At 55.1% G+C, this 121,896-nt stretch overlaps 7 protein-coding genes across 16 annotated transcripts in view; 6 read left to right on the top strand and 1 right to left on the bottom strand.

Moving 5' to 3' along the window:
- The window catches only part of FBRS (fibrosin), a 24,998-nt gene extending 19,668 nt beyond the window's left edge, over window positions 1–5,330 (top strand). For all 4 annotated transcript variants that reach the window (XM_050956701.1, XM_050956704.1, XM_050956703.1 and 1 more), the window contains 5 exons: window positions 1,826–1,958; window positions 2,254–2,337; window positions 2,483–2,566; window positions 3,160–3,379; window positions 3,727–5,330. In XM_050956701.1, coding sequence (XP_050812658.1) covers window positions 1,826–1,958; window positions 2,254–2,337; window positions 2,483–2,566; window positions 3,160–3,379; window positions 3,727–4,372 — 1,167 coding nt within the window. In that variant the 3' untranslated portion in view covers window positions 4,373–5,330. The remainder of the gene's footprint in view (window positions 1–1,825; window positions 1,959–2,253; window positions 2,338–2,482; window positions 2,567–3,159; window positions 3,380–3,726) is intronic.
- Window positions 5,331–17,549: 12,219 nt separating this feature from the next.
- Window positions 17,550–45,487, top strand: SRCAP (Snf2 related CREBBP activator protein). The gene is given in 35 exon segments (XM_050956655.1): window positions 17,550–17,652; window positions 17,654–17,805; window positions 18,135–18,208; window positions 20,562–20,794; window positions 22,342–22,581; window positions 22,891–23,076; window positions 24,986–25,126; window positions 25,572–25,806; window positions 26,142–26,395; window positions 26,720–26,810; window positions 26,953–27,042; window positions 27,428–27,583; window positions 27,666–27,919; window positions 27,997–28,174; window positions 28,485–28,621; window positions 30,339–30,508; window positions 30,607–30,799; window positions 31,210–31,346; window positions 31,813–31,999; window positions 32,299–32,468; window positions 32,774–33,105; window positions 33,397–33,687; window positions 33,768–33,932; window positions 34,794–35,018; window positions 35,234–35,536; window positions 35,618–35,865; window positions 36,168–36,511; window positions 36,813–37,015; window positions 37,213–37,382; window positions 37,612–37,808; window positions 37,930–38,044; window positions 39,320–39,448; window positions 39,536–39,718; window positions 40,130–40,213; window positions 40,994–45,487. Coding segments are annotated over 35 exon segments (9,696 nt in total). The 5' UTR covers window positions 17,550–17,559; the 3' UTR covers window positions 44,330–45,487.
- A 9,564-nt stretch (window positions 45,488–55,051) lies between these two features.
- Window positions 55,052–62,141, top strand: LOC127052769 (basic salivary proline-rich protein 2-like). Of its 2 annotated transcripts, XR_007774887.1 has the most exons (3): window positions 55,052–55,166; window positions 57,346–62,055; window positions 62,089–62,141. XR_007774887.1 is itself a non-coding variant. In XM_050956765.1 (2 exons), exon 2 carries the CDS (start codon window positions 57,392–57,394, stop codon window positions 59,345–59,347), a length of 1,956 nt encoding a protein of 651 aa, XP_050812722.1. In that variant the 5' UTR covers window positions 55,052–55,166; window positions 57,346–57,391; the 3' UTR covers window positions 59,348–62,141. The 2 variants fall into 2 exon arrangements, 1 of the variants encoding a protein (XP_050812722.1); XM_050956765.1 differs by having other exon boundaries at window positions 57,346–62,141.
- A 2-nt stretch (window positions 62,142–62,143) lies between these two features.
- On the top strand, window positions 62,144–75,483 carry TMEM265 (transmembrane protein 265). Of its 2 annotated transcripts, XM_050957035.1 has the most exons (4): window positions 62,144–64,718; window positions 71,497–71,541; window positions 73,474–73,730; window positions 74,248–75,483. In XM_050957035.1, exons 3-4 carry the CDS (start codon window positions 73,515–73,517, stop codon window positions 74,404–74,406), a joined length of 375 nt encoding a protein of 124 aa, XP_050812992.1. In that variant the 5' UTR covers window positions 62,144–64,718; window positions 71,497–71,541; window positions 73,474–73,514; the 3' UTR covers window positions 74,407–75,483. The 2 variants fall into 2 exon arrangements, with proteins under 2 accessions (XP_050812992.1, XP_050812991.1); XM_050957034.1 differs by lacking the exons at window positions 62,144–64,718; window positions 71,497–71,541 and adding an exon at window positions 71,553–72,560.
- A 2,455-nt stretch (window positions 75,484–77,938) lies between these two features.
- Window positions 77,939–99,410, top strand: PHKG2 (phosphorylase kinase catalytic subunit gamma 2). The gene is made up of 10 exons (XM_050956907.1): window positions 77,939–78,007; window positions 80,724–80,863; window positions 82,227–82,402; window positions 94,919–94,973; window positions 95,410–95,475; window positions 95,639–95,802; window positions 96,162–96,252; window positions 96,943–97,096; window positions 97,289–97,414; window positions 98,599–99,410. The coding sequence occupies exons 2-10, from the start codon at window positions 80,769–80,771 to the stop codon at window positions 98,911–98,913; spliced, it is 1,242 nt and encodes a 413-aa protein (XP_050812864.1). The 5' UTR covers window positions 77,939–78,007; window positions 80,724–80,768; the 3' UTR covers window positions 98,914–99,410.
- Window positions 99,411–99,570: 160 nt separating this feature from the next.
- On the bottom strand, window positions 99,571–107,786 carry CFAP119 (cilia and flagella associated protein 119). 3 transcript variants are annotated; one of them, XM_050956980.1, is made up of 9 exons: window positions 107,541–107,786; window positions 103,607–103,638; window positions 101,831–101,896; window positions 101,425–101,594; window positions 101,027–101,097; window positions 100,760–100,876; window positions 100,463–100,526; window positions 99,988–100,071; window positions 99,571–99,785 (listed from the first exon to the last, which is right to left on the bottom strand). In XM_050956980.1, exons 1-9 carry the CDS (start codon window positions 107,565–107,567, stop codon window positions 99,607–99,609), a joined length of 810 nt encoding a protein of 269 aa, XP_050812937.1. In that variant the 5' UTR covers window positions 107,568–107,786; the 3' UTR covers window positions 99,571–99,606. The 3 variants fall into 3 exon arrangements, with proteins under 3 accessions (XP_050812937.1, XP_050812936.1, XP_050812938.1); XM_050956979.1 differs by having other exon boundaries at window positions 99,988–100,074; window positions 107,541–107,784; XM_050956981.1 differs by having other exon boundaries at window positions 99,988–100,074; window positions 101,831–101,969; window positions 107,541–107,782.
- Window positions 107,787–108,011: 225 nt separating this feature from the next.
- Window positions 108,012–119,991, top strand: RNF40 (ring finger protein 40). 3 transcript variants are annotated; one of them, XM_050956693.1, is made up of 20 exons: window positions 108,012–108,115; window positions 108,611–108,810; window positions 109,054–109,221; window positions 109,742–109,907; window positions 110,062–110,295; window positions 110,413–110,534; window positions 110,704–110,850; window positions 111,103–111,177; window positions 111,524–111,643; window positions 112,123–112,302; window positions 112,568–112,703; window positions 113,087–113,208; window positions 113,877–114,310; window positions 114,406–114,523; window positions 114,832–114,981; window positions 115,170–115,382; window positions 116,659–116,784; window positions 118,866–119,006; window positions 119,115–119,216; window positions 119,359–119,991. In XM_050956693.1, exons 2-20 carry the CDS (start codon window positions 108,679–108,681, stop codon window positions 119,533–119,535), a joined length of 3,063 nt encoding a protein of 1,020 aa, XP_050812650.1. In that variant the 5' UTR covers window positions 108,012–108,115; window positions 108,611–108,678; the 3' UTR covers window positions 119,536–119,991. The 3 variants fall into 3 exon arrangements, with proteins under 3 accessions (XP_050812650.1, XP_050812649.1, XP_050812651.1); XM_050956692.1 differs by having other exon boundaries at window positions 110,062–110,534; XM_050956694.1 differs by lacking the exons at window positions 108,012–108,115; window positions 108,611–108,810 and having other exon boundaries at window positions 109,128–109,221; window positions 109,830–109,907; window positions 110,062–110,534.
- The last annotated feature ends 1,905 nt before the right edge of the window (window positions 119,992–121,896 follow it).

A 121,896-nucleotide genomic window follows, 5' to 3' on the forward strand; every position in this document is an offset into this window, starting at 1 on the left:
GTGGAATCCCCGGCACAGGAGGTTTTACAAAATGGATTGGACAAACCACTGTCTGGGATGGTCCAAGGTTACTCTGTCCAGGGCACCAGAGCCTTGGTAGAAGTGGGCGGTGGGGGGGCAGGCGATGTATAACTGTGGCTAGCAGGGGGTGCAGTTGAAAGGTTGGGGGGAGCATGTGACTACCCCACATGTTGCTTCTTCCTCCACCCCTTGACTCACTTCAGCAGGCAGTCTCCAAAGCAGGCAGCAGCCCAGGCACTTCAGCAGCAGGGAAAGAGAAGCAGCCCCATGGAGGGGTCGGAGCCGGGGGCTCAGCAAGCTACCCTGCTGCTTCCTAGGAGGACACAGAGAGAGCAGCTGCCAAGGGGAGCGCTGCCTCCTCACTGCTGGGCATCCCAAGAAATCCAGGGGTTCACGTAACCCTGCGTGTCCCCTCCCACCCCACAACATGTCGCCTCTGGAAGGCCAAAGTGGATTCCTGTGCCCCTTCTCCCCTAACCCTTGCACTCCCCTCCCACACCCCCTGCACTCCAGGCACTTGGTGCAGCTGGTCTTCTACCTTCAGCAGCTGCACGCTCACCGGGAACCAGCCATGTAGCCCATCCCCCAGCCTTTCCTACCAGCTGCCGTCCAGCACCTGCAGTACCATGGTCCGCGCGCCCGCCACAAAGCACAGCCCCTGCTGGTGCTGCTCCACGCTTGCAGTTTGTGGATGGAGCCCAGTTACTTGGGGCTGGATGTCTTCACTACCACCCCATTACACCTCTTTTGGCATCATAATCCAAGCTGATAATGGTGATGATCTACACCGGGGCAAGCAACCTATGGCACGCGTGCCGAACTGATTTTCAGTGGCACTCACAGTGCCCGGGTCCTGGCTACCAGTCCAGAGGGGGCTCTGCATTTTAATTTAATTTTAAATGAAGCTTCTTAAACATTTTAAAAACCTTATTTACTTTACATACAACAAGAGTTTAGTTATATATTATAGACTTATAGAAAGAGACCTAAAAACATTATAATGTATTACTGGTACGCAAAACCTTAAATTAGAGTGAATAAATGAAGACTCGGCGCAGCACTTCTGAAAGTTTGCTGACCCCTGATCTACACCAACGAATCACTTCTCTTTTGCTGATGACGCCAAATAAGTTGGAAGCTCTGTCCTTCCCTTTCTTGTAACCTTAGAAAACCGAATCCAGTCTCATGTTCTGAGCATTAACTGCTATCATGGTATTGTCAGGCGAGGATCCAAGTTTCACTTCGGGAGGGCTGCATGTTTCACATCCCCGGATTAAAGCAGAATCAAAAGACCCTTTTGGGGTTTCAATATTTGTCTCTAATTCCAAACTACATAATTGTTCGAGGTTTGGCCCGTTGTGTGCAGGGAGAAAGGGCTTTGGAATGATACCCAACTCGCGCCATTGCTGATGATGTATAATCCAAAATTCCACCAACCAGAGGACCTAGAGCTGGGGGATGGGGCGGGCAGGGACTGAGAGTCCCTTGCAGAGGGTGATACCAGTGACATAAGGATTCTGTAGATTTATTTTTTTTTACAAATCAGTTGACCCCTCCCTCACCTGTTAACTTTCCCCAGAATTACATGTGCTCCCAGACTGTGAGCTCTGGCCCAGGGTTCCCAGAGCTCCACGAGGGCCCGTTCCCTAGCACCGAGGCATGTGAGACTGGGGGCTGATGCCATATGGAGCCCTGGGGAGTAACCATTGGGGATGACCCTGCCTGGGTGGGAGTGGGCTAGAAGGGCCCTGTGAGACGCAGTTAGGTTCCCCCTTGGCTGACCTCCTTTCTCCCCTCTCCCCAGCTGATGCAGGGTGATCCCCACAAGCTGGATTTCCGGAACGACCTGATCACCTGCCTTCCTGGCACAGGGACCTTTGGAAGCCTTGCTCATAGCCAAGAGCTCACGCGCCCTGCCACGCTCTTTACCCCCGCAGGTCAGTGCCTTCCTGGCCCCAAGAGCCTGCAGCCACTGCCCCCCTCCCAGCCCCGGGTACCCAGGTTATTGGGAAAATGACATAAGCGTGCCATGGGAATTGGAGGCATATCTGGGGGAGGGGGTACTGGGCTGGCGGAGGACATGGGGGGATTGGAGTCGATTAGGGGAGGGAAGAGACAGGCCACCCAGAGGCTGTGGGGGTTGGGGCTCAGTCTGGGGGAGGGAGGGAGCTGGGCTAGCCAGTAGGGATGACCTCTTCTCAACCAATCTAATGCTTTATCTGTCCTCCAAAGGTGCCGTCCAGGCAAGCTCTGGTGCCTCCTTCGGGCCTCCCAGTGCACCACACAGCTCTTTCCTGGGCCCCAGCGCACACATTGGTAAGAGCTGGGGGCTGGGTACAGGGCACCAGGACTAGGCGTGGAGTCAGGGGCCGCACATGGGCTGTGCGGGGCGCACCAGGGGTGGGGCCCAGGGGGGCATCACTGCGCCCATTCATCCCTCCCTTTCCTTCTTGCCTTCCAGATCCCTTCAGCCGCCCCACTGGCTTAGCTGCGCTGGGGGCGCTCTCCAACGGGGCCTTTGGGGGCCTGGGGAACCCCGCCTTCAGTGAGTAGAGGGGGCGGGGCCACAGGGGTGAGGGCAGACTCTGGTGCTGGGAAGGAGGGAGGGCTTTTCTAGGCCCCATGTGGAACAACCCTGGGGGCTGAAGCCCACCTGGGTGGGAATAGGACCTGCATGGTGAGAGGCTGGGGGTGGAGCCGTGAGGGAAAAGTTGCGGACACAGGCGAGCTCTGGGGAGTGAGACCCCCCATGTGAGAGGAGGTGGGACCACAATGAGACCTGGGGAGGAGGAGTGGGGGCTGTGTCCAAGAGGGACAGTAATTGAACAGTAACAACCCTGGAGCAGGGCCTGTGCTGGAGCAGGCAGGCAAGCCCCAGGGATTTCTGGGGGAAAGGGGCGGGGCCCGCACCTGAGGGGCGGGACCTGTTCTCAGAACCTCTGTAGGCTAATCCCCCATGGGATAAGGCAGGGCCTGGATAGAGAAGGGACGTGGGGGCAGGGCCTCCCTTGTCAGGGGCGGGGCCTTCCTTGGCAGAGGTGGAGCTTTTGTAGGGAGAGCTTTGCTCCGCCGCTTCCATGAGTATGGCGTTCTAGGTCCTTCCCAGTCTCATGCTCTGGTCTCTGTTTCCCATCCCAGACTCCAGCTCCATGTTTGGGCAGAAGGACAGCCCCGGGGCCCAGGCCTACGGCAGCCCCCACGACCCATGGAACCGGCTGCACCGCACGCCCCCCTCCTTCCCCACTGCCCCCGCCTGGCCCAAAGGGGGTGCCGGTGATGCAGCTGAGCGCGGGCCGGCCCAGCATGACAAAGAGCCGGACAAGCGAGAGGTGCCTGCCATAAAGGACGAGAAGGACAGGTACGAGGTGGGGGCAGGCTGGCTGAGGGGGCAGGGGTCAATGCAAGAGGGCAGGAGATGAGGGTTGCAGGGCTGGCTGAGGGTTGTGGGCGGTCAGGGTGAGATCTGGGCAGTGAGGTCCAGGTGTGGGGGCGGGACTGATTCAGGGGAAGGGGGGATGGAGATTGTGGGGGGAATCAGGGGCTGATGCAAGGGTGGGAGAGGAAGGGGATGGAACAGTTGGGGATTAGGGAGGGGGTGGGACGGCTGAGGAATGGGGGGATTTGGGACTGATGAGGAGAGGGACGAGTTGGGGATTGTGCAAGCCTCAGCCCAGTTCATGGCACTAACCCCCACATCTGTTCCAGGGACACCCTATTCTCCAGGCTCCCCCCTCGTGCCTCACCGGCACCCCTGCCCTCTAAGCACCCCGCTTCCCTGGGGCTGGAAGACGGCCCCATGCGGGCACACAGCGAGCCAGGCCGGGAGCAACGTTACGGCAGCCCGGTGGGGGGCCGGGCCTCACGCTCACCCTACCCTGACCCTGCCCTCAAGAAGGAAGTGAAGGTGAAGGAGGAGCCGGAGCTGGGTGTCCTGGAGGGGGCACTACGGGCGGGCGGGCCCTTTCCCGGGGCTCTCCATGTCCCCCACTCGCTGGGGCCGCTGGCTGTCTTCGAGCGGCCACCGTACCTGGTGGCTGGGCCGGCCCCCGGATCCCCCTATGCCACCTTGGAGGCCTGGCGGGAGCCCTACGCCCTGCCCCGCTACCTGGAGCGTGAGCTGCCCGAGGACTACGAGCGTGCCCGGCTCTATGGGTTGGGTCCGCACCCCCCGGGGCTGTTGGCCTACCCCCGCCATGCCGCGCTGCTGGCCAAGGCCCCACCCCCAGAGGGGTTGCTTGGTGCCCCTCCGCCCCTCATCCCTGCCGTGCCCGGCGCCCGGCCCAGCTCCCCCCGCCGTGCCCCAGACCTCAGAGAGCTCACCACCACTTACAAGGACCGGGACTCCAGATAATGATGCCTGTGGGTCCCACCCCCTGGCATCAGTGATGGCATCCCCTCCCTACACTGGGCTGGCTAGGATCCCCCCCACCCTGCCATTAGGGGCAGCATTCTCCCCCGCCCACTTCAGCATCAGGGGCAGTATGTCCTCCCCACACCAGACCAGTCAGCATCCCTCCCACCTGGCATCAGCACTGGTATCCCCTCCCACCACCTGGCATCAGGTGTAGCATCCCCTCCCCCATCCCTTGGACTGGCCAGGGTCAAGGGTGAGAGCGCTGAGGAACCCCCCACCCCAGCCGCTACACACAGATACAAGCTCAGAAGGGATGTGGGGCAGGACAGTGGGGTTCAGGGTGTGGCTGTGCCTCCCCATCTCCCTCTGGCCTGGCTGGGTCCAGGTGAAGGAGGGTTGGCACTGGGTGCCCTGCGCTGTCCCATGGAGAGGGCTTGGGGGAGAAAGACCAGCTGTCGGGGTGTTCTCTACTGGACTGGGGGGGTTAGGTCTGGGTTGTTGGGATCACCCCGGGGCGGGTGGGGGTTAAAGGGCGATCTCCCCAAGCTCGTGGGCTTTCAGGGCAGGAGTCTGGGCTTCAGGTTCCCCAAATCTCTCCGTAAGTGGGGATTTCGGGGGGTGTCTTTGCTCCCCTGTGGACTGGGGGGGCAGGAGTGGAGCTGGGGCCCCCAGCCTAGTGTAAATAGGTCCCTGCTCCCTCAGGGGAGCTGGATTTTGTACATTTATACCAGGTTTGAGGTGGTGATTTTAAAGGACCCCCCGCCCCTCTTCTCTCCCCTCATTTTTAATGTACTGCGCTTTTTTCTATTCCTGTATCGACGTTGTGACGCTCCCCTCCCTCTCCCCACTGGACCTGATCAGAAAGGGGTAACACGGCTGCATTGGACACTGCCGGTTCCTCCCTTTCCTCTTCCCACCCCCTGGTTTAATTAAACCCCTGATTGGTGCTTCTGGAGAGATTCCTCTTTGTGATTTCTTCTACGTGGGGGTGGGTGAGGGATCCGGGTTATAATCCATGACTGCAGGACCTGAACATGCTGGTGATGATGAAATATTCAGGCCCAGGGCTGGGAGGCTCCTGGTGCCTTGACGCAGTGAGGTGAGGGAGGCCAGATGCGGGCTGATCCTGGGGTTCAGGCACCAATCCAGGACCCCGGGGTTCCATTCCTGGCTCCACTGCAGGCTGGGGGTGACCTTGAATCTCCCTGGGCCTTATCTGTAAAATGGGGAGAATCGTCCTCCCCTTTGTTGATTTTTGATTGTGAGCTTTCTGGGACAGGGACTTGTATTCTCTCTCTCTGTGGCACCTAGCACAGTGGGGGGCCCCAGTCTCAGTTGCAATCTGGGCAGCACCCACCACAGTGGGAGCCCTGATCCATTCGGGGAGGGATCTGGGCAGAGCCTGGGGCGATGGCAACTCTGATCCCATGTGGGGTGAGGTTGTGCGGCCCCCAGCATGACACGGCCATGATCCTGTGCGGCAACAGATCTGTGCGGCCCCGATCCTTTTCGGGGAGGGGTCCATGTGGCCCCTGGTGTGACATGGCCTTGATCCTGTGCAGGGATAGATCTGGGGAGCCCCCGGCGTGATGCGGCCCCAATTCCATGCAGGGAGGGGTCCATGCAGCCACCAGTGTGACACGTCCCTGATCCTATGTGGGGAAAGGGCCAAAGGCCCCCGGCGAATTGTAGTCTCAGTTCTGAAGGGGTCCACACTGCTCCTGATGCAACAGCAGCCCTGATCCGGGTCAGAGAGGGGTCTGCGTGATTGCTGGTGTGACAGCATTCCTAATCCCTGCTGTACGACTGGAGAGAGACTCTCCTCCAGCTCTGGGAGGCATCCAGAACATTCTCCACCCAAAACCAAACTCCCCATCCCTCCTGTTCCACTGGTATAAAACTAGAAGGGGTCAGAAGCCCCCGATTCCCTGCCCTGTTCTTTGCAGGTAAGGTTCACTGGCCCCTGCCCCTAGTTTTTCTCTGTGCTTCACTCCTGTGGCAGTTGCATTTTGGCAGGGTCGTGACAGTGCGTTGCAGGGTGCATTTGGCACATGGGTGCTCTTTCGCCCCACAAGCCTGCTACAGCGAGCAGAGTACAGGAGCAGTTGTGGAAGCCTGCAGCATCACCCAGGCCAGCAGGAGGTGCTTTATTGCTGGGGAAATGGTGGCAGCAGAGGAGTCTGGGTATTTCTAAAATGAGAGGCTCCTCTCCACAACCACCAGCTGCTGACACATCCCTGACCCTGGGCTTCCTCCAGGTCAGACGTGATGCTCCAACCCAGAGCCAATAGTGTTTAAGTGAGGTTCTGTGTACAGAAGGAATGAAATAGGATTGGTGGGAGCTGGGACTCCTGGGTTCTATCCCCAGCTCTGGGAGGGGAATAGCATCTATTGATTAGATCAGGAGGCACTGAGAGCCTCAAGCGTTCAGCAAACGGAAAAAATGCCCCATGTTAGAGGATTTCTAACAATTATCTACTGCAGTCATGATGAGGCGTCCTGGCCCCGAGCGTTTAGAATGGGCCTGCACTGTCACGGTGCTACAGCACTCCAAGAATGAGTAATTATCATTCTTTGAGTGCTTGCTCATATAGATTCCAATTAGGTGTGCACGCGCTGCGCGCACGTTCGTCGGAAGATTTTTACTCTAGCAACACTCGGTGGGTTGGCTGGGTCGCCCCCTACAGTGGCACCGCCATGGCGCCGGATATATACCCCTGCCGACCCAACGGCCCCTCAGTTCCTTCTTACCGCCTGTGTCGGTCATTGGAACAGTGGAGCGCGGCTTAGCTGATCTCCACTTCCCTAGCTACTCGTAGTTCTCTTACTAATTCTTGTGTATATAGTTATAATTTCTATAGTTGTAGTTAATTTTATTCGTTCTATAATATAGTTAGTGTATATAGTTGACGGGTTCGGGGATTAGCCCCTGCTCCGCACCCAGTACCGGGGCCCATGCCCGGTTCACCGGGCTTCAAACTGTGCTCGCCCTGCCACAAGCCGATGCCAACGGGAGATCCCCACGACTCCTGTCTTAAGTGCCTCAGGGAATCCCATCTCTCGGATAAGTGCCGGATCTGTAAGGCCTTTAAGCCGAGGACGAAGAAGGAGCAGGACTTTCGTCTCAAACAGCTCCTGATGGAGGCAGCTCTTACTCCCTGTCCTCGGCACCGAGTGCCAGACAGCCTGCACCAGGAGAAGCGCTTCTTCGGCACCGGATCGCAGTGGTACAGCTAAGGCCTCTCGGCACCGACCATCGCCGGCACAGATGTCTGCTCGGCACCGTTCCCTCTCCCCGCGGGTTAAGAAACATAAGACTCCTTCTGCTTCCGTGCCGCCCTCACCACAGTTGGAGCACCCGCCTAAGTCGGACCACCCGTCACCAACATCTGCCGTGGCACCGCCAGCTTCAGCACCATCGATTCCGGTCCCGCAAGGGCCATCGAATCCGGTGCCTGAAAGCTCCCCGGCGCACGCCGTGGTTGAGCTCACTATTCCCTCCATGCCGGAGACCTTCTCCACGGCGAGGGAGCTGATCGCGCTGACGGAGTCTGCGCTGCCTCAACTGCCAGTGCGGGTTATACAATCGATTGGCAAGCCTGCCCTGCTGAGACCATCCTCGGTCAGCAGCGCCGAGAGGCATCAATCACGATCACGGTCCCACCGGCGCTCTCGGTCCCGTCACCGATCCCGGTCCCGACGCCACTTGCAGTCCCGGCACCGCTGTCCATCTCGGTACCGGTTGCACTCGTGGCACCGTTCAGCGTCCCGTTCGTCGACCCGGTACTCTCGGCACCGATCCAGCTCCCGGCACCGCGACTCTCACAGGCGCTCCAGACGTCAAGCGGCGAGATCTCGGTCGACCTCTCGGCACCGCTCCGGTCGCAGGTCCCGGTCTCATTCCTGGTACAGGTATGCCACCCCGTACCGCTCTCTGGTGCCGCAGAGAGAGAGATCCTTTAGAGATGGGGACCTTCCCAGGGCTTTTCAGCTCCTTCGTAGCCATCTTGACACACATTGGTGTCATCTCGTGCGGACAGTGCTTCCTATGCACAGGACCGTGACTCAGATGTGCCCAGCCGAGTCTTCCAGGAGACCCAGGCCCAAGAACAAGGACCTCAGCAGTGGTCATTTTGGACACCTTGGGGATATCACCAAGCCCAAGGTGCACCTCCAGTGCCATCACGCTCCGTACCATTGGAACACTGTGTGCCGGAGGCGATGGTCAGCCGCCCCCCTCCTGCGGGTACGGAGGAAGCTCCCATGCAGTCAACAGACTCTCAGGTTTCACCTGAGCCTGACGTCGCGCATGAACAGGAGCCCGTGCAGGACCCTCTTGTCCCTGGCCTTTCCTCTTTCTCCTCTCCTGATGAAGTGGTGGCGGGGACATCCTCCTCGGGCCCTCCTCCAATTGACCTGAGGGCACATCAGGACCTCCTGAGACGCGTGGCCCTGAATATGAATCTTCAGGTGGAGGAGGTCCCAGAGATAGAGGACCCGGTGGTGGATATTTTGTCAGCTGACACCCCCACAAGAGAGGCCTTGCCATTCATTCGTACAATCCAGGCAAATGCCGATATCATCTGGCAGTCTCCAGCCTCTATTCCACCCACGGCCAGGGGAGTTGAACGGAAGTACATGGTACCCTCTAAGGGGTAAGAGTACCTGTATGTGCACCCTCCTCCCTGCTCCCTTGTTGTGCAATCAGTCAACGAAAGGGAGCGCCATGGCCAGCAAGCTCCGGCTCCAAAATCAAAGGAGTCTAGGCACATGGACTTATTGGGCCACAAGGTATACTCTGCGGGGGCCCTCCAACTCAGAGTGGCAAACCAGCATGCCCTACTTAGCCGGTACAACTATAACACCTGGGCAGCGGTTGGAAAATTCACGGAGTTAGTCCCCCAAGATTCCCGCCAAGAGTTTGCTGCCCTTTTGGAGGAAGGGAAGAAGGTGGCAAGAACTTCTTTCCAGGCCTCACTGGATGCAGCAGACTCTGCAGCCAGAACTCTGGCCTCAGGTATTGCCATGAGGTGAATATCATGGCTTCAGGTGTCAGGCCTTCCACCTGAACTGCAATACACAATACAGGCCTTGCCTTTCGATGGCCAAGGCCTATTTTCTGAAAAGACTGACCCTAGGCTGCAAAGCCTAAAGGACAACAGGGTGATCATGCGCTCACTCGGGATGCACACACTGGTGACTCAGCGCAGATCCTTCCATCCCCAGCCTCACCGTCCTTACCCCCCGCCTAGGCCACGACAGGACTTCGGCAGAAGGCGCGGCCGAGGCAATCGCAGACGGCAGTCAGGACCCCAAGGGGGTCAGAATCAGGGTCCCTCCAAACCATCCATGGTACCCAAACCAAACTTTTGAAGGCACGCCCGAGGACGGCATACCAGTTGTTTCCCAGGATCCTTCCCCTCATTTTTACAACCGCCTCTCCCTTTTCCTCCCTGTGTGGACCCAACTAACTTCAGATCGTTGGGTCCTACACATGGTAGAATTCGGATACCACCTCCAGTTTATTTCGCCCCCCACCCCCACCCCCACCCCCCATCTCCTCATCCCTCTTCAGGGACCCCTCTCACGAGCAATTTCTCTTGCAAGAGGTATGGACGCTCCTTGCCATGGAAACTATAGAGGAGGTACCGAAAGACTCGAGGGGCAAGGGGTTCTATTCCCACTATTTCCTAATCCCCAAGGCGAAGGGAGGTCTCAGGCCTATCCTAGACCTGCGAGGACTCAACAAGTTCTTGATAAAGTTGAAGTTCTGCATAGTATCCCTAGGGACCATCATCCCATCCTTGGATCCCGGAGACTGGTATGCCGCCTTCGATATGAAGGACGCGTATTTTCACATTGCCATTTACCCTCCGCACAGACGGTACCTCCGGTTTGTGGTCAACCATCAACATTTCCAATTTATGGTCCTTCCGTTTGGCCTCTCTACAGCCCCACGGCTGTATTCACAAAATGCATAGCTGTAGTCACTGCTTCTCTCCGTCGTCATCGGATACACGTCTTCCCGTATCTCGATGATTGGCTCATTCGAGGGGCCTCCAAGACCCAAGTCACCCGTCATGTGGGCATTGTCAAGGACCTATTCGAGTGATAAGGCCTGAGATCAACATAGAGAAATCCACTATGGTTCCCACACAAAGAATAGAATTCATTGGGGCCGTTCTGGACTCCAGTCTCGCCAGGGCCTGCTTACCACAGCCTCGGTTTCAGGCGATGGTATCAATTATACAAGGCCTACAAAGCTTCCCGACAACTTCGGCTCGCACTTGTCTCGGCCTCCTGGATCACATGGCTGCCTGCACGTTCGTGACCAAACACTCCAGGCTACGTCTCCGTCCCCTTCAAACTTGGCTCTCCTTGGTATACCACCCAGGCAGAGACAGTATAGACACGATCCTCACGATCCCCTCGGACATCCTAGGCTCCCTGGACTGGTGGTTGATGCCCTCCCTGGTCTGTGCAGAGATGCCATTCCATCCGCTTCAGCCTTCAATGTCCCTGACAACGGACGCGTCATCTCTCGGCAGGGGTGCCCACCTCGAACATCTTCGCACTCAAGGCCTTTGGTCAGCTCAGGAACTGGCCTTGCACATCAATGTCCAGGAGCTGAGAGCAGTCCGCATGGCGTGCCAGGCATTTCAAGGGCAGTTACAAGGCCGTTGTGTCTTAGTGTTCACAGACAACACAACGGCCATGTTTTACAAAAACAAGCAGGGAGGAGCACATTCCTACCCCTTTGTCAGGAAGCTATTCAACTCTGGGACTTCTGCATAGCCCACTCGATAGACTTGGTAGCGTCTTTTCTCCCAGGGGTTCGGAACACTCTGGCGGATCAACTCAGCAGATCCTTCCTGTCTCACGAGTGGTCGATTCGTCCGGAAGTTATCCATTCTGTTTTCCGGAAGTGGGGCTTTCCCCACATAGACCTCTTCGCTTCCCGCGAGAACAGGAAATGCCAGACGTTCTGCTCCTTCCAAGGTCTCTCCCAGGGCTCAATCTCAGATGGATTTCTGATACCATGGACAAGTCATCTGCTTTACGCCTTCCCACCATTCCCGCTGGTTCACAGGGTCCTGCTCAAGCTCCGCAGAGACAGAGCCCACCTCATCATGATCGCTCCAGCCTGGCCGAGGCAACACTGGTACAATCCCTCTACCTCTTTGCCGGGACCTGATAACTCAGGACCACGGCAGACTTCACCACCCATACCTGCAGTCTCTTCACCTCACAGCACGGTTACTGCGTGGTTAAGCCAGTCCGAGTTATGTTGCTCTGCCTCGGTGCAACAAGTGCTCCTGGGTAGTAGGAAACCTTCCACTAGATTAACATATCTGGCCAAGTGGAAGCGTTTCTCCTGCTGGTGCAACCAAGATAATGTTATTCCCACCGAGGTTCCGGTCCCTACCATCTTGGACTACCTCTGGTCTCTAAAACAGCATGGTCTAGCGCCATCTTCATTGAAGATGCACTTGGCAGCCATCTCTACCTTCCACCCAGGGGAGAGCAGCAACTTGGTGTTCTCTCACCCCATGGTTTTGAGGTTCCTCAAGGGCTTGGAGCGATTATACCCACAAGTACATTGCCCCGCCCCAACTTGGGACCTCAGCCAAGTTATAGCCAAACTTATGACTGCTCCCTTCGAGCCGCTAGCAACCTGCTCGTTGCTGTACCTGTCACGGAAGACAGTCTTCCTCATAGCCATAACATCGGCAAGACGAGTTTCCAATCTTCGGGCTCACACGGTGGACCCCTCCCGTATACAGTGTTTCATAAGGACAAGGTACAGTTGCGACCACATCCGGCCTTCCTCCCTAAAGTGGTATCGGCCTTTCATATCAACCAGGATATCTTGCTTCCGGTCTTCTTCCCGAAGCTGCACTCATCACGCTGGGAGCAGCAACTGCACTCCCTAGATGTCTGTAGGGCGCTCGCATTTTATATCGAGCGAACAAAGCCCTTCCGTAAAACACCACAACTCTTCTTCGCGGTGGCAGACCGGATGAAGGGCCTACCTGTCTCCTCCCAGAGGATTTCATCTTGGGTGACATCTTGCATCCGCACGTGCTATGACTTGGCTCATGTTCCGATGAGCCACCTTACCGCCCATTTTACCAGGGCCCAGGCTTCATCTGCCACTTTCCTGGCTCATGTGCCCATCCAAGAAACACGTTGTGCAGCTACCTGGTCCTCAGTCCACACCTTTGCATCAGATTACGCATTGTTTCAACAGTCCAGAGATGACGCGGCATTTGGATCAGCAGTTCTACATTCTGCGACATCTCACTCCGACCCCACCACCTAGGTAAGGCTTGGGAGTCACCTAATTGAAATCGATATGAGCAGGCACTCGAAGAAAAGACGGTTACTCACCTTTTGTAACTGTTGTTCTTCGAGATGTGTTGCTCATATCCATTCCAAACCCACCCTCCTTCCCCTCTGTCGGAGTAGCCGGCAAGAAGAAACTGAGGGGCCGTTGGGTCGGCAGGGATATATATCCGGTGCCATGGCGGCGCCATTCTAGGAGGCGACCCAGTCGACCCACCGAGTGTTCTAGGGTAAATATGTTCTGATGAACGTGCATGCAGTGCGCACACACCTAATTGTAATGGATATGAGCAACACATCTTGAAGAACAACAGTTACAAAGATAAGTAACTGTCTTTTCGCGGTGCAGGGGACAATCTGACCTACCAAAACCCGCGGCTAGGGGTAGGGATGCCTCCTTTTCTGTAGTGATAGGCTGACCCATTTCCCCCAGTGGATGGAACCATGAGCAATAAGGGAGTGAAGGGGGTCTCATTCATACTTAACAAAGCCTGTTCAAAGGGGAACAGAAAAAAAAGCCAGATTTCAGGACTGGGGGAAGATGAGCCCTAAAGGATCCTGCTGTGTTAATTCAGAAGGAAACAGGGTGTTTGGGGAAGAGTTGTTGGATGGTTCAAATGCAGCTGACTGCTGTCCCCAGGGGGCGGTAGTGAGACAGCAGAAGGAACGGACTTGTTTGCAATGTATGATGTGGTAGCATCCCATTACCTTGAAATGGGATTTGACTGCAGCTCCAGAGCTAGTTTTCTGTCCACATATATCCTCCTCTCTCCACCTTTGCCCATGCACACCCCTTCCTCCCTCCACATATCCCTCCCCTTCCACCTCCATCTATCCTCATTCACACTCTGCTACATCCATCCCTTCTTCCCCATACACACACCTTCCTCCCTCCATATATCCCTCCCCTTCCACATCCCCCATCTATCCTCCTCCACACCCAGCTACATCCATCTCTCCTTCCCCATGCACACCCATCTACATCTGTCATCCCTCCACCTACACCCAATCCATCTATCCTCATACACACCCCTCTGTTCCTGCCTCTGTCCACGTCCACATCCACACCCACCTAACCTGTCCTTACTTCCGAATACACTAATCCATCCATCCCCATACAATGGCCCTCTATATCCATTTCTTCCCATACACATACATCTACATCCATCCCTCCATATGCGCATCTTTCCATCCATTCATCCCCCTATGGACATTTCTATCCATTCTCCACCCCCCCAATGTATCTATCTCCATACACTCAGACCTACGCCCCCATTACTCTAATCACTGCTTCATCTATTAGCTACTGGGACTGTTTATGCAGAAACAGCGTGGATTTTTCCTTAGGAGAAGTGTTTAAATAATAACAAGACATCTTTTTCTCAACTCTGCTCTAGATCAGTAAGGGAGGTGCGGGCGGGATGCAGGAAGCATTGGGGGAGGTTCCCAACCCTGTGGGATTCCAGCTAGATCGTCCAATGGGAGCTAATTCCTGGCCCCACGGGTTTAGCAAGTGATAGCACAGGCCCATCCGCTCACGCTCTCTCTCTTAAAGCCCATCCATGGCTCCATCTAGGCGAAGGTGCCGATCACATCTGCCCACGAGCACCAGCAAAAGGGGCATGGTAGAAAATTTTGCAGAGAAAAATGATCACGAGGTTTTAAGTTCCCCAGACAGTAGATAGTGACACTCCACCATGGTTCGGGTCCAATGTTCTCACAGAAGAGCTCAAGGGAAAGACCTCCTCAAAAATTGGTGGGGAAAATCCTTGACACCCTTCCATGGAACTACATTTCCCAGCAGCCTCCTTGGCACTCTGCTGGAGAACTACATTTCCCAGCAACCTCGTGTCTCTCCCCGCCCGTTTCCATGGAGCTACCTTCCTCAGCATCCCCTTCTGTCCTGGCTCTATGGAATAACATTTCCAAACGCCCACCTCTGCAGCCCCCTCCATGGAACTACTTTTCCCGTCATCCCCTGCGCCATGTCTCCGGGCTGGACTCCACTTCCCACAATTCCCTGAGCTCAGCGCTCTTTCTTTCCTCGCTGGGAGTCGGGACTTCACTCCCGCGCTCGCCAGCTTCCTCCTCTCGCGAGACTTCGGGGCGGCGTTGGCCCTGCTCTGCCCCCTAGCCCTGCCTGAACTCCACTTCCCGTCGTCCCTCGCAGCTCGGACTGTGTCTCCCTGTCACCTCTCGCGAGAGTTGGCGCACGGCGAAGCGGGCGGGGGGGCCGGCCCTGGTGGTGGAGGTGGTGGCGTCCGCCATTTTGCCGCGGCGGCTCGGCTCGGCTCGGCGGGGCCTGGTTCGGGGTCGGCGTTCGGGGGGGAGGGGCCAGCGCGGGGCTGATCGAGGCCGGCGGGACCCGAACGCGGGGAGGGGCGGCGGGGCTGCGGCCGGGGGGCTGCGGATGGCGGCGGATCTTGCCCGGCGGCGGCGCTGGGGCTGAGGCGGCGGCAGGAGGAGGCGGAGCAGGAGGCGCCTCCCTCCCTCCTCCCCCCTCCCACCCAGGTAAGATGGCGGCCCGGCCGGGGCTCCGCGCTCCCCCCCCGCCCCTACCCATGGGGGCGCGAGACGCGCTTGGGATGGGAGGGGGCGCGTGCGCCGCCAACGGCCGCTCCCCTTACCCGCGTGGCACTAACCGCCGCCTTCCCTAGAGAGGGTAGCCTCGCTCTGGGGAGTGCTGGGCAATGGGGGTGGGGTCAAAGGGCAACAGGGTGGTGGGTTAGGGTGTGCAGGGGTCAAGGGGCAAAAGGATGTTGGCATGGACTATAGGGGTCAGAGGGCAAGGAGTGTTGGGTTAGGGGTGGGGGTCAAAAGGTGTTGGGTTAGGCACAGGGGATCAGGGGGCAAGAGGGGGCTGGGCTGGGGCTGACAGGATCAAGGGGGAATAGGGTTAGGGGCTGAAGGAGGGCAGGGGTTAGAGGTCAAAGGGCAAGAAAAGTTGGGTTGCAGTAGGTCAGGGGCTATGGAGTCAGGGGTAGCACAGCTAGGGGGTTTGTCTCAGAGGGTAGTAGATCTGAGGGGGTCTGAGCAGGGTCAGGGGGTGTCAGAGCTTGTGCAACAGGCGGTTGCGGGATCCGTGGGGCAGGGAGCATCAGGGTTGATGGGGCAGGATCAGGAGTTGGCCCAGCAGGCAGCTATGGGTTTAGTGGGGCAGGGGACACTGGTGTTGGCACAACAGGTAGTCATGGAGTTTGTGGGGCAGGATCCAGGGGCACCAGGGCTGGTGGGGCAGGATCAGGGGGAATGGGAGTTTGTCAGTTTGAGTCAGGGGTCGCCAGGACACAGTATGCCAAGATTAGTAGTGACAGCGGAGGCAGGACAGTCTCCAGGCAGGACAGAAGTGGTTGACAAAAAGGATTCGGCAGCATGGGGTCTTGGGAAGAGGAAAATGGTGGGTGTTGGGGTGACAGGCTTGGCAAGATGGGGTTGTAAGGTAATGTTGTCGGGAGATTGTAGGATGATGGGTTTGACAGGTTTAATGATACAGAGATCCAGAGTATCTGGGTTGGCTGGATGGGGTCAGAAGGTACTGGGGTTGGAGGTAGAGGGATATGCAGTGACAGGACGAGGTCAACGGGTGAGTGAGTTAATGGACTTGGTGACGGTACCCAGGGTATCAGGCTTGAAGGACACAGATTACAGGACTGCGGAATTGGCAGGGTTGGCAGGACAGGACCAGGGTGTAGTAGTGGCGGGAACAGGGATGATGGGACAAAACCCTGATATGACAGGCTTGGCAGGATGGGTTCAGGTATCAAGGGGACTGGAGGCAAAAGTGAGACTGGGTAAGGAGGTCGTAGAAGCATCTGGGATGGTGGGAAAAGGGGTGACAGGGCTCGCAGGCCAGGATCGGAGGCTTAGTGGGTTGAAGGTGGTGGGAAATAGAGTGGCTAAGTTGTCGGGACAAAGTCCAGAGGTGCTGGAGTTGGAAAGGGCAGTGAGATGGGAACGTAGGGTGACAGGGATGGCAGGATATGAGGGGCTGGGGCGAGAGGTACAGGATCATGTATTGGGAGCGACGGAGGCAATGGGGCTCAGGATGGCAGGTGTGGCACTGGAAGGGCACAGGGTGAGGGAGTTAGTGGGACAGGGTCAGGCCTTGGCAGAGTTGGTGGTGGCAGGGCATGGTATGCAGGGACTGACAGGACCGGATCATCAGTTGGCAGGCGAGCGACCTGGGGTGACAGAATCAGTGGGATGGGGGTTGGCGATGGAGGGATACAGGGCAAGGAGGTTGGCAGTATGAGGTCAGGGGGTTACAGGGTTGGAGGTGGTTGGGCACAGGCTCACTGGGTTGTTGGGACATGATCAGAGAGTTCCAGGGCACAGCATCACAAAGTGGGGTCAGGGGGCACCTGAGTTAGCAAAGACAGGACACTGGAGGCGGGGGTGGGCACAGCAGGATCAGGGAATGACTGAACTGGTGGAGGTGGGACACAGGGTGACTGGCGTGATGGGGTGGGGCTGTGTTATTGGCAGGGACGGGACAGGGCATGGGGTAACAAGGAACAGCTGGGCACATGGGACCAGGAAACAGGAAGGTGTAATAGAATTGGGACTTATGGGGGTCAAGGTAGTGAAGGGGAGGGGACGCAGGTTGCTGTTTGGGGGTGCAGTAATGTGGTGAGCAGGATGAAGTCAGTGGAGTGGGAGCCAGGAGTTAGCAGGTAATGACAGTGGGGTGGAGTGACAAGGGATGGGTCAGGAAGGGGTCACAGGGTGGGCCAAGATTGAGTGTAACAGGGATGCCAGGGCATCAATAGATCAGGGGGTGGGAGTTTAGAAAGGGGAGAAGGGCTAATATGGGATAAAGGATACGTTACAGCAACAGCATGGGCAAGGTGGCGGACAGGGAAGTGGCCAGGGTTAGAGGAGAGAATGCAAGGGTCTGGGCTCCTGATTCCACCCTATCCCTCTGGGACATCATCCCTTGCAGACGAGCCAAGCCAGCGAGCTAAGTGGAGATGGGTTATACCAGCCTTGACAACATCTAGGCATTGCTGTTGGCGGCCAGCCATCTCCCAGGCTCTGCACTGGACCGACAGAGTGTCCCTGTCTCTCCCCAGCACCCTTAACAGGTCTCTGCCTTTCCCCGTAGGCAGGGATTTGTTAGCTGGTGCTCAGAGAAAACTCTCCGTTATATCCTGCAGCTAGGTCCATACTCTGCCGGCTGCATTTCAGGCCCAGAGAGACAGGTTTAGCTAAACCCAAGGACTGGTTTGTGCGAGCCATGTTGGACCAAGGGCGCAGGAAAAAGTGGGAGGAACGGGGAGGTGGGGGGTCTGTATCCCTGTCGAATATCCTCCCAAGGAAAGGGCTCGGATGGACTATTTGTTACCTCTTAGAAAAATGTGAAGGGAGAAGGAAGTCTGGACCCAGGCCCCCATCCTGTCCCATCTTGTTGCAGGAGCAGTCTTCCCCGGGAAAGAGAAACCGTGGAAGTGGAGTCTGACGAGGAGGAGGAGTTCTCAGCTCACACAGGTATGGCTGGGACATGCTCTCTGGTGGCTTAGGGCTTTGTCCCCCTCTTGCAGGAAGCCAGCAGTGTAGCATTGCCTTTGCAGCGGGAAGCTTTGGATGTTCTCCAGAACAGTGTCACGTTTCACCCCACAGGCAGGTGCATTTCAGCAGTGGGCAAGTGAATCCTTCCCACTGTAAGAAACCCTTCTGAGATCCCAAATTCAAAAGTGTTAGCCCTTTTCATCAGTGATCTGTGTTTTTCTGAGCAGGGCCGGTGCAACCATTTAGGCAGACTAGGCGGTTGCCTAGGGCGCCGAGATTTGGGGGTGCCAAAAAGCGCCCCCCAATTTTTTTTTAAATGGTTGAGCAGCCGCTGCTGCTGGGGCAGAAAGGGAGTCTGAGCTGCCGGCAGCCCAGGGCGTCCCCCCGGGTCAGGGCGCCGCCGCGGCAGCCGGCAGCCCAGGGCGTCCCCCTGGGTCAGGGCGCCGCCGCGGCAGCCGGCAGCCCAGGGCGTCCCCCTGGGTCAGGGCGCCACCGCAGCAGCCCAGGGCCGCCCAGAGAGGGGGGCAAGAGGGGCAGTTTGCCCCAGGCCCTGCAGGGGCCCCCGTGAGAGTTTTTCGAGGCCCCTGGAGCGAGGTCCTTCACTCGCTCCGGGAGCCCCAGAAAACTCTCGTGGGGCCCGGGCCCCTGGACCTTCTTCTGCTCCAGGTCCTCGCTGGCGGGGAGTCCTTCCGCTCCGGGGTGGAAGGACCCCCCGCTGGTGAATTACCGCCGAAGTGGGACCCGCTGCCGACATGCAGCCTGGTCTTCGGCAGTAATTCGGCGGCAGGGGGCCCTTCCGCTCTGGGACCAGTCGCCGAAATGCTCTGGAGACCCGCGGCGGGGGCCCTCCGCCACAGAATTACTGCTGAAGACCCGGCTGCACTTCGGCAGCTGGTCCCGCTTCGGCGGCAATTCGGCGGTGGAGGGGGCCCGCGGTGGGTCTCCGGGGCACTTCGGCAACTGGTCCCAGAGCAGAAGGGCCCCCCGCCGCCGAATTACCGCCAAAGCTGGGGCCCCCCGCCACCAAAGACCCCAGGCCCCCGGAATCCTCTGGGCTGCCCTGGCACGCTGCTGGCAACCCAGGGAGTTCCCCTGGGTCAGCACACCGCTGCCAGCAGCCGCCAGCCCAGGGGTTCCACTGCGCAGTCCTGCTTGGAGAGGATGCGGAGCAGAGGTGAGCTGGGGTGGGGAGGTACCGCAGGGCTCCTCAGGTCAGGGGATGGGGAGCTGCCATGGGGGCGGGCGGCACACTTCGGGAAGGGCGGGGAGCTGCTGCAGGGCTTGGGGGGTGTGCGCAAGGTGGAAGTTTCGCCTAGGGCGCGAAACTTCCTTGCACCGGCCCTGTTTCTGAGGGATCAGATGGGCAGAGGTTGATTATGGATTCCCTGTGTCAAACTGGGAAGCAGCCATTCTTGGGGGAATCCTGACAAAGAAGGTGATGTATTTCCAACTATTTCAAAATGTTGTTTACTTCAAGATGTTTTTGTTTCCTGCTAGAAGGAAACTTTAACGCCGTGGGGCTGTCTTCTTGTTCTGTTGTCGTACGGCACTTAGCACAGTGCGGTCCTGGTTTGTGACTCACGCATCTAGATGCTTCTGTAATAATAATATAAATAAGATGTATATGAGCATTCTTGCTAAGTAAATTAATTTCAGCTGCAAAACTTAGTCCTGGATGCATTAAAATTGCACTTATACTAGTGATGCTGAACTTGGAAACTTCCTGATCAACTCTTTCCACTTAAGGCAGTAGACTGTGTCTGTATTATGGAGTTGCCACAGTGCATGTTGATTGGTGTAATGTAAATCAGTGCAGATTTTTTTTAACTTAGATCAGGCCAAATTCCTGCTTATCCCAACTTCAGCAGTTGTTAAAATATGAACAGCAATTGAAAATCAAGTGTCCTATGTCCTGAGCTTAGTTCCCAGTTCTTGGTAGTTGATTGACAGGTAGAACTGGCAGCAAAAGGCAGTGTAGTCAGGGAGGAAGTTTTTCCCCATTATAAACTTTTTTTTTCCCATTGAAGATCAATGTCTACACCACAGCACAGAACTAAGGAATCCTGGCTCTGTTCCCTCCTGCTCTGATCCACTAGACCCCGCTCCTCTCCCAGAGCCAGGGCTAAAACCCAGGAGTTCTGACTTCCAGCCCCTTGCTCTAACCATTAGACATACTCCCATCTAGTTCTGTTTTTGCAAGGTGAGTCTCCCCAGAGGAGATGGGTGTTGCCTTCTGATTATGGGCAGCCTTCTGTAGCAGAGGAGTTCCTTCAGCTCGCCCAGCTGACAGCATGAATACACGTTTAATGGCTACTTCCCCATCTCTTGTCAGGTGATTCAGAGACAGGCAGCCCCGAGCGCAGGCTGGGCTGCCAGGGGACCCAGGAGCTGGACAGTTCGTCCCAGCGGTTGCTTGACCAGAATGAGGCCAGTTTCCAGCATGCACTGGAGCAGGACGACAGCACTTCGGCCACGAGCAAAGCTATCGGGGCGCGAGGCGAAGAGCAAGGGAGCAGTAAAATGCAGAGCAATCCTCCCCAACAGCACCATGCACTGCACAGTGAGGTAGGGGCTCCCAGCCTGGCCTTGGAGCTGATCAGGAACGCTCTGCATTGCTGCCTGGGTGGCAGAGCTGGAGAAACTCGAATGTTGCTGGGGTTTCAGAAGGGGGGCACTCTCCTCTCGCAGTCAGTGCTGATCCCAGTGTGGTGCTTGGGGGAGCTGTGCTGCAAGGAGCAGCATGGGGCCTCGCTAGGGGGCTCCTTCCCTTCAGTCAATGCTGACCCCAGCACTTGGAGGAGCTGTGTTGCAGGGTAGGGAGCACTCACTTCAGAGTCCGTGCCAACCCGAGTGCGAGGCTAGGGGGTGCTGTGCTGTATGGAGCAGAGTGGAAGCTCAGTAGGGGGTGCTCTTCCCTCACAGGCAGTGCTGGCCCCAATGCCATGCTGACAGTAACTACTACTATGTCTACGCTACAAAATGATGTTGACCTAATGTCTGCGTACAGCCACTGCAGTTGTTATATCGCTTGTGTGGGTGCACACTTGGCTCCTTGTGTTGTCGGTGCCTGTTCTCACCAGGGGCACTAGTATCGGTTGTATTATCAGTGTGGGGCATTGTGGGACAGCTCCTGAAAGCCAGTAACTGCCAGCGTAAACAACACTGACATTACGTCGACCTAATTATATCGACTGTGGCTCTACGCCGCTTGGGGAGGTGGCGTTACTAAATCAGTGTAGAGAGGCACTTGCATTGGCAGAAGTCAAATTTAAGTGAAGAAACTTCCACAGCTAGGTCAACACAAGGCTGTAGTGTAGAGCAGGCCTTTGCTGTAGGTCTTTCATTAAGACAGTGATACTTGGACTGAGGCTCAGGAGCCGCATATAGCTCTTTAAAGTGTCTCCTGCAGCTCTTTGCAGCACATGATGTTAAAACACTGTGTGATTTAATTATTAACCAGTCTAAGTAATTAACCAATCAGGGTGTTATTACTATATTATCAATCAATTGTAATTGATAAAATAATAATATGAGGTTAATCATTTTGCTGTGAGAATTTATTATATATTTCTATAGTAAATGAAACAATGAATTCACACGACTGCGGCTCTTTTGGGTAATGTTGATAACTAATTTGGTTCCTGAATCACTGAGGTCTGAGTATCGCAGCATTAAAAGATTTAAGAAACCCCTTTCTATGAAAGCTGTCTTGTCCCTTTTTTTCCCAGGACTTGGAGTATTAATCTTACTGTCCTGTCCAAATCTTAAATGTAATTCCATTCCGCTTCCTTAATTCTGTCGGCAGTTTCAGGTGGATATGGGATTTTCTGTCACTTCCCATCCAAAACTGTTATGTGCAGCTGATAATTAGAGGCCATGCCTCAGCCGAGAGTTGGCTGCACCTGGATGCTGGGTGAGGGATCCCTGTATAAACAGCCCCCTTCTCCACTCCAGAGACAGCTGCGTCTCAGCACCAGGCAATTCTTTCTTGTGCATACACATGGGGAAAAGCACTTTACGGGCCTTAGTCTGAACGGGCTGCTGTGTTCACTGGTTCCATATGTAGCTATGGCAGTGGCTGTCCCAGTCACCTCATCCTCTTTCGCCCCCAGATTGCACCAGACAAAATGACGGGGAGCAATCCTGTGTCACCGGCCTCTTCGGGGTCACCTGCCTCCAGTGGCAGCATCTCACCATCACACCTTACTCACGATTCCTCTCTGGACAGTCACCTGGGCTTTGATGTGCCCAGGCTGCAAAGCAAAGCTCTGGCGTCCCCAGGAGTTTACGCCTCGGACCCGGCCAGCATGTGGGACAAGACGCATGCTGAGATCGCTGAGCAGGCCAAGCATGTGAGGAGCTGACTGTGTCTGAAGGGTCCCCTGAGCTGGAGCCCTCCATGCTCCCATGGCCATGACACAGATGCCCTCAAGGAGCCCATGCCAGGGTGGAGGGGTGGAAGGAAGTGGGGCTGGGGAGGAGGGGTAATGTGACTCAGAGCCCCTTTAGGTCCCTTACACCTGTGTCACTGTGGGTCGTCTTTTGTTTAGGGTCAGATGGGTCTCGGCCCAGAGGATGGTTCTCCCTGATTTACCCCTGCCTTCTAGTCTCCTGTGATGGGTGGGGTCTGGGATCCCTGCTGACTTGGTGCTGTGTTCCAGGAGGCGGAGATTGAGAACCGCATCGCAGAGATGAAGAAGGAGGGTTTCTGGTCTTTGAAGAGGCTCTCCAAGGTGCCGGAGCCAGTTCGCCCCAAGGTTCACTGGGATTACCTCTGTGAGGAGATGCAGTGGCTTTCAGCAGACTTTGCCCAGGAGCGACGCTGGAAGAGGGGAGTGGCCAGGAAGGTGAGCTCTACCGCTCCCTGAAACAGCTCTGACTGGTTTATTAAGTCCCCTAAAGCCCAAAGGTGGGTTTGGATTGTCTTGGAAATTGCTGTGCCTCGAGGAGCCATAGGGTAAACGGTCCAAACCTGGGGGCGTTTGAGATAGACCTGTGAAAGTATCCCATGATATCAAAATGTTCTGTGTCTTCTAACTGTCTCTTACACGCTTCTGGGGCTCAAACCTATTGTTGTGATCCTCCCCCACTCAGGATTGATCTCAGCCAGCATTTCATACCCACTGGTCCCCTGGGAAATCAATAGAACAAGAGTCATTGAGGGCCAAATCTGGGAATTCCAGGGTAGGTCAAGCCACAGTGCAGGGTGGATTGATTTAAATCAAAGCTATTTAAATGCCTGATTTTAATCATGATTTAAATCTGCAAGCCGGTAGCCTTGATTTAAATCATTTATTTTACTCTTGTTCTGCATTTGTACTTTTTAGTTACTTTCTTAAGGAAAGGTTGATTCTCATTGATTGGTAACACTTACCACATACTAACGTACAACTAAATATAACCTTTGTACTAAATTTGGTGCTTCTTTTAGTTAACCAGCAGGATATGCCACTTACATCTTAATTTAAGCAAGTACATAGTTTAACTTACATTTACTCTGATTCTTAATTTTTACATTTTTGTTAGTTTAGAAAACAGTGAATGATGCATTTCTTTTTTACATGTGATTTATGCCAAGCTGTATATGGATGGAGAGTCAGCTAAATGCACAAAAACAGTTTTGAATGTTTTTTAAATAGTTAAACTGTCTTAAACATGCTAGATAAACAAGAAAAGTTTATCAGACAGTTTATCAAAACATATTTTATGTTGAAAACTGATTTATTAAACAAAGGAAGTACTTCATGCATTGAACTGTGGTTTTGGTCACCATGTCCTTCAGAAATTTAGAATTAGTAGATCACGTCCTCTCATGCCTAGTTTTTATTCATAGATTGGAAGAAGAAAACAAGTTTTTCTGCTTTTTCAACACCCAGCTCATTTCATAACTCTGAATTGTCTCATAATTGAACTTAATTAGTTGGATAAACTGAAATGAAGCAAATTATTCTGCAGCTGCAGAAGAGGCTACTTGTGTCAAAAGCTAGTTTAAGACTACAACACACTCTGGTTCCAGGTGCTTTCCCTGTGACTTCCACAAGTTCAGTGCTTTGTTTTTCTTTAAAACTTGGCACTAAATATGCACTGCTAATTTTTGTATTTAATTTTGATTATTTTATAGATGCAATAGATTATGGTAAGTTGAGGTCTTAACATAGGTTGTCATTTCAAATTTAACTTTAAATAGGTTTAAAATCTGATTTAAAAAAAAAACATAGATTTTTGTTCACCATTCTATGCCAAAGAGTGTGGAGAGGCACATGTTCAGCAGGACAGTGTCTCTATTGCAAGGCAGAGGGTTTGCAGGTCTCCTGGTATCGGGGTAGCTGGATGGCCCCCATGTGCTGTGAGTTCAAGTCCTGCCCTCAGCAGGTCTCTGTGACTGCTGGGCACATTTTGCAGGGGTTTACTAAGAGTTCTGCCCAAGAGAGCACACCTTCTGGCTTAAGAGATGGCATTTCCAAGCGCTCTGGAATCCATCCAGGCACCATCTGCCTGTCCATCCATCCAAACACCCATCCGTCTATCCATGTTCCTGTGCTCCATCTAGGCTTGCTCTGTCTGTCCTAGGTGCTGAACGGAAACCTCTATGACCCTTCTTAAACTGGCTGGTAACCCAGCTGTTGGTTGGCAGCATGTCCCTGGGCTGTGGCTCCAACTAGAGAGATCTCCCCCACCCCCCAATACAGTCTGCTCTGGGTCAGTGAAGCCCCCATGTCCCCCCTGAGTGCATCTCACCCTCCTCCTCTCCCCCAGGTCGTGCGGATGGTGATCCGACACCATGAGGAGCAGAAACAGAAGGAGGAGCGAGCCAAGCGAGAGGAGCAGGCCAAGCTGAGGCGCATTGCCTCCTCCATCGCCAAAGAGGTCAAGCAGTTCTGGAGCAATGTGGAGAAGGTGGGTAGGGCATGCAGCACTAGAGGGAGTACTCAGGCTGGCTTTGGGCCTGGCCTTCTTCATATAAGAATTGTCACATAACATACAGGCCTCTCTAACCTGGTATCCATGCCTCTTCACTGGTCTAGCTCAGGCTGTTGGGCTTCTCTCTCCCAGCATCCACTATTCTCTGTCATTTCAGCTTGGGCATCAGGACTCTCTAGCCCAAGGTCCCTGCCTCTCTGGGGCTCCAGGGTGGGTTTCACTAACACAGCATCTTGTATCGAGCAGTAGAATACAGTCGTCAGAGGGGGGATTTCCTTTTGCCCCTCAGCTGGACCACAGCAGGAAGGTTGTTCAGAAGCGAGTACGACAGGCTAACAATATGCTGCCTATCGAGACCTCCCTCTTACCCTTCTCTTTCACTTGGATGTCCCTGCCCACCCCTATGGCCCTGCACTGGCAGGTGGTGCAGTTCAAGCAGCAGTCTCGCCTGGAGGAGAAAAGGAAGAAGGCCCTGGACCTGCAGCTGGACTTCATCGTGGGCCAGACAGAGAAGTACTCAGATCTGCTGACTCAGAGCCTCAACGAGACCTTCCCCATGGCCAGCAAGACTGGCTCCTCCTCCCACATCAGCTCCTCCCACGCTGGCTCCACCGCTTCCAGCCCCCCGCCACCTCCACACCTCACCGACGAAGAAGGTATGGGACCAAAACGCCCCGTTTCTCATTCCCTGCTCACCTTGAGCCAGCCAGTCCTCCCCTAGAGGTTAAAGGTCTTGTGTCCCTTTCCCCTGAGTTGGCCAGTCTCTCCTGCCCTGGGGCTGGATTGGAGATGACACTCTTTGGAGATGAAAGATTCCATGTCCCATTCCCTGAGCCCTCCTGTCCCATCCCCCCAGGGCCAGATCAGCTGGCTCCCCCTACAGGGAAAAGACACCAGGTTTCACTTCCAGGGCTCCTTAGCCCCAGGGTTCCCCACTTGCCCTATCAGTGCCCCAGGTGTATGGTTCATCCCCTGCTTCCTCCTCCCACAGATGGGGACTTCCAGCCCCATGAGGAGTCCGACGACGAGGAGACGATTGAGGTGGAGGAGCAGCAGGAAGGGAATGACTCGGAGACGCACCGGCGTGAGATAGAGCTGCTGAAACAGGAGAGTGAGCTGCCCCTGGAAGAGCTGTTGCAGTCTCTGCCCACCCAGATCCTGGATAATTCCTGCAGCACTGCCCCCTCCATCTCCAGCTCCAACAACAATGAGGAGGAGGAGGCAGTGGGGGAGAGTGAGGAGGAGGTAGAGAAACAATCCAAGATTGTAAAGATAGCGGAGGGGTGGGTCAGACCTGCCAGGGAGGCTAAGGGGATTGGTGATCAGCGAGAGTCTGTGGGGCTGTAGACAGGACACCCCTGACTAGGGCAGCACTTTGCTCAGAGCAAGCACCTCTCTTTGCAGCCCACTGACCTGGAGAGGCAGCTGCACTCAGATACTTTAAGCTGCATGCTCTGTGTGTCCTAGCTAGGCCAGAGTAGGAGGGCTTGGAGGGGCCAGGGTTCTCCCTTTGGGGTGGGAGGGCCTGGCCCCAGCCTCTCCTCCCAGTGGTCTCCTTCATGCCTCCAGCAGGAGAAAGCAAAGTCCGTCATGCAGAGGAACAAAAGGCCATGGAAGCCTGACAAGGAGGATGAGGAGTTCACGGCCAACGAGGAGGAAGGTGAGCATGGCAAGGGACCTGCTGGAGCATCTAGGCTCTGAGTGGATGGGAGGGACCTGTCTGCCATTGGTGGCTGATGGGGGTGACAGGTTAACGGGGCCTTCTCCCATCCACCTGGTAACACAGCCCCCTTTTTCCTCAGCTGAGGATGAAGAGGAGACGATCGATGCTGAAGAGAAGCTGGAAGGGGATATGGATCACAGGAAGGAACTGGATGACTTGGCCCAGGAAGGTACGGAGGGGATGGGAGGAGACTGATTCCAGCCATGTGGCTCTGATGTTTGACATGGCCTGGATCTCTCTCAGGGACATAGGGTCAGTTTCTCTGTCCCACCATCCCCAGGGCTCCTGGCAAACTGTCACCCAAGTCATATGATCAGTGTTCGGAGAGCACTTAAACAGGTCTCTGCCTGGCCCTGTAGGATGGGATTTGGTAGCTGGTGCTCAGAGGAACATCTCCGTTGCAACCCGCAGCCAGGTCTTTCCTGTGCTGGCTGCGTTACAGATTTGGAGAGACATCTCTAGTCACAGGGCGGGAATAGGACATGACATGACCCTTGCCCCATCCCACCCTCTGCGTGTTCCCATGCGTCCCTGACCCTGTCGCTGTCTGGCAGGGGAGCTGCCCATGGAGGAGCTGCTGCAGAGATACGCCGGCGCCTACGCCTCGGACTTTGAGATGGATGAGTCAGATAGCTCCTCGGATGCCTCGGAGCCCAGCACCTCGGAGTACGAGGAGGAGTCAGAGGACGAGGACAGCAGCAGCCAGTCAGGTATGGAGGGGTGAGGGGGTGTGGTCTGAGGAGTGGGTGGGTGTCTTAAGGCAGGGCTGATGCTGTCTGGATCTTGCCCTAGACTCCACCGCAGAGGAGGAGAGTGACGAGGAGGAAAGCGAGGAGGAGGAGGAGGAGGATGCCCCCGCTGAGGAAGCGACAGCGGCGAGCCGAGAGGAAGACTTCGGCGTGGAGTATCTGTTGAAAAGGGATGAGGATCGGGGAGAGGGGGGTAATGACGCAGCCCCCACCCTGGGGCCCAAGAAGGAGATCACAGACATCGCAGCCACTGCCGAGAGCCTGCAGCCCAAGGGCTACACCCTGGCCACTACCCAGGTAAGTGGGACCGCAGTGGGGAGGGGGTTGGAGGAGGGAAGGCAGCCAGACTAACCACCTCCTCCCCCTTTGCGCAGGTGAAGACGCCCATCCCTTACCTGCTGCGGGGGACCCTGCGGGAGTATCAGCACATTGGCCTGGACTGGTTGGTCACCATGTATGAAAAGAAGCTTAACGGGATCCTGGCGGACGAGATGGGGCTGGGGAAGACCATCCAGACCATCTCCCTGCTGGCTCACCTGGCCTGCGAGAAGGGTGAGGGAGTGGGACGGGGCTGCGTGGGGCGGCTCCATCTCTGCCGGTGTTTAGATAGACGGGGACAGTCCTGCCCCGGGTGGGGATGGGCTAGATGGGCCCAGGTGCCTGGATTGCAATAGCCACCTGCCTCACTGGTGACATGTGGAGAGAGACCCAGGGCTGACAGACAGTGGAGGTGGAGCTTCCTTGGTGAGGAGGGTGCATGGCAGAGATTGCCATGCCACTGCCTAGGCTTGCCCACCTTGGCACTCCAAGGTGGGCAAATCCCGCAGCTTGAGAGCAGCCCTGCTCTGTGTTGGTCCCACAGGTAGCTGGGGTCCCCACCTGATCATCGTGCCCACCAGCGTGATGCTGAACTGGGAGATGGAGATCAAGCGCTGGTGCCCCAGTTTCAAGATCCTCACCTACTATGGGGCGCAGAAGGAGCGCAAGCTCAAGCGTCAGGTGAGGAACCGGGGGCCCCTCCATCACCCCAGCTGGGATACAGGACCTGCCTTCCCACAGTGGCTGGGGGTTATCCACTCTCCCTGGCATGGGGGAGGAGCGTCATAGAGTGTAAGCCAGAAGGGACCACTAGATCTAGTCTGGCTTCCATACAGAGCACAAGCCACCAGCACCCACACACTAATCCAGCCAGCGAAATGTGGCCAGTGTATTGACTAAATCCTTGTGTGCCATGGGCAGAATAGGAGTGACCGGTGCCCCGGCACCAGCAGGGAAATGATTAGATGCAAGATCCCCAGATGGCCCCAGCATGCAACCTGCATCCACACGCTGCAGAGGAAGGGGAAGTCGTCTTCCCCCAACCCAGGGTTCCTACCAGTCTGACCAGGGGAAAAATTCCGTCCCAGCCCCACATACAGCGATCAGTGAGACCCAGCCCTTGTGAGTAAGAACCAGCCAGCCAAGCACTGGAGGTAGAGACTGCTTGGTGCCATCCGAGTGCCCTGGCCCGCCCTCCCAATGTCCTATTTCCAGCATGGCCATCCCTGATGCTTCAGAGGAAGGAGATGATAAAAGCCTCACAAAAACAGAATATGTGGAGGAAATCTCTTCCAGACCTTGGCCAAAGTCCTGAAGCATGAGCTTTAGGAACATAAGAAATAAATCTGCCCGCTGCCAGCACAAACAACCCCCTCATACAATCGCACGCATACATTTTCCCAGCTTTCTCTTAAAACCTGTGAAGTTTTTTGCTCCCAAAACTCCTACTGGGGCCTGTTCCAGAACCTCACCCTCCTGATAGTTAGACGCCACCTTCTCATTTCCAGCCTGAACTTGTTCATGGCCAGTTTACATCCATTTGTTCTTGTGCCAACTTTGTCCTTTAGCTTCAATAGCTCTTCGCCCTCCTTGGTATTTGCGCGCACACACACACCGACACCCCCACTGCCTGGTGTATTTATAGAGCTCAGTCAGATCTCCCTCAGTCTTTGTTTGACTAGACTAAATAAGCCACGCTCTTCCAGTCCCCTCTGGTAGGATCAGCCCTCCATTTGCCTGGTCATCCTCCTCGCTGTTCTCTGCACCTGTTCCAGCTGGAATTCACCTTTCTGGAACCTGGGGGCCCAGCACTGTGCACAGTATTCACAGGGAGGTCTTCTCAGTACCTTGGACAATGACATTAGTATTTCTCCCTCTCTACCGGAAATGCATCTCCTGAGGCATCCTAGGATCACATTTGCCTTTGTCACTGCTGCATCACATTGGTGGCTCATGGTCATTCTGTGATAGACCTCCACAGCCACGTCTCTCTCCTCTCTTGCTTCCAATTGATGAGCTTGTAACAGAAATTCTTATTATTAGACTTGAGATGCAGGATCTTGTATTTTTGTCCTGCTGAATGTCATCCCATTTCTGTCACTGTAGTCTTCAAGGTCCGATCTTCCTGTTTAATATTTCCAATCTTCTGTATTGACAGTGCCTCCAGGTCTGTATCATTAGTACACGCCTGCTTTAGGAGCAGGCAGACTTCTGCGGATTCGCATGGGTTACTGGCTGACTCGGGTGTCAGGGAATGTATGCGGGGCCTTTCCCCTTTGGGGGCACCAGCTCCAGTCTTGTCCTAGGCTGTGGAACCACCTGGTTTGGGGATGGGAAGGGGATCTGGGTGGCCTATCTTCTGTGGCCCCTCCCAATATAACCCAGCTCCCCTCCTTAGGGCTGGACCAAGCCCAATGCCTTCCATATCTGCATCACCTCGTACAAGTTGGTGCTGCAGGACCACCAGGCGTTCCGGCGCAAGAACTGGAAGTACCTGATCCTGGATGAGGCCCAGAACATCAAGAACTTCAAATCCCAGCGCTGGCAGTCGCTGCTCAACTTCAACAGGTGGGTGGGGTACTCCCCGTGAGGGGGGAGGGGGCCCTCGCCCAGCGCGGCCCAGCACGCTCACTGCTCTGCCCTTCCTTTCCCCATGTCTCTTCCAGTCAGAGGCGGCTGCTGCTGACAGGCACCCCCCTGCAGAACAGCCTGATGGAGCTCTGGTCCCTCATGCACTTCCTAATGCCCCACGTCTTCCAGTCGCACCGCGAGTTCAAGGAGTGGTTCTCCAATCCCCTGACAGGCATGATCGAGGGTAGCCAGGAGTACAACGAGAGCCTGGTCAAGCGGCTGCACAAGGTGAGGGTGGGAATTGCTGGGGCTGCAGTGGAAGGGAGAGGGAGCTGCTATGGGGTGGGGAGCAGGAGCTGCTAGGAATCAGGTCTGCGAGGGACTGGGATTGGGTCAGAACCGGGACATAGCTGGTTTGATCTCATGCTCAGAGCAAAGGTGACAGGCCTAGTGGTCAGAGGCCAGGTCGGGAACCTGTCAGGAAGTCAGTAGATTGCTCAGACAACTTTCTGTGCTTCCTGCTGTTTTAAATAGTACAGTCGAGCCAATCGGTGGGGGCCAGGCATTGTCCCAAAGCAGGATCCTCCTAGGGGGTGCATCTGGGAGGGGTCAGAGTGCCGCTAGCCAGTGGTGGCCAATCAGGACCGTTGGGGGTGGGGCTGGCATTCAGACTGATGGCTCTGTCCCACCCCTGCCAGGTGCTGCGGCCCTTCCTCCTGCGGAGGGTGAAGGTGGATGTGGAGAAACAAATGCCAAAGAAATACGAGCACGTCATCAAGTGCCGGCTGTCCAAGCGCCAGCGCTATCTCTACGACGACTTCATGGCCCAGGCCACGTGAGTGCAGAGGGGACAGGACGCTTGGGTTTATCCCTGGCTCTTGGGAGTGTGGGGTGTCTAGTGGGGGCTGGGAGCCAGCACTCCTGGGTTCTGTCCCCAGCTCTGGGAGGGATGGGGCCAGATCCCAACTCAGGTGATTGCATTCTGCCTCTCTAACTCCTGCCCGTTGTGTCAGTTGGGTACAGAATCCACCTTCGCTTCCTGTCCCAAATTACTCTGTGGCACTGCTGTGTTAGCTAGTCACTGCTCCCTACCCCAGAGGTAGCTGCATTTCCAAATTGACTGAGGGGTTCCTGTGCAGTGTCACAGTGTGGTTACCCGACTGCTGCACCGCATCTCAGTGCTGGGTGGTCGATCCCAGGGTGGCATTGCTGGGTGGTTCTTACCCACCCGTCAGCCCAGAAATGCAGCATGTGGTGGCAGCCTAGAGCTCTGGCTGATTCTGCTCTTGGTTTTGTCTCAGCACCAAGGAGACTCTGGCCACAGGGCATTTCATGAGCGTCATCAACATCCTGATGCAGCTGCGAAAGGTGTGCAACCATCCCAACCTCTTCGACCCCCGGCCCATCCACTCGCCCTTCATCACCGAGGGCATCTGCTTCAGCACCGCCTCGCTCATTCTGTGCGCCCTCAACCGGGATCCCTTTAAGGCAGGTGCCCCCAGCCCTTTAAAGGGGGTGGGGGTTGGGAGAGAGGGTTCTAGGGGTCTTCAGCCCCAGGACAGGGGCTTGGCTGGCTCAGGGAAGACCGGAGGAAGGGAAGAGATGCGACCTTTCTCCTCTAGGGCTCCCGGCCCTGCCGGGGACTGGCTTGCTCAAGGGGGAGGCGGGAATGGGACACAGGCCCTTTCCCCTTCCCGCCTGCCCACATGTTAGTGTTGCTGCAGGGGGAAGTACCAGGCGCCATGGGGAGGACTGGTCCTCTCCTAACTGGGCCTGGCCCCTTGCAGCATGTGGACATGGGCATTTTCGACCTCATCAACCTGGAGGGGCGTGTGTCCCGCTACGAGGCGGACACCTTCCTGCCTAAGTGGAAGGTGACAAGGAAGCTGATTGAGGAGATCGCCGAGTCCCCGGACCCCCCGCCCAGGCCCAAGCCTGTCAAGATGAAAGTGAACAGGTACCACAGCCCCCCAATGGGGAGGGAAGGGGGCTGACATGGCCATGGGCTGGGGGGATGGGGATCTCAGTGGGGGGCACGGGGCTGCCATAGCCCAGGGAGAGGGGGATCTCAGGGGCAGTGGAGGAAGCTTCCGTAGCCGATGCTAGCGGGGTTCTTGAGGATGTTTGTGGAGGGGGCTTCCATAGCGCAGAGCAGGGAGTTGGAGGGGAGTCCAGGATTTGGGGGGTGGGGAGGTGTCAGCAGGAGTGGCGAATTCCCTTGCCCACCACCACTTTAACCTTGTCTGTCCCCCCTCCCTGCAGGATGCTGCAGCCGGTGCCAAAGCCAGAGAACCGGACCGTGGTGCTGGTGAACAGCCCTCGCCCCGTAGCCCCCTTGCAGAGACCTATGACTCCTGTGTTGCCAGAGGCCCTGGCCCCCATGCACCCCATGGGCCCAGTTCTCCCGGGGCCCGTTCAGCCTCCCCTGCTCCCTCACCCCATGGCCGTACCCATCTCGCTGCCCCTGCCCCTCCCGCCATCCCCGGTGCCGGTGCCTCCCTCTACCAGGCCGCAGGGCCCAACGCTAGTGCCAACGCTGAGCCAGAACAACGCCGCGGCCGCAGTGCTCCAGGCCCCAGTGTCCGCCCCGCAGGGTAAGGGCCCTACCCAGTGGGAGGGTGGGACAGGGCTGGGTGCCCACTGGGATCCCCTGGAGCGGGGCCCTTTCCTCTGCCTGAGGGCTGAAATGCCCTACTGGGGGAGTGTGGCCAGGATTTCCCTCCCTTCTCCTTTTTGGGGGCAGGGCAGGGCCAGGTAACACCACCTTGGGCCCTGCCCCATATTTCTGAGGGTGGAGGAGGTGGGCTGGTATCCTTGTCTCCCATGGGGGTGTGGCTAGGCTGGCTGACTCCGCCCCTCTAACCAGCCCCTCTTTTCTCCCACAGTCCTGCCCACACTGATGCCTGCGGCCCAGCTGGTCCCGAATGCCCCCCAGCCCCCCGTGCTGCCAGCCCCTGCCACCGCTGCTGCTGCCTCCACCCTCAAGCCTGGCCCAGTGCCAGCCCCCGCCATGCGGCTAGCCACCAACCCCCTGAACCCGGGCTCCATGGGGAGCATGATGAAGCCAGTGACAGTCCATTCCACCACCAGCGCCCTGCCTGGCTACAACTTCCCGGCCACCAGTGCTGTGCAGCAGAGGGTGCTGCTCTCCCCGGACATGCAGGCCCGGCTGCCCTGTGAGTACAAGGGGCGCTGCAGGGCAGGGGGTGGGCAGCGGGTGGGTGTCCTGGGAACTGACCCCGTCTCCTCTCTGCAGCGGGTGAGGTGGTGAGTATCGCACAACTGGCTTCGCTGGCCAACAGGCCCCTGCAGAGCGCCCCAGGCAGCAAGCCCCTCACCTTCCAGATCCAAGGCAACAAGCTGACCCTGACGGGCACCCAGGTGCGGCAGGTCACCATGGCCCAGCCCCGACAGCTGCAAAGTAGGTAAACCCCTCCCTTCCCACGTGCCCTCAGTCACCTCTGCTCCCCGCTCCCCTCCTTCCATCCTGGTGAGGAATCTCTGTGTAAACAGCCCCCACACCCCACCCCAGAGGTGGCTGCATCTCATCAGTCCCTGTACACTGAGAGCGCCTTCTGCTAAGAGCCCTCTCCCTGACCCAAACCCTCGCTCTCCTGCTTCCACCATTGCAGTTCTCACTGTCTTCTGTGCCCTGACTGCTTGGCTGGCTCACCTGCTTTCTGTCCTCTTTCCCTCCGCTCAGCCAGAGCTCTGCTGAACACTCTTCTTAGACCTGGCGAGGCAGGGTGGAGGGAGGGGGCACGAGAGACTGCAGCACTTGGGGGAGGAGATGGAAGAACCAAGGGGCCCTGGTGGGTGGGTAAGAACGGATCTGGGGAAGTGGGGTGCTGGGGAACAGTCGAGGGGCACGATGGGGAAAAGCAGGGAACCAACAGACATTGGGTCAAGGGGAGCCATGGGGCGCTGGTGGGGTGCTGATTGGGGGGCGATGGGCAGGGGTGCACGGAGGGATGCCGGTGGGGTGGGGAGTGGGGAACCAAGGGGCATTGGTGGACAGGGAGCGGAGGGGCACCATAAGGGAGTGCTGGGGGATGGCGGGGCAGAGGGCCAGGATGGGATCCCTCTAAGCTCCAGCTGTCTCTGCCCGTGAGGCGTCTGTTGACCCGAGGGAAAGAGCAAAACTCCAAGTCTGACTCTGCTGTAAGGCCCAATGCCAGCCTGGCCTGGTCGCTGCAGGGGGGCGCACAGAGGATGGAGGGGGTGGGCGTGCTCTGGTGGGAAAGTCCGCCCCTGCCATCTGTTCATGCTTTCTCCCTTGCAGGGAATGTAGTTCACCTGGTCTCTGCCGGGGGGCAGCACCACATCATCAGCCAGCCAGCCCAGGTGGCTCTCATCCAGGCCATGACCCAGCAGGGCGGGCAGGCGCAGGGTGGGGTGCAGGCCATGCCAGGCCCCCAGCCCACCACCGTCCTGCCCGCCCCAGCCTCTGTCACCCCGGCGGCCGCCACTTCAGCAGCCATCAGCGTCCCCATAGCTACCACGCAAGGTGAGTGTCAGTGGCCTGGGGGCAGATCAGGGCGAGCGGCAGGCCGGACCCCTGGATTCTAGCCCCAGTTCTGGGAACAGGGTGAAGCTAGTGGATTAGGGCAGAAGGGGCTGGGAATTAGGTTTTGTGCCTCTCTCTGGGAAGGGAGTGGGGTCCAGTGGTTTGTGTGGGGGAAGATGTCTGCCAGGCTCTGACCCTGCTTTCCTCACCCCCAGTGCCCTCCTCCATGGTGAACAGCTCTGGTGTGGTGAAGATCGTGGTGCGGCAGGCCCCACGGGACGGCCTGGTGCCTGCCCCAGCCCTACAGCAGCCTCCACGCCCAGCCACAGCCACCACCTTGCCTAGCCTGCCGGCCGCCCTGATGGCACAGCGAGCCCAGCTCCCCATGGCACCCATGCCACCCGTGCGGTTGCCCACTCAGCCACTGGTTCCAGTGCGAGCACCCACCCCACTGCAGGCCCTAGTGCGACCCATGATCCGGGTGGTGCAGGCGCCAGTGCCAAGCATGGAGCAGTCATGTAAGCAGGTCATCTTTGCCTTCCTAGCCGGGGCGTTGTGCCCTAGGACTCTCACTAACCCCACTTGGCTTTCCTCTGCAGCTCCAGCACCGGCTCCATCTTCTCCCGTCACCGCCGCCCCTCTCCCCATCCCCTCTGCCACCACCATCGCTGCTGCTGTCTGCCCTGCGCTGGCTTCCCGGCCCGCAGCCGCGCCCAGCCCGGGGCCCAAGGAGGAACCTGAGACACTAATGCTACGCTCCACCACGCCCACCCCGCCTCCCCCGTCGCCACGGGCCCCACGGCACAGACGGCAGCCCCCTCCCCCGCCCCGGTCCCCCTTCTATCTGGTGAGTGAATGTGCAGGGAGCCTAGGACTGGGCTTGGGGGGAAGCGGGGCGGGCAGAGAGGGTCTGGGATAGTCCATGGGGAGGGGGATCTGAGTGCGGTGGGGCAGGGATAGGACTGGACCGGGAGATGGGAAGGAGAAGGATCTGGACCAGCTGGGCTGGGGGGAGGATCTTGGAAGAGGTGGGAGCTGTGCTAGCCCAAACTGGCCCGGATGGAGGGGAGAGGATCTCAGGTGCAAGGCAGCTCGGAGGGGGCGTCCCATCACCAGCACTGACATCCATCCGTGCGGTCCCGGTGGCAGGAATCACTTGAAGAGAAGCGGAAGAAGCAGAAGGAGGAGCGCCTGGACCGACTCTTCCGCCTCAACGAGCAGCATTGCAACCTGGCCCCCATCTATGGCACCGAGGTGCTGCGCCTCTGCACCCTCTTCCCACCCGGCCCCCCTCGGGAGCAGGAGGAGGAGGGGCAGGGAGTAGCACCCGAGCTGGATGGCTGGAGAGGGACCAGCTACAGCCATTGCTACATGGCACAGATGCATCGGGACCCCCAGCACCTAGAGGCGTACTGGCAGCGGGCCACAGCCATTGCCCTGGCCATCCTGACCCCTCAGCAGAGGGTTGAGCAGTTGGCAGACATCATTGAGAGGTAACGCCTCCTGGCGGCGCGGCTGGGCCCCTCTGTGAGGAACAGGGATCTGTGCAGGTGCCTTGGGGAGCTGGGGTTTGAACTCAAGAATCCTGGCTCCCAGGCCCATCCTGCCCCATTCCAGGCCTGGGGCTAGAACCCAGCGACCCTGACTCCCAGGCCTTTTCTCCAACCCACTGTAACCCACCAGATCCCGCTCCCCTCCCGGAACTGACAACAGCGGAGGCGTGTCCTCCATCCCCCTGGCCTGCTGCTGTGCCATGGCTGTTCGCACCCTCAGCCATGCCCGTTGTATCTGCAGGTTCATCTTTGCTATGCCTCCCGTGGAGGCGCCTGCCATCACCATTCACACCTCTCACCCGCCCCCGTCACTCCTGCTCCACCAGGCCATCTTCAAGGAGACGCTGCGGCGGGAGATTTCGCCCCGCGCCAGCGGCCTGCATCGCATCGTCTGCAACATGCGCACCCAGTTCCCCGACCTGCGCCTCATCCAGTACGACTGCGGTATGTGGGTGGGCCGGGCAGTGGGGGCCATGGCTAGCTGGGCCCCTGGCTGATCCAGGGGAGGGGTGGGAAGCAGGGAGGCTGGGCAGAGACACTCTGCTCAGGCAGGGGCTGAGGGAGAAGCAGAAAGGCCAGGCTGTTCTTGGTCCCCACCCCTGCCTGGCTGGCCTGGTCACCATCCCCGTTCCTTCCTGCAGGAAAGCTCCAGACCCTGGACCTGTTGCTGCGACAGCTGAAGGCCGGGGCGCACCGGGTCCTCATCTTCACGCAGATGACCCGCATGCTGGACGTGCTGGAGCAGTTCCTCAACTACCATGGGCACATCTACCTGCGCCTGGATGGCAGCACCCGCGTGGAGCAGAGACAGGTATCGCCGGCTGTCGCTCTGTCCTTGCGCCCATGTGTCATGGGGGTTCCCTCAACAGCCAGGCTAGGGACTCCTCAGAGCCCCCAGGCTTCTCCTGCTATTCATCCTCTCAGAGCTGGGGACAGAACCCAGGAGTCCTGACTCCCAGCCCCGCTGCTGTAACCTCTAGGCCCCAGCTGCCCCATATCCTGTCTGCTACCCCTCACTGTGGCTTCCCACCCCCCGGCAGGCGCTGATGGAGCGTTTCAACGCTGACAAGCGCATCTTCTGCTTCATCCTGTCGACACGCAGCGGAGGCGTGGGGGTGAACCTGACGGGCGCTGACACTGTGGTGTTCTACGACAGCGACTGGAACCCCACCATGGACGCCCAGGCCCAGGACCGCTGCCACCGCATTGGTCAGACCCGCGATGTCCACATCTACAGGTCAGCACCCAGTGACACCGGCTCTGACTCCTCTTGTCCAGCAGAGGGAGCCTGTGCAGTGCATGTCCCTTCCCCTCCCACTGCCCCAAAGGGTAAGTTGCCTCTCTGCCTCCCCCTGCAGGCTGATCAGTGAGCGGACAGTGGAGGAGAACATCCTGAAGAAGGCTAATCAGAAGAGGATGCTGGGAGACATGGCCATTGAGGGTGGGAACTTCACCACAGCTTACTTCAAACAGGTACCTGGCCCTGCTGCATTGCAGCCCTCGTTGACCAGCTACGTCATGGGCTGGAAGCTGAAACTCCCTGCTGAGTCCCAGGATTAGTGATTCCCAGCACCCACAACCTACCAGACCCAGCTCCCCTCCCAGAGCTGGGCAGAGAACCCAGGAGTCCTGACTCCCAGCACCTCCTGCTCTAACCCAACAGACTCCACTTCCCACCCAGAACAGAACATAAGAGTGGCCATACTGGGTCAGACCAAAGGTCCATCTAGCCCAGTATCCTGTCTACCAACAGCGACTAATGCCAGGTGCCCCAAAGGGAATGAACAGAACAGGGAATCATCAAGTGATCCATCCCCTGTCGCCCATTCCTGCTTCTGGCAAACAGAGGCTAGGGACGCCATCCCTGCCCCTCCTGGCTAATAGCCATTGATGGACCTATCCTCCCATGAATTTATCTAGTTCTTTTTTGAACCCTATTACAGTCTTGGTCTGTACAACATCCTCTGGCAAGGAGTTCCACAGGTTGACTGTGCGTTGTGTGAAAAAATACTTCCTTTTGTTTGTTTTAAACCTGCTGCCTATTAATTTCATTTGGTGACCCCTAGTTTTGTGTTATGAGAAGGAGTAAATAACACTTCCTTATTTACTTTCTCCACACCAGTCATGATTTTAGAGATCTCTGTTATATCCCTTCTTTGTCGTCTCTTTTCCAAGCTGAAAAGTCCCAGTCTTATTAATCTCTCCTCATATAGCAACCGTTCCATACCCCTAATAATTTTTGTTGCCCTTTTCTGAACCTTTTCCAATTTCAGTATATCTTTTTTGAGATGGGGCGACCACATCTGCACACAGTATTCAAGATGTGGGTGTGCCATGGATTCATATAGAGGCAATATGGTATTTTCTGTCTTATTATCTATCCCTTTCTTAATGATTCACAACGTTCTGTTTGCTTTTTTGACTGTCGCTGCACATTGAGTGAGTGTTATCAGAGGACTATCCACAATGACTCCAAGATCTTTCTTGAATGATAACAGCCAATTTAGATCCCGTCATTTTATATGTATAATTGGGATTGTTTTCCAGTGTACATTATTTTGCATTAATCAACATTGAATTTGAGCTGGGGAGAGAACCCAGGATTCCTGACCAAGCCTGAGCTCCTTCCTCTGAGAGACTCCAGTCCCAGAAATCTGGCTGAGTACATTGCTCTTGCTCTTACTCTTACAAAGTCCCTCACTCTAGCAGGTCACAGCTCAGTATAACCTGTGTGTCTCTGCCCCTCAGCAAACCATCCGGGAGCTCTTTGAAATGCCCCTGGATGAGCCAGCCAAGAAGGAAGGGGAGGTCCTCACCATAGCGCAGGAGGACGAGGAGGATCCCATGGCCAACAAGCAAACCCAGATCCTGGAGCAGGTAAGCCCCACCCAGCCACGGGGGGAAAGCCAATTTTCCCTCAGCTCCACCTCCCCACCCACTGAGACAAGTATGTCTGGCTGGCAGGCGCTGTGCAAGGCTGAGGACCCTGAGGACATCCGGGCGGCCACGCAGGCCAAGGCTGAGCAGGTGGCAGAGCTGGCTGAGTTCAACGAGAACATCCCCCTGGACGCGGACGAGCGGCCCAGCAAGGAGGAGGAAGAGGAGATGTCAAAGGCTGAGCAGGAGATCGCCTCGCTCATGGAGCAGGTGCAGGACGGGGGCAGATTGGCTAGAAAGAGATCCACCCTTGCTCCTACCCTGTGGCAGAGTGAACCCTAGTGTATCTCAGCTGGGGGAGCGTTGGACCATGGGAAGGGAGTGGGTGGCTGTGTCCTTTGTGCCACCTGCTGGAGGGAATGAGGCCTGCTCTTGGTGGGTGGGTTCAGAATCTCACAAGCTCTTCCAGCAGACCCTGCACTCTGGGTTTAGCCAGCAATATGTGCCCACTATTTCAGGGCTCTTTTATGTGCAATGGGACCCAAGAGACCTGACTGCTAGCCCCCTGCTGCTCTAGTCCAGCAGACCCCACTCCCCTCCTGGAGCTGAGGATAGAACCCAGGAGTCCTGACTTCCCCAATCCCTCTGGTAACCCCTGTTCACCATCTCCTGCCCTTGCAGCTCACCCCCATTGAACGCTATGCCATGAACTTCCTGGAGGCCTCTCTGGAAGACATCAGCCGAGAGGAGCTGAAGCAGGCAGAGGTGAATGTGACCCCCTTTAGCCCTTTCATCACTTGGGGCTGGGTGGGGGATCTCACCCTGGCTGGCCAGAGTAGCTTTGTCCACAGCCTTGGCTTCGGCAGCACCTCCAAACCTCAAGCGCGTCGCTCCCCCCATGCAACGCAGCTTCGGTGGTGTGGCCACACAGCAACCATCTCTCAGGCTGTTGTGAGCCCCACTCCCCTGGGCTTATGACCTTTCATGGAGATGACACTGGGGCACCAGCTGCGTGGGAGGCGGGAGTGGCCACAGGGTACTGAGGCATTCTGTAAACCCATCTAGCCAGGTATCCCATCCTCCCTGCCATCCCAGATCACATTCCAGGGGCCCATCTAGCCCAGTATCCTGTCCCCCCGCCACCCCAGATCACATCCAGGGGCCCTTCTAGCCAGCTATCCCATCCTTCCTGCCTTCCCAGATCACATCCAGGGATACATCTAGCCCGGTATCCCATTCCCCCCTGCCGCCCCAGATCACACCCACAGGATTATCTATCCCTCTGTATTCTGCCCCAGATCACGCCCAGGGGACCCTGGAGGCACAAACACCCCTCTCATATCCCGCCCTGGATGAGACCCACAGGACCCTCAAGCCCTGTACCCTGCCCCCTCCCTGCTGCCCTATCTCAGACCCATGGGCCAGGCTAGCCCAATATCCTGCCCTGGATCAGGCCAATGGGCCCATCTGGCCAAGTATCCCTCCCCCGGCCCAGACCAGATGCCTGGTTGCCTGGCAGATGACCACTGTCTCTCTCCTTTACAGGAGCAGGTGGAGGCTGCCCGGAAGGACATAGACCAGGCCAAGGATGAGGTGGTGTTCAAGCTGCCCGACGACGAGGACGAGGGTCGGCTCAGCGAGGAAGGCTACATCAAAAAGAGCAAGAAAGCCAAGGTGCCCAGCCGTGCGGGCCCAGAGCGCACTGGCACACGCATGAGTGAGCGACTGCGGGGCACTCGCCTCTCCCTGCGCGAGGCGGATGGAGTGGACACCGAGTCACCCCAGGCCCGGCTCCCCAGCCTGCGCCACCTGCGGGGCCACCATGCCAGGCTGGAGGCCGAGGAGGCAGAAGACCACCTGTCCCTGGTGGCCCAGCACACACGTGGTGCAGCCATCCGCAGGGACCTGGTGCGGGAGGAGACGCCAGCTCTGACCCGCAAGGCCGCGGCCAAGAGGGAGGAGTCGGGGACCAAGGTCCCAGGGGCTGGCGAGAGGGTGCTGCGGCCCATCCCTCACAGAACAGAGGCCCCCGTCATCGGGGAGAGGGTGCTCCGGACCTCTCCACAGAGACCTGAACCCCCTGCCACTGGAGACAAGGTGCTGCGAGGCACCCCCCAGAGAGCTGAGCCCCCAGCCATCATAGAGCGGGTGCTCCGAGCCATCCCTCAGAGAGCAGACACCCCAGTCCCTGGGGACAGGATGCTACGAGGTGCCCCGCAGCGAGCAGAGCCCCTGGCTACCATGGAGCGGGTGCTGCGCAGCGCCCCCTTGAGAACAGACACTCTAGCTCCTGGGGACAGGGTGCCCCGGCTGGCCCCACTCAGACCAGAGGCACCTCCTGCTGGGGAGCAGGACCTGAGACCTGAGGCACCAGTGACTGGTGCGAAGCTCCTCCAGCCAAGACATGAGGTAGCACCTGCCAGAGAGGAGACCCCCCAGCCAACGCTCCGAGCTACCGAGATGGGGATAGTCTTGGGGGTGCCAGCCCTGCTAGGGCAGGAGAGCATAGCACCCACAGGGGAGCTAGCCTCAAAGAAGCCCCCTGCTGAGCACATGCCGAGGGTGGAACCCCCACCCACTTGGGAAAAAGTGCTGGGATCCATGGAGCTCGCGACAGGGGTGAAGATAGGGAGCGTGGAGCCATCTTCTGCCTCAGAGAAAGTTCCCCTACCAGCCCCCTGCAACCTGGAGATCCCAGCCCCCAACAAGCTGGTGCCAAGCCCGGAGACACCAGCCTCAGAGGAGGAGCCACCCGAAGGAGCCAAGGGATCTTTGGGCAAAGCTGAGGTAGCCGGAGAGCTGGCCCAACGCCCAGTGGAACTGGACAGTGTGGATGTGAAGAGGGGAGAGCCAGTCAGACGTGCCCCGGAGGAGCCAGAGAGCCTGGCACCCGATGGGCCCGCAGCAGAGCTCCCCCCAGAGACGCCTGCCCACTGCGCTGCTAGGGCAGGGGTTGAACTGCCCGCTGCTGAGCCTTTCTCCACTACAGAAGGCAAAGGGCCAGGAGAGGTGGAGCCCCAGCCAGCCTGGCCTCTCTCGGGCTCCCTGAACCAGCCGGTGGAGGTTGCCAACTCCCTGCCTCGACTGAAAACACCACCCCCCAGCAAGGAGCACAACGGGCTAGAGCGGCCTTCCCCTCTCTCCAACAGCCTGGGCAAACCCCAGCCCAGGGAGCTGGCACAGAGTGCCACAGAGCCACTGGAGGTAGCCATTGGGTGCAGCAGCAGCCTGAAGGAGGTGTCCAAGAGGGGGCTGGGTGACCAGGAAGACAAGCCCAAGCACCCAGACGGAGTGAGTGCAGCCAACACCGCCTCCCTGGGGCTGGGGGAAATGCAGCCAGGGACGACCTCCTCTTCGGACAGCCCATCGCCAGCCAAAACACCGCGCCGGCGCACCAGTGCTGACGTGGAGATCCGGCAGAACCACCAGGGCCAGGACGGCCCGGCTGCCAAGGTCTTGCGCAAGCTGCCAGGCCGCCTGGTCACCGTGGTGGAGGAGAAGGAGCTGATCCGACGCCGGCGCAACCGCATCCACAAGCTGGACGCCACCAGCAGCACTGTGGTGAGCCCCAGCAGCAGTTCGGCCCACAGCATCTCCGAGCTAGAGTTGTCCCCCTCCAGCAAGGAGCTGCCACTGCTCCGTGACCTGCCCGCCCGCCGCAGGATTGAGCTGGAGAGCCGGGCTGCCAAGGAGAGGGGAGACGAGGGGTCTGGCCTGGAGCTGCCCCCCAGCCTGCCCCCACCGCCCCTCAAGCGTAAACGGGGCCGGCCCCCGAAGAACAAGTCTCCAGAGCAGCCAAGCCAGGGGGAAGCACAGCTACCACCCAGCACCCATGTACCCCGCATCAGGAAGCCAGAGATCAAGACTCCTGAGCCATCCTCACCCAAGACCCTGAAGCAGCCATGCAAGGGGGAGGCACGGCCACCGCCCGGCACCCTGAAGCCACGTGCCCAGAAGCTGGAACTCAAGGCCCCTGAGCCAGCCTCACCCCGGAGCAAGACAGAGAGCAGTGAGAATGACTCCCCCCTGGAGAAGCGCCGGCGGGGCCGACCCCCCAAGGCACACTGGGCCCCCGCCACTCCCAGCACTGAGTCACCCCCCAAGCGCAAGCGGGGCCGGCCCCCCAAGAACCCAGCTTCCCCCCGCGTGGAGACAGCAGCCCCCCGCCCTGGCTCAACCTCGGACCGCGACACCTCCGCCGAGAAGGAGCTGCCCCCACCTGGCCGCAAGAGGAGGTGGAGAAGGAAGGAAGAGCCTGGCCAGGCCCCCAGTGAGAGCTCATCAGATGGCGAGGAGGCCCGCCCCCTCACCCGGTTGGCCCGTCTCCGGCAGGAAGAGAAGCTGGAGTCGGGCAGTGAGTGTTCGGCCCTGCTCCCATCCCAGAGCGCTGCCCCTAAGCCGGAGCCAGACGGCACCTCCTCCGGGGAGAGCAGCACCTCCGAGCAGACCCCGGCCCGCTCCACCCGCCAGCGCCCTGGCAGCTTGGTGCCACCGCTGGAGCAGGAGCATCAGAGGCGCAAGCGGGGGTGCTTGTCAGAGGGCGGCAAGTCCCCCGGGGCTGCCGGCTCATCGGAGGACGACGGGGGCGGCGAGTCAGAGTCCTCAGCAGAGTTGAGCGGTGAGGAGGGTGAGCGGCGGCCCAAGCGCCGCCGCCGTCACGCAGGCCGAGCCACCGGCAGCAGGAGGCGGCAGTGCCCACGGGGCAGTTCGGCCGACCGCGTCCTGCGAAGCGCTGCCGCCACCCCAGCCAGCAACACCCGCTCGGCCACCGGCCCCACGCCGGGGGGTGTGGCTGGAGCCCCCACCCCCTCGGCCACCGCTGCTCCTGCCGCCATGGTTACCTCCTCACTAAGTATCAGAGGCCGCAAGCCCAAAACGTGACCACAGCTTGGGAGATGCCAGAGTCGCTTCCCATTGGGATAGATCGGAGCTCACCGACCCACTCACCCCCATCCCCGCCCTTCTCAGGCAGCAGTACAGCCACTCTGGGCTTCCCACATCTCTGCCATCCCCATCTGGACTGTTAAACCACTACTTGAACGCGGGAGGGGCTGGTGGCATGGCTGTCCGGTTCCCCTGGCTCTGGGCACAAGCTAACCCAGCTGTAAGCCTTGGCAACCTGAGGGGGCTGTGCTGCTCTGCCCTGGGGAAGACGCGTCCTGTGGACGAACAGGGCTTGGCTCATTGGCATCATGGAGCAGGCAAGGCGACCACCAGGGCGGGAGGTGTACGCGGCTCCACCTGGTTCTGGGCATGGGATTAGCCCAAGGCCCTGGCTGAATTGGCCCAGGCATTTCGCCCCCTTTTTTATTTCTATCCTCTTGCCCAGTCCAGGGTTGGTTCAGATCCCCCCTCCTACCTCCCCAGTGGAGGGGGCTCCCCCCCCCCCCCCCCGATTTCTAAAAACTCGCCCTTTCTTTTTAACTAGCTTGGGTTGGTTTTTAACTGATGCGACCAAATTCGCGGCCTCCCACTCCCACCTGGTGTTTTTCTTGATTTCCTTCCTGCTCTTCCATGCAGGAGCCAGGTTGTCAGGCTGGGGCAGCCTAGTCTGGCCGCTGGGGACAGACTGGAACACGGGGTGCAGCGGCCCCCCAACACAGAGAGACAGGAGAAATTGTCCTCTTTTTAATTATGTACATTTCAGACTCACAGCTCCAAGGACTCTTGGGGCTCTGATTGGTTGGACCCCCTCAACACACAAGCCCCCCCCACCTTTCTCTTTATGTACAGCCCTTGTTGTAAAATAGGTTCTTTTGAACATAATCTATGCAAAGGTTATTTTGTATAGGGGAGCACACCATTCCCCCCTCCACGGCAGGACTGGGGGCGGCAGCGGTTCTCGGGTTGGGGGGGAGCGTGTGGTTGGGGAGCAGGGGGTGTAGGGACTGGGAGGGGGGAGGTGTTCCCATGGAGCTGTCTTTCCTACTGAAGCATGTTCAGAACGTGTACAGAGGTCCGATGTAATCTTTCTTCAGAATAATGCTATGAATAAAGTGTTTAAAAAAAAAAAAAAAAAAAAACGACAGCACAGCCCCGGCCTCTGCAGTGTGGTTTGTGCCTCCTGCACCCTCCTGTCTCCCGTCCACTATCTCAGCCTTCCCTCGTGGCTATGAGTGTCTCATCTGACCTGCCACTGTGCCTTTTTACCTTCCACCGCAGCCTGGCATGCTCATGTGGTGGGATTGGGGGTATTTCCTGCCATTTCAAGGGCCTTTGGCACTGGTGGCCCTTCACCTGTCTTCCCCATCACCACCACCCTGGTTCTCTGTGGTTCAGCAAAGGGCTGAAATGCTTTGGGCCAACTAAAGCCATGGGACTCAACATGGGGAACTGGGTGGGATTTAATGGCCTGTGCTCCACAGTGAGTCACAGTAGATGCTCTGTGGGCCCCTCCTCCTGGGCTTTGAATCTGTAGAACAGCCCCATCTGGAGCAGTCCAGGCCACAGTTCCTGGGTTGAACCCTGTATCTGATGGCCAGGCTAGAGCATGTCTTTGAGAAGGGACAGGGGCAGCCAGAAGTATCCCATCTGGCAGTGCCCAGTACTAGCCGCTTAAGAGGGAGCTGCGAGAACTTCCCACAACTTCTCATCCCCTGTATTGCTGCAATGGGCTGTGAATATTGTGTGCTTCATACTGTCTGGCCTAGCTCACGAGTGGCGCTTGGAGGTTTTCAGGCTTTAAATGTAAACTACCCTCCACCCCAGAGATACCACCTGTGGTTCTACTATCACTCGCACCTTCCTGTGCCTCTTCCCATGTGGTATGGCCACCCCTTGGCCAGGGGCAATCAGGGCTAGGGTTTCAGCTGAGCCCAGAACTGACTAGAAACCCCTTGAAGGGCAGACAGACCCTGTGCTGGCAAAGGAGAAGCCATGATCCCATGGGGGGAAATGACCTGCAGCAGGAGACAGAGGAACAGGGTGTGTGCCAGGGAGCTTCCCCCTATCTGTGTCATCTGCAAATTTTATCAGTGAGGCATTTGTTTTGTGCTAGGCTACTCATAAAAATCTTTCTTAGCATAGGGCCAAGAACTGATCCCTGTGGACCCCCCCCCATTATATCCCAGTCCCCAGGAAATTCTCGCACCAAGACTCAGCCCCACTATACCCAACTCCAGGAGCCCCGGCATCAAGACACAGCCCTATCCCCCCACCATATCCCAGCTCTCAGGAACCTCTGCCACCAGGACACAGCCCTGTTCCCTTGCTATATTCCAGCCCCCAGAACCTCCAGCACCAGGGTGGCATGGGGGCTAGGCGCGTGTCTGAGGCCGTGAGGTCCCCGCCTGGTTCATCACCACAGTCTTTGCCTCATGCCCAGTGGGTTTCCCAGTGCAGCCGTTCCATGTGCCAAATGCCATTTCTGCCATGGGGCACCAAGGGTTCCCCCAGGATAGGATTGAGATCCAAGCCATGGGGGGCACCTACAGGACAAAGGCATGAACAGTCACGTAGCCCTACCCTGTCTCAGCCTGCTTTGGCTGCTGCAGTCCCGGTGTGCTTTCCACTCTTCCCTTGGGCAGGGAAATCGGTGCCAGGGTCCCCAGCAGCTCCAGGAGGGGGTGCTGAGCAGAGTGATGAAGCAGCCCCCTGGGGTTCCACTCTCCTTTTGAGAGGAGCCCCAGGCTGGGCACCCTTGTTCTTTGCGGGGCCCCCATTTCAGGCTATCTGTGGCCCCTCCTGGTTTTCCTCAGGGGAGTCCCCAGCTGCCCAGGGAAGGGAGGGTGGCACCAAATGCCAGGGCACAGCACATTCCTGAGCTTCCAGGGACAGCAACTGCCTCAGCCAGCAAATGCCCCATCACCCAGTGCCCCCAGGAGGGGGAACCCCCCCCGTGCTGAGCCAGCCAGTTCCCCCCAGTCTCTGGTTCACAATCAATTCCCCTCCCCAGGTCGAATTTCTCTCTCTCTCCATTTCAAACACCCGCCAAACTAACGGGCCATTTCATCTTGAATGGGCCCTTAGCACAGGTGTTACTGGCTTATGCTGAACTATCTGCTTCTCCTGTTTAGCTGTGACTAAGGTTGCCAGGTGTCTGGTTTTCGAAAAGGGCCCCTGGCAGCTCCGGTCAGTACATTTGACCAGACCATTAAAAGGCCAGCTGGCCGCAGTGGGGCTAAACCAGGCTCCCTGCCCAGCTCCACACAGTTCACAGGAAGCGGGCAGCATGTCTGGCTCCTAGGTGGAGGAGCGGCTGGGGGACTCCGTGCATTGCCCCTACCCTGAGAGCCAGCTCTATAGGTCCCATTAGCAGGAAAGCCATGGTGGGTGCGAATCTGGGGCACCATGACTGTGGCCAATGGGAGCTGTGGAGCAGGGACTCAGGGTGGCACCCATGGGCAGGAGCAGCATATGGTGCCTCCTGGTTACTCTGCGACCTAGGAGCTGGAGGGACATACTGCTGCTTCCTGGGAGCTGCATTTACTTCCTCCATCCCCAGGAAATGCCAGGGCAGCGCTGGTGGGTCTGCTACTAAGTGCCCACCTGAGGTCAATGCCTCCCAGAGCCCCCTCGAACTGCACCTGCCAGAGCCACCCAGAGGCCACACCCCAACTCCCCCTGCACCCTAAACCCCTCATCCCCAACCCCACCCAAGACCTTGCACCCCCCCCCCGGCCCAGAGCTCCCTCATCCCCTGTCACAGCCCAGAGCCCCCTCCTTCATTTCTGGCCCCACCCCAGATCCTGCACCCCCAAGCGTAGAGCCCATATCCCAACCTCCGTGCCCCAGCCCAGAGCCCCCCTGCCACACATCCCAGCCTGGAGCACCCTCCTGCAGCCCAAACCCCTCAGGAGGAGGAGCCCCCCAGGGGAGAATTGTCTCACCTGGTGGCAGGGTCCTGGCCTGGGATCCCAGCTGCACCCGTCACAGGGGTGAGTTCCCGGTCCAGGTTTGGCAGTGCCTCTTTAGGGCTGGGCCCAGCCTCTCAGCATGAGCTCATTGACTCTGACTCAAAGCTGGCCAGCTGCCTCGGCAAACGCCCCCACCCACCTTGCCCCTCTGGCCAAGTACCTGCCAGGTCCCCAGGATATGGTGGACATTCAGGCTGTTTCAGGCAATGGGGAATCTGCCCTCCAGGGTTCTAGTCACAGTGCTAGGCAGGGATCTGTGGGGCTTGTGGGTTAGACCAGAGGATGGCCTGTGAGTCAGGATGCCTGGGTTCCTAGCCTTTCCTCTGTCTCATAATGCATATCTCTTCCCCTCTTTGTGGCTCAGTTTTCCCCTTGTTGATGCTGCATTTCTGTTGAAATCCTGACGCCACTGGGGAACGTGACAGGAGGGCTGTTTGCCATGGGCTAGGAGCTAGTTTCTGGGGCAGGAGATCCGTCTGATCAGCTATGGCTGCTTCCTCCAATTAGCTTGGGAGTTTTGCTCTCTCCATGCCTGGCAGCCCTGTCCCCATGGGCAGCAGCAGCAGCAGGACAGGTGAGTCTCTGTGTGTGTGTCCCTTTGCCTCTTAGCATGTGTCTGTCCAGCAGCCCCAAGGCCGAGCCAATGTGTCACAAGCCACTGCTCCCTCTCCAGGAGGGGCTGAATCAGGAAGCACTTGGGGCCCAGTGCTGGGGATGATCCACCCTGGGACCACCCAAGCCAGGGAAATTGCAGAGTCATCTGGTCTTCACTCATTCCTGTGCCCACAGCATTGGCATGGTGCCACCCCCATAGCCTGGCATGAGAGCCCTCCCCCTAGGGTTGCCAACTTTCTAGTCACAAAAAAACCAAACACCTAGCCCCGCCCCTTCTCTGAGGCCCTGCCCCTGCTCACTACATTCTACCTCCCTCTGTGTCTCGCTCTCCACCACCCTCACTCACTTCTACTGGACTAGGGCAGGGGGTTGGAGTGCGGGAGGGGGTGAGGGCTCTTACTGGGGGTGCAAGCTCTGGGGTGAGGCCAGAAATGATGGGGTTCAGGGTGTGGGAGGGGGCTCCTGGGGCAGGGAGTTGGGGGGTGGGAGGGAGTGAGAGCTCTGGGCTAGGGATGATGGGTTTGGGGTGCAGGAGGGGGCTCAGGGTTGGGGCACTGGCTTACCTCAGGTGGCTCCCAGTCAGTGGCGCAGCGGGGGGGTTCAGGCAGACTGCCTGCCTGTCCTGGCACCCAGTGGCGCTGGAACATTTTTAGTAGTGGGGGTGCTGAAAGCCAGCCCCCTCACCTACCTGCCGCCCACCCCACCCCGAGGCTGGGAACAGGGCTGTGTCTCCAGGAGAGGGGGACCGGACAGGAGTAAGGGGGCCGAGGCCACAGCTGGGGGAGGGCATGGGGCCAGGAACGGAGCCCTGGGCGGGGCTGGCAGCCAGGACCCCATGTGCGGGGCCAAGAACAGAGCCCCAGCCGTGGGGCCAGGCACGGCAGGGCTGGCCTTACCATGAGGCGAACTGAGGCGGCTGCCTCAGGTGCCAGACTTGGAGGGGAAGGGCACCACTAGGACCCAGAGTGTAGAAAATTGTGTCTGCTGGTGGTGCATATGTTTTCTCTCTGCTCTAGACGCACAGAGATGGTGGAGTGCTGTGCTGGAGGAAGGAGGGCACAAGAGACATCATAGGCAGGCAGGAGAAAAGGGGAGAGGGAATAACAGAAAGCAGCAGGAGCTGCAGGGAGAGAGAGGTAGGGTGACCAGACGATAGGAAGAAAATAGAGGGACACAGGCGGGGGGCCGCCGGTGGAGGAAAAAAAAAGCGGAGTGCCGCCAGCGGAGCGAAAAAAAGAAAAGAAGGAAAGCCATGAAATATCGACGCGGGACAAACGCCTAAATATCAGGACATCTGGTCACCCTAGAGAGAGGAGGAGCAGCCCAAGGAGCCTGGACTGATTAACACCAGCTTGTTAGGGAGCTTCCTGTTTCCTGCTGCTTCCCTGAACCCGCTTGAGGAGAACAGGCAGTCAACTGAAGTAGTAGGAGCCGAGTAAGCCCTTAAGACGCTGATATCTTCCCTCACTCAGACCCTGCTGCCAGCCTGATCATTTGTCCCCTTCAATTGAGTGTTGAGAGCCACTCTAGCTGGCACAAAACAGCAGTCATGAGTGAAGGAAGAAAACGCCCCTCTGGGGCAGCATTCAGAAAAGGAAAGAAAGCAAAGGCAGCTTTTCTATCTAAGCAGGAAGGAGCTTTCCTGAGATACAGAGACACAAATGTTCATGGTGAGCCTTCCGGCCCCAGTGAGGATGTGAGTGGTGAGGAGATGCCTGATCTTCCAGTTAGTCAGAGTGCAGGTGACCTGGCAGCTACTGCAGCATCCTTATCTCTATCTCAAATGGATGTAACCATGCACATTCCTGAAGAAAAGTGTAGATCAGAGACGAGTGTAGTGGAGGTGCAAGAAACAGCTGCTGCTGAGTTTAGTTCCTTAAGTCTTAGATGATCCAGGACTGTGGACCCACTTAAGCAGTAGCCTGAGGGACTTCCTTGTACTGAATGGGCCACAGAAAGTGAAAAACTTCATGTTCCCCAAAGACAATGAAAATAGAAGTTTCCATCAAACAACATTACTGGTGTGAAATCCTCAATGGTGACAAAGTGGAGAGGCCGGGGCTTATGTACTCAAAACCCAGAATGCTGCATACTGGTTTTGTTGCAAACTCTTCCAGTCTAATATTCCAGCCACTTTGTGTTCTACAGGAACAAAGGACTGGAAACATCTGGCTAGAAGTGTGGTATGCCATGAGAAGGCAGCAAATCACCAGAGAGCATTCCATAGGTGGAAAGAGCTTGAGATGAGCCTAAGGTTAAAGTCCACCATAGATGACGAGCATCAAGAGAAGAATCCTGTGGCACCTTATAGACTAACAGACGTTTTGGAGCATGAGCTTTCGTGGGTGAATACCCGCTTCTTCAGATGCATGCATCTGAAGAAGCGGGTATTCACCCACAAAAGCTCATGCTCCAAAACGTCTGTTAGTCTATAAGGTGCCACAGTATTCTTTGCTGCTTTTACAGATCCAGACTAACACAGCTACCCCTCTGATACTTGACATCAAGAGAAGATTGCATCAGAGTTCTGAAAAGGCTCTTTGCCATTGTGAGAGTGCTTGCAACCCAAAACCTAGCACTGCATGGCACTTCAGATCAGCTGCATGTGCCAAACAATGGAAACGTCTTTAAAATTGTGGAGCTGATGGCTGAGTTTGATGCTGAGCTCCAGGAGCATCTAAGAAGAGTCCCCACCCAAGAAATGGACACACCCCACTACCTTGGAAAAACAATTCAAAATGAGATCATACAGTTACTGGCAACAAAAGTCAAACAGGAGATTGTGGCAGATTGGAAGTCAGCAAGATATTACTCTGTTATTCTGGACTGCACACCTGACATCAGCCATATGGAACAAATGACTTTAATGGTGTGTGTTGTAACAACAAGAGAACCTAGTGAAAATGTCCCTGCAATAGTGACTGTCAGAGAGCATTTTCTAGAATGTATTTACACTGATGATATTACAGGAGCTGGTGTGACAAATGTGCTTCTTAAAAAGCTGGAAGATAAGGGAATTGCGATAGCTGACATGAGAGGTCAGGGCTACGATAATGAGAGGAAAGAACATGAGAGGAAAGAACAGAGGAGCGCAGACACCCTCAAGCTTTTTTTTGTCCCATGCAGTTCTCATTCATTGAACTTGGTGGTCAGCAGAGGTGGCTCCAGGCATCAGCGCAGCAAGCATGTGCCTGGGGTGGCAAGCCGCGGGGGGCAGCCTGCCGGTCGCCATGAGGGCAGCAGTCATGCAGCTTTTGGTGGCATGCCTGCAGGAGGTCCGCCAGTCCCGCGGTTTCAGCGGCAATTGGGCGGCGGGTACGCTGAAGGCGCGGGACCAGCAGATCACCCGCAAGAACGCCGTCAAATCCGCGTGACCAGCGGACCTTCTGCAGAACTGCCGCCGAAGGCAGCCTGACTGCCGTGCTTGAGGTGGCAAAAAACAGAACTGCCCCAATGGTCAGTGATGCAGCATCAGCTTCTAGTGAGACTGCTGAATTTTTCGTGTAATTCAAAGCATCTATGTATTTTTCTCTGCATCAACTCATCAATGGCAAATTTTGAAGGAACATCTAGGAACATCCTCTCTGACACTGAAACCACTGAGTGCCACATGATGGGAAAGTCAAGTGGAGGCGATAGAGCCTATCAAACACCAAATTGGGAAGACAGATGATGCCATAGTTGCTATTATGGAGGATAATGCTATGACAGGAACTGTTCTTGGGAGACCAGTGGCAGAGGGAAATGGAATCACCAGAAACATACATAACTTCACATTTCTGTGTGGCTTAGTGTTGTCGCATGACATACTGTTTGAAATAAATGTTGTAAGCAAGAGACTCCAAGGTGTGACCTTGATATATCTGGAGCAATGGAACAACTGGACAAAGCAAAGTCAGACCTACAGTCTTACCTGTCAGATGAGGGATTTCAAAATGTTCTGAAGAGTGCACAGAAGTTGGTAGAGGAACTTCACACTGAAGCTATTTTCCCTCTCATTCAAGAGTACAAAAGTCATTGAAGAAGAAGACATTTTGATTACGAGGTACAGGATAAGCCCATAAGAGATCCCAAACAAGAATTCAAAGTTGAATTCTTTAACCAGGTGCTAGATTGAGCAATACAGTCAGTTAAAGAACGTTTCATGCAGCTTAAGGAACACAGCAGTATATTTAGGATGGTGTATGATAATCCAAAACTCCTCACTGTACCTGAGAAGACCTACACCAGTAATGCAGGGCACTAGAGACAGTGTTGACACATGATGACATGTGTGACATTGATGCGAGTGATTTAGGTGATGAACTAAAAGCCCTTTCAAGATACATTTCAGCAGAATCAATTCCAAAGGCTGTTCTGGAATATATGTGCACAAATGAGATGACCACCCTCTTTCCAAAAGCTTTTGTTGCTCTGCACATACTTCTAACACTTCCTGTAACAGTTTCCAGTGGAGAACGCAGTTTCTCCAAGCCAAGGTTAATAAAAACACATCTACGCTCCGCAATGACACAGGAGAGGCTGGTCGGCCTTGCAATCATCTCAGGCTACGTCTACACTACAGGATAAATTCGAATTATCTTAAACCGATTTTATAAAACAGATATTATAAAGTCAATTGTGCGCATCCACACTAGGCACATTAATTCGGTGGTGTGCGTCCATGGTCCGAGGCTAGCGTCGATTTCTGGAGTGGTGCACTGTGGGTAGCTACTGTAAAATAATGAGGCCAATAATGTCGATTTGCGTCCACACTAACCCTAATCCGATATAGTAATATCAATTTTAGCGTTACTCCTCTTGTTTTGTAGGAGTACAGAAATCGATTTAAAGAGCCCTTTAAATCGATATAAAGAGCAGTGTAGTGTGGACAGGTGCAGCGTTAAATCGATTTAACAGCATAGTGTAGACCAGGCCTCAGTAGAGCATGAGCTGGCCCAGACTGTGAACCTTCAGCAGGAAGCAGTTCATACCTTTGCAACTAAGAAGACGCAGAAAGCACCACTTTGATTATTCAAACGGATAAAAATGCCAGTGCCAGCATCTGATGAAGTGGGTATTCACCCACGAAAGCTCATGCTCCAAAACGTCTGTTAGTCTATAAGGTGCCACAGGATTCTTTGCTGCTTTTAGTGTTTACTGTGCAGACAAGAAAAGTTACATTTGCTGTTCAGACGTTTGAAAGTTAAGTGTTACTTTAAATTTTTGAACAAGGCATTTTAAGTTGTTATTTCTCCTTTATTGGGGTAGGTAGCAGAGCAGTACCATGAGAGGAGTAGAACAGGAAGAAGGCAGAATTGAAACCTTTCAAAGTTTTGGGCCAAGCGAGGGGCCATGGGGGCGTCAGTTGACCTCCGCGCCTCAGGTTCCAAAATATTGTGGGCCGGCCAGGATTCCTTTTCCACCGGGTGTTCCAGTCGCAAACCGGACACCTGGTCACCCTGCCCCCGAACATATGTTACGTGTGTTCATCTCACGGGTGCTCTAGGGGGCTTCAGCACAGAGGCCTAACGGGCCCCTCTAGCCTCGGGGAACCTGGGCCTGGCTGGGGCCAGGACGTGCCCAGGGCAGCCCCCCACTGCGGCGCCCCGGCCCTGACCCAGCCACCCGAGGGACCATGTCACAAGGGTCACTGGGGGCTGGGCTGTCATGTGACCTGGGGGCAACACGGGGTCAGCTGGGCTCAGCATTTGCCATGTGACAGCCCAGGGCAGTGGTCAGGTCACATGACCAGGCTGCAGTCGTGACACCCCCCTTGGCCTGAGGGCCCCTAACCTTGCCTCTGGGGTCAGAGGTCACCTGGCTGACCCCATGTTAACCCAGGAAACTATCCATTTAAGAGCTCCTTCCTTTCCCCTATTGGCTGACCGGCTCCCGTTGCTTGGCTCCTGACTGGTTGGCTACTTGCGAAAACCGCTCCCTCCTCCCGTCTGATTGGCTGAGTGGTTCGTCAATCAAAGTGAGGCCCTTACCTCCATTTATGATTGGCTATCCGAGCCGTCACTCATCTTCAAACTCCTCCTTCCCTTTCTGTTTGGCCTCGCTCCCCGCTGCTCACCCACCTAGGCCCAGCCCCGGAGCTCGATTGGTCAATCCGGCTGCCGCTCCATTCCCCGGTCCCGCCCCTCATTCGCTCCCTGCCAGTGCCCGCGGATTGTCCCGCCTCCTCGGCGCGTGGGCAGCCAGTCTCCGCGCCGGAAGCGGGCTCGGCGCGCGGCCCAATCGAAATCGCGCGGCCTGGAACCGAGGTGCTGGGCACGTGGGGGGCTCCGGCCGCGGGAGCGGGAGCGGGGTGGGGCAACTGGGGGGAGGGGCTGGAGGAGGAGGAGGAGGGAGCTGGGGGGAGGGGAGTGTGTCTAGGGGGGAGGGTTGGCTGGCTGAGCTGGGAGCTGGGGGGAGGGGCTGGAGGAGGGGGAGCTGGGGGGAGGTGAGTTGTGTCTAGGGGGAAGGGTTGGCTGGCTGAGGGGAGAGCTGGGGGGAGGGGTAGAGGAAGAGGGAGCTGAGGGGAGGTGAGTGGTGTGGGGGGGAAGGGTTGGTTGGCTGAGGGGGGGAGTGGGGGTGAGGGGAGGTGAGTGTGTCTAGGGGGGAGGGGCTGGAGGAGGAGGAGGGATCTGGGGGGAGGGGAGTGTGTCGGGGGAGGGGCTGGAGGAGGAGGAGGGATCTGGGGGGAGGGGAGTGTGTCTGGGGGAGGGGCTGGAGAAGGGAGCTGGGGGGAGGTGAGTTGTGTCTAGGGGGAAGGGTTGGCTGGCTGAGGGGAGAGCTGGGGGAGGGGTAGAGGAAGAGGGAGCTGAGGGGAGGTGAGTGGTGTGGGGGGGAAGGGTTGGTTGGCTGAGGGGGGAGTGGGGGTGAGGGGAGGTGAGTGTGTCTAGAGGGGAGGGTTGGCTGGCTGAGCTGGGAGCTGGGGGGAGGGGCTGGAGGAGGGGGAGCTGGGGGGAGGTGAGTTGTGTCTGGGGGAGAGGGTTGGTTGGCTGGGGGGAGCTGGGGGAGGGGTGGAGGAAGAGGGAGCTGAGGGGAGGTGAGTGGTGTGGGGGGGAAGGGTTGGTTGGCTGAGGGGGGAGTGGGGGTGAGGGGAGGTGAGTGTGTCTAGGGGGGAGGGTTGGCTGGCTGAGGTGGGAGCTGGAGGGTGGGGCTGGAGGAGGAGGGAGCTGGGGGGAGGGGAGTGTGTCTAGGGGGAAGGGTTGGCTGGCTGAGCTGGGAGCTGGAGGGTGGGGCTGGAGGAGGGGGAGCTGGGGGGAGGTGAGTTGTGTCTGGGGGAGAGGGTTGGTTGGCTGAGGGGGGAGTGGGGGTGAGGGGAGGTGAGTGTGTCTAGGGGGGAGGGGCTGGAGGAGGAGGAGGGATCTGGGGGGAGGGGAGTGTGTCGGGGGAGGGGCTGGAGGAGGAGGAGGGATCTGGGGGGAGGGGAGTGTGTCTGGGGGAGGGGCTGGAGAAGGGAGCTGGGGGGAGGTGAGTTGTGTCTAGGGGGAAGGGTTGGCTGGCTGAGGGGAGAGCTGGGGGGAGGGGTAGAGGAAGAGGGAGCTGAGGGGAGGTGAGTGGTGTGGGGGGGAAGGGTTGGTTGGCTGAGGGGGGAGTGGGGGTGAGGGGAGGTGAGTGTGTCTAGAGGGGAGGGTTGGCTGGCTGAGCTGGGAGCTGGGGGGAGGGGCTGGAGGAGGGGGAGCTGGGGGGAGGTGAGTTGTGTCTGGGGGAGAGGGTTGGTTGGCTGGGGGGAGCTGGGGGAGGGGTGGAGGAAGAGGGAGCTGAGGGGAGGTGAGTGGTGTGGGGGGGAAGGGTTGGTTGGCTGAGGGGGGAGTGGGGGTGAGGGGAGGTGAGTGTGTCTAGGGGGGAGGGTTGGCTGGCTGAGGTGGGAGCTGGAGGGTGGGGCTGGAGGAGGAGGGAGCTGGGGGAGGTGAGTGTGTCTAGGGGGAAGGGTTGGCTGGCTGAGGTGGGAGCTGGAGGGTGGGGCTGGAGGAGGGGGAGCTGGGGGGAGGTGAGTTGTGTCTAGGGGGAAGGGTTGGCTGGCTGAGGGGAGAGCTGGGGGGAGGGGTAGAGGAAGAGGGAGCTGAGGGGAGGTGAGTGGTGTGGGGGGGAAGGGTTGGTTGGCTGAGGGGGGAGTGGGGGTGAGGGGAGGTGAGTGTGTCTAGAGGGGAGGGTTGGCTGGCTGAGGTGGGAGCTGAAGGGTGGGGCTGGAGGAGGGGGAGCTGGGGGGAGGTGAGTTGTGTCTGGGGGAGAGGGTTGGTTGGCTATGGGGAGCTGGGAGGAGATGAGAGGTATCTGGGAATACGGTTGACTGGCGGAGTGGGGAGCTGGATGTAGATTGGCTGGGTTGATGGTGGTGGTTAGGGAAGGAGGGGGGACCTGGGGATGGGGCTCTAATGCTTGGGGAAGAGAAAGAGCAGATAGAGGTGAGTCACTCCCCCTCCCCACTTGGTGTCTGTCTCTCCCCTCCCTCAGCTGGCCTGCAGGTCTGTGAGCTTAGCTCCAGGAGAAGCTGACTAGCATGACCCAGGACATGGGAATTGAGAACAAACTGCCTGACCTCGGTGGCAGGAGTGAGTTGGACCAGAAAGATAACGACAGCGGCAGCAGCTGGGCCAGCAGCATCTCAGCGCTGGCGCTGTCCTCCAGCGGCGAGGAGTTGCTGCATCGCCGCAGCCAGCCCGCCAGCCACAAGATTCAGGTGGAGAGCGAAGACGAAGCTTCTGAGCGAGAGATGGCCCTCAGCCTGTCTCCAGTGCCCCTCAAGCGTAAACGGGGCCGGCCCCCCAAGAACAAATCTGTGGAGCAGCCAAGCCAGGGGAAGGTGCAGCCCCCAGCCAGCACATCCAAGTCCCAGGCCATGAAGCCAGAGACCAAGGCGCCTGAGCCCTTCTTACCCAGAAGCAAGAAGATCCTTGAGAATGACTCTCCCCTGGAGAAGCGCAAGCGGGGCCGCCCTCCCAAGGTGCACCGTGTCCCAATCACCCCCAGTGCTGAGTCTCCCCGCAAACCAGGCCGGCCTCCCAAGGCAGGATGTCCCTTGGTTGCCCACAGTGCTGAGTCACCCCGCAAGCGGGGCCGGCCTCCCAAGGCGCACTGTGTCCCAATCGCCTCTAGTGCTGAGTCTCCCCACAAGCCAGGCCAACCTCCCAAGGCACAGTGTTACATAGTTGCCCCTAGTTCTGAGTCACCCCGCAAGCGGGGCCGCCCTCCCAAGGCACAGCATTCCCTGGTAGTGGTCACCCCCAGCTCTGAGTCACCTCGCAAGCGGGGCCGGCCACCCAAGGCACAGCGTTCACTGGTAGTGGTCACCCCCAGTTCTGAATCACCCCGCAAGCGGGGCCGGCCTCCCAAGGCAGGGTGTGCCCTGGTCGCCCGCAGTGTTGAGTCTCCCCGCAAGCGGGGTCGACCTCCTAAGATCAAGTCTCTGGAGCAGCTGAGCCAGGGGGAGGCGCAGTTGCTATCCGGCACTCCTAAGTCCCACGTGAGGAAGCTGGAAACGAAGGCCCCTGAATTGTTCTCACCTGGGAGCGAGACAGACAGCTGTGAGAGCAACACCCGCCTGGAGAAGCGCAAGCAGGGCCGACCTCCCAAGGTGCGCGGTGTCCTGGTCATCCCCCATACTGATTTGTCCCATGAGAGGCACTGGCCCTCCAAAAACAAATCTCCAGAAATCAACAAGGGAGGTGTGCAACCACCACCCGGTGTCCCCACGTCCCATGTCATAAAGCTGGAGACTAAGATGCCTGAACTCTCCTCACCAGGGAGCAGGACCTCAGAACTGCCAGGGGAGGGGGAAGCACAGCCTTCACCCAGCGCCCCAAAGCCACATGCCCAGAAGCCAGGATCCAGTGCCCCTGAGCCAGCCTCGTCCAGGAGCAAGACAGTAAGCAGTGAGCAGCCTCTGGAGAAGCGCCGGCGGGGCCGGCCCCCCAAAGTGCCCTGGGCCCCGGCTGTCCCCACTGCTGAATCACCCTCCAAGCGCAAGCGGGGCCGGCCCTCCAAGAGCCCAGCTTTGCCCCGCATAGAGGGGCAGTCCTGTGCTCCGGGTCAGCCTCAGACCGTGACACCTCTGCTGAGAATGAGCCACCTCTGCCTGGCCGCAAGAGGAGGAGGTGGTGGAGGAAGGCGGAGCCTGTCCTGGCCGGCAGCGAGAGCTCGTTGGATAGTGAGGATGGGGACCAGAAAGAAAAGCCAGACTTGGGCAGTGAGACCTCAGCCCTGCTCCCACCCCAGAACGCCGCCCCTGAAGCAGAGCCGGATGGCAACTTGTTGGGGGAAAGCGGTGCCTCTGAACACCCCCCAGCCCACTCCACCCATAGCACAGCAGCAGTTAGCAGTAGCAAAACGGGGCCCATCAGTGGCTCACTCAGAATGTAGAAGAGAAGAAGAAAGGAACAGGTCTAAAAAGAAAAAAGAGCAGCCTCTAAATCTTCAAATTCCCACAGCACTGTCTGATGGGAACAGTTTAACTTAAAGGCTTTGGTGTTCATGGTCTGCTCCTTTCTCTCCTCGCTCAACTCAGGGTGCTGAACTTGGTGCTGTTGCCTGTGCTTTGGAACGCTCCACTGGTTTCCTCGTACCCTTGCTTTTGCATACCAGTTCTGCATGGCTCTGTAATGCCCCCACCGAATTCCAGCCTTTCTAATAAACCTGCCCCTGATCTTGCCTCTCTCCTTTCCTACATTGCGTTCCTCGCTTCATCCTCTCCCGTTGTTCTAAAGGTTTCCTAGATTCCAAGGTCAGAAGAAACCATTGTGATCCTTCTAGTCTGACCTCCTGCTCTGGCCATAGACTTTCTCCTCCCATCGCTTATAAATTGCTTTTCCTTCTGTATTCTACGCTTTCCTCAAATTTTTTCTTACTTTTTTTTTTTAGTGCTTGCATTCTTTGTCATTGTATTTTTGTGTCCCCCACCTCGCCCTTCTCATTTCATTACTTGATTTGTTTTAAAAGGTGCTGTGTTCTTACCAGAGTCACTGGTAAATTCCTAAACCTTGAAGTGCAGCCTCCTTGTTGGGAATCAGACCCCAGTCTGCTGCAGGATGGGCAGTGATAGTCACCATTATGCTAATGAAGAAAGCTGTATGGCTCCATTTCATTATGAAAATCTTATCGTTAATTCTTGCTAAACCAAGTACTCAGGGGGTGTCAAGGAAGTGATGGGCTCTTTCCACAAAATTGTGAGCATTTCTGTTTTAGCAGTCAGTCTTGCAGAGACCGTACCTGATTTGTAGGCTCTGAAGAGGTAGATTGCATTGTTGTCAGAAGCAATAAAACAGGTGCAGGCAAAGAAGGAATTATCATAGGACTCACTCTTAAAATCTTACAGACCAAAATAGAGAGCCATGGAGAGTTGCTTTCTTATGTAAAAAGGGAATGAGGCACTAATATGACTGGTGCCGGAGCAAATATTGAAAATTGGATTTATTTGGTCCATGATGTTGCCTCAGGAGGATAGCAAGGGACTGATAAAACCAGGCAAAGATTGGCGAGAGTAGGTTTGTAGCCAGAGATGATAAATGATGTGAAATAATACTGTGATGATTGCTTGATCTGTGCGGAAAATGATCTTGAAGTAATAAGAACGGTGCTCCCCTTAAAGCTCATAAAAATTCAGGGCCATGGTCTACTTTGCAGATTCATTTGGTGGGACTGTTACTTGCAAGTTAAAAAGGAAATAAATATTTTTTGCTTCAGCAACAGCTCATGTGTTGTAGTCCCGGTATTCTCCTATTGGACCCTACTGGCAAAATTGAAATCAGATCGAGGAACTAATTTTACAGGAAAAAAATCTTAGAAAATTGTCTTTTGTTGTTGGGGACAAAACAAAGTTCTACATTCCATACTGTGCTCAGGACAGGTGGAAAGGATGAACAGAATAATCAAAGTGATGTTGAGAAAGTTTCTCTCTAAAGGGAAGAGACTAGGACAGTCTCATTCCATTACTTCACATGCTAACTGGGCTGCTTTGCTAGTGGAAGAAATTACATTTTGTTTGAGGTAATGATGCATGGAGAAATGAGACTTTCAAAGCATCTATAAAAACTAATGATGCACGGGATTGAGGGAATAAAAATGGATGTTTTGTATAAAAATTTCAAAGACTACCTTAAACAAGCACATGTGTACATAGCTAATGAATTGGGAATATCAAAGTGAAAAGCATGACATGAACTGTGGGTAAATTAAACTCATCTGTGTGAGTCGGGTTACTGGAAATAAGAGAAATGTGTATAAAGTTTAGCATGCTACCCAACTTCAGCTGTTTTAGAGACCAAAGACACCGAGATATATCAGTGCACAGTGAAGAAACCCCCAGGCATCGGAAGGAAAGATAAACCTACAGATGAGCCAATTACACTTCCATCTACTATGTTAGAACTGAGTATGCAGTTGGCTATAGAGATGTTACAGTGCCCTAAGGTTGGACCTGTGGTTGCTTACTGGTCTAACTGCTATTTCAGTCCTTGGTGCTTTGCTTAATAATGTGCAGTTTATGCATGTATCTGTTGTTTTAAATCTTTCTCAACGGAATATTGCTGAATTTGTCCACTGTGTAAAAACAAGTGTATTGGTGCTGTATGCATCTTTGTTATTAGACTTAATAGCATTTTATCAGGGACAAGTGCAAAATCTGGGAGCTGCTCAGTAAACTATTACATAGTCTGGTATCTTTCAAAATAGGCAACTCTGACGTTTTGAGGGAATTGTTGGTTCCATTTTAGGATTATTTGGATCAGGGATGTCTTTTTCGAATAGGCAAGACCTGGAAAATATAAAAAGACTTATTTAACTATTTCAAGTACCAGGCAGTGGAAACAGTTTCTAAACCTCTAATATGGCATTAATGGCCTAACTACTGAGGAAAGGTATATTTTGTGTGTGTATAATAAGCATGACATTGCTAAACTGTTCAGCTGGACACCAAAATTCCTGAATTAATAAATAACAGGAAAGAAAAGGAACATGGCATAGGTAAGGAGATTATTTGCACAATTTATGGAAGTTGTGTTAACTGCCATAACCAGTTTGTCAGATGATGTTGAAATGGATAAATTTCCTGATTTTATCAATGACAAACAATTAGCTAAATGTTCTTTCCCTGAGAGTATGGCTACATTTGGAATTTCAAAGCGCTGCCCCGGCAGCGCTGCGGGAACGCTGCCGCGGCAGCGCTTTGAAGTGTGAGTGTAGTCGGAGCGGCAGCGCTGGGAGAGAGCTCTCCCAGCGCTGCACGTAAACCACATCCCTTACGGGTGTAGCGTGCCGCCCTGATTACACTGACGCTTTACAGCGCTGTATCTTGCAGCACTCGGGGGTGTTTTTTCACACCCCTGAGCGCGAAAGTTGCAGCGCTGTAAAGTGTGAGTGTAGCCATGGCCTCAGTGTATTCAAAGGCTCTTGTAAACCGTCAATGTCTCAAATCCTGCAAACAGATTCCCTTGAGCACAACTTTTTAATTTGGAGTCAGTGACACCTCATCATAACAGAGGTATGTGTTGATCTAAACAGTCTTGGCTTCCATTGTCCAAATTTTAGTGCTGCCATGTTTAATAAATTGGCATTTGTCCAGTTACTTGATTACCTAGAAGAAAACATCTACATCTACAACGAGTGTCTGGATGTACCACAGCTGCTGGTATTTCATTCGGCAGTACAAACCTGGAGCCCACCACACGTAGCCTGCTGCCTTTGACATCATAACTCCTGTCCGTGTCCATGCCAGCCTGACACGGCTCAACGAGACAGGTGAACAAGATTCTACAGCCTCTTGTCCTGGAAGGCTCATCCAGTGGTGGCAACCAGCAGTTAGGGCGACCTAGGCTCTGGAGAGATGGTACTGCATAGTAATCAGTTAAAAAAATTTTATAGAGACTTTACGTGTGATATCACCACTTCAACTTTGTTTGACCCACAGTGTTGCAAGTCAAACCATAATGTGTAGGTCGGAACAGGCATCAATGAATCCATTATCCACAGTGAACCCCATCACCACGATGAAGTTAAAAAATACCAGTTGTTTAACCTACACATTGATCCACTAACCTCTAATGTAAAAACATCATTGGACTGAAGAGATATGCATCTTACTCAAATTAGCGATATCATGCACAAAGCAGAAAAGGCTACACACAATCAGGCATGATGGTGACTTAGAAATACTTATGTTTAATGCTTGGAAAGAGATTACTCTTAAGGGTTTAATTGTATTGATTTTGTGTGTGTCAGTTTTATTTTGTCATGTATTTTGCTAAAACAGCCTAAACTTAATTTAAATGCTTTCACATCAGCTACATTTTTTTCCCCAGGGTGTCACCCTGTTGCTATAATGGGGCGGGGGGGGGGGTAGAGGGGAGCTATTAGCCAATATCATATTTCTGACAGTTTTGTATTTTCTGCACTTAACGCTAAGTTCTGTAACTATGAAGCAGACTCCTAGCATGCTTTATGTTCATGCTAAGCTTACAGTTGTTGACTTGTGATCCCTAAGCTGATTTTTGAAAGGTCCATATTTAAAAAGAAACTATTTTCTCTTTGCTAGGAATGGCTTGCTTACGGTCTCAAATAATCTGGTGGGTTGTTTGGAAAATGAGTTAAAAGCTGGTGAGACCAACTCCATACACCAGGATGACAGGATAGTGGAATCATGTCTACTTATGGTGTTTCTCCACTTACTGTTTCTTCTGTCTTCACCTGTGTTGCTTCTGATGGTCTCCATGAGGTTGTGAGCATGTGCAAGGCAAGGAACCATTTTGCTGTTTCGTTTTCAGTTGAGTATTAATTAGTTTTCAGATCTGTGTGAGACCCACCAATGTCGGTGTGATAAATTTTACGTAGCTGTGTGAGTACCGTGATCAGTGACTTGTGCACTCTAAATTAATCAAAAGACTATGGAGTGAGCTGTATATAACTTCTGGTATTTGTAAGTGTAGGAACTGTCAAACGAGATGTATATTTTAAGGTTTGCCAAATAACAGTGTACAAAATACAGGGTATAAAGTGACAGGAATGATTGGTGCAGGTATCTTGGGTGAAAATGTCAGTAAACCTTGAAAAACAGGTGGGGAAGGTAGATAAGAATAGGGAAATTAGGTCTTTGATGTGACTGTGAGATGGGGGTTTTCTGCCTTTGAAAATGTAGGATATAAATGTCAGCTAAGCTCATGATTTTGGAAAAGATTGAAAACTGCTGTGAGCCTGTATCCCCAGCTGGTACAGTGCTAACCTTTTTCTTTTCTGTATTGTGCTGATCTGTCTTTCCTTAATAAACTGACCAGGCGTGGTTAGCTGATGTGCCATTGATCAGTAATTTAAATTGACTCCTCAGTGTTTTGTATAAGGGAACACAACATTTCCCCCCTCCATAGCAGGACTGGGGGCAGCAGCCATTCTCTGGGAAGGGGCAGGGAGTATGTGGTTGGGGAGCTGGGAGATCTGGGGGTGGGAGGAGGTGTTCCCATGGAGCTGTCTTTCCCACTGAAGCATGTTCAGAACTTGTACAGAGGGCTGATGTAAACTCTCTTCAGAATAGTGCTATGAATAAAGTGTTTTTAAAAAATAGAGAAAACTACCAGCACATCCTCTGCAGTGAGTTGTGTGCCTCTGTTCTCCTATTCCTTCAAGGCAATGTCCATCTCCTCTGACCTCCTTCCTCTGCACCATGGGGTGCTCGCCTGCTGGGGTCATCTGGGCATCTCTCACCTCAGCAGTTCCCTCCCATTGCCACATCCTCAGGCTGGCAGCTCAGTCCCCCCTGTTCTCTGCCTGTGTCTCACAGCAGGGCTGAAATGATTTGATCTAACAGAAGTCCTTGGGCTCAGCGTGGCAAGAAGTTGGTGGCCCATGTAAGAAATACAGGGTATAAAATAAACCTTGGTTAAGCAACTGCTTATCTGATTACCTGGCTCACCTTTCTTAGGGTTCTTCTCATGCTGATTGCTTAACTAAAGAAAAGGTCATGGGAGTTGAATTGGATTAAATATCCTTAGCAGCAACTATGAGTTTAGGACATAAGAAGACAAGAATAATGTTGAACTGTGATGTGGCTCCATAAACTAGCACGGTCAATATAATCATGTAGGTTTTCAGAATCAAATCACACAACTGCCATCGAATATGCTTTTACTCAGTCACTCAGAACGGTCTTGCTTATGCCTGTTGGTGTCAGCAACTTTGGTGCTGCTCTCACACCAGAGGAAACACAATCCAAAACTAGAGTAGAAGACAATCTGCCAATTAACTTACATGCCAGTTCACCCGTGGAGGCATAGTAATCAACCCTTGTTACCTGTTTCCCAAGGAGTGAGATTAGCTCCAGGCTCTAACACTCCAAAGTAGCTAAGATGAATTCCTACATTCTAATGAGTCGTGTAGACTGAGTGTAGATCAAGAAGCTTGCCCGCTTGGTCTCATTTGATATCTGTATGTGCCCAGGACTTGACTGGAAGGTGTGCCATGCTGACAATATCCCATAATGTCCTGAACGAATCATATGGAACTAAGAGAAACTTTACAGAGTTAACACCTTTGGGGTACATGGCATTAAAAATGCAGCTGTCTTGTGTTATTGCAGCACTGTATGTACCTTCTCTAGTAGGGAATGGGGTGCTAACTAACTTCCTGCATTATCAGTCTTTGAAGCCCCCTTCCCGAGGAGATACGCATAGACTAGTTCCAGCTGGATTCTCCAGAACCCCACAGACAACAGCTAAGGTGGAGTTGACCCTTTCTTCCTGATCCAGCAAACAGACAGGACCCTTGCTCCATGGAGGGCCCCAATCCTCAGGGGTAGATTGGAAGGACTTGGCCTATGAGGCCTCTTAAGTCTGTGTACTTGTGACTGAAGCTCTGCTGAACTTATGATCAGAAGGAAGCCCCTGGGAGCGAGGGTTGAAAGAGGGGTCTTGCCACAGCCTGTGTAAGAGATGGGTTGAACCCTGGTAAGCTTATTAGTACGTGTGCCAGTTCTTTCATTGGTTTTAATAGTTCTCTGTCATGCTTTGTACCTTCAGAATAAAGTCAGCTTGGTATGGTAACTTGTATTGCTGGCAATTGCTGTTTGTCTCTGAAGAGGAAGCAAGCAGGTCTGTTTGGGCAGCCTGTCTGTGCTGGGAGTGAAGGCAGGGAACTGTCCATCCTGGAAATACCCTGGTCAGAAGGGAGAGAGACCCAGGACTCCACTCAGTAAAGGCAACAGCTGTGGTGCTGGAAGCCTGAAGGTTGGGTGCCCTCACAGAACCACTGATGGCAGATACAGCTACACCTGCCCTGAACTGGGACCCCAGTATGGAACATTAACTATGATAGACGTGCGTACAGTGTTATACCATCTTAGTTACCAGCAGTCATTTGTTCAATGTCAAAGCTACTGTACAACAATCTTGAGTGGAATTTGCTACAAAACAAGAACGTGTTCTGTGACACTGTTTAAAGCTCATACACAAGCATGTATATACTTCCTTACTAATTAGGAACCCAGTTTCAGGAAGTGGTCAGTTGATTGACTTGGGTCATCACCCAAGAGAAAGTCTGTGTGTTACTTACCAGATCTTTGCTCACTTGTCAGCTTTGAGCACTGTTACTATTTACCGTAAGAGCTGACATTGCAAACACAGGTGGAGCAAAGGACGCACACGACCACAGTCTTTTCCCAGTGCATTAGCAGGCAACCTGAATTGCTGGAAAATTAAGACAGTTAAAAGTGCCTATCTGAGACAGATACTTCATGTCACCAGGAGGACTCGAGGATTAGCTCAGGCTCTCTGTCTTCTCCCTTCTAGGTGGCTGTGTGCTGAAGGAGACAGCATGTATTCCTTTTCTTGGAAATGCTGGTGTGGATGTGAAGATTTGAAATGTGCCATCCAATTAGGGAATGAAACATCAGCTTTTGAGGTTTTGCAGCTGGGACTGGAACTTTCTAGTCTCTTCGTGCTGCACATCTTATCACACCAGCTTGTGTAAAACAAGTTAGGCCATGACTGTTGGTTGGTACAATCATCTTGGGACATACCTTGAGCATTGGCTTGTTTGCATTGGTCAGCAATTTACCTCCACAAGTTGCTTTGCAGGGTTTGGACAATTTGTGCAGTTCTGCTTACTCAAGTTGCAGTTCCGCTAACGGCTGAAATGTTCAATTTAAAGTTTATAATTTTATACAGAGACTCTCTATCTGCTTTGATGCTCCTTACACTTGTTTTAGTGTTCAATGCAAAGTCCCTTCAAGATCTGTTGTTCTCTAGTAGGCTGGAACACCTCTATAAATCTTTCCTTTCTGGTCTCCCTATTTTAACAACAAGGTGAGCTATTGGTCTATATGGCTGAGCCGAGTCTGTGCATTATCAGTTGAATTAGGTAGAGGTCTGGGGAAGGTAATCTGTCACAGCTAAACACTAGGTGGAACAGTTTGTTTAGTATTTTAGTCTTGTGTTAAAGATGAAGAGGTCTAGTGAAATAAAAATTACGTATCACTGTTTAAAAGATCTCTCTCTACCTTTAAAAAATCGTGTTAGCTTATTTTTGAAGTTTTGCCTAAATGAATAGCCCAGACTAGAAAACCCCCCAACCACCCTGTCATGGTATAATTCCCCCACTCTGAACCTTAGCGTCCAAAAGATGGGGTACCAGCATGAATTCCTCTAAGCTCAATTACCAGCTTAGTACTTGTAGCGCTGCCACCAACCAGGAATTCCAGTGCCTGGTACACTCTGGTCCCCCCCAAAACCTTGCCCGGGGACCCCCAAGACCCAGTCCCTTTGGATCTTAACACAAGGAAAGTAAACCCTTTCCCTCACCATTGCCTCTCCCAGGCTTCCCCTCCCTGGGTTACCCTGGAAGATCACTGTGATTCAAACTCCTTGAATCTTAAAACAGAGAGGAAAATCCACCTTCCCCCCTCCTTCTCTCTCCCCCTCCCAGACTCTCCCTGAGAGAGAAAGTAATCCTAACACAGAGAGAAAATTAACCTTTCTCTCCCCCTTCCCTCCTTTCTCCCCACCAATTCCCTGGTGAATCCAGACCCAGTCCCCTGGGGTCTCACCAGAATAAAAAAACAATCAGGCTCTTAAACAAGAAAAGCTTTTAATTAAAGAAAGAAAAAACAGTAAAAATTATCTTTGTAAATTTAAGATGGAATATGTTACAGGGTCTTTCAGCTATAGACACTGGGAATACCCTCCCAGCCTCAGTATACAAGTACAAAGTAAAATCCTTTCAGCAAAATACAAATTTGAACTCCTACCAGCAAAATACACATTTGCAAATAAAGAAAACAAACATAAGCCTAACTCGCCTTATCTACCTAGCACGTACTATTCTGGACATATAAGAGACTGTATCAGAGAGATTGGAGAGAAACCTGGTTGCACGTCTAGTCCCTCTGAGCCCCCAGAGTGAACAACCATCAAAAACTAACAACACACACAAAAACTTCCCTCCCTCAAGATTTGAAAGTATCCTGTCCCCTGATTGGTCCTCTGGTCAGGTGACAGCCAGGCTCACTGAACTTGTTAACCCTTTACAGGCAAAAGAGACATGAAGTACTCCTGTTCTATTAACCCTTAACTATCTGTTTATGACACACCCAAATACCTTCTCTAAAGATAGTTGACAAAGATGGGACATAGATCTCTTACTAAGTAAATGAGTGAGCCCTGTTCTACACTGGGTGGGAGAGGAATTGACCTAAGATACACAACTTCAGCTATGAGAATAGCGTAGCTGAAATCGACGTATCTTAGTTCGACTTACCTCGCATACTCATGGTGCAGGATCGACTGCCAATGCTCCCCCTTTGACTCCGTCTCCGCTTCCTGCCACCGTGGCGTTCTGGAGTCAACGGCAAAGCAATTGGGAATTGATTTATCCATGTCTACACTAGATGCAATAAACTGATCCCCAATAGAGCAATAGTGAAGATGTACCCTGACGGTTGCAAGTGGCAGTGGGGGAGATTTAGGTTGGATATTAGGAAAAACTTTTTCACTAGGAGGGTGGTGAAGCACTGGAATGGGTTACCTAGGGAGGTGGTGGAATCTCCTTCCCTAGAGGTTTTTAAGGTCAGGCTTGACAAAGCCCTGGCTGGGATGATTTAGTTGGGGGTTGGTCCTGCTTTGAGCAGGGGGTTGGACTACATGACCTCCTGAGGTCCTTTCCAACTCTGATATTCTACTAGGCTCATCACTTGCCAATTGTAAAGAAAGACTTAAATTCCAAGCATGCTATAAATCTGCTCAGTTCAGGGATTTTACAATATAAAAAAGTAAAATGTTAAAAAGCAAAAGCCATGGTTTTGTGCCTGCATTCGGTTCAGAGATAAGGCTGCAGCCTCTGACATTGTTGTCCCATGCCTCTCCTCCCTTTCTGAATTTTTTTTTGTCTGAAACTGCAACCTTCTCCACATTTGCCTCTTAAATGTCTGTTAAGTTTAATCAAATATAGTTGTACTGTTCCATGGACTATCAGACTAGTAAATAAATACCTTTAACAAAAGCATAGGAGAGAGCACACAATGGGCAATATTTTGTAGCAGTATCTGCAAAGCAACAATTACATTCTTTGTTTTTATCATCACAATCAAGGGCCCCAAAAGAATGATTTTTTTCCCGTTCTTACCGATATAAATATATAACACTTTACATTTTGCTTTTACGCAAGCTGTAACTCTAGATATCTGACAGCATTAAATAATACAAGTCAGTAGATGAGAGAGCTGCGAAATTACTGAAAACAGGTGTTATGATGACAAAACTCTAATGCAGAGAGACGGGGGAAGGGAGGAGTTAAAAGGCACCACTGAAGTGGAAGTGAGTATGAGAACAAATCATGCCAAATCAACCTAATTTCCTTCTTTGACAAGGCTACTGGCCTAGTGGTTAGGGTGGAAGCAATAGCTATGATATATCGATTTTAATAAGGCTTTTGAGACATGACATTCTCACAGGCAAACTAGAGTAATGTCTAGATGAAATTGCTATAAGGTGGGTGCAAAACTGGTTGGAAGAGTAGTTATCAATGATTCACTGTCAAAGTGGGAGGGTGTATCTAGTGGAGTGTCCCAGGGGCCAGTCCTGGGTCTAGTACTATTCACTATTTTTATTAGTAACTTAGATAATGGAGTGGAGAGTATGCTTATAAAATTTGTTGCTGACACCAAGCTGGGAGGGGTTGCAAGCACTTTGGAGGACAGGATTAGAATTCAGAATGACTGTGACAAATTAAGGACTTGGTCTGGATTCGACAAGATGAAATTCAATACAGACAAGTGAAAAATATTACACTTAGGGAGGAAAAATCAAAGGCACAAATACAAAATGGGGAATAACTAGCTAGATGATAGTACTGCAAAAAAAGGATCTGTGGGTATAGTGGATCACAAATTCAATATGAGTCAACAATGTGATGCAGTTGTGAAAAAGGCTAATGTCATTCTGTGGTGTTTTAACAGAGGCATTGTACGTAAGACACGGGAGGTAATTGTCCCGCTCGACTCAGCACTGGTGAGGTTTCAGCTAGAGCACTGTGTCCAGTTCTGGACATTCCATTTTAGGAAAGAGGTGGAGAAACTGGAGAGAGTCCAGAGAAGAGCAAAAAAATGATGAAAGGTTTAGCAAACCTGAGCTATGAGGAAGGGCAAAAAAAATGAGCATTTTTAGTCTTGAGACAAAAAAACTCAGCGGGGACCTGATAACGGTCTTCAAAGATGTTAACGGGCTGTTACAAAGGGGACAGTGATCGATTGTTTGCCATGTGCACCAGTGGTAGGAGTCGAGTGGCTGAGGGCTACTTTGTGACAGACTAGATGCCCTGCTGTCCATAGACCTACCACACGCTCGGGAGGACATGGGGCCACGTGTCTCTTGTTCTTGACAAACTCTAACTTACCAACATGTATGAGAAAAATAAAGCAGAACTAAGTGTGCAAATGTATTTGCCCTTTCAACAGTGATCCCTGGTCTACTATGCCCCAAACAGAAATTCCTCCTTGAGGGAGGCCAATGACTTTCTGAGAGAGAAGCAATTTGGGGACTGTGCAGGTTGTGTTGTAGATGCCCATGGCCATGACCATGGTGATGACCCCACTATAATAGGCTTTTAAAAAGAACTGGATAACCATTAGCCAAGATGGTCAGAGATGGAACCTCATGCTCAAGGTTATCCTAAACCTCTGACTACCAGAGGTCAGGAGCAGAAGACTGGGCGGATCACTCCATATTTGCCCTGTACTGTGCACACTCTTAAGCTCTGTCATGGGCCACTGTCAGAGACCAGATTCTGAGCAAGATAGACCATGGTCTGTGACCCAACATGGCAGCTCCTATGTTTTTTATGATGTGAACCGTAAAATCAGATAGTTGTGTTAAATTTGTGCATGGAGAGTGTTTTAAATATTACCACGTTGGGATGCACACTGCAGTGCCTCTGCAGAATCGCTCAGCTCAAAGACCAGAGCGGGTGGACAAAGGGACAGAGGCAGATGACCCAGCTAGAATGCTAGAGCAAAGACTCAGAACGGCAGGTGGAATGTTGAACACCTTTGTTTCGCTGTATTTCGCTAAAGTCATGCCAATTATCCATATAGCTTCCTGCAAGCTCTTAAACTTCATTTGTGGCAACTTATTTCCGCAGGCACACACGTCATCGTAACTGTATCCCTCCAAACTTTAACCATCGGTGAGTACACGTTTAAAAGTTATTCTACGCAGGCCTTTGAATTGTATTAGCACATCCTCTGCATAGAGCATTATTTGGCATCCCATAATGGCCACATTTACTGCCCTCTAACAGTACCACAAACATTCTTACACATGTAGATGTGGTACTATGTATATGGGCAAAATAGAGCACAAGCAGAACTTACTGTTCTTAGGTGGCACAGCCAGGTAGCTTGAACCTCCCCCTGCCCTTATATGGCACTGCTGGGAACATGACACTTGGAGGTGCCATATAAGGGCATGGCGAAGGGGTGACCTCCCCAGCTGTGCCATATAAGGGCAGGGGGAAGTGACACACCCCTAGCTGTGCCATATGAAGGCATGGGGTTGTAGCGCCCCAGCCCCGGGGCATGCCACAGGAATGAGTGAAGACCGGTTTCCCGGCTGGCTCGGGAAGTCCCAGGGTGGATCATCCCCAGCACTGGGCCCCAAGTGCTTCCTGATTCAGCCCCTCCTGGAGAGGGAGCGGTGGCTCGTTACACATTGGCTCGGCCTTGGGGCTGCAGGATAGACACATGCTGAGAGGCAGAGGGACAGACACACAGACACTCACATGTCCTGCTGCTGCTGCCCATGGGGAGGGGGCTGCCAGGCATGGAGAAAGCAAAACTCCCAAGCTAATTGAAGGTGGCAGCCAGACGGCTCCCCTGCCCCAGAAACTAGCTCCTAGCCCATGGCAAACAGCTCTCCCGTCACACACCCCAGTGGCAGGGGGATGTCAAGACTCAAGCCACTAGTCCAGCCTGACTATCCACCCAGGGACCTGGCAGGGACTCAGCCAGAGGGACAAGGTGGGTGGGGGCGTTTGCCAAGGCAGCTGGCCAGCTTTGAGTCAGAGTCAATGAGCTCATGCTGAGAGGCTGGACCCAGCCCTAAAGAGGCACTGCCAAACCTGGACCGGGAACTCACTGGTGTGCAGACAAACAGGCAGAGGGAGACGGGTGCAGCTGAGATCCCAGGCCAGGACCCTGCCACCAGGTGAGACAATTCTCCCCAGGGAGGAGGGGCCCCTCCTTCCACTCCACCCCTTCCTCCTCTGCACAGCCCCCTCCTCAAGAGTCTATATCCCCAGCAGAGATGGAGACGACTCCCCATCAGGGCCCAGCCAGGCTGTCCCCCCAACCCCAGTCTACTCCCTGCCTTTCCCTAGGGCAGACCAGACTCACAGCTGCCCTGGCGCTATGGGATAGTTACTCCCCTTAGCACCCTGCTCTTGGCTAGAGGCCCCCCCACTTTGCCCCTCCGGGTTGTGGCTAATGATTTTCCAGCCAGGGCTGTTGGGTGTGCCCTGAGATTCCCTGTCGGGACCCAGCAGGCTTTGGAGAGGCACCCAACGTGACTGCAAAACCCAGGGGCTGGTGTTTGCTCTGCACTCAGAGCCGCCTTTGGAAAGAGCTGACAGAAAGAGCGAAGGAACAATTCTGAACCTGAGACTGGGGGAGACTGGCTAGCTCAGCGGGGGTGGGTGGGTTTCCCCCTCTCGGGGGCACTGGGGGATGGGGCTTTGGCTGGCTGAGACTGCTGCTCTCCCTGGAAGCTCAGGAATGTGCTGTGCCCTGGCATTCGGTGCCACCCTCCCTTCCCTGGGCAGCTGGGGAATCCCCTGCAGGCAGTGACTCAGGGTGGTGGAAACCAGGTAGGACGCAGGTAATCCCAGGCACAGACACAGCCCGAAAGGGGAACCCCGTGAAGAATGAGGGGACCCGGCTCAGAGGGGACCCAGCCTTAAGGGAGCTGGTGCTGGGGGGTCTTCTCCCTAATAACTCTGGGCTCAACACCCTATCCCTGACCCTGGCACCCCGATACTCCTCCCCGAGGGTGAGCATGGTCATGCCTGGAGCAGGGCAGGGCAGGGCTGTGGCATGTGACTATCCGTGTTTCTGTCCCGTAGGTGTCCCCGCAGCCTCATGCTGGGGGAGCCCTCGGTGCCCCATGGGGGAGGAGATGGCACTCAGCGTGGGGAACGGCTGTGCTGGGAAACCCACAGAGGATGAGGCAGAGACTGTGGTGATGATCCAGGAGGGGCCCTTGCGGCCTAAGCCATCTGCCTGGACCCCACGTCCCCGTGCCCTCCGCAACCTGGCCATAGGCAGCATCATCTGTGGCTGCTCCTGCCTGGGGGTGCTGGCCCTAATCTATGCTGTCAAGGTGAGGGGGGCTGGGATACAGCAGGGAGGATGGAGACATGTCTCAGTGCTGAAGGGTTCTGGGAGTTGGGATATAATAGGGTGAGGTGGGGCTGGGGCCATGTCTTGATGCTGGATGTTCCCAAGAGCTGGGATATGGTGGTGGTGGGGGCACAGGGCCCTGTCTTAGTGCCAGGAACTGGGATGTAGTGGGGGGCACAGGACCATGTCTTGCTGCTGGGGGCTACTGGGGACTGGGATTTAGCAGGGGGCATGGGGCCAGGTCTCACTGCTAGGAGCTACTGGGAGCTGGGATGTACCGGAGGTCACAGTGCCACATCTCAGTGCCAGGGGCTACCGGGACTGGGATTTAGCAGGGGGCATGGGCCCGTGTTTCAGAGCTGGCGGCTACTGGGGACTGAGATTTAGCGGGGGGGCAGGGGGCCACATCTCGGTGTTGGGGATTACCAGGGGCTGGGATATAGCAGTGAGGGAGGATGACAGGCTGTGCTTCTGGTGACTTTCTCTTTTCTCCCCAGGCCAACGAGAAGCGGAAGACAAACTCTCCTGCCACGGATCTCTGGGCCCGGAAGTCCTTTCGGTTCTCCCTTCTCAGCATCGGGGTCTGGGTGTCTCTGCTCATCCTGGTACCGCTGCTCATGGGACTCATCTCCTACCTGATTGCCAGGGCAGAGTGATCTCCTGCTGCATTCTCATCGGCTCTGGGGGATCAGGGGGATTCCCAGATCTGATTTTTCTCTCCTGGGACTGCAGGATGGGAGTTGCCCTGGCTGCATCTCACCACAACTGGCCTGGAATCTCCCCAGCCCTGCCAGTTCTGAAGCAGCTCCAGCTTCTCCATGGCTTGGGACTGAGACTTCAGAGAGACCAGGGTGGGGAGTAGGACAGGATCGTCCGTGATTGTCTATTCCCAGCAGAGATGGTGATAAAGGAACCTAAAAACATCAAGGAAAAATCCAAGGCTGGTAGGGCTAAGGACCAGACTGATTCCATTCCTAGACGGAGATGGTAAAGCTGTTAATAAGGATATACAAAAGGTGCTTTGTATTTGGAGAGAAGCAGGATGATGAACTCCTATCATATGAGGATGATGAAGTACTTTCCAGTCCATTAATGACCGAGGAGGATGTTAAACAACATCTACTAAACACGTTCCAATCACAGACCCAGGAAACATGTCCCCAAAAGCCCTAACAAAGTTGGCCGTGGAGATCGCAAGCCTGCGAATGTTCATTTTTAATAGATGTTGGAATGAAATTCCAGAAGACCGGTAGAATGCTAATACTGTGCCGGGCAAGCAGGGTGACCAGGGGAATTATAAGCTGGTTAGCATGACATCAATCCTGGGAGACTTAAGTGAAAAGCTAATAAGGGATTCCATCAACAAAGACTGAAAAGATGTAGTTAAAGCCAGACCGCACTGTTTTATGGAAAAGACATTTTTGTCAGACAAAGCTGATTAAATTCTTTAACAAGGTTACAAATTTGGTTGATAAACGCAGTTGGGTAGCGGTAATATATTTAGGGTTTTTGTAAGGCAGTTGACTTAGACTCACATGACATTCTGATAAAAAATATAGCACAATGCAACAGCAACAGAGCACAAGTTAAATGGATTAAGAATGGGCTTACTGGCAGCTCTCAAGAAGCAGCTGTCAATGGGGAATCATCCCTGAATGGGGCTGTTTCTAGCGGGGTTCTGCAGAGATCGGTACTAGGCCAGACACTATCTGACATTTTCATCAATGATCTGGAAGTAAATAGGTGCTGATAAATTTGCAGAGTGTCCAGCCTCTGTTCCGCTGGACACACAGAATTCACAGACCTGCTCTTTGCAAAGGAATGCTACACCTCAGCTTACCACAGGATCACTGCTCTGCTTAACACCCAGCACTCCTCTTTGTTTATGGCGAAAAGAAGTACAGTGAAAGCAAACAACAGCAATTCATATAATAGCAAGTAGGTAAAAGTATTAGAAGCAATGGGCTACATTTAAAACAAAATCATAATTTGCTTTCTAGCGTCTAGATTTAAATAACGAGACACTTTCCTGGTCTAATGACGATTAGGTCACCTAAAGTCTTTCTCCCAGTGAGCAACAAGCAGGCCGGCTGTGATCCTCCATTCATAAGACAAAGCGGGCATGCAGCTTGTCCCTTCTGTGAAGGATACCGTATGTCTCTCTGCATGCTCCTCCTGATATACCAGACTAATGCTTTGACCTTAGTCATAAACAGGACAACCTCTCCTATTGTGTGGTGCTGCTTCCTGTAGATTTTGTGATCTCTTGTTGAGTTTGCAGTCTTGATTAGCTGGTGGCTCGGGATGCTGATAGATTTACATTGTAAGACACACAATACACAATGGTCAGCCAGGGAGAGATAAGCACCTCCACCTTCAGTTGACCTGTCTTAACTTACACACATGAAGACCACGATGTTTGGTACAGAAACATAACTTCTTAAATATTATTATCATTTTGCAAAAATTAGCTGATTAGCAGCATACTGGTTTAGCACCCTTCACTGGTGAATTATTATGCATATACCACCCCCAGGGGGTGCCTGTTAACCTCTGTGCATCACTTATGTCATCTGTCAGTTGGCGCTAAGGGATCTCTGGGTCAGAGTAAGCTGAGCCCATTCAAACAAAATAGGTCCTAATGTAATGCTGACAGCCCCCGGTCGTCAGTGAGCAAGATTGAACCTGGGAGCTCTGGAGCTTAGTGCATGAGCCTCTGATTTAGCTGGGGACTGGTCCTGATCTGAGCAGGGGGTTGGACTAGATGACCTCCTGAGGTCCCTTCCAACCTTGATATTCTGATTCTCTACCGCATGAGGTAAAAGCCAACTGGCTGTAGAGTAGACTCATTTTCTCTCACTCTTTAAGTAGTCTCAGTGCCACTAGATGGGACAGAACACCACACCCATGAGGTGTGGGGGTACATACTTCCCCCTAGCTGAAGAAGGGCATCCTGAGCCTCAGTTGATATCCCAGGTGAGCCCCCACTTGTAACAGCAACAGAACCTGGTTGTCAGGGGGCAGGATTGAACTGGGGACCTCTAGAGCTTAGTGCATGAGCCTCTACCACCTGAGCTAAAGGCCAACTGGCTGTTAGCTAAGGCAGTAGAGGAGACTCATTTTATCTCTCTCTCTCTAAGTGGTCTCCATGCTACTAGATGGGACAGAGCACCACACCCTGGAGGTGTGTGGGTTACACTAACACAACCAAATGCAGAGCTATACCGCTGGGACCGAGACACGCAGGCCAGAGCACGCGAATGGGGGACTGTAGCCAGGGCAGCAGCGACACTGAAAAGGATCTAGGGGTCAGAGCGGACAAACGAGTGCCTGGCGCGGCGCGGGGGCAGCCAGGGGCTGATGCGAGCCGTGGATGGGGAGGAGCAGGAAGGTGAATCGGGCGCACTGGGGAGAGTGATATGGGCCCCCCCACCCCCGTTCACATCCAGCCCAGATGCTTTAGCCAAACGCCAGGGGCTGGGCTCAGTGTGGGGGGCTGAGGTGACATTCGCCGCCCTGGGCTCTACGGGGCCTCGGGGACAGGACACGCCCAGGGCAGCCCCCCACTGCAGTGTCCCTGGTCCTGCCCCAGGGCCCGTGTCACAAGGGTCACCGGGGGCTGGGCTGTCACGTGACCTGGGGGGACCATGGGGTCAGCTGGGGTCAGCGTTTGCCATGTGACAGCCCAGGGCACTGGTCAGGTCATGTGACCAGGCAGCTGGGGGGAGGGGCGGCCCTTGGCGGGAGGGCCCCTAACCCTGCCTCTGGGGTCAGAGGTCACCTGGCTGACACTTTGCTGAACCAGGAAGCTCCCCCTCTTCCCCGCTGGCTGGCCCTCTCTTGGCTCTTGATTGCTTAGCTATAAGGAACTACCCGCCCCCGTCCTCGGCTGACTGGCTGCTTGGTTTGTCAATCGTGCTGCTGCTCCACATTCCCGTTGATGATTGATCAATTGAGCCCTCACTCAGGTTCACACCCCCCTTGGACTCTTCATTGGTCCGGCTGCCCGCCATTCACCACATCTGGCCCCACCCCTCAGCTTTATTGGCCTATCAGGCTGCAGCTTAATTCTTAGCTCCGCCTCTTATTGGCTCCCCGGCTCATGACGCACGGATCCGGGCTCGCTCCTCCTGCCTGCTGATTGGCCGTGTTCCCTCTCCTCCCCTGTGGGGTAGAAAGGGGGCGGGGACAGTGAGGACCAATCGGGGCAGGCGTCGGGGGCGGGACTGGGAATCCGGTTCGAAACGGGGGTGCCGGGTGAGTATTGGCGGGGGAGGTGGGAGCGCGGTTCCGGGGGGGCGCCTGGGCGGCAGGGGGATGCCCGGGGGGCGGGGAAGCTGGGGGGGCGGGATGCCCCAGGGAGAGGAAGCTGGAGGAAGGGGGGCACATGGGGGGATGCCCCGTGGGTGGGGGGGAACTGGAGGAAGGTGGGTGCATGGGGGGGACAGGGGGATGCCCCGTGGGGGGGGAACTGGAGGAAGGCGGGTGCACGGGGGGGACAGGGGGATGCCCCGTGGGGGAGGAACTGGAGGGAGGCGGGTGCACGGGGGGGACAGGGGGATGCCCCGTGGGGGGGGGACTGGAGGGAGGCGGGTGCATGGGGGGGACAGGGGGATGCCCCGTGGGGGGGGAACTGGAGGAAGGCGGGTGCATGGGGGGGACAGGGGGATGCCCCGTGGGGGAGGAACTGGAGGGAGGCGGGTGCACGGGGGGGACAAGGGGATGCCCCGTGGGGGGGGGACTGGAGGGAGGCGGGTGCATGGGGGGGACAGGGGGATGCCCCGTGGGGGGGGACTGGAGGGAGGCGGGTGCATGGGGGGGACAGGGGGATGCCCCGTGGGGGGGGACTGGAGGGAGGCGGGTGCATGGGGGGGACAGGGGGATGCCCCGTGGGGGGGGACTGGAGGGAGGCGGGTGCATGGGGGGGACAGGGGGATGCCCCGTGGGGGGGGAACTGGAGGAAGGTGGGTGCATGGGGGGGACAGGGGGATGCCCCGTGGGGGGGAACTGGAGGAAGGTGGGTGCATGGGGGGGACAGGGGGATGCCCTGTGGTGGGGGAACTGGAGGACAGTGGGTGCATGGGGGGGACAGGGGGATGCCCCGTGGGGGGGAACTGGAGGGAGGTGGATGTATGGGGGGGACAGGGGGATGCCCTGTTGGGGGAACTGGAGGGAGGCGGGTGTATGGGGGGGACAGGGGGATGCCCCGTGGGGGGGGAACTGGAGGAAGGTGGGTGCATGGGGGGGACAGGGGGATGCCCCGTGGGGGGGAACTGGAGGAAGGCGGGTGCATGGGGGGGACAGGGGGATGCCCCGTGGGGGGGGGAACTGGAGGGAGGCGGGTGCATTGGGGGGACAGGGGGATGCCCCGTGGGGGGGGGAACTGGAGGAAGGTGGGTGCATGGGGGGGACAGGGGGATGCCCTGTGGGGGGGGGAACTGGAGGAAGGTGGGTGCATGGGGGGGACAGGGGGATGCCCTGTGGGGGGGGGAACTGGAGGAAGGTGGGTGCATGGGGGGGACAGGGGGATGCCCCGTGGGGGGGGAACTGGAGGAAGGTGGGTGCATGGGGGGGACAGGGGGATGCCCCGTGGGAGGGAACTGGAGGGAGGCGGGTGCATGGGGGGGACAGGGTGATGCCCCGTGGGGGGGGAACTGGAGGGAGGCGGGTGCATGGGGGGGACAGGGGGATGCCCCGTGGGGGAGGAACTGGAGGGAGGCGGGTGCACGGGGGGGACAGGGGGATGCCCCGTGGGGGGGGGACTGGAGGGAGGCGGGTGCATGGGGGGGACAGGGGGATGCCCCGTGGGGGGGGGAACTGGAGGAAGGTGGGTGCATGGGGGGGACAGGGGGATGCCCCGTGGGGGGGAACTGGAGGAAGGTGGGTGCATGGGGGGGACAGGGGGATGCCCTGTGGTGGGGGAACTGGAGGACAGTGGGTGCATGGGGGGGACAGGGGGATGCCCCGTGGGGGGGGAACTGGAGGGAGGTGGATGTATGGGGGGGACAGGGGGATGCCCTGTTGGGGGGAACTGGAGGGAGGCGGGTTTATGGGGGGGACAGGGGGATGCCCCGTGGGGGGGGAACTGGAGGAAGGTGGGTGCATGGGGGGGACAGGGGGATGCCCCGTGGGGGGGGGAACTGGAAGGAGGTGGGTGCATGGGGGGGACAGGGGGATGCCCCGTGGGGGAGGGGACTGGAGGAAGGTGGGTGCATGGGGGGGACAGGGGGATGCCCCGTGGGGGGGGAACTGGAGGAAGATGGGTGTATGGGGGGCACATGGGGGGATGCCCCGTGGGGGGGGAACTGGAAGAGGGGGCAAACATGGGGGGGAGGGGGATGCCCCGTGGGGTCTCCTGTTCAGGATCTGGGCACCCTGTGGCGGGGCCCTGGCTCTGACCCGGTCAGTGGCTGCGGTGGGTGGGATCCCCAGCTTGGCTGGCTGCACCCCACACATTCCCACCTTGTTCACTCAGCATCACCGCCCCGCCTGGCCTTGTCAGCTGGCCCCTCGGTGCCCAGGCCGCTCTGGCCTGGCTTAGCTCCCTCGCCCTTCTCCTCCTGCTCCATCCCACCCGGAGCTCCCCCTGCCCTCCAGCTCCTGACCAGACCCTTCCAAGATGCCCCCCCCCAAAGTGGCTCTTGCTGAGGTCTGATCACCCCAAGCCTGGGGCCTGGGAATGGGGTACAATGAAAGGGGGGCTGACTGGCTGGCTGGCTTGGGGAGGGGGTGTTGTGAGGGGGGCATATGGCTAGGAAGAGGCACGTAAGTCAGGAGCGGGTGCTCTGTGGGAGGAGGCTAGGATGGAGGGGCACATGGGTGGAGAGGGGGCACTCTGTGGGAGGAGGCACATGGGTGGGGCTGCCCTGGGAGGGATGCGAGGAGGTGGATGGTCTGGCTCTTTACCCAGAGGGGAGAGGGAAAGGGGGTGGGCGAGCTGTGCCAGTTGCTGTCTGACTCTTCTTTCCCCCAGCAGGTGCAGGGGTCCTGGAGCCCAGCTCCTGGTGAGCTGGCCAGCATGACCCGAGGCGTGGGGCTAGACGATGAGCTGCCCGACTGGGCCGGCGCCAAGGAGTTCTACCAGAAGTATGATCCCAAGGAAGTCATCGGCAGGTGGGCCTCGGAAGGGTCTCGCTCCCTGCTCTGGAGGAGGGTTTTTCTGAGGGGGCTCTGTGCGCATCTGGATGGGCAGCTACATCTGTCCATGGCAGGGCATGAGCAGTGAGGTGTGGGGCGGGGGGAGAGAGGTCTGCTGGTGTCAGTCTGGCTGTCTCACTGAGGTGCCTGTCTATCCGTGGCAGGTGGGTGAGCAAGTGGTGTTGATAAACTGGAGAGGTTAGAGAAGAGCCACGAGAATGATCAAAGGATTGGAAAACCTGCCTAATAGTGATCGACTCAGGGAGCTCAGTCTGTTCAGCTTAAGAAAGAGAAGGTTGGGGGTGACTTGATCACAATCTATAAGTATCTGTAGGGGGAACAGAATCTGATGATGGGCTCTTCAGCCTAGCAGAGAAAGGTCTGACACAGGGGTGGTCAAGCTTTTTGGCCCGAGGGCCACATCTGGGTATGGAAATTGTGTGGCGGGCCATGAATGCTCATGAAATTGGGGGTTGGGGTGTGGGGAGGGGGTGAGGGCTCCGGCTGGGGATGCAGACTCTGGGGTGGGGCCAGAAATGAGGAGTTCAGGGTGCGGGAGGGGCTTTGGGCTGGGGTTGGGGGTTGGGGTTGTGGGGGGCTGTAGACTCTGGCTGGGGGTGCAGGCTCAGAGATGAGGCTGGGGATGAGGGGTTGGGGGTGCAGGAGTGTGCTCCGAGCTGGGACCGAGGGGTTCAGAGGGCAGGAGGGGATCAGGGTTGCAGCGTAGGAGGGAGTCAGGGGTGCACTTCGGATGATGCTTGCCTCAAGCAGCTCCCAGAAGCAGCGGCGTGTCCCCTCTCTGACTCCTACACAGAAACATGGCGAAGTGGCTCTGCCCGCTGCTCCATCCTCAGGCGCGGCCCCTGCAGCTCCCATTGGCTATGGTTCCTGGCCAATGGGAGCTGCAGAGGCGGCACTTGGGGCAGGGGCAGTGTGTGAAGCCCCCTGGCTGGCCGACATGTAGGAGCCGGAGTGGGGACATGCTGCTGCTCCTGGGAGCTGTGCGGAGTCATGTCATGCACAGAGCAAGGCAAGTCCCTGATCTCGCTCCCCAGCTGGAGCTCGAGGGCCGGATTATAACATCTGAAGGGCTGGATGTGGCCCCTGGGCCATAGTTTGCCCACCCCCGGTTTAACACAATCCAACGGCTGGAAGTCAAAACGCTATATCTTATTTGTAGTCTGAATTTGTAAACATTTAATAGTGAAAGTTATTAGCCATTGGAACTAGATGATCGCAGTGGTTCCGTTTGGACGGAGAACATATGAATGGACAGAGTGTGGAGGGTTGTGGGTGTCTGTCTGTCTCACGGTGGTGTCGGTTGGTCTGTGCATGGCAGGGGCGTGAGCAGCGTGGTGCGACGTTGTGTGCACAAGCAGACGGGGCAGGAATTTGCGGTGAAGATCATCGAGGTGACCTCGGAGCGCATGACCCCGCAGCAACTGGAGGAGGTGCGGACCTCCACGGGCAAGGAGATTGCCATCCTACGTCAGGTGGCAGGGCACCCCTATATCAGTGAGTGACACCCTGCGTCCTCCCGGGACACCCCATGTCAGTAAGTGGGTATGTTTACACTGCAAAAAACAGGGGTGGTCTTGAGTTCATAGATTCCAAAGCTAGAATGGACCATTGGGATGATCTAGTCTGATCTCTTATGTAACACAGGCCAGAGAGCTTCCTTGAGTTATTCCTTATGGAGCAGAGTGGATGTTTTAAAAAAAAAATAAATAAATAAAATAAAAAAAAATCCAGTCATGATTTTAAATTTGCCAGTGACTGTGAATACCCCGCAAACCTTGGTGATTCGTTCTAATGGTGAATTAGGCTCACTGTTAAACACATCCGCTTTATTTCTGAGCTGAATTTGCCTAGCTTCAATTTCCAGCCCTTGGATCATGTTAGACCTTTCACTGCTGGATCGCACTGGGAGCTCATGATCAGCTGATTGTCCATCATGGCCCCCAAATCTTTTTCAGAGTCACTTGCTTCTCAGGACGGAGTCACCCATCCTGTAGTATGGCCAACATTCTTGGATCCCAGATGTACATTTGACTGTAGTGAAACACACATCGCTGCTTGCACCCAGGGAGCTGTGAAGTAGAGGTGAAGATTTAACAGCTCAGGTTGAAGCCTAGAGGACTGGAGTTGATTTTCCCCCTGCTAACCCAAGTCAGTGTGTCTTCACTGCTAGTTTAACCCCAGTGAAGAACACACCTTTTTGCTGTGTTTGTCTACCCAGTGACACCCTCCAGATTTCCTGGGCACCCCTATGACAGGAAGTCCCACCCCTGGTACTACCCCCTGTCACATACCAGGATGCAGTCCAGACTAATGAACAGCTGTGTCCCTCCTGCCTGCAACCTTGCTGCAGTGCGGGCCACCTGGGCTGCTCACAAACAGCATGCAAGTCACACTCTGTGTCTGTGTGCAGCTCCAGACACACCTGGGTTACGCTCTGGCTCTCACCAGCCTGAGTTATACTGCAGGGTGACCCCCAACACACCCCCATTTTTAAGACACCTCCCCACCCCCCAAAATGTATTTCCTATTGTGCCCAACCCTCTCCTGGACAATAAAAGTTACATTAAATTCATTATTTCTTTAATAGGAATAATGTACACAACTTGCCACCCCCATGGAGTTTCTTAGATACTTCACTTGAAACATACTGGATTAGATACAATTTCTATCTTTGTACCTATTACACTTGTGATTGTTTTTGTTGTTGTTTTTAAGTGAGTACAAATAATGAGGCATAAAAGTCAGAAATGGTTACAAGAAACATAAAGATAAAATGCAACTGGTGCCTAACTTAACTTTGCTTTGAATTTAACAGTTTGTTTTCTGACCATGTGTACTCAGCAGTTTGACCAAACTTCTTAGCTTAGGACTCCTTCTGCAGTCCAATGGCTGCTTCCTGTGTCCCTTTAGGTGCAGAGAATCGATGGACAGAGAAAGAGAGAGAGGTGTCTTGGGGTGTTTGTCCCTCCTTTTTGTAGTTTCAGTTGCTCTTTTGAAAAACATTTCAAGCTTGGTTCCAAGAGACAAAAAGTCTGTGTGGAAGGATGCTCCCTGCTGCTTTTTTCTCATCTGTTTGAGCTTCGTTTGTTTCCCTTCCTGCTTGATGACTCTGTTTACTGCTTAAATGCAAATTAAGCAGAGCACTCTTTCCTTCTTTGTGATAGACTTGTTTGCCAACCTTGGTTTGGAACATATGTTGTTAATGCCATGCAGAGAAATGTTAATAACTTCACATACAATGTTTCCACACACATTTTATCAGGATGACAATGATTAGCAAATTACGAGTTTTCAGATTAACCCTTGCAGGGTGTACTTTTTACAAAGATTATGACAATAGTGTGTAGGGTGTGAATACAGAAGTACGTTCTGTCACGCCTCCCCCTTTACAGAGCTGCAGTAAGATTAGCCACTGGCTGACCTGGAGGCAGCAGGTGAGGGCCCTCTTTTCTGGATAGGAGATCTTCCACCATGTTTTCCTCTCTCTTTATGGGTACAATTTCCATATCAAATTCTTGGAATGTAAGACTCCAGCGCAGAAGCTTGGAAATTGAGCCTTTAGGGTTTTTTTTTAACCAGATTAATGGCGAATGATCCATCAATACCCTGAATTTTCTGTTAATGAGATAGGCAGTTAAGGGCCTACACTGTAGCATGATGTTCTTTTTCTATGACAGAATAATTTTGTTGGTGAGTGTCAATTGTTTGCTGAAGGAGGTGATGGGGTGTGTGATGTTGTTTTTTCCCCCCATCTGGATCAGCACAGAGCCTAGATCAGTGTCTGATGCACCTGTACGGAGTTCAAACATTTTGGTCAAAATCTGGACTAGCTAGAACAGGCTTTTTCGGATAAGATTTTTTTAACCTATCGAAGGCCTCTTGTCGGGCCTTCGTCCACACGAGTGCGTTAGGTTTATTGGTTTTTACATAGGTCTGGGATTGAGATACAATGGTGCTGAACCTAGGCCCAAACCTCAAGGAATAGTTTACCAGACCTATGAAAGCTTGGGCCTGTTTTTTTGGTTTGAGGTACGGGCCAGTTTCCAGTGGCTTCAACTTTTAAGGGCTCATGGGATATGTGACCTTCCCCCTACCCAGTGTTCCAAATAAGGAAATTCAGCTGCTCCAATTTTATACTTAGGCCTTACCGTAAAAGCCTCTAACTCTTTGAGCTTTGACAGCACAACTGCCGAGAGTTTTTTTTTGTGATCAGCCCAAGCGTTGCTCAACACTGCGATGGCCTTTAATGCTTTGCAGAACTCTGCAAGGGCCTATGTTAACACTGGTTGACCAGCCTCTGAAAGTTGGTTCCAGCATTAATCAACCCAAATGGTAACATTATGAACTCAGGTTTCAGAGGGGCAGCCGTGTTAGTCTGTATCAGTAAAAACAACGAGGAGTCCTCATGGCATCTTAAAGGCTAACAAATTTATTTGGGCATAAGCTTTCATGGGCTAGAACCCACTTCATCAGATGCATGGAGTAGAAAATACAGTAAGCAGGTATAAAGGAACCAATCCCTGCAACAAACCCTGTTGCCAACTCTGTCTGCATATCTGTTCAAGGGGGACACCATCATAGGACCCAGCCACACCGTCAAGGGCTTGTTCACCTGCACATCTACCAATGTGATATATGCGATCATTGGCCAGCAATGCCACCCTGCCGTGTACACTGGCCAAACCGGACAGTCTCTACTTGTCATGGTATAAACCCCCACTCTGAACCTTAGCCTCCAAAAGATGGGGTACCAGCATGAATTCCTCTAAGCTCAATTACCAGCTTAGTACTTGTAGCGCTGCCACCAACCAGGAATTCCAGTGCCTGGTACACTCTGGTCCCCCCAAAACCTTGCCCGGGGATCCCCAAGACCTAGTCCCTCTGGATCTTAATACAAGGAAAGTAAACCCTTTCCCTCACCGTTGCCTCTCCCAGGCTTCCCCTCCCTGGGTTACCCTGGAAGATTACTGTGATTCAAACTCCTTGAATCTTAAAACAGAGAGGAAAATTCACCTTCCCCCCTCATTCTCTCTGCCCCTCCCAGACTCTCCCTGAGAGAGAAAGTAATCCTAATATAGAGAGAAAATTAACCTTTCTCTCCCCCTTCCCTCTCTTCTCCCCACCAGTTCCCTGGTGGATCCAGACCCAGTCCCCTGGGATCTCACCAGAATAAAAAAACAATCAGGTTCTAAACAAGAAAAGCTTTTAATTAAAGAAAGAAAAAACAGTAAAAATTATCTCTGTAAATTTAAGATGGAATATGTTACAGGGTCTTTCAGCTATAGACACAGGCTGGGAGGGTATTCCCAAAGTATATAAGTACAAATTAAAATCCTTTTAGCAAAATACAAATTTGAACTCCTTCCAGCCAAATACACATTTGCAAATAAAGAAAACAAACATAAGCCTAACTCGCCTTATCTACCTAGTACTTACTATTCTGGACATATAAGAGACTGTATCAGAGAGATTGGAGAGAAACCTGGTTGCACGTCTGGTCCCTCTGAGCCCCCAGAGTGAACAACAATCAAAAACTAACAGCATGCACACAAACTTCGCGCTCTCAAGATTTGAAAGTATCCTGTCCCCTGATTGGTCCTCTGGTCAGGTGACAGCCAGGCTCACTGATCTTGTTAACCCTTTACAGGCAAAAGAGACATGAAGTACTCCTGTTCTATTAACCCTTAACTATCTGTTTATGACACGCCCCCCAAATCGCTGACAGCGTGGAACCACACTGGCAGTGATTTCTCCCTAGAACTTTAGAATAAACAGATTAATAAACACATACACCTTTACATATACTACTAATTATGTAAAACTACAAAATTCTTCCCATTGTAAGGACAGTTTTTAACCAGTTGATTCTGGGAAACTTTCACTTGAGAGTGCATCAACTCCTTGATCTGTTGCCGCTGCAGATGTTCCAGGGTTGTGGAGAGGGTCACCTCTTCCACACCACCGTCACTTTCCCCTTCATAGTAGACACCTTTAGGCCACTCAGCGTCATCTCCTCCCTGGGCTGTAAACTGACAAACCTGTAAGTCCCTGGAATAAAAGGGCTTGAGAGAATTAATATGGTACACTCTGGGCTTTAGGGAGGAATTGGGAAATGCTATGAGGTAGTTAACAGCTCCCAGGCGCTCTTGGACTGTGAATGGCCCTTCCCATGGTGCTTCCATATTATGGAGCTGTTGCACCTTCAAGACCATAACCTGGTCTCCTACCTTAAAGGAACGCTCTCTGGTATGTCTATCATACCAGGCGTTTTGCTCTTTTTGAGCATCCTTTAGGTTTTCTTTAGTGAGGGCTAAAGAGTGTCGGAGGGTGTTTTGTAGGTTGCTTACAAAGTCCAAAATGTTAGTTCCTGGAGAAGGTGTAAACCCCTCCCATTGCTGCTTCACCAACTGTAATGGCCCTTTAACCTCGTGGCCATACACAAGCTCAAACGGTGAAAACCCTAAACTGGGATGTGGTACAGCCCTGTAGGCAAAGAGCAACTGCTGCAACACTAGGTCCCAGTCATTGGAGTGTTCATTGACGAATTTACGTATCATGGCCCCCAAAGTTCCATTAAACCTTTTCACCAGGCCATTGGTTTGATGGTAGTACGCGGTGGCAACTAAGTGATTCACCTCATGAGTCTCCCATAGATCTTTCATGGTCCCGGCCAGGAGATTAGTCTCTGAATCTGTAAGGATGTCGGAGGGCCAACCTACCCTGGCAAAAATGTCTGTTAGGACCTGGCACACAGTTTTAGCCCTTGTCTTGCCTAGAGCTACTGCTTCCGGCCATCAGGTAGCAAAGTCCACGAAAGTCAGTATGTACTGCTTTCCTCTGGGGGTCTTTTTTGGGAAAGGACCCAGAATATCCACAGCTACTTGCTGAAATGGGACCTCAATTATGGGGAGTGGCTGCAGAGGGGCCTTGACCTGGTCTTGGGGCTTTCCCACTTTTTGGCACACCTCACAAGACCAGACATACTTGGCAACATCCTTGCCCATCCCCTCCCAGTGGAAGGACTTCCCCAACCGGTCTTTGGTTCTGTTCACCCCAGCATGGCCACTGGGATGATCATGGGCTAAGCTTAAGAGCTTCCCCCGGTGTTTAGTTGGAACCACCAACTGTTTTTGTGGATGCCAGTCTTCCCGGTGTCCACCAGAAAGAGTCTCCTTATATAAAAGCCCTTGTTCTATAACAAACCGGGATTGGTTAGAAGAGCTGAGAGGCGGTGGGGTGCTCCGTGTCCCCGCCCAAGCTTTTTGAAGGCTGTCATCTGCTTCCTGCTCAGTCTGGAACTGTTTTCTGGAGGCTGTAGACACCAGTTCTCCCTTAGACTGTGGACTTGGGCTTGGTCCTTCGGGAAGCAATGTAGGTGATGGGGTTGTTTTCGTGGCTGGTGAACCACTCTCCGCTGGTGCACCAGGTGGTATTTCAGGCTCTGGCTGAGCCTCTTGGGTAGGGTTGTCTGCTGCTTCTGCCAGTTCAGGCTCGCTGGCGCCCTCTGGCGTTGGGGTTGAAGATGTGTTTGCAAGCAGTAGCGTCAATGCTGGCAATGGTTCTGGTGCTGGTTGCGTTTCCAGGTCTGGATCTGGGACTGGAGGTACTGTGGCTGTTGCAGTCGTAGGCAGGGGATCCGGGTCCACTACCTCTGTCTGGGTCTCTGCTAACACAGACAGGGCCTCTGTGGACGGTTCAGGAACAGGGATCGGTCTGGAGGCTTGCCTGGCTTGGCTGCGTGTAACCATTCCCACCCTCTTGGCCCGCTTTACCTGGTTAGCCAAGTCTTCCCTCAGTAGCATGGGGATGTGATAATTGTTATAGACTGCAAAAGTCCACATCCCTGACCAGCCTTTGTACAGGACAGGCAGTTCAGCTGTAGGCAAGTCTACAGCTTGTGACATGAAGGGGTAAATTGTTACTTGGACCTTTGGGTTGATGAATTTGGGGTCCACTAAAGATTGGTGAATAGCTGACACTTGTGCCCCAGTGTCTCTCTGCGCGATAACCTTCTTTCCGCCACTCTCAAAATTTCCCTTCGCTCCGAGGGTATTTGAGAGGCATCTGGGCCTGGGGATCTTTGGTGTGATGGTGGTGTAATGAACTGCACTCGGTTGGGGTCCTTAGGACAGTTGGCCTTTATATGTCCCAGTTCATTACACTTAAAGCATGGCCCAGCTGACTGGTCACTGGGCCGAGGTGGGTTACTGGAGATTGGTGAGGTGAGAGAATAGGGCGTCAGCAGCTTTCCTTGGTTGTAGGTGGGGTCTTGGGTTGCCCTCGGGTATAGCGTTTATTGTCGGTGTGACCCCTGTGATATTCGCTCCCCTTGATAGTAGCTTTTTTCTTTTCTGCCACTTCCACCCATCTGGCTCCAATCTCCCCCGCCTCAGTTACAGTTTTGGGCTTCCCGTCTAGAATGTACCTTTCTATTTCCTGAGGAACACCCTCTAAGAACTGCTCCAATTGTATTAGGAGGTGCCTGTCGTCCAGAGATTTAACATTGGCTCCTAATATCCAGGCATTATAATTCTTTCCAATGTGGTCGGCGTGTCAGGTGAATGACACATCTGATTTCCACCTTAGGGCTCTGAACCTCCGACGGGCATGCTTAGGTGTTAGTCCCATTCTGATTCTGGCCTTGGTTTGAAAAAGTTTATAATCGTTCATGTTCTCCTTAGGCATTTCAGCCGCCACCTCTGCTAGGGGTCCACTGAGCAGTGGCCTCAGCTCTATCATGTACTGGTCTTCAGAGATGCTGTACCCATGGCAGGTCCTTTCAGAATTTTCTAGGAAGGCCTCAGTGTCATCACCTGCCTTGTAGGTGGGAAATTTCTTGGGATGTGGAACAATAACTGGCGAAGGTTTGGTAGGATTGGCTGTGTTCTTCTGCTTAGCCTGTTCTAATGCCAGGGCCTGCTGGTGGGCTTCCCTCTGGAGTTCTATCTGTCTTCTGTGGGCTGCCTCTTTGTCTTCTTGTTCTCTTTTGTGGGCCGCCTCTCCTTCTCTTTCCCTCTCTTCCTTCTCTCTTACCCTCTCTCTTTCTTTTATCTCCAGCTGTCTTCTGTGGGCAGCCTGTCTTTCTTTTTCTCTCCGTTCCATCTCTTTTTGTTTTATTTCTAGTTCTTTTTGTTTCTTTTCCATGTCTCGCTTGTGGTCTGCGTCTTTGATTTGTGCCTCTGCCTCCAGTTTTGCCCATTCCTGTTTCAGGGTGTCCTTGGTAGTCATGGTTTCTGCTTTCTTGTGTTGGGGTGCCCTCTGGTGTTTATTGTCTGAAATGCTGCTTTTCTGTTGCCTTCTTCGGGTTGCTTAGCAACAGAGTTTTTTTTTTTTTTTACTCCTTCTACCTAGCTATTCCCAACAGAGTTAGAAAGGAAAAAAACCATTCATTTGCAAATGTGTTTTGCTGGTGTATGGTGACTCACAGCTGGAGTCCCTTTGTTTAACAAAAGACCCTTGTTAAACTTAATGTCTCTGCCTTCAGGCAGTCTCTCTGCACAACCAGAAAGGAGAAAAGGAAAAAAATTTCTGGCTGCAGTTTTAAAAACCCTCTCTCCTGCTTACAGACAGTTAGCAGAGAGAAAAGAGAGAGAAAAAATCATACTGGCTTTTGCTTCTAAACCCAAACCTCAGTCTGCCTGCAGATAGCTAGCAGGGAGAGAAATAAAAACCTCACTGGCTTTTGGATTCTGTCTTATCTATCTATCCCACAGGCTGCCCACCATGTCATGGTATAAACCCGCACTCTGAACCTTAGCGTCCAAAAGATGGGGTACCAGCATGAATTCCTCTAAGCTCAATTACCAGCTCAGTACTTGTAGCGCTGCCACCAACCAGGAATTCCAGTGCCTGGTACACTCTGGTCCCCCCAAAACCTTGCCCGGGGACCCCAAGACCCAGTCCCTCTGGATCTTAACACACGGAAAGTAAACCCTTTCTCTCACCGTTGCCTCTCCCAGACTTCCCCTTCCTGGTTACCCTGGAAGATTACTGTGATTCAAACTCCTTGAATCTTAAAACGGAGAGGAAAATCCACCTTCCCCCCTCCTTCTCTCTGCCCCTCCCAGACTCTCCCTGAGAGAGAAAGTAATCCTAACATAGAGAGAAAATTAAACTTTTTCTCCCCCTTCCTTCCTTTCTCCCCACCAATTCCTAATGGTTTCTAACCATTAGAGGAGTGAAGTTCTGGAACAGCCTTCCAAGGGGAGTAGTGGGGGCAAAAGACATATCTGGCTTTAAGACTAAGCTTGATAAGTTTATGGAAGGGATGGTATGATGGGATAGCTTAATTTTGGCAATTGATCTTTGATTATCAGCAGATAAGTATGCCCAGTGGTCTGGGATGGGATGGGATCTGAGCTACTGCAGAGAATTCTTTCCTGAGTGCTGGCTGGTGAGTCTTGCCCACATGCTCAGGGTTTAGCTGATAGCCATATTTGGGGTCAGGAAGGAATTTTCCTCCGGGTCAGATTGGCAGAGGCCCTGGAGGTTTTTCGCCTTCCTCTGCAGCGTGGGGCATGGGTCACTTGCTGGTGGATTCTCTGCAGTTTGAGGTCTTCAAACCACAATTTGAGGACTTCAATAACTCGGACATAGGTTAGGGGTTTGTTATAGAAGTGGATGGGTAGGGTTCTGTGGCCTGCTTTGTGCAGGAGGTCAGACTAGATGATCATATTGGTCCCTTCTAACCCTAAAGTCTATGAGTCTCATTCCCTGGTGGATCCAGACCAGTCCCCTGGGGTCTCACCAGAATAAAAAACAACAATCAGGTTCTTAAACAAGAAAAGCTTTTAATTAAAGAAAGAAAAAAACAGTAAAAATTATCTTTGTAAATTTAAGATGGAATATGTTACAGGGTTTTTTCAGCTATAGACACTGGGAATACCCTCCAGCCTAAGTATACAAGTACAAATTAAAATTCTTTCAGCAAAATACAAATTTGAACTCCTTCCAGCCAAATACACATTTGCAAATAAAGAAAACAAACATAAGCCTAACTCGCCTTATCTACCTAGTACTTACTATTCTGGACATATAAGAGACTGTATCAGAGAGATTGGAGAGAAACCTGGCTGCACGTCTAGTCCCTCTGAGCCCCCAGAATGAACAACCAAAAACTAACAGCACACACAAAAACTTCCCTCTCTCAAGATTTGAAAGTATCCTGTCCCCTGATTGGTCCTCTGGTCAGGTGACAGCCAGGCTCACTGAACTTGTTAACCCTTTACAGTCAAAAGAGACATGAAGTACTCCTGTTCTATTAACCCTTAACCATCTGTTTATGACACTACTCAAAAGAATAAATGGACACAAATCAGACATCAGGAATTGTAATATTCAAAAACCAGTCGGAGAACACTTCAACCTCCCTGGACACTCAATAACAGACTTAAAAGTGACAATTTTTCAACAAAAAAAAAACTTCAAAAACAGACTCCAATGAAAACTGCAGAATTGGAATTAATTTGCAAACTGGACACCATCAAATTAGGCCTGAATAAAGACTGGGAGAGGCTGTGTCACTACAAAAAAATAATCTTCCCTCTGTTGATATTCACACCTTCCTGTCAACTGTTGGAAATGGGCCACATCCACCCTAATCGAATTGGCTTTGTTAGCACTGACCCCCCCCCACACACATGGTAAGGCACCTCCCATCTTTTCATGTGCTGTGTATTTATACCTGCCTACTGTATTTTCCACTCCATGCATCTGATGAAGTGGGTTATAGCTCATGAAAGCGTATACCCAAGTAAATTTTAGGCTCTAAGGTGCCATTAGGAACTCAGAGTCCCATATTTGTGATGAAAGCAGATTTTTTTTTCCTGAGCACCTTTATCTAAAGGAATTTGCCAGTAACCCCGAGTTAAATCAAAAGAGTAGAGATATTTAGCTTTGCTTAAAATGTGCATTGTATCATCAATTCTAGGGATACACAGCTGGTACTATAACACCATTGAGATTTCTATAATAAACACAAAACCATGCAATGTTGTATTTCTTAGAGATCAAGACCACAAGTAATGCCCTAGAGCTGTCAGGCTCTTTAATTACTCCCAGGTCTAACATGTTTTGTATTGCTGTTCAAATTTGTTCCTGCATCTTGTCAGTGGCCCTGGAGGGTCTGCTGGGAGGTGACTGTGGTCATTCTGTAATGATCTTATGAGTTAGCGAGTGTGTCTTCCCCAGCTCGTAAGAAAACACTTCTTTATGTTTTTGCAACACAGACAACATCTCTGCCCTTTCAACTGGTGGTAAAGCACTGCAGATATTGATGCTTTACAGGGGTGAGTCAGTTTGGCATTCAGCCATTCAATGAATCATAGAATATCAGGGTTGGAAGGGACCTCAGGAGGTCATCCAGTCCAACCCCCTGCTCAAAGCAGGACCAATCCCCATGAGGTGATGTGCTTCAGTTTCTCTCTCTACACAGTGGCTCATGTTCACCATGGCTTCCCTGCTGTGATAGGCTCAAAGTCTGTTCACCTGAACTTGTTGTGGGACAACATTACCATGAGGATTTCTAACACGATCTGTATCTTTATTTACCACCCATCATGTGTTATAACTCCTTTTTTAACCTTTGTACCTCTTCCGTTACCGGCTCTTTCTCTGTCTCACTATTAGTCAGAGCGACAGCCTCAGGATACCTAGTGGCAAATTCACCACCACCAAAATAGATTTCTTCCCCCTTTTGGTAGGATGTGGGCATAGGACCCACAATGTCCATTGCTACCCTCAGAAATGCCTCTCGTATCACAGGCAAGGGGTGCAGAGGAACTGTCTGGGGTCCTGCAGGTCTCCTGCAATAATTCCTTGCGTCATTCTGTTTCCCTGGCCAGCAGACATTTTCCTTTAACCTGTCTCAGGTTCCGTGTGCCCTCACGTGGTCAGCAAACGGTCAACCGTGTGCTAACAACATTAATTCCCCACAGTGCTGGGTGGGCACAACAAACTGCGTAGAGGGGCGCCCAGGGCTTTTGGTTTTTTGTCAAGGGAGCTTTTTTATGCAATCTCCCATCTTCTTCAAAAACCCTCTCCCCATCTTTCCTTCTTGGGAGCCCCCTCTAGGACACACTCTCTTATGCTCTCTAGAGTAGGGTCTGCCCTTTGTTCAGCTGCAAGACACTGGCAGCTGATATCTGGGACAGTGTCTTCAGTCACAGGGCTCATCTCATAGAATCACAGAATATCAGGGTTGGAAGGGACCTCAGGAGGTATCTCATCCAACGCCCTGCTCAAAGCAGGACCAATCCCCAACTAAATCGTCCCAGCCAGGGCTTTGTCAAGCCTGACCTTAAAAACCTCTGAGGAAGGAGATGCCACCACCTCCCTAGGTAACCCATTCCAGTGCTTCACCACCCTCCTAGTGAAAAAGTTTTTCCTAATAGCCAACCTAAACCTTCCCCCACTGCAACTTGAACCAGAAGTAGAACCCACAGGTCTGGAGTTGTAACTTTTTTAATGACTGTTTCAGCTACATTCCCCTCCTCATCAGATACCCCTCCTTGGGATCCCACAGCCTGCACCATGGGGATCTAAGTTGAGTCTCTTCTAGGGCTTGCCAATAGGCATCTTCCTTTGTCTCGATTCTCAGCTCTGCTTGCCGTTTGCTCATGTTCTCTGTCGCTTTCTTCGGCTTCCAGGCTGGCCAGCTCTGGCTTTACAGTTGTTTTGCCATTGCTCATTTTGATGCTTTACTGATTCCGTTTCCCGGACCCGAGATAAGCAGACAGAAAACAAACCGAGGTTAACCTCTCCCTGTCCGTTTCCAGCCAGTGGTGCTTTGAAGTCTAGATGACTGGTGTCAACTTCCCCCTGCTAACCCAAGTCACGGTGTCTTCACTGCTAGTTTAACCCCAGTTAAGAACACACCTTGTTTGCAGTGCCTATATACCCAGTGACCCGCCCCCAATCTCCTGGGCATCCCTCTGGCAGGAAGTCCCACCCCTGACGCAAGGAGTGCGCCGCTGTACCCCCCCATCCTCTCACTCCTCTCTCTCCCCACAGTCACACTGATCGATTCCTACGAGTCGTCCACATTCATGTTCCTGGTGTTTGATCTGTGAGTATGAGATCCCTGCACCCAGCCCCCACTTCTCCCACTAGGACTCTGCCATGAGTGACCCCCCCCCCCCCCCGCAGGGGTCTGCCGCACTGCAGGGCCCCCTGGCATGCTCACGTCTGCCCCCACTACCTGCAGGGGCCCCCATGCCCTGGGGCTCTCATGCCAGGAATGGAACCAGCCAGCCTCCTTCAGACCTCAGGGTTGCTGTGGTATGCGGCGGCCTGTGCCCATGGATCAGGAGAAGTGGTGCTCTCAGATCCTGTACTGCCTGACTGGGCTCCCTCCTACTCCATCTGCTCCCTGGGACGATTTCCACCCACCCCACCAGGGCTAATTGCCCCCAATCTGCCCTGTCACCTCACCAGGGCCAATTCCTCCCCCCCGCCACCGCCCACCTCCCAGCTGGCTGACAGCGCCCCCCTTCTCTCCCCAGGATGCGGCGTGGGGAGCTCTTTGACTACCTGACGGAAAAAGTGACCCTGAGTGAGAAGGAGACCAGGTACTGTACAGCACCCCCTGCTGGCGGAAGCTGGGGCTGGAGCAGCCGGAAGGTCCCCCACAGTCAGCGCTACTGCCCTGCTCCCCACAGCACCCTCTGTTGGGCAAGGCGGTTGCTGCAGGTGTGATCTGTTTCTCCCTCTCCTCCGCCCCGTGCCCTCCAGGTGCATCATGCGAGCGCTGCTGGAGGCAGTGACCTACTTGCACACCAGCCACATCATCCACCGTGACCTGAAGCCCGAGAACATCCTCATGGACGATCAGCTCAATATAAAACTCTCTGACTTCGGGTTCTCCTGCCGGCTGGAGCCAGGGCAGAAACTGCGGGGTTAGAGCGGGAAGGGTCTGGGGGGAGGCCAAGCTGATCTGTGGTCAGTGGGAGGGCTGAGCTAGCTGGGTCAATCCAGGGGGCATAGGGAGGGGAGAGGCCAAGGGGCTGACTGATGGTGGGGGCACTCCACACACTCCAGTCTGGGGGGCTGGCTGGACATGGGGGCGATCCAGGATTGGGGGAAGGGAGGACATGGCTGGGCAGGATGGGGGGTTGCTGGGGACTGCTTCAGTGGCTGGGGGGCGGGGGGGCAGGACTGACTGATCCGTGGGGCTGATCCGGGAGGGAGTTGGAGGGCACTATTGGTCCCTGCTCACTCATGCCTGGGTGTCTCTCTTCCCCCTCTCCCACACCAGAGCTGTGCGGGACCCCCGGGTACCTAGCCCCTGAGATCCTCAAGTGCTCCATGGATGAGACACACCCGGGCTACGGCCAGGAAGTGGACCTGTGAGTCCCTGTTCCAGCAGCCACTGCTGGGCTGTGGGGAGAAGGGTTCATTCTAGGGGGGAGGGGTGATGGGGAGGGTTCATTTCTGGGGTGGAGGAGGTGGTGGGGAGCGGGTGGGCTTGCCCCATCTACCTCAGTTCCCATCATGGCTCTTAGACACCCCCATGTGCCCCCTGCTGGCCACCCACCCTGTGTGCAGGAGGGGTGGGGTGGGGATCCTGACCATTTCCCTAGCTAGCGGTTTCCTGGCCCCCCCGCCCACAGCCAGCACCAGCACCCTGGTGGGTCCAGCTGGAGTGACTTGACCCCTCCTGCCTCATTGTGTCTGTGTTCCACCCATGTCCACGTGGTCCTGCCTGGCAAGTGATGGGTCTGGCCTGAGAGCGTGCGGGGGATGAGGCCCTGTCTGCCAGCTGGTGCAGGAAGGTCCTAGCTCCCCACAAGTGGCCATTGGCCCCTCTTGCTGATGATCCTCCCCCCCACTCGCCAGTTCCTGGCTCCACCCTCTGCCCCCTCCCTGCAGAGTTGCGATGGCTGAGTAGTGTCCATGGTTCCAGGCCAAGGATCCGTCTGTCCATCCATCCCCACCCATTGGTCTGTGTCTGTCCATCTTTCCCTATCTGTCCCCCTCCCAGTGGCGCTGCCTGCCCTAGGTCTGGCTCATGGAACTGCAGTGTGTCCTCCCCGCAGGTGGGCATGTGGTGTGATCTTCTTCTCCCTGCTAGCCGGCTCGCCCCCGTTCTGGCACCGCAAGCAGATGCTGATGCTGCGCATGATCATGGAGGGGCACTACCAGTTCAGCTCTCCAGAGTGGGATGACCGGTCCGACACCGTCAAGGACCTGGTGAGAGCAGGAGCCCTCCCCCCCCCCATCCCAGATTGGATCAGCCTCCTCCTGCAGTCACAACCCCCCAACTCCATCCCCAAATCAATCAGCCTCTCCCCACCCCCTCTGAATAGAACAATTTCACACACACACCCGCTGCACCCCATGGTGTGGTGGCTCAGGCCCCTCTGACTCCTCCTGTCCCTGCAGATCTCGCGGCTGCTGCGGGTGGAGCCGTCGGAGCGGCTGACGGCAGAGCAGGCCCTGCAGCATCCCTTCTTTGAGCGCTGTGTGGGGCGCCCGGTCCGGATGTTTAGCCCCTACCGCCGGTTCAGGGTGAGTCACCTCCTTCTCCCTTTCTCCCCAAAAACTAGGGCTCTTCCAGCGCTTTCCCCATCACTGTGATGGGCCCTTCCAGCAAGAACCTCCTCCCTCGTTAGGTCAATGGGCTCCTGTGTCCCTAATAACTCCCCCCGGCCTGCACTGAGCTAATGGGATTTCCCAGGTTCCCCTCCCGCCTGCATTGAGCTCTCCTGGGTTCTCCCTCTCCCCCCACTGCACTGAGCTAATGGGCTCTCCTGGGCTCTCCCTCTCCCCCTACTGCAGTGATCTAATGGGCTTTCCCAGGTTCTCCCTCTCCCCCGCCCACCTGCATTGAGCTCTCCTGGGTTCTCCCTCTCCCCCGCCCACCTGCATTGAGCTCTCCTGGGTTCTCCCTCTCCCCCGCCCGCCTGCATTGAGCTCTCCTGGGTTCTCCCTCTCCCCCGCCCGTCTGCATTGAGCTCTCCTGGGTTCTCCCTCTCCCTGGCCTGCACTGAGCTAATGGGCTCTCCTGGGTTCTCCCTCTCCCCCTACTGCAGTGTTAATGGGCTTTCCCGGGTTCTCCCTCTCCCCCTACTGCAGTGTTAATGGGCTTTCCCAGGTTCCCCTCTCCCCTTCCTGCCTGCATTGAGCTCTCCTGGGTTCTCTCTCTCCCCTCACTGCACTGAACTAATGGGCTCTTCCGGATTCTCCCTCTCCCCAGCTTTCTCAGGTCCCCCTTCTCCCCCCACTGCACTGAGCCGATGGGCTTTGCTGGGCTCTTCAGGATATATGCCCCCCTCCTCCATATGCTGCTTTAAGGGGCTCTTGCAACTCCCCCAATCCCTCTTCCTTTTTCCCTTCTCCCCTTTGCTGGAATAGTCCTCTTCCCCCCCCCCTCGCACTGGGGTAATGGCCTCTCCTGCATGCTCCTCTCCCCCTAACGGTGGGGATAATGGTTTCTCCTCTGCCACCTGGCTTCTCCTTCTCCTCACAGCAGGATAATGGTCTCTGCCATCCCCTCCCTCCCCCCTGCAATGGGAAAACAGTCTCCCCTGTGGCCTCCCCCTCTGCTCTGTGCTAATGGTCCCTCCTGCTGCCCCATTTCCCCCTACATCTGGGACAGAGATACTGGGCTCACCCATGTTCCCCAACCACTGGGATAATAGTCTCTCCCAGGCACCCCCACCCCCCTGCTGATGGTCTGTCCTGCATGGTAGGTGCTGGTGTGGACGGTGCTGGCCTCCATCCGCATGTTCAACAACTACCGGGTGCGCACGCGGCCGGTGACGCGGGAGCTGCTGCTGCGCGACCCCTACGCGCTGAAGGGCGTGCGCAAGCTCATCGACGCCTGCGCCTTCCGCATCTACGGCCACTGGGTGAAGAAGGGCGAGCAGCAGAACCGCGCCGCCCTCTTCGAGAACCTGCCCAAGGCCCTGCTGCTGGCCCTGCTGGGCGCCGAGGGCGAGGGGGCGGAGCTGGGCCAGGGCGAGAGGGCGGAGCACCACTGCAGCACCACTGCTCCTCTCCACTAGGAGGCAGGGACCAGGCTGGGCTGCGGGAGATCCCGGAGTGGCCCCCCCATTGCCTGGGCACCGCAAGTGGGGAATGGTTGCACTGAACTTCAAGCCAGGGACACCCCTCCCCCCCAGGGAGTGCGGGGGGACCCTAGTGCAGGTTTGTCTGGGATCTCTGGAACAGGAAGGGGCAGTCCTGCCTGGGTGAGATTTAGGGACCCCATGTGTGTCTGGCAGGGAGGGGGCTGGCATGCTGTGTGCGTACGTCTAGGATGCAGGGGCAGCTCACATTCCCCTGCCCTTGGATTCTTTTTATGGCTCAGTATTGCATCCTGGGGGAGATGGGGCCAAATCCTTCCCTCCACCCAGATGGCAGAGTTGGGGAGATGGGGCCAAATGCTCCCCCCTCCCCACCGGGCTCAGCCAGGCCCTGTTGATGTAGCTTGGTTAATTGTTATGTTTTTCTTGTAGTCTGATTTCCTGTGCATTAGAATAAAAATCTATTGTGACCCCTACAGTGCCTGAGGCTCCTTCCTTCGTCTACGCTCCCAGCAGGGGCCCCAGGTCTGGGAGCGCAGGGCCTGGGAGCCGTCTCTCCTGCGGCAGGGGCTGTAGGGGGGACCTTGAGACTGGGGTTCCCCCCCCAGCAGGGGGCAGTGAGACATGACACCACTGTAGAATCGCAGTCCTTTATTGCCCTCTTCTCTCCCCTCACTTCCGGTGGCCCCGGCCGCCCCCCTTGGGGGAGTTGGGCACCTTCTCCAGCAGGGCTAGCTTGGTGTTGAACTGCTCCTCGCTCTCCCGTAGCTGCTCCTCCACCTCCAGCCGCAGCTGGGCCAGCTCCTGGCAGAGTTGAGCCGAGATGTATTCCCGCAGTAGGGCCCTGGGGCCTGCAGAGGAGAGTGGGGTGAAGAGAGTAGCCAACCAGCTCCCCCACCCTGGGGCTGGAGCAGGGCTGGTGCCCCCTAGAAGGAAAAGGCCTGGGTCCCATTCCCCATCCCCACCCTGGGGCCTGCCTGCAGGCCCCGCTTGTCCCCCAGGGGGAAAGGCCTCATATCTTGTTCATTCCTCGAGGCAGCAGTGGTCTCTTACTCTCCCTGGGGGCTGTGGTTCCACTGTCGGCTTCTTCCTCTTGCGCTGGGGGCACAGGCACCATCACACTCTCAGCCAGTTCTCCTGCTGGGGGGTGAAGACATTGGCTAATCAGGGTGGGGCTTGGCTTCATCGGCTGGATGCTCCACCTTCCTGAGCCCCCTAAAGCCCCCTCCTGCCTTCTGTGGTGCCTGGGCGCTTGTCCCACCCAGCACCCTCAGGTGCCCCACTCTGTTGGGATAAAAAAGCCTGTGTCTGGCTGGGAATTGCCGTCCTGTTAGAGCATTTTCACCTTGGCTCCAAGGCCCCAGGGCTTGCTCTTGGTCAGCAGCGGAAAGGAGAAGCCCCAATCATCTCCTCCCCCGCCCCCACCTCCCAACCAAACCCCTCCCATGGGTACAAAGGAGGGTAAACTCCCCTGAGTTCACCCACGTGGCCGAGAGTTTTGGGGGTTCAGTGAGCACCAGCCACTCACTCAGCTCGGCCACAGGCTCCGGCTCCGGCATTCCCACGTAGGACAGCGATATGTCCAGCCGGACCTGCAAGGTGAGAAAACAGGGCAGTCCTGGAAGCTGCAGGGGCTGAGGCAGGTGTAGGGCTGGGCTGGGCCTGCCCTCTGCTAACTGCCCCGTGTGGGTGGAGGACTTGGGAAGGGGGCCTGTGGGCAGCTAACCCAGGCGGGTGGTGGTGCAGGCCAGGTCCCCGGGGGGTGCTGGGCGTGGCTGACACTGGAGCTGCCATTCCCCATGGGATTCCCCAGGGGGTGCCATACCTGGGGTGTGAAGGCGTATTTGTACAGCTTGAAGTGGCAGAAGTAGGTGTTCACCACGTAGTCGCTCATGAGTGCCAGCTGCTCCTGGTTGAAGAGGTCGATGCTGAATGGAGGCCGCTGCGGGGGGAGGGGAGGAGAGGGTGAGGGTGAGGCAGGAGATGGGCAGGGGCTCCCCACCCCAGACTCATCCCTCTAACTGGGCCCTGCTGTATGGGGGCTGGCAGCAGCCGGAGGCCCTGGCTGGGGCTGGCCCTCCCCAGGGCTCACCTGCACGGCGTGGCAGAAGAGCAGCTCGGTGAAGTAGCGGTAACATTCCTCCACATTGGGCAGTGGTGTCTCTGCGAGAGCAGACACGAGTGTGAGGGACCTGCACCCCCTATGGCCACACCCATCCTGCAAGCTCCTCCCCAACAACCACACCGTCTTCCAGGCTCCTCCCCATCCTTCCCGTGGCCACCCCCACCACCTCTCTCCACAGCCACGTCCAACCTCCAGGCTCCTCCTGAGAGCCCCACCCACCTTGTAGGCTCCTCCCCCTCCCTGTGCCCATCCCAACTCACGGAGGGTCCTCCCCTAGGACTCATCCCCTTTCTTCAGGCCCCCAACCAGTCCCTGACTCCCTCCTCCCCCTGAGGCCGGTGCCTCCCTTCAGCCCCCTCTCTTACCCACACAGGCCTCGTGGGTGTCTTTGACGATGGCGAAGAAGGCGGAGCTTTGCTCTCGGGTGAAGCTGTGCTCCCGGCTGAACTGCACCGTGTAGAAGTAGAGATCCAGCAAGATGGCGGCCCGTGGGTCCGATTCCCAGCCCTGCAGCTGGAACAGCTCTGCCAGCACCCTGTGGAGAGGGGACCACTGACGGCAGGGGTGAGGTGTCTCCCCACCCAGGGGCCCCCTCCAGGGTGCGGGGCCCACGGGAGGACCTGAAAGTACAGAGGGGCTGGTAGGGAGTGCTCTTCCTACCATGGAAGGATAATAGGGGGGACCCCAAGTCTAGGTGCAGGGGGTGGAGGTGTCTCCCCAGGCCTGGGGGGCACTGACCCAGAGCCTTCCCTCAGTCCTAAAACAAGTTACCTCTTCAGCTCGTCTGTGGTCTGCGCCATGTCGATGAGGTCCATGGAGTGAACATCCAGGTACTTCCTGCACCAGGGAGAGGGACCCCAATTCCGTGAATGAGCATCATTTGAAGCCCCAGCACGGGCTCAACAGCCCGCTGGGGAACATCGACAAGAGACCATCAATTAATATGGCAGGATCAGGAGATACTTTGGGTCTCCCAGCTGAGCCGGTTCTGCCATTCCCAAGTACTGCACCAACAATATCCCCTCCCTGCTCTAGCTCCAGGGCGTTCCCGTTACCTGTGTTTAAGGACATAGTTGGTCCCAGGTGCTGGGTGCACGAGAGACTCCAGAACTGATGTGGAGATAGGTTCACCTGACCAGCTGTAGCCTGGTATGTACCCTGGGCCAAAAGGCTGTCCCTAAGTTACATTGCCTGTGCCAGGCCTGGAACCCTAGCCAAGGGGGTAGTGCGGGGGTGGGCAAACTTTTTGGCCTGAGGGCCACATCAGGGTTCCGAAACCGTATGGAGGGCCCAGTAGGGAAGGCTGTGCCTCCCCAAACAGCCTGGCCCCTGCCCCCATCCGCCCCCCTCACATTTCCTGCCCCCCTCAGAACTGCCCCTGCTCCTTGTCCCCTGACTGCCCCCTCCCGGGATCCCCTGTCCCTAACCCTTCCCCTAGGATCCCCACACCTATCCAACCACCTCCTGCTCCTCCCTGTCCCCTGACTGGCTCCCCAGGACCCCCTGCCCCTTATCCAGCTCCCCTGCTCCCCACTCCCTTACCATGCCGCTCAGAGCACCAGGACTGGCAGCTGCGCCACCCAGCTGGAGCCAGCCACACCACTGTTCAGTTTAGAGCACTGGGGCAGGCTGGAGGTTCTTGCAGCTGCGCTGCCTGGCAGGAGCTCAGCCCCACTGCCCGGAGCGCTAGCGACAGGGCGAGCTGAGGATGTGAGGGGAGGGGACATCAGGGGAAGGGCTGGGGGCTAGCCTCCCCGGCCGGGAGCTCAAGGGCCTCGCAGGACAGATGTGGCCCGCCAGCCATAGTTTGCCCACCTCTGGGGTAGTGCCTTGCAAACCATTACAAACTCAACATGCGATCTATGGAGCACTATCCTTGTGTCCCAACATACAACCCTTTGGCTACAAGTAGGTAGGAGGTTAAATGGCCTTTCCAGAACTGAGCTTTGGGGTAAATCCCATCAGCTGAGAAACATGTCAGCTCCTAGGAAGCTTGGTTCTCTAGAGCAGTGCTCGGAGCCAAACAATACGTAGGGGCGAGACGGAAGAGCAGAAGCCTGGCACGGCGCCTCGGCTGACCAGGCAGCTAAAGAGCGGGAACGTTTCAGAGAAGAGGGACCTCGGACAAATTTGAAAAGATCTGGTCTGACTTTTTAGACCCCCTTGATTAATTCCTAGCAGATGGAAACCAGTGTGGCATTCTTCTTTCCTCGCCCTTCCCGTTGCTTTCTTTTTTTGTTCTTTTGTCTTGTTTGTTCTCCACCTACTTCTGGGAGCAATCAATAACATGCACATGACATAACTATCAGACGCTGCATCTCGCGTTGGGCAGCCGGGTAGCAGCCACACAGCGACAGCACAAAGGGGTGGCTTGCTTGGCACTGAGATGCAGCTGCCTCGGGGGTGGAGAGATGGGTAAGAGCCATGTAGAGATGCTGCCTGGGGATGGCTTGCCTGGCGCTGAGATGAAGGTGCCTCTGGCTGGGTAACAGCCACACAGTGATGTGCCCAGAGTGCCTCCTTTGGATGGGGATGGTTGCTACTCACCACATGCAGATCCTGGCTTCATGGCACTGGGGCTGAAAGAGAGAGCGGTGTGGGGAGTCAGTGACTATGATGGGGATGGGATGGGGCCAAGACACTGGGGTGGGGGGAATGACAGGTCCCACATGCCCCACCCTGAGAGGGGTAGCCTGGCCAGTGGCCATAAGAATTAGCTGGTTGAGGTTCCTAACGGGTTAGTAAAAGTGCTGAATAGTTTTATTAATATCAGATGATCAGAATCCAAGAGACAATTTGCCCATGTGTAATGAGGAATATCATGAGCCAACCAACAATGTACTCAACATCAGTGAGGAGACAATCAGCTGGCAGGAGGTGATGAATATTCATGAGGTGATCAACAATATGATTAATATTCATGAGGACCATGATTACTCAGCTGTGGATGCTGACTTTTCATGAGACACGCTTACATGTACAGTCTATATATGTACAAGAACCTACATTACAAAACAGAATTTCCCTCCTAACGTTTTGAAATTTGTTTTTGTGCTGAATTGGAACAAAAAGCTGAAATTTCTTGGGGAATTTTTTAAAAATTGCACTTTGGAACCATCAAAACGTTTCATTTCGATAATGTGGAACTGCCTACTTTTGACAATGTCAAAATGTTTTATTTTGATAATAATAATACCACCAATTTCTTAGCGCTTTTCCTCAATAATTTCCAAGCACTCCAGAATCTTTAACTGGATGCAGAGTAGTTGGAAGTGTGTTAGTCCCAGGATATTAGAGAGACCAGGTGGGTGAGGTAATATCTTTTATTGGACCAACTTCTGTTGGTGAGAGAGAGAAGCTTTCAGGCTACACAGAGCTCTTCTTCTTCAGGTCTGAGAAAGGTACTTCAAGTGTCATCGCTCTATTTATGCTAAGCAATCTGTTCCACCTTGCATTTAGTGGGTGCTGCAAGGCAGAGGTCCTGAGCTTCCCCCCCCCCCCCCCGAAAAAAAATCTGGCAGGTGAAGAAGGGGGATGGGGCTCTAAGTGCTGCACTTTAATGGTAAAAGTGCTGTATATTGGCCATCCCTGTATCATAGTGTCCGTAGCATTGACATTCCTGCAGTGATGAGTGTTTTTAAAGCTGTGGAAATTCAGTAGGAAGGAATTAGGTAATGCTGGGTTTGGATATTCAGAGCGTGATCAAGGTAAATGAGGCGATGAATATTCAGGAGATGATTCATATTAAGGAGATGATGAAGGGGTGAATAGTCATGTTGAATTATTATTAATGAGCGATGACAATTAAAATGATTGATGATGCCTCGATCGAGGCTGATCTCTACCATGGATTTACATATGGGTCCTGAGATGACTCAGGAGTCCGATCCTAGAACCACGAATCCGCCTGCAGTAGGTACAGACATTTCGTGGCAGGCCAGCTGCCTGTTGGGAGAAAGTTCTTTCTTTTTCCTTCCTTCTCTCTCTCTTTTCAACTTTGAGGGCAAGGCGCTTCTCCTCAAACTGGGCCACTGCCTGATGGAGGATATGGCACCATTGAGGTTGGTTGGTGGCTTGCTCCTCCCAGTTTGTGATGTCCACATCAATTTTCTTAAGATAAGCTTTCAGGGCATCTTTGTAGTGTTTCCTCTGACCACCACGGGATCTCTGACCATAGGCGAGCTGAGAGTAGAGGACTTGTTTTGGGAGGAGAGAGTCTGGCATCCGCATACAATGTCCAGTCCAGTGAAGTTGATGCAGGAGGATCATTGCTTCAATGCTGGTGACATTGGTTTCGGCGAGGATGCTGGCATTAGTGCGGCGATCTTGCCACTTGATGCAAAGGATCTTCTGGAGGCATCGTTGGTGGTTCCTTTCCAGACGCTTGAGGTGCTGTTGATAGGTCACCCAGGTTTCGCATTCATAGAGGAGTATTGGAACAACAAATGTCTTATAGACCTGGATCTTGGTGTCCAAGATCCGTGAAAATGTGTTGGAGCAGTTTCCCAAAGGAAGCACTTGCACACTGGATCCTGTGCTGGATCTCCCTGTCAATTTAAATTTAAACCACTGTCGGTGGTTAGCTGCTGGTGTGTGCCAAATAGTGTTGGCTACTATTGCTCCCTTGTGCCCTCCTGTTGGTCTGTCTGGCTCCATCCGGTGTCTTGTTTTACACAGGGACTGTCAGCTCTTCGGGGCAGGGACTGTCTCTTTGTTTTGTCTCTCTACAGTGCCTAGGACAATGGGGTCCTCCGGGGCTGTGACTGGGGCTTCTAGGTGCTACTGTAATGTAACACACTGAATAATGTACAGCCCCTAGCACAAGGGGGTCCTGGTACATGGCAGGGACAGCTATGGTGATAATAATCCGATCATGTACAGGGACTAAAAGAACAGGAGTACTTGTGACACCTTAGAGACTAACAAATTTATTTCAGCATGAGCTTTCGTGAGCTACAGCTCACTTCTTCGGATGCATAGAATGGAACACACAGACAGGAGATATTTATACATACAGAGAACATGAAAAGGTGGAAGTATGCATACCAACAGGAAGAGTCTAATCAATTGAGATGAGCTATCATCAGCAGGAGAAAAAAAACTTTTGAAGTGATAATTAAGATGACCCATAGAAGATGTGAGGAGAACTTAACATAGGGAAATAGATTCAATTAGTGTAATGACCTAACCATTCCCAGTCTCTGTTTAGGCCTGAATTAATTGTATCTAAGTTGCATATTAATTCGAGTTCAGCAGTCTCTCTTTGGAGTCTGTTTTCTGAAGTTTTGTTGTTGCAAAATTGCCACCTTCAAGTCTGTCACTGAGTGGTTAGAGAGGTTGAAGAGTTCTCGCACTGGTTTTTGAATGTTATGATTCCTGATGTCAGATTTGTGTCCATTTATTCTTTTGTGCAGAGACTGTGTGGCAAATGAATGAGGAGCTGCAACGAGTTAACGAATGTCCACAATGGATGGGGTGATGAATATCTACAAGGCAATGCTCGTCAGCAAAATCGCCACCAGCATTTCTGCAAGTTGGTGGAGAATTTTTACATGCTCATAAATATTCATAGTGGCTGCATTGGGGGTGGGGGGTTGCTTACACTCACCTAGTGAGGGCTATTTCCCTGGAGAGGGATGACCCTCAAATGCTAATCAGATGCTACAATCATGAGCTGATGACTATTCTGTCTGTACTGGGCTATCTTGATTATCACTTCAAAAGTTTTTTTTCCCCCTTACTTAATTGGCCTCTCAGAGTTGGTAAGGCAACTCCCACCTTTTCATGCTCTCTGTATGTGTATATATCCCTGCTCAATATATGTTCCATGCTATGCATCCGAAGAAGTGGGCTGTAGCCCAGGAAAGCTCATGCTGAAATAAATCTGTTGGTCTCGAAGGTGCCACAAGGACTCCTGTTCTTTTTGCAGACACAGATGAACCGGCTGCTACTCCGATACCTCTTGTCGATTCCGGCGGCGTCTGAGTCTCCCATCAGAACTGGGCCGCTATGGAGGGTTGAACTGACTTCAGGTGAACACTAATTAGTTGAGCAATTAATACCAATTAGCATGTGCACATTAATTAAATCACGCATGCTAATTAGCCATTGAGTTAATTAGACGGCACATATTGTTGCCTATTGATTGGGCCGTGCCTGTTAATAGGCTGGCTCGTACTGATCAGCTGATCTATGTTAATTGGGTGACTGTTAACGAGCTCATTAACGTGAGTTATTAGCTATGAAAATTGATGGCGATGAATATGAATTAACCGACGTATATGAATCGCCTGGCGGGTGGTTAACGAGTCCGCGCATATTCATAAGTTAATTAATATTAATGAGCCGACAGCGGGAACGCTCCCAAGGTTATGCATATTCATGAGATGATAGCAGGGCCGCGGCCCCACCTCACGGACGGGTCTTCGCGGCGCGGTTGCCATGGCAGCAGCGTAGTCCCCGCCCCGCGGGCCCCGCTCACCTGCTTCAGGCCGCCCCCCGGCCCCATCGTTGCCGCGGTGCCGGCTCCCCCGAATACTCCGGACTCGTCGCCACGGCAACCCCCATTCCGCCAATCAGAGAGGGTATCGAGGCCGGAACCAATCGGAGAAAGATTCACTGTACGGGTGAGAGCTCATCAGCCAATCGCTGAGGTTGTCTTTGTCCAGCCAATCACACGGTGTATCTCTCCTGGGCCATGAACGAGTTTTAATTCCTTCAGCCAATCAAAAAAAGCCTTTTCGGCTCAGCGGTCTTAGGCCAATCAGCGCATGTCTCTCTTTGAGGGCTGCCTTCCGCCTCTTTCACTTCTCAGCCAATCCTCAGCCGGTCTCTAACATCAGCCAATCTTCGGCCTGGACACTGGTCGTCTAACTCCGCCCCTCCCTGGTCTCATCCAATGGGAGAAGAAGAAGAAAAAACACCTCTTCCTGCGCATGTGCAGCGCGAGGTAGAGGGAGGGTGGTGGGAGTGTCAGGTGAGCGCGTGCGCAGTGAGGTGGCTGGGGGGGGGGTTGGCCTGGCAAGGGAAGCCGCTGGGAGTGGGAGCGCGAGGCAGGTGAGCGCCCGGCGATGGGGGGGAGAGAGTGACAGGTGGGGGTGGGGCAGGCAGTGAGAGTGGCAAGGAGGGGAGAGGTGGGGGTTGGGGTGAGAAATGGGGTGGCGGTGGGGGACGGGGTGAGGGGAGGGTGGCAAGAGGGGCAGTGGGGGCGGGGGCAGGCAGTGAAAATAGAAAAGGGGGGGAGGAGGTTGGGATGAGAGGGGGAGGGGGCGACAGGTGGGGGGGTAGGCACTGAAAGTGACAAGGGGGGAGAGGTGGGGCTGGGGGGAAGGTGGCTAGGGGTTGGTGGGTTGGGATGGCATGGGGTGGGCTGAGAGTGGCATAGTGATAGCATTAAGAGTTGGGGGTTTAAGGGGTGCCATGGTGTTGGGGAGGTGAGGGGTTTGGGGATAGCAAAGGAAGATGGGGGGGTTGGGTAAGAGTCTGGGGGATGTGGTAGGCAGAGATGATAAGGGTAAGGAGGTATCTGACCCCTCTCTGTTTCCCTTCCAGGTGAGGCGCAACTCCTGGACTGACCCCCTCCCTCCCCGCTGCTGCCAGAGACCCCGGCCAGCGGCGCCATGTCTGGGCCGGGAAGCAAGCGGGCAGCTGGGGATGGGGGATCAGGGCCTCCTGAGAAGAAAGCCAGCCGGGAGGAGAAGACGACCACTACCTTGATCGAACCCATCCGCCTGGGGGGCATCTCCTCCACGGTCAGTGCCTGGGGTGGGGACTGTTGGGGGCAAGGGGGGCATTTGGGGAGTTCAAGAGAAACTGGGAGCATGGAAGGGATTTGGGAACCCTGATTGGGCAAGTGGGGGGGATTCTGAGTGTAAGTTGGGGAGGGCAGGGTGTGGGGTTGGGAAGTGGATGGGGGTCCCTGGGGAGGGAGGAGGCAGCTGCGGGGGTGTGGCAGGGAGCCACTGCTGACCCCCCCATTGCCCCTCCCCCTCCAGGAGGAGATGGACCTGAAGGTGCTGCAGTTCAAGAACAAGAAGCTGGCGGAGCGGCTGGAGCAGCGCCAGGCCTTTGAGGACGAGCTGCGCGAGCGCATTGAGAAGCTGGAGAAGCGCCAGGCCACAGATGATGCCACCCTGCTCATTGTCAACCGTTACTGGAGCCAGGTGAGGCCCCTGCCCGTCCGCTGGCCATGGCCCTCTCCCCATGATCTCTCCTGCAGCCTCCCTCAACTCTGCATTCCACCCCCAACTCTCGCCCCATCCTGGCCACAAGCCTCTAGCCGTGCATTGCACTCCCTGTCACAATACCTCACCTCCACCACGATACCCCTGCCACCCATTCCCCACCCGGCCTTGTTACTTACCATCATCTGCAATTGGAGAGCTGCCTCTCTGGACCCTCAGCATATCTCCCAGCGACCACAACACGCTGCCTATAGTGAGACCTCGGCCTGCTGTTCTCTAGTGTGGTTGAGTGATTGGGGGCTGGGAGCCAGGACATCTGGGTTTTTAGCTCTGTTACCACAGTCTTCATCTGTCCCTCCCGGAGACTTTTCTCCTGGGTGTACATCGCCCGCAGTCAGTGGATCCCCAAGAGGGGGGCACAGGTGTTATTTCCTCTCCCAGGCCTGTGCTGGACTGACCCCTGTCTTCCCCCCTTTCCCCAATCTCCATCTTCCCACAGCTGGATGAAAATGTGCAGGTCCTGCTGAGAGGCTATGATGGGGACTGCGAGCCTCAACCCCCTGCAACCCCTTCTCCCCCTTCCGCAGAGGAACCCAGGCCAGAGCCAATGGGACAAGACCCTGAGAACACAGTTAGCCCTGGTACCGAGGGCCCAGATAGGACAGGTGAGCATGGGACAGGTGCCAGGCTGCAGGAGGCGCTGCACTTGGGCAGGGGGGTTCTGTGGCTTGGCAAGGGGGCACTCGGCAGGGGGTGCTCTTCCCTCGCAGTGATCTCAACATAGCGCTAAACCCTTCTCGGTCCTCCCTACCACCACAGAAACAGCCCCACCTATTGTGGCCCCTTCTACCTCCTGGAAGGCTGGGGGACTGCTGCTGAATGAGCCGGCCCTGTCATTCCTGGCCACACTGGCCAGCAGCAGCAGTGAGGAGATTGAGCTGCAGCTGCAGGAACGCATGGAATTCTCTAAGGCCGCCGTGTCCCGTGTGGTCGAAGTCTCCAACAAGATCCACCGGCGCACGGAGGAGCTGTGCCAGAAGATCCACGCCTGTGGTGAGCCGAATGCCAGGGTTCCATCCTGGCCATGGGAGCGGAGTGAGATCTGGGGGTTAGAATTGGGGCGCTGGGAGGCAGGACTCCTGGATTCTCAGAGGTGTGACTCCTTTTCAGCTGACTTGGACCAGCTGGATGAGGCACTGAAGTCCTTGAACAAAGAGCTGATGAGAGAGAATCAGCGGTTGCAGGACTTGGCGATGCAGCTGCAGGAGAAACACCACAAGATCTCGCTGGAGGTATGAGCTGGTTCTCAGGGCAGAGGGGCGGGCTGGCTGGCTGGCTCAGGGGTAGGGAATGAGTCACAGGGCCTTTCCCCTCTGGGGCACTGGTTCTGACCCCAGGGTCAGGGGCTATCTGGCCTGGAGTGGATCCAGCCCCGCTTCTCTGTTTCCCTTCCTGGCGCAGTACACAGAGCTGCAGGACAAGGTGACGTCGTCGGAGACCAAGGTGCTGGAGATGGAGACGACAGTGGAGGATCTGCAGTGGGACATCGAGAAGCTGCGCAAGCGTGAGCAGAAGCTCAACAAACACCTAGCTGAGGCGCTGGAGCAGGTGATCTGCCCCCGTGCCCAAGTCTTCCCTCTCCTCATCCTCCCAGGCCCCTTCCTGTGTCTCACTGCTCTCATCTGGCCCCGTTGCAGCTGGAGCCATAGTTTCTCTCTGCTGCCTGTATCTGGGTCCCACTCCCGCTTTCCCCCTCATCCCCTGTATCTGGGGCTCGCTGCCACATGTGCCCATTCCTCAGAGCACTGGGGAGGCCTGGTTGGTGAGGGGGTTGCTGACTTTCTTTCTGGCCTTTTGCAGCTGAACTCCGGTTACTACGTGTCTGGCAGTTCTGGGGGCTTCCAGGGCGGACAGATCACGCTCAGTATGCAGAAGGTGAGCGGGCAGGGGGAGCTGGGGACTGGGGATGGGTGGGGATCTCTGGCACTTGGACAGGTGGAGGTAAGGGTCCCAGTGGGTGGGTCCTAGTGCAGAGCGGGATGGGGGTCTCTGGGAATGGGATGGGGAAGTCGTGGTGCAGAGGGAGATAGGGGAATCTGACCCTGAGGTTGGGGAGCATCTTTGTGCTGGGAGGGGTGGGGGTCTCTGGGGTGGGGTCCTGGTGCAGGAAAGGGTGGGGTTGTGAGGGTGGGGTCTCGTGGCACATGTTGAGGCAGCCCCTGGATGGGGGTGTCAAGGCGGACAGGAGACGGTCTCTGTTATCGGAGCCCTGTGTCGGCAGTTCGAGATGCTGAACGCGGAGCTGGAGGAGAACCAGGAGCTGGCCAACAGCCGCATGGCTGAGCTGGAGAAGCTGCAGCAGGAGCTACAACAGGCTGTCAGGACCAATGAGAAGCTCAAGGTAACAAGGTGGAGGGCGGCGCCCCCTGGAACCAGGCTAGGTAGTGAGGCCTGGCCAGGAGGGGTGGAAGGCAGCATCCCCATGTGCCAGGCTGGGCGATGGAGCCTGGCTGGGAGGGGTGGAGGGCAGCAACCCCTGGAGCCAGGCTGGGTGGTGGGGTCTGGCCGGGATGGGTGGAGGGCAGCAGGCTGGGCAGTGGGGCCTGGCTGGGGGGTGTGGAGAGCAGCACCCTCTAGAGCCAGCCTGAATGGTGGGGCCTGGCCGGGAGGAGTGGGGGGCAGCACCCTGGTGGCAGGCTGGGTGATGGAGCCTGGCCGGAAGGGGTGGAGGGCAGCACCCTCTGGAGCCAGGCTGGGCAGTGGGGCCTGGCTGGGAGGAGTGGAGGGCGGCGCCCCCTGGTGCCAGGCATAGGGGGAGATGTGAGGAGGCTGGCTGGGGTGGAGGGCGGTGCCTGTGGCAGTGACACCCTGTGCCCCCAGGTGGCGCTGCGGTCGCTGCCCGAGGAGGCGGTGAAGGAGACCCTGGACTACAAGGTGCTGCAGTCACAGTTCTCGCTGCTCTACAACGAGAGCCTGCAGGTGAAGACCCAGCTGGACGAGGCGCGCGCCCTGCTGCTCACCACCAAGAACAGCCACCTGCGCCACATTGAGCACATGGAGGTGAGGCTGGGGGGAGGAGTCACAGGTGGGGCGGGGCCTGTGCAGGGAATGGGCCACACCTTTTGTGCGTTGGGTGGTTAGTGTTCTGAAGGGCCTGTGCCAGGTCGGAGGGTACCATCTGTGGTGCAGCACCTCATTGTATTGGGATGTACCGCGCTGGCCGGGGGTGGAGGAGTGCTTACCATGCTGCGTGCAGGGAAGCCGACGGGGGTTGGGGGAGAGTGATTCCTCCCCTGTCTCTCACCCTCCACCCGCCCTGTTGCAGAGCGACGAGCTGAACCTGCAGAAGAAGCTGCGCACGGAGGTGATCCAGCTGGAGGACACGCTGGCCCAGGTGCGCAAGGAATACGAGATGCTGCGCATCGAGTTCGAGCAGAACCTGGCTGCCAATGAGCAAGCGGGTGAGAAAGAGACACTTCCCGGTGCCCGTCCCTGTGGCACGGCTCGGCATGGTGTATCGCCCGGCCCCGTGTGCAGCTCCATGGTACGGCCCTGCGCGGAGTGCGCCCTTCCCCCACAGCAGTGCACTCTTGGCGATACCCCCGCACTCACTCGGTGCAGCGAGCTTCCTCCCAGCGGTGCCCTGGTGCCGGCTGCCGCCCTGGCATTGCCTGCCAGGATCTCTGCGCTGCAGTGAGCTTTCTCTCCATCAGTGCCCTGCCACCAGCCACCTACCCCTCATGGAAGATGCCCCCCATTCCTCAAATGCTCTCCCCCTCCCCTCCCCCCACCCTCATCCTGGAAAGCAGGTTCCTTATCCCCCTGTGTAACCTTGCCCCCTCAGGTCCCATTAACCGGGAGATGCGCCACCTGATTAGCAGCCTCCAGAACCACAACCATCAGCTGAAAGGAGACGTGCAGCGATACAAGCGCAAGCTGCGTGAGGTGCAGGCTGAGATCAACAAGGTGAGAGATTCGCTGGGGAGGGTTGCACTCAATGATCCACTCTGGGGGAGGGGAGGGCTTGACTGGAGGAAAGACAGGGAGGGATCCATTTGGGGATCTGCTTGGCGTAGAGGCAGCATTTAGGGATCTGTTTTGCAGGGAGGGGTGATGTTCAGGGATCTGCTCAAGAGGTAGAAAGGATCTACTTAGGAAGGGGTAGGTGGCATTTAGGGATCTGGTCTGGGGACAGAGAGGTATCCACTTGAAGTGAGGGACTGCATTTAGAGATCCATTTGGGGTGGGGAAGGATCTGCTCTAGAGAAGGGACTTACTTAAGGATCCATTTGGGTGGCCACAAGGGATCTGTGGGGTGCAGGGTTTAGGGATTGGCTTAGGGGGGCGGGGAGGGATCGGTGGGAGAGGTGCAGGGTTTGGGGATCAGCTTGCGGGGGTGGGGAGGGATCGGTGGGAGAGGTGCAGGGTTTGGGGATCGGCTTGCGGGGGCGGGGAGGGATCGGTGGGAGAGGTGCAGGGTTTGGGGATCGGCTTGCAGGGGGCGGGGAGGGCTCAGTGGGGGAGGTGTGGGGTTTGGGGATCGGCTTCGGGGGGTGGTGGAGAGGGATCTGTGGGGGAGGTGCAGGGTTTAGGGATCTGCAGCCCTGGGGTCTCTCTCCCTCTCCCTTTCCCAGATCCGGATGCAGTCGAGCGGATTTCCCTGCGGCTCAGCTGTTCTGCCCCCTGCACCTGGGCCAGAGGAGCCGGTGGGCGTGGCCCCGACCGTGGTGGTGAAGGAGGAGGAGGGGGGCGCGCCTGCCCTAGAGGTGAAGAAGGAGCCGAAGGAGGCAGTGGTGGCTGTGGTGAAGAAGGAGGAGGTAGCGCCTCTGCCCGAAGGGGGAGTGAAGAAGGAGGAGGAGGAGCCACTCCCACCAGCTCCCCAGCTGCCCCCCCCGCCTCGCATCAAGGAGCCCCCGGAGCGCCCCAAGGGGAGCCGCGGGGGGGACCGGGAGCGCTCGCGGGACCGCGACAGGGACAGCTCGGCACGCGAGCGTGACCGGCAGAAGAGCAGCGATGACCCCAAGAAGAAGGACTCAGACCTGCTCAAGCAGCTGCGCATTGAGCTCAAGTGAGAGAGCCCCGGTGTCCGCGGGGAGGGGGAGGGAGCTGGGGATGGTCCCAGGCTGGCTGTGATGTGCAGGGCCTTATTCCTCTCCCCACCAGGAAGGCCCAGGAGAGCCAGAAGGAGATGAAACTGCTGCTGGACATGTACAAATCAGCCCCCAAGGAACAGCGGGACAAGGTGCAGCTCATGGCTGCCGAGAAGAAGACCAAGGCCGAGGTGAGTGAGACCCTCGCGGGGTGGGGGGTCTGGAGGGTGGGTCTATGGGTAGGATGCAGATTGAGGGGTAGGGTCTGCCTCACTCTCTGTATGGGCAGATATGGGACAGTGACCCCCATCTTTCTGCACCCAGCAGGCAGAGGAGCTGTGGGGGGGTGGTTATAGGGCTGACACCATATCTCTATCCATTGCAGGTGGAGGAGCTGGGGATAGTTAGGGGGCTGTGACCCCAGTGTCTCTGCCCCCTGCAGATGGAGGAGCTGGGGGTAGTTATGGGGCTGTGACCCCCGTCTCTCTGCCCCCTGCAGGTGGAGGAGCTGCGAGGACGGGTGCGGGAGCTGGAGGAGAAGGAGAAGAAGGAGAGTAAGAAGATGGCGGACGAGGATGCCCTGCGCAAGATCAAGCTGGCGGAGGAGCAGATTGAGCACCTGCAGAAGAAACTGGCTGCCACCAAGCAGGTACCGGGATGAGGGAGTGGGGGGCAGATGGGTTGGGGGTGGTTAGTGGCAGGAGGTTCCCCTGAATGGGGTGGGAAGGGAGGTCTGGCAGGATTGGGGGGGCTCTGGGGGTGGGGCTGGGCAATCTGGCAGAAAGGACTTGGCAGGGGAGGGGGTCCAGGCCCCCCTGACCTCATGCCCTGCCACAGGAGGAGGAGGCCCTGCTGTCGGAGATGGACGTGACGGGCCAGGCCTTCGAGGACATGCAGGAGCAGAACATGCGCCTCATGCAGCAGCTGCGTGAGAAGGATGATGCCAACTTCAAGCTCATGTCTGAGCGGATCAAGTCCAACCAGATCCACAAGCTGCTGCGTGAGGAGAAGGACGAGCTGGCAGATCAGGTGCTGGCCCTCAAGTCACAGGTAGGGGGTGCTGCAGGGAGTGGGATGGGGGACTCAGTAGTAGGGTTGCCAACTGTCTAATCACACAAACCCAGACACCCTTCCCTGCCCCTTCTCCAAGGCCCCACCCTGCTCACTCCGTCCCCTCTCCGCCACCCTCACTCATTTTCACTGGGCTGGGACAGGGGGTTAGGGTGCGGGAGGGGGTGCCGGCTCTGGGCTGGGGCCGAGAGATTTGCAATGTGGGAGGGGGCTCCGGGCTGAGTCTGAGGCAGGGGGTTGAGGTGCAAAAGGGGATGTGAGGTGGAAGCTCTGGGAGGGATTTTGGGTGCTGGAAGGGGCTCAGGGCTGGGCCAGGGGCTTGGGGTGTGGGAGGGGGCTCAGGGCTGGGGCAGAGGCTTGGGGTGCGGGAGGGAGTAAGGGGTGCAGGCTCTGGGAGGGAGTTTGGATGCAAGAAGGGGCTGGGACAGGGGTTTGGGGTGCAGGAGGGGGCTCCGGGCTTGGGCAGAGGAGAAGGGAGTTGGGGTATGGGAGAGGGTATGGGGTGCTGGCTCTGGGAGGGGGCTTAGGGCTGAGGCAGGGGCTTGGGTGCAGGAGGGGGTGTGGTCTCTTGCATGGCAGCACTTACCTTGGGCGGCTCCCAGTGGGCAGCACAGCGGGGCTAAGGCAGGCTCCCTGCCTGCCCTGTCCCTATGCCACTCCCAGAAGCAGCTGGCATGTCCCTGTGGGAGTGGGGAGGGGGGCACCAGGGGGCTCTGTGCTCTGCCCCTGCTTGCAGGCACAGCCCATGCAGCTCCCGTTGGCCACAGTTCTCAGCCAATGGGAGCTGTGGAGTCAGCGCTTGGGGCAGGGGCAGCGCACGGAGACCCCCTGCTCCCCCCTTCTAGGGGCTGCAGGGACATGCTGGCTGCTTCCGGGAGCGGTGCGGGGCCAAGGCAGGCAGGGAGTCTGCCTTAGCCCTGCTATGCCACTGGACCTTTAACTTCCTAAAATCTCCCTGTTTGGCTTCAGTAGCCTCCAGGAGATTGAGCTTGATTCCGGGAGATTCCCGGCAAAACCGGGTGGGTTGCCAACCATAGCTCAGTAGGGGGCGCTCTCCTCTCACAGGCAGCATATGTCTCAGTGCGGTGCTAGGGGGCTCTGGGTTGCACAGAGCAGGATGGGGGTTCAGCAGGGTGGGCCTGTGCGGTTGGGGTGGGGTTCGTTAGGGGGTGCTCTCCTCTGGCAGGCAGGGGCGGGGGCAGCTGGCTGGCTGTGAGTCGGCTGGTGGTGCTCTGCTGACCAGGCCATGTTGCAGGTGGACGCCCAGCTGCTGGTGGTGCAGAAGCTAGAGGAGAAGGAGCGGGTGCTGCAGGGGAACCTGGGCACAGTGGAGAAGGAGCTGACCCTTCGTAGCCAGGCCCTCGAGCTCAACAAGAGGAAGGTGAGTTGGGGGGCAGGGCTGGGGACCTAGGTGGGGGGATTGATGAGGGGCATCCACGGTGAGGGCGGCTCCTTTGGATCCACAGGGCTAGTCCACAGGAGAACCCTTATTTCTTGGCTAAGCCTTGAAGTTGGCATTTTTCTAAGGGGAGCTCCACAGCTCTCTCCGGGGCTGGGCCTAAGGGCTCCGGCCCCCCCTCTTCTTCCCACAGCAGGTCCGCCTGAGGTCAGGCGCTGGCTTCGAGCCCTTTGCCGTGTCGGGAGCAACGCTGCCTGTTGCAGCCAATTTAGCACCCGCTGGGCAACTGGGACCCAGCGTCAGAGAGGGTTTGGGTCCACACACAGAGCCATGTTCCAATCAGCGTCGCTCTTAGCCGGACACCCATCATCTGTCTTCTTGAGCTCTGTGCCTGTGTGTGTGTGAGCCTAGATCTTCGCTCTGCTGCCTCAGCCCGGCCTTCTCCCGCTCAAGAGTCCCTCTGCTTCTTGGTCTGTTGTAGGGGTTCCTGTTCATAGGTGTGGATGCCAGGGTACTTGATCACATCCCAGATGCTTGACCAGGCCTCATTCCCCTCTCCCCTAGGAATCTGGTTCTGCTCAGCGGGTGGGGAAACTGAGTCACGCACGTTGGTGATAAAAATATGACAGCTATCCCCATGTTTGTTGGGGATGGTGCTGGAGGGAAGCTCACAGCGTCGGGATGAGCTCTGTGGCTAGAGCCCTACTATGAGGGGGCGGAACTGGCAGTGCTGTAGGCTGTTCCCCAGTGGGAGCATAGGCAGTGACTCCATGGGTGCTCCAGGGCTGGGGCACCCACGGAGAAAAATTGGTGGGTGCTGAGCACCCACCAGCAGCTCCCCATGGCCTGGCCCCGCCCCTGCTCCAGTTCACCTCCGCCTCCTCTGTGAGCGCTCTTCCGCATCCCGTTTCTCCCCCCTCCCTCACAGCGCTTGTACTGGGAAACAGCTGTTTTGCAGGGCAAGGAGGGAGAGGAGAGGAGGGGGAACACGGTGCTCTGGGGGGAAGATGCAGGGCTGGGGTGGGGATTTGGGGAAGGGATCCAGTAGGGGCAGGGAGGGGGTGGAGTTGAGGTGCGACTTTGGGGAAGGGGTTGGAATGGGAGCAGGGCCAGGGTGGGGAAAAGGTGCAATCAGGGCGGGGCCAGGGACGGGGAGGGCACAAGCTCCCACCGGCGTCAGAGAAAGTTGGCGCCTGTGACTGTGGGGAATCTTTCTAAGGTGTTTCACTGCACATGCTGTAGCTTTTCTTAAAGGAGTCAGAGATCATTACACTTCTAGCCTAGCTTTTAGATCTAATTTGAATAGATTTAATTAGTTATTGTCTGTCATTTTTTTCTCTTTTTTTCCACTTCCCCTTTTCTTAATTTGATTTTATGCTGGCCACATTAGACTGTTAGACAGCAGTGCTGCAGGCTGCTGGAATACCATACAAGATTCCAACCCACCTTACCATTTTTACCGTGAATAGGATCACTCTGGATCTGACTGTCATTTATACTAGTCCCCTTTAACCACTTTGGAAGTGTAAAGGGGCCTTAAAATGGATATAAATATAATTTAACTTACACCACTTTTAATGTAATTTAATTTGACACCCATTTTATACTGAATGGTGCAAAATGGCCCTCGTGTAAAAGAGAATCAGTTTCCATTGTTTGTTTCCATTATATCGGGGTCGGCAAACTTTCTGAAGTGCTATGCCGAGACTTCATTTATTCACTCTGATTTAAGGTTTCGCGTGCCAGTCATAAATTTTAACGTTTTTAGAAGGTCTCTTTCTACAAGTCTATAATGTATAACTAAACTATTGTTGTGTGTAAAGTAAATAAGGTTTTTAAAATGTTTAAGAAGCTTCATTTAAAATTTAAATTAAAATGCAGAGCGCCCAGGACTGGTGGCCAAGACCCAGGCAGTGTGAGTGCAGCTGAAAATCAGCTCATGTGCTGCCTTTGGCACATGTGCCGTACGTTGCCTACCCCTGCATTATATCATTTGTATGTATCAGTTCTCGGACACCGTTCAGGGAGAAGCTCACAGTGATTGACATTCCCTCCTCTCACAGGCAGTGGAAGCGGCCCAGCTGGCCGAGGACCTGAAGGTGCAACAGGAGCACGTGCAGTGCAAGCTGAAGGAGATCCAGGCCTGCATGGCCGAGAACCGCGCTGCCAAGGAGAAGGAGTCCTTCAACCTCAAGAGGGCCCAGGTAAGGGGCAGGGGCCTGTGGGTCATACTGCGGGGAGGGGCAGGGGAGGGCCCGCGCCCGGGCCCAGGCCCGGGCCCCGTTGCTGACTAGATCTTCCCTGCACCCCAGGAGGACATCTCCCGGCTGCGGCGCAAGCTAGAGAAGCAGAAGAAGGTGGAGGTGTACGCGGACGCTGACGAGATACTGCAGGAGGAGATCAAGGAGTACAAGGTGGGCAGCTGAGGGAGGAAGGGGGAAGCCTGGCACTGGGTGGAGGCAGGGGGGGCTGTGCTCAGGCTGTGGGGGTAGGGGGAATGGACCCAGCCCCCCCCCCCCCCACACTAACAGGGTCTGTGTCCTCCCCGTCCCCCAGGCCAAGCTGACCTGTCCCTGCTGCAACACACGCAAGAAGGACGCGGTGCTCACCAAGTGCTTCCACGTCTTCTGCTTTGACTGCGTCAAGACGCGCTACGACACCCGGCAGCGCAAGTGCCCCAAGTGCAATGCTGCCTTTGGCGCCAACGACTTCCACCGAATCTACATCAGCTGAGCGCCTGCAGTCCCTCTTCCCACCCCCTCCCCTAGCCCTCCGTTCCGCAGGTCCCCCCTCCAGGATCCACATGGCCGTCCCCTCCCTCCTGCCCTCTGCAAGCCGCTCAGCAGGTGCTGCCAGGATTCACTTGACCCATCCATGTAGATCGCAACCAAGTGATGCCTGATCCCCTGAGGATCTGCTCCTCGCAGCTCTCTGGATCCTCCCCCACTCTGGGTTCTGCTGGGGTCTGCTCCCCTGGGGCTGGTCTCCTTCTGCTAATATTTGAACCTCAGTGACAGCCCTGTTGTGCCAAGAGGATGCCCTTGGGGGTGAAGGGTCTCAAGGCAGCAGCTGACTGCGTGGGGGTCCGGGGACTGTTCATTCTATTTGGATTTTATTTTATTTTTAAATATTATGTTTGATTATGTGGGAAATAAAAATTGGAGAGTCCCACCGGGGCCAGATCCTCCAGCCTGGGAGCGTCTGTATCAGTGCTTGGGGAGGGGAATGGTGGAGGACCCCAAACATGGGGCTGTGGATCACACAGGAGCTTTTACAGTACATTTACGAAAGTTTGACTGGCTCTGTTGCCGTAAACCCATGGTCTTGTATTAATTACATTGCTTTCCTTTATTAATGGAGTCCCCCATCAGCTGATCTACTATCTTCAGTGGGATTGAGGTTAGGCTGACAGGCCTATGATTATCCAGGTCATCCTGTTAACCTTTTTAAAATATTGGCAAAACTTGTGTGTGTGGTCAGCCAGGGCACTGCCTGGTGGCAGCTTGCAGCTTTCAGGCTCTGGGAGAATGGGAAAGGGCTGTCTCCTTTTCTAACCTGTCACCCAGCACTGGAGAGTTAAGAGCTGCTGAGCTGAGATGGAAGGGTTGTCCCATGACCCCAGAGCCTTCCTCCACCCGGTGAAATTCAAGGGGAATGCTGCATCCCATCACCCTCTTTGCTGCCATGATGGCTGAGAGGGGCTGGGATGGAGACCCTGTCCTTGGGACGGGGCTGCTCCATTCATGTGGCCCTGCTCCCCTCCCAGAACTGGGGCAGAGAACTTCGGAGTTGAGTCCTAGCCCCCAACCCACTAGGCCCCACTCCCCTCCCAGAGCCATAGCTAGAACCTGGGACTCTTGACTTCCTCCCAGCTGACTCAACCTCATTCCCCTCCCAGAGCTGGGGATAGAATCATAAAAATGTAGAACTGGAAGGGACTTTGATAGCTCATCCAGTCCCGTGCATTGAGGCACTTTATTATCTAGACTGTTTCAGACAGTTGTGTGTCCAGCCTATTCTTAAAACTCTCCAATGACTGAGATTCCACACGCTCCCTTGGTAACCTGTTCCAGTGCTTAACTACCCTGAGAGGATGTTTTTCCTAATATCTAACCTAAGTCTCCCTTGCTGCAATGTAAGCCCATTAGTCTTGTCCTGTCCTTAGTGTATAAGGAGAACAATTTGTCACCCTTCTCTTTGTAACAACCTCTTTACATACTTGAAGACAGTTGTCATGGCTCCCTTCAAGTCTTCTCTTCTCCAGAAAAACTGTTTTTTCAGTTGTTTTCTAGACTTTTAATCATTTTTGTTGCTCTCCTCTGGACTCTCTCCAGTTTGTCCACATCCATCCTGAAATGCACCCAGAACTGGACGCAATACTCCAGTTGAGGCTTAATCAGCGCTGAGTAGAGTGGAAGAATTACTTCTCGTGTCTTGCTAACAACACTCCTGCTAATACAGCCCAGAATGATGTTTGCTTTTTTTGCAGCAGTGTGGCACCATTTGACTCATATTTAACTTTTGATCTACTATGACCCCCAGATCCCTTTCCGCCGTACTCCTTCCTAGGCAGTCGTTTCCCATTTTGTATGGGTGCAACTGATCCTTCCTAAGTGGAGTACTTTGCATTTGTCTTATTGAATTTCATCTTATTTGACTATTTCTACAGTTTGGCACGGTCATTTTTAATTCTAATCTTGTCCTCAAGTGCTTGCAACCCCTCCCATCTTGGTATCATCTGCAAACTTTATAAGTGTACTCTCTATGCCATCGTCCAAATCATTTATGAAGATATTGAACAGAACTAGACCCAGAACTGATCCCTGGGGGACCCTACTTGATATGCCCTTAACTAGTCAGAATACAGTTTGCCAACCAGTTGTGCGTTCACCTTATAGTAGGCTCACCTAGGCTGTATTTCCTTAGTTTGCTTATGAGACGTTCATGTAAGACAGTATCAAAAGCCATACTAAAGTTGAGATATGTGACATCTACTGCTTTCCCCTCCCGATCCCCAAGTCTTGTTACTTGTCAGAGAAGGATATTAGGTTGTTTTGATATGATTTGTTCTTGACAAATTCATGTTGATTGTTA

This window comes from Gopherus flavomarginatus, chromosome 5 (assembly GCF_025201925.1).
Source record: "Gopherus flavomarginatus isolate rGopFla2 chromosome 5, rGopFla2.mat.asm, whole genome shotgun sequence".
In the NCBI taxonomy this organism is placed as follows: domain Eukaryota; kingdom Metazoa; phylum Chordata; order Testudines; family Testudinidae; genus Gopherus; species Gopherus flavomarginatus.

Excerpts from the sequence above, each read along its gene's own strand:
- RNF40 (XM_050956692.1), top strand. The coding sequence starts at position 108,679 with ATGTCTGGGCCGGGAAGCAAGCGGGCAGCTGGGGATGGGGGATCAGGG. Across the intron at positions 109,908-110,061 it reads CGAGGGCCCAGATAGGACAG|AAACAGCCCCACCTATTGTG; the intron begins GTGAGCATGGGA and ends CTACCACCACAG. Across the intron at positions 113,209-113,876 it reads TGCAGGCTGAGATCAACAAG|ATCCGGATGCAGTCGAGCGG; the intron begins GTGAGAGATTCG and ends TCCCTTTCCCAG.
- CFAP119 (XM_050956979.1), bottom strand. The coding sequence starts at position 107,567 with ATGGGGCCGGGGGGCGGCCTGAAGCAG. Across the intron at positions 101,595-101,830 it reads ACCACAGACGAGCTGAAGAG|GGTGCTGGCAGAGCTGTTCC; the intron begins GTAACTTGTTTT and ends CCCTCTCCACAG. Across the intron at positions 100,527-100,759 it reads AATACGCCTTCACACCCCAG|GTCCGGCTGGACATATCGCT; the intron begins GTATGGCACCCC and ends CTCACCTTGCAG.
- TMEM265 (XM_050957035.1), top strand. The coding sequence starts at position 73,515 with ATGGGGGAGGAGATGGCACTCAGCGTGGGGAACGGCTGTGCTGGGAAA. Across the intron at positions 73,731-74,247 it reads CCCTAATCTATGCTGTCAAG|GCCAACGAGAAGCGGAAGAC; the intron begins GTGAGGGGGGCT and ends TTTTCTCCCCAG.
- PHKG2 (XM_050956907.1), top strand. The coding sequence starts at position 80,769 with ATGACCCGAGGCGTGGGGCTAGACGATGAGCTGCCCGACTGGGCCGGC. Across the intron at positions 82,403-94,918 it reads GGCAGGGCACCCCTATATCA|TCACACTGATCGATTCCTAC; the intron begins GTGAGTGACACC and ends CTCTCCCCACAG. Across the intron at positions 95,803-96,161 it reads GCCAGGGCAGAAACTGCGGG|AGCTGTGCGGGACCCCCGGG; the intron begins GTTAGAGCGGGA and ends CTCCCACACCAG.
- LOC127052769 (XM_050956765.1), top strand. The coding sequence starts at position 57,392 with ATGACCCAGGACATGGGAATTGAGAACAAACTGCCTGACCTCGGTGGC.